At 42.3% G+C, this 144,179-nt stretch overlaps 1 protein-coding gene across 1 annotated transcript; it reads right to left on the bottom strand.

Moving 5' to 3' along the window:
* Positions 1–51,075: 51,075 nt before the first annotated feature.
* On the bottom strand, positions 51,076–143,788 carry TRIM66 (tripartite motif containing 66). Its single transcript, XM_060262472.1, has 20 exons — positions 143,503–143,788; positions 133,033–133,137; positions 128,123–128,270; positions 123,786–123,918; positions 119,477–119,593; positions 118,377–118,491; positions 117,603–117,749; positions 115,228–115,345; positions 104,545–105,461; positions 101,509–101,652; positions 69,532–69,804; positions 68,290–68,515; positions 67,268–67,328; positions 64,752–64,926; positions 63,058–63,344; positions 60,469–60,601; positions 58,886–58,960; positions 57,868–58,020; positions 51,682–51,900; positions 51,076–51,401 (listed from the first exon to the last, which is right to left on the bottom strand). The coding sequence occupies exons 2-20, from the start codon at positions 133,039–133,041 to the stop codon at positions 51,342–51,344; spliced, it is 3,510 nt and encodes a 1,169-aa protein (XP_060118455.1). The 5' UTR covers positions 133,042–133,137; positions 143,503–143,788; the 3' UTR covers positions 51,076–51,341.
* Between the last annotated feature and the right edge of the window lie 391 nt (positions 143,789–144,179).

The following is a 144,179-nucleotide window of genomic DNA, read 5'->3' as shown; positions in this document are numbered from 1 at the left end:
AGGAACCATTCACAAGCAGTCTTTGGGTGTGATCTGTCAACCAGTTACAGATCCACCTAACGGTAACAGGATCCAAACCACATTTTACCAACTTGTTAACAAGGATAGTATGTGGAACCTTATCAAAAAGCCTTACTAAAATCAAGATCAACAATGTCTACAGCATTCCCCTGTCACTTTCTCAGAAAAAGAGATCAGGTTAGTCTGACATGACTTGTTCTTGAAAAAACCATGCTGGCTCTTAGTAATCACAACCATCCTTTCTAAATGTTCCAGGACTGACTGTTTGATGATTCGCTCTAAAACTTTTCCAGGTATAGACGTCGAGCTGACGGGTCGGTAGTTACCCGGATCCTCCTTTTTCCCCTTCTTGAAGATGGGGACAACATTCGCCCACCTCCAATCTTTCGGCACCTCTCCTGTTCTCTAAGAATTCTCAAAAATAATAGCCAGAGCTCAGAAATCACTTCTGCAAGCTCTTTTAGAACCCTTGGATGCAGTTCATCTGGCCCTGTGAGTTGCATTTAAAGAAACTAGGTGTTTATGTACTACCCCCTATGCTGATCCTAGGTTGGAACTATACCGTCCTTATATGTTCTGTTTATGCCCTGTGGAGCACGGTTTCCCTCAGAAGAAAAGACTGAGGAAAAGTAGGAATTGAGCAGTTCTGCCCTTCTCTTCATTACCTGTTACAAATTTACTTTCCTGCCCTTGCAATGGGCCTACCATGTCCTTGCTCTTTTTCTTACTTTGAACACAAGAAAAAAACCCTTTTTTTGTTCTTTTTAGCATCTTTGGCCAACCTAAGCTCATACTGAGCTTTAGCTTTCCTATCTTGTTCTCTACAAGCACTGGTGATTTGTTTATATTCATCCTTGGTTATAAGGCCCTCCTTCCAATTCCTAAAAGAGTCTTTTTTTTATTTCTCAAGTCTTTAGAGAGCTGTTTATGGAGCCACCTCAGCTTCTTCCATTTTTTCTTCTCATAGGAATTGTCTGTGATTTTGCTTTCAGTATTTCACTTTTAAGAAACTACCACCCCTCTTGAACCTCCTTCTTCCTAAGTATTTCTGACCATGGGATTTTAACCAGCATATTTCTAAGTTTGCCTTTCTGATGTCCACCCTATAAGTCTTACTCTGTATAGCTTTTCCCTTCCCTAAGACTGTAAATTCCAAAATCATGTGGTCACTACTGTCCAGGGTTCCCACTATTTCTACTTCTTCAATCAATTCTTCCTTGTTGGTGAGAATCAAGTCCAAAATAGCAGATCCCCTTGTTTCCTTCTTCACTTCCTGGAAAAGGAAGTTGTCAGCAAGACAAGTCAGGAATCTATTTGACCTTTCATTTTTAGCAGAGTTGGACTTCCAACAGATGTCTGGGTAATTGAAATCTCCCATGATCACTGTGTCCCTTCTTTTAGAGAACTTTGCAATCTGTTGTAACAGTATCTCATCCAAGTCCTCTGCCTGGCTTGGTGGTCTATAGCAAACCCACACCATAATATCAGTTATTTCTTACTCCTTATATTTTTATCCAGACTCTCAACTGAGCTGCAATGCTCAGATTCACATATTTCCTCACAAGTATATACCTCCTTCACATATACTGCTATGCCTCTGCCCTTTCTCATTTGTCTGTCCCTTTTAAATGTTGCACCCCTGAATCCCAAGTTTCAGTAAGGCCTATTATGTCATAGTCTCCTTCCTGTATTAGAACTTCCAGTTCCTCCTGTTTGTTTCCCATACTCTGTGCATTAGTGCTGAGACATCAGAATCCATGTTTTATGCATCCTAAGGGTTTAGTTTCCGTATATATCTGCAATTTAACATTACCTAGTGTATGCGCCACTCTGCAAAGCTTTTGTGTTCTCATCCCGTTTCTGGCATCATACGAGGCTTTGCATCATTGTCTCGCTCCCCCATACAATTTAGTTTAAAGCCCTCCTTATTATGTTAGCAAGGCTGTTACCAAACACCCTTTTTCCAACCATCATAAGGGGCAAACCATCTCGAAAGCATAAGCCATGGTCCAGAAATCTGAATCTTTCCTGATGACACCATCGACATAGCCAGTCCTTTATTTGAAGTATTCTTCTTTCTCATCCTAAGCCATATTATTCAACTGGAAGAACTGACGAGAACACAACCTGTGCTCCCAGCTCCTTCACCTTCTGATCCAGAGCCATATAGTCTTTTTTAATACGATCAGGGCTGTGACGGGCAGTATCATTTGTTCCCATGTGGATCAGCAGCAGGTGAGCAAACTGAATAGGCAGATGAGGAACAGTCAGACCAGGTAAGCAGGCCTATCCGCAGTGCCTACATGACCCTCTTGTGTCTTTTGCATCACCCCCTCTAGCTGGACCGTAATTTCTTTATGACCTCAGATGTGAGGTGGGGCTGAGCCTGCTCCCAGGGCAGCACTACAGTTGACAGCCTCATTGGAGAACCTTGTAGCTGGACAGCATGCCTGCCCCAGCACTGCCCTGCAGACTGCCTCAGATGGGCAGCAGTTGCCTCACTGCACCTGCACCAGCCCAGCCACCCCAGGTCACATGACACCGTGGCACAAGACACTCACAGACAAGTCACATGGCTGGGCTGGCGCAGGCATAGTGAGGTCACCACTGCCCAGCTGAAGCAGTCCACATGGCTGCTGGGGCAGCACCAGGGTGGGCTGGTAGCCTCCTCCATCCATCTGCTGGGGCGTGGGCATGTGAGTGAGGGGGTGTGGCCCCTCTGTGGCTATGTGCATGAATAAATCATTTTTATAATATATGGAAAACATATCAGGCTCAATCTGGAGAATAACAGAAAGCTGCACATGCCATAGATAATTGTACCTAATTGTGCCTAATATATAAAGAATCCTACAGATTCTGCATGTCCTATCACAATTGCCTTTTTAAAAAAAAATCGTATTTTACTTCTAGGCTTAATAGCTCTTCCAGACCAATGATCTACAATTTCCATGGAGAATACATGTCCAATTCCTATAGCAGCTGTGCCCCCTACACCCCACCTCTGAGCTCCACACACCTTCAGTTGAACTTTACACACATACTCCACCCTGAGCCCATTCACAGAAAAGGGCAGAATAGAAATCAGCTAAATAAAATAAATTAATTAAAATGCATGCGTTTTCCGTACTCCCTACACAAATCTTATGCTACTAGGTTCTTGATTTCTCCACCCCACCACCTTTTACCTGTTCATCTAAGGATCTTGAAATAACTGGGTCCACAGCTATCAGGGACCATTTCTCCCATCCCAGCATTCCTAACAGAATTAAAATCCACACTTCAGAATATCTTCAGCACTGCTTATTTAGCAAACTATTTCTAATAGGACATTGCCCAATTAGAAGTGCTTCCCACATGCTGGAAGTCTTACTTCCCCAATTTCAGAAACACTGCATTGTCAAATTTCAGCAATCTATTGTGTATAAAATTCAGTAAATCAGTGTAAGGCTTTTTGTTGCCTTCACCATGATAATCAGTTTCTTTACACATAAACCTTTTTCACCAAACACAAAACATGGTCATTCAAGCCAAGAAGGCAGGAATTAAATCCATTCAGCCTGGACAGCTGTGTTTTATAAACTGAAATCAAATAGAAGACTTCCAGCTTCAAAACTAAAACTACCTGAAAAAACTGTAATCTCAAGGAAGTAGCTATTGTATATACTAGGGGTGGCCAACGGTAGCTCTCCAGATGTTTTTTGCCTACAACTCCCATCAGCCCCAGCCACTGGCCATGCTGGCTGGGGCTGATGGGAATTGTAGGCAAAAAACATCTGGAGAGCTACCATTGGCCACTCCTGGTATATACTCTCCACTGCGAGGACCTATGTCAAACTATGAGGTGAATATTTGTCAGGTTGGGGGGGATAAGTTAAGGAAAACAATATACTTTAGAAGTATCTGTAAACTATGCAGATAGTCAGCATGAAAATTAGTTATATTCCAATGTGCTATTCTCTCCTCAAAGGGAAATAAATCAAAGCTATTATCTTTGTAGTTTTATCTGGAATAAAACATTGAACAAGACAGCCTGCTGACCTTTTTTATCCTCTAAACTTCAACTAAATTGTTTAACATTTACAAACCTGTTCCATGATAAGAAAATACTTCCAGGAAAGCTTCACTCAAGACACCTGGGGTGATCTAGCACATAATTTAACACAATATTTCTAAAGACAGAAAAGAAAATGCTGAAAGCTCCACATATGGTAAGATTTTTTTCTTCAGATGAACTGGGGAGCTCATTATGAACAAAAAAAATATCCAGCTAGTTACAATAAGGATCTAATACTGAGGAAGAAGCCATGATTGATAAGTTTAACTATCAGAAGGTGTCTAAGTATTGTAAATAAGTACTACATAAATACTCATTACATGCTACATCTTAAAAATCTGAATAATTTTTTAAAGGAATAACTGTCAAGTTTATATAGTCAAATAACCCTATAACTTGACTACGTAGATATTACTTTTATCCACAAGGTGGCACATTTGTACCATACTTCCTTGGTACAAAACATTCTATTAACTTATTAATATAAAAAGGTTTCCCTTATTGCAATTCAGAGTCATGTAAGACTTTCATTTAAAAATTCTCCAAAATATTTTTCTCCTGAAGTTCTCTTCAGTGAAACACAAGTATGCTTTAGTCATAAAAACAAAGCCGTGGTGGCAATTTCCAGCGTCGTGATTTGCTGCAGTCACCGGGACTATACTGCACTGACTATTGGCTGACACTCTGTCACCACAGCCACTCTGTCATCCACCTACTGCACCCACTATAAATCTGCAGTTCTTCTCCTTCCTCACATTCCTGCAGAATTGGCTTGCAATCTGTCTCTGCCATGCCATTGGCTGATTCTGCTCTCCCCCGCCCACCACCAGTCCCGTCAGCCAAGAACCCTATCAGAAGGCTACTGACCTTCAAGGGAGACAGTTCTCTGCCGACAGGGGGCTTAGTTATCAGTACTACCTCTCCTCAGGCTTCTCCTCAGGGCCTGTTGTAGGGAGTTCAGGACAGTCCATCTGAGAGTGGGCAAGGTGGCAGAAGAGCAGGCAGGGTGGTGCAAAAGCGGCCAGGGAGGCACAAGAGCAGGCAAGGGGCATGAGAGCAGACAAGGTGGCGGTGCAGCACAAGAGTGGACAAGGCGGGATGAGAGCGGGCAGGGTGGCATGGAAACAGGCAGGGTGGCACAAGGACAGGCAAGGACAGTGAAATGCGAGACCAGGCAGGGCAGGACAAGAGAGGCAAGGCAGTGATGCGGCGCAAGGGCGGGCGGGGCTGCAAGAGAGTGATGGCAGCAAGCAACAGTGAAGGGGCTGGAGAGGTAAAACAGGAAGAAGATTTGCGGTACCTGGCCCCCCCAGCCCCACCCCCCCAGAACTAAGGGCCTGTGTTCATGAGACAAAACATGAGTTCCTTCTCTTCAACTGACCCAAAAGGAATGTTCATTCACAGCAGGGAGGGGCCAGTTACAGCAGCAGATAAATAGGATGCCCCCTTTCAACTTGCAAATACTCTTCACTCTTTCCACTCAAATTAGGCAACAGTGGGCTCGTATGATAGAATGGACTCATGAAATCATCAACAGACTCAAAGAATATCTGGAAAACCACCACCAAGTGCCAGTAAGTTTGCTTTATATGCAGCATGTTGCATGAGGTTCTAAAGCAATCCATACTAGATAGCAGTGGAAGGGATGATCTGTAAAACTTTGCAACTGGCCAGATTTTTCCTGGGTAGAGACTACATGAAGAAGGTAAACTGAAGATGGGGTGGGGGAGAGATAAAGTTAAGTGGGCTGTTAAGTGGGAAGAACAGAAAGAAGCAGAAAAAGGGGAAAGGCTATGGGAGCTGCCAGGAAAGGGAAAGAGGAAATAATGGGGGAGCCACACTAACTCCAATCTCTCGCGGATCGAAAGAATGGGGGGGAGAGGGGAAAGAAGCTTAAAGTGATAGTCTACTAAGAACTAAAGGCACTATAGAAATTTAAGTGAAGCAGAAAGAAAGTGAGTACAGCTGGAAGAGGAAAGAATAGAAGAGAAATACACTTTAGGAGGAAAAAAGGTTTAGAACTAAATCAGATAGCTGCTCTCCCTTTCAAGACAGGAAAGAAACTGAGGAGATGGGCATTCCCACCACAAGAAGAGGAAGAAGAAATTTTAGTCTTGCCTCCCTGGGTAGATGGTGGGGAATACCCAATATGTCCTCTGACTCAAAGGGAGAATGAGATGCTCTCTGTAAATCCTTGCAGCCCTCCACTGATCAATATATATTACTCTCAACATAATATCTGTGGGTACTTTAGAGACTGAAGTCATCAAAAGACAAGACAGAGCTTTCAACAAACCCTTTTAAAAACAGGTTTTCAGGGAAAAAAGTGAAATTGAAAAATTGGATGGTTCACACACAAATCAAATTTCAAGTTTCAGCACTTTAACAGGTACAGGGGAGGGAACAAGTGTGGTAATTTTAGATCCCTTTAAAATGGTGCTGGTGTCCCCAGGTTGGATCTATGGGTATTTGTCAAGTCTAATTTGGCACTTACCATTGGGGGTCATTGAGAGGTTTTCACAACTAGACAAAGGCAGCTTCATTTTCGACCATCAAGTCAATGAATGTTAACTTGCATACCATGATAAAACTGCAGCTGAAACAAACCATGCAGGAAACTTACCAGTGGAATTTAATACTAAGCTGTTTCCTTGGAACAACAATTTCAGCAATATACAGCCAGTCTTTGCAAGAATGAACACCTCAGCTAGAACACCAGATGATGTTATGGCCATGAAGCAAGGCCAGATCTACCTATTCTTTGAGTGGAGGCAAAACTAAAAAACAAATGATGTGGGGGCTGTTCTCGCCACCCCAGGCAAGGCACCCCCACAGGAAAAGCACACCCCCACCCCCAGTCTTCCCCACACAAAGGTGCCCACCCTTTTTCTCCTTCCCAGAAAGGAGAAAGGGGCAGGGGGGTGCAGCACAGTGACATTTGCTCTAGTCCTTGGAGCCAAGAGTGGAGCACCCACCGCAGTGCTGCCCCTGCTTTCTCTTTCCCAGGTCTGTGCACAGACCCAGGAAGGAAAAAGGGATAGGGACGGCTCAGGAGCGTTCTGTCCTCGGGAAGCAAGTTTGGAGGACAGAGCAAATGCCGCCACACTACCCCCCCACTTTCCTCCTTCCAGGTCTGTGCAGAGACTCAGGAAGGAGAACGGGGCGGGGGTGGCATGGTGGCATTTGCTCTGTTCTTGTGTTTTAACAATTTATTAATAACACATGGTTACAATATTTAATTATCTTTTTCTTATGCTAAACCATATGATATTTCACCCCCCCTCCCTCCAATACTGACTTCCCTGAAGTTATAAATTTGCATTTAATTCTAAAGGTACCACTAATCTATCAAAATATAATACTTTTGATTAATACTAAAAAATTGTCCAATATCTTTTTACGTTCCACTCTTTCTCCATATATCCTTTGAATTTCTTCCACTCCTTTTTGAATAAGTCTAAGTCATAGTCTCTTAAAGTTTTAGTTAGTTTGTCCATCTCACACCATGATAAAACTTTCACAATCCAATTCCATCTCTCTGGTATTGTTCCTTGCTTCCAAAGCTGCGCATACAATGTCCTAGCAGCTGAGAGCAAATACCAAATAAAAGTCCTATCTTCCTTTGGAAATTTTTCTAATTGTAATCCAAGTAAAAAAGTCTCTGCAGTTTTCTTAAAGTCATAACCCAAAATTTTGGAGATTTCTTGTTGTATCATCTTCCAATACTCCTTCGCTTTTTCACAAGTCCACCATATGTGAAAGAAAGAACCTTCGTGTTTTCTACATTTCCAACATCTATCCGACATTTTCTTACTCATCCTAGCCAGCTTTTTCGGAGTCATATACCACCTGTACATCATCTTAAAACAGTTCTCTTTGATACTCTGACAAGCTGAGATCTTCATCAAGTTCTTCCAAAGGTGCTCCCACGTATCCATTTGTATTTCTCTATTCACATTGATTGCCCATTTGACCATTTGAGACTTTACTACTTCTTCTTCTGTAGACCATTTCAGTAATAATTTGTATACTTTCCATATTAATTTTTCATTATCTCCAAGCAGGACCCTTTCCAGTTCTGTTTGCTCACGTCTAATTCCATCCGATTTAATATCATTTTCCATCAAGCTTTTAATTTGTTACATTTGAAACCAGTCATATTTATTATTTAACTCTTCTGCAGATTTTAATTCAATTTTGTCTCCTTGAATCTTGAGTAGTTGATTGTATGACATCGCTCTTTCTTCATCAGATTCAGCTGTTATTTTTATTACTTCCGCTGGCACTATCCAAAGAGGTTTTCTCTCATTGCCATATTTCTTATATTTTATCCAAGTGTTTAATAAACTATTTCTGATATAATGGTGAGAGAAAAAACTGTCCATCTTATTCTTCCCATAACACAAATATGCGTGCCTGCCAAATTTATTCCCATGAGCTTCTAACCATAAAGGTTTTTTATCTAACAGCATTATCCAATCTTTGATCCATGTCAAACAAACCGCATCATGATACAATCTTAAGTCCGGGAGCTGAAAACCACCTCTCTCTTTAGCATCTATTAAAATCTTCATCTTAATCCTTCGTTTCTTTCCAGCCCATACAAAGTCAGAAATTTTCCTTTGCCATTTGTTAAATTGTTTGGTATCCTTCACAATTGGGATAGTTTGGAACAAATACATTATTCTTGGCAAAATATTCATCTTAATTGCAGCTATCCTGCCCAATAAGGACAAGTTAAGTTTATTCCATTTCATCAAATCTTTGTCCATCTTACACCATAATTTTTCATAATTATTTTTGAACAAGTCAATATTTTTCATAGTTATTTCCACTCCATGATACTTGACTTTGGCCGTGACCTCACAACCCGTCACCGTTTGCAATTCCTTAAGTTTATTTGGTTGCATATTTTTACATAAAATTTTCGATTTCTCTTTATTTATATATAGTCCAGCTAGCTCTCCATATTCTTTTATCTTAGCTAACAGCAACGGTGACACTTGAATCAGATTCTCTATTATAAACACAATATCGTCTGCGGAAGCTTTGTATTTATAAGAGAATCCTCTGATTTTTAATCCTTCTATTTCATTGTCCTTTTGTATTTGTTGTAATAGAATTTCAAGAGTCAGTATAAACAACAATGGCGATAACGGACATCCTTGTCTTGTACCTTTGCTTACCTTCAGCTCTTTTGTAAGATCTGCATTTATACAGTTTTGCATATTGTTCCGTATATATTGCTTTCGTCATCTTTATAAAATGTTCCCCTAAATTTATTTTTTCCATAACTACAAACATAAAATCCCAACTCAAATTATCAAAGGCTTTTTCCGCATCTACAAAAAATAAAGCCACTTCCTTTTCTGGATGTTTCTCATAATATTCCACAACATTAATAACAGCTCTTACATTGTCTCTTATCTGTCTTTTAGGAAGAAATCCGGCTTGGTCTTTTTTTATAAAATTAATCAAATATTGCTTCAGTCGTTCTGCCAGTATCCTTGTATAGATCTTATAGTCATTATTTAGCAGTGAAATTGGTCTATAATTCTTTACATTTGTGACATCTTTATCTTCTTTGGGAATCAAAGAAATTACAGCTTCTTTCCAGGTATTTGGAATTTTTCCATTTTCTCTTATCGTGTTTAACAATTTCATCAGTTTGGGTGTTATCTCGTCTTTAAGAATTTTATAAAATTTAGATGTAAATCCATCTGGCCCAGGAGCCTTACCTTCTTTCATTGCTTTTATTGCTGCTTCGATTTCAATTTTCTCTATTGGGTCGTTTAAAGTCTTTTTCATGTACTCAGTCAAAGGTGCCACTTGAAAATTCCGTAAATACTCTTCCTTTTCCTTTCTTTATTTTCACACCCTTAAATAAATTTGCATAATATTTAAAAAATTCTCTTTTAATTCCATCTTGATCTACTATTGTTTTCCCATCAGCCATAATTTTATTAATGGTTTTATTTTCTTTCTTTTTCTTCAGTTGCCAAGCCAAATACTTTCCAGGTTTGTTCGCACTTTCAAACGATTTCTGTTTCAGACTTTTTAAATTCCATTCTAGTTCTTTATTCAGCAAATGTCTTATTTGTGATTGTAATATTGTAATTTCTTTTATTAATTTCTTTTTCCCAGGCCTTTTTTTCAATTCCCTTTCTTATTTATTTCATTTTATAATGCTAACAACCGTTCTTCTTTGGCCCTCTTATCTTTATTGTTCAATGTAATTAGTATTCCTCTCATTACTGCTTTATAAGTATCCCATACTGTTTGAAATTCCATGTCATCAGTTTCATTTATTTGAAAGAAAGCCGCAGTTTCCTTTTCTAAAAATGTCACAATATCTTTATCTTGTAGCAAATCCTCATTCATTCTCCATCTTCTTGTTTTCGTTTGCAATTTTGTAATCCAACATATTGGGTTATGGTCTGCACACACCTTTGGTAGAATCTCTACTTTTTGGGTTATAAGGCCCAAACTCTTGGAACCCCATAACATATCTATTCTAGAAAAAGAATTATGTCTAGCTGAGAAGAAAGTATAGTCTCTTACTTCAGGGTTGAATTTTCTCCATATATCTTCCAAATTTTCTTATTTAACCAATTCAAAGAAGGAGTTTGGTAGTTTTCCCTCTTTATCATTTTTCTTTTGACTTGATCTATCAATATTATTTTGTATTGTCCCATTGAAGTCGCCCATCATTAAAATCTGGTCATATGTCTTTTCATCTAATTGTCAGTTAATTTCTTTAAAAAACTTATCTTTCGCTCCATTGGGCGCATATAGTCCTAATAACGTTTTTTTCGCCTCAATTATCACTTCTACTGCAATATATCTTCCTTCTTTATCTTTAAATATTAGTTTTGGTTGTAGTTGTTCGTTAATATAGAAGACTACCCCTCTTTTCTTTTGTTCCGCCAATGAAAAAAATTCCAGTCCCAAATTTTTATTCCACAAAAATTTACAATCTTTTTGTTGTATATGAACTTCCTGCAAACAAATGTTACATTTTTGCTTTTTAATCCAATGAAATGTTGTTCTTTTTTGTGATGAATTTAGTCCATTTACTTCCTAGGTCAAATTGCTCTGTTCACGTGTCAAGCATCGCAGCCTTTGGAATTTGTAGGGATGTAAAAAAAAACCCTGCGTCACCAGTCCCAAGCTGCAAACATTCAAAAAGTCTTTCTCTTTTTCTCCAAGCTCTTTCAAAGCTATTAAATTCAGTTTTGGCAGGCCGTTGCCTTCATTTATTCAGTTATGTTTCAACTCAGTTCATTTAAAAATTCCAGCAATGTTTAAAGCTTGTAGGAGTGTATAACATCCACAGCAAACCACCTGCATCATCGACCGCAATTATTCAAAACATCTTCCTCTTTTCCCGAGTTTTGCTAAAGCCTTTAATTATACAAAGTTCAAAAAGTCCAAAACTAGCAGGCAATTATCTTCCTTCAGTATTCCATCTGTTTATAAACTTCCGCAGCTTTTAGATAAGCTTAAAGAGTCTCAAGAGAAGATATATAAATCAAAGTACCTTAAATAGATATTCTTGGCACTTCAGCTTTCCCTTATCTTGCAATTATAAGTCCTTTCTTAAGTGTCTGGTTTCCGACAGGCTTAAGTCAAATTAATGACTTTTTAATCCACTGCAGATGTTGTTTAGACGTCCCTCTGATAGCGCCGGACATCAAGATTTAAAAAAGGTAGCTCCCCACCTTTCTAAAATCAATATCAACAGCTCAAGGGTCTTGACGTCATCTTGAATCCATCTTTAACTAAGATTGATAGGCATAGACCCCCCTGGAGAGGTCTTTTATACCCTGAACAGCAGAAAAAAAAATCCCCCTTACTAGGGAGCTGCAGTCTGCCTTCCAAGCCAAACAGGAAGCTCACGTTTGCTCTGTTCTTGAAAGGCAAGCGTGGAGGACAGAGCAAATGCCGCCACACCGCCCCCCACTTTTCTCCTTCAAGGTCTGTGCACAGACTCGGGAAGAAGAAAGGGGCAGGGGGTTGTAGCATTTGGTCTGTCCTTGAAGCTTACCTTCCCTTGGAAGGCAGACTCTAAGGACAGAGCAAACATGCTGCCCTGCCACTGTGCACAGACCCGGGAAGGAGAAAGCGGCAGGGGGGACGGCCTTACTGCCCCCACCCACCTTTTGGGGGTGCCCAATCTGGCACACCCCCCCCAGGTAGTATCCGGGGGAGGTGTCCCCTCTGCCCCTCTCCAGATCCAGCCCTGCCATGAAGTGATTTGAAGTCTGCCTCCATGGGCTTTAACAGCAGCTCAAGAAACAAAATGATGCTCAAAGAAAGTAGTAGTATAAAGGAGAAAACCCTCTCCAGTGTGAAGAAGACTTTAGCAAATAAACAGTTTGTAAAGCCATGATTTAATCAAACTGATTTTACAGGCTGCAATGAACATTCCCACAGAGAGTGAAAATGACTACCAGACAATTTAATTAGGTTATAATTCAGAAGCAAAGAGAAAATGATTAATGATCTTCGTGTGTTGCCCTTGTGTCTTACAGACTAGTAGCCATAATATGACTTTTATTTCAACAACCCAGAAGGGACTTTGAATTTATTAAATTGTATCAATTTAATTCTAAAGTACAAAAGTGATCTAATTTAATAAAGTGGTTGAGAATCCTGCTGGAAATCATGTCAGATAGGAAACAACGGACAAACTTTGTAAAACTGTGTGCCTACAATGAGTAGAAAACTGAACTCACTGTGCTGCTCTATAAAAGAGAAATACATTTTTCACAACTCATTTTTCAGTATTAGAGATGGGTACAGACCCAAACCATTCACTGCAAACCCAAACCAAGGACCTGGGAAGAAGCCTGCCTTGAACACTCACCAAGCTTCTGCTTGGTTAGGTTGTTCAGCCCCCGACACATGCATGCCACTTCTGAGAGGGTTGTTGCAGCTGCATCACTTCTGGATGAAACAGAGCAATATCAACTATGCAGAACACAGGAAAATATACTCCTCAATCAAGTAAACATCTTATATCACTATTAAGATTTATATTATATGCAACGGTTAAAATAAAACCATTTCACTTGATCTGGATGCTATAATTCTGTTGATAACCACATTTGCCCTTTTAGCAACCACATCACACTGCTGGCTCATGTTCAGTGTATGGTCCACTAAATCACCTAGATCCTGTTTGCACATGCTACTGCCAAAACAAGCCATCCTATAATGATGCATTATTAGGTTAGGTTTTTAAATGCTCTGATTTTTAAATGTTTATATATGTAATAATATTTTAAACTCTGTTTTATTGTTTGCTGTGAGCCGCCCTGAGCCATTTTATGGGAAGGGCGGGATATAAGTCATAGAATAAATAAATAAATGCATTGGTTTTTTTTTCTTACCTAAACGAAGAACTTCACATTTATCCCTGTTAAAATTCATTTTATTTGTTTTAGCCCAGTTTTCCAGCCTGTCAAGATCACCCTGTATCCTTACTCTGTCTTCTACCATATTTGCAACCCCTCCCAATTTGGTATCATCTGCAAATTTAATAAGTATTCCTTCTCTTCCTTCATCCAAATCATTTAAAAAGATGTTGAGCAAAACAGGTCCAGGACAGATCCTAGAGGCCCTCTGCTTGTCACTCCTATTCAAGAGGATGAGAAACCATTCACAAGCACTCTCTGGGTGTGATCTGTCAACCTGTAACAGATCCACCTAATAGTAACAGGATCCAAACCACACTTTACCAACTTGTCAACAAGAATATTATGTGTAGCCTAATCAAAAGGCTGAAATCAAGATCAACAATGTCTTCATCATTCCCCTGATCTAGCAAGGCAGTGACTTTCTAAAAAAAAAAAAAAGATAAGTTAAGTATGACATGACTTGTTCTTTAGAAACTCATGCTAGTTCCTACTAATCACAGCCATCCTTTCTAATTGATCAAGGACTGACTGATTATTTGTTCTAAAACTTTTCCACATACAGACTAAGAGTGTGCATGCAGCATAAGCCAAATCAAATAAATATCCCCAAAAATCACTTACTGGTATTTTTCGGGTATTTAATCAGATCTGTATTCAGCTACCGAAGTTGCCCGCTGAAATAAAAGACAATATTATTCAGGCATCCCAAGTGAAGGGAAGGGGTTTAAACTTCAAAGGTTTAATCTTTAAACCCCTTCCCTCATCTCCCAGAGTGAGGCCACAGCTGCTGTAAACCCCTTCCATCCCCTCCCTGGTTTTAGGCTGCCGTTTAAACCCCTTCCCTTCCCTCCAGAGTCACACAGCAGCTTCCAGGAGGGGAAGGGAGAGGTTTAAAATATAAATCACTTCACTCACCGAGTTAGCTCCACACAACTCGGCAAGTTAAATTATCCATTACATCTCATGGGGACAATCCCCATAGTACAGGGGTGTCAAATATGCAGCCTATGAGTTGCATCCAGCCCATGCAGGGCTCTAATCCAGTCCCTGAGCAAATTCCCTCTCCTGCTTCCATTTCCAGGGCTGCTCCTGCAGAGTAGCTTTCTTTTTCCCAGCTCTCTCAGTGGCTCTTTGCTTCCTGCTTCTTGCCACTTCCCTCCCCCTCCCTCTCTCCCAGAGAGAGAGAGAGCACTCCATGACTGCTTCCTGCTTTGTGCCAGAGAGATTAAAAAACAAAACTCACTCTCTCATACAAACAAACACACACAAACAATGGAGAGAAAGAGACAGAGCTTCTGCTTCCTTTTCCAGGGCTGCTGCTCCTCTTTTGCGGAGGAAAGAGAGGGGGGGGACAAATTTGGAGTCCCATCATGGCAGCTTAAGACCAACAATGTTTTGTTCTGGGTATAAACTCAAATCTGAATAAAGCTGATTTTTTTTTTCTTGCACACCCCTAGTATAGACGTCAAGCTGATTAAGAGAGAAGGGCAGGAGTTTCCGGTAACGGCACGGTGCTAACAGACGTGTTTGTCGGAGCTCCGGCTCTGCAGCGTCTGTGCTGGTCTTTTGGGGGGGGTTCTTCAGCTGGTAAGAACTCTGTGGTGCCCCTGTTGGAGGGGCACTCGTGCGGAGGAGTGCTGGGTGCTCTGTGCCGGTTTTTCTGAGCATAGAGCCTGTTCAACATATTACTTCAAGCCCGGATAGACCAGACGCCTTAATGGCGAATTAGCTGTGACCACCGGAGAAGGGGAGTAGGCGAAGCGGCATTTGGAGGACAGAATAAATGGCAAAGAAGGGGGGGGAAAGTATATCTGACCCTAAACTGGAGACATAAACGAAGGAAAGAACTTACTAAGTGCGTTGTTCTGCCCCTACTTTCGAGTGGAATCCGAAGCTGGGGGGAAAGAGACCTGGTTTGGCGAATGCACAAAGGTAGAAAGCGGAGGAGTGGTGGAGGACTACCTTGGCAGCAACGGCAGAGGTTGGGAGTCGTAGACTGGCTATGATTGTAAAAGTTTGTGAAGAGCACTGAGACAGAGGAGGTGAAGAAGGGGGGAAAAGAGGAAAGAAGCAGGAGATTTCTGACGATTTAAGGGGAGCCTTCATGAACTTCTTTTCCTCTCCCTTTTCCCATATGCTTGTGCATGGCGATTTTCTTAAAGAGACAGAGAGCTAAATAAAGGCTCTACGGTGGTTATAATATACAGGGTGGAAAGAAAGTCACCGGACCTTTGAAATGAGTTGAATCTGAAGATGGGAGACTTTTGATGTTGGTATAGAGTTTCCAGGAACGCAAGGGCGGAGGTGAGGTGGAGAGGCTGGAATTCCGTTGGAAGAACAGGAATGGATTTACAGGAATGGATTTACAGGAATGGATTTACTGAACTGGCTTTTTGAACTGGTAGCAGAAGAGAGGAGCAGAGATTGAGATTAAGAAGAGGAAGAAAAAGGAGAAGAAGAAGATGAAGACAGAAGGATAAGCGGTTGGGAAACATTAAGGATTCAAAAGAGACAGTTAACAAATAATTAATGGATTGAATAATTAAGTGTTGTTAATTTGATTACTGCTTATTTTCTGTATGATTTTCTATATGTAATGAGTTAATGTGAATGTTCAGGTGAAGGGTGTTTGGTGGTAAAGAATAGTAATTTAAGGATATAAAAACCAACTGGTATGTGAGAGTGTTAAAGGAAGGTGATGTATGAATTTTGAGTGAAGTAAGGCGAAGTAGTAGTATATGAATTGGAATTGGGGTGTCAGTAAGACCTTGGATAATAGAAAAATGAATGTGACATACAAGTAAGACAAAATAGATAGGTTAGTCCCACTATTGGCAACTTTAAATCTGATGGAGATAATGTCCTCACAGGAAGTTATAGAGGAATTGCAGAATTCTATGCAATTGTATTTTATGAATGCATTGAGTCAGGTGCAGGCAAATCTGACAGAACAATTAGATGGAGTAAATAAGAAATTAGATGGCCTGCAAAAGCAATTGACGGAAGTAAAGGAAGAGATTCATGGCTTGACACAATGTGCAAAATATGTGGAAGGAAAGTTGGAAGTGGTGAATGAAAAGTCTGAGGAGATTGAAAAAGTTCAAAAATATGAAGGGGACAGATTAGTGAGAATAGAAACGGTGCAGGTAGTGCATATTTCAGGAATGCAGAATATTCCAGAGGATAGGTATGACCATATAAAGGAGGTGATAGTAGAGATCTTGACACCAGTTCTTGGTATGAAGAAAAAGGAATTGGAGAAAGATATAGAAAATGGCTACAGAGCTTGCCTTATTTATTTCAAGGAACACCGCCTGCTGAGAGAGGTTTATATAAGGTGTATTAGGAGGATAATACACTGCTACAGCACCAACCCCAAATCAGACCTTTCCCTGCAGCCGCTGTGGCCGGACCTGCCTGTCCCGCATTGGTCTTGTCAGCCACCAGCGAGCCTGCAGCAGACGTGGACTACTGCACCCTTCTTAAATCTTCGTTCGCGAAGCCAAGCCGAGAGAGAGAGAGAGATTAGGAGGAAAATGAAGGAATTGGTCTGCCAGACGATGAGAGACAAATCATTAAAGTTATATCGTTGGCATATTACACCAATAAAACTGAAGAAAGTGTATTTCGAAATTGCTGGGTGCTGCAACAAATTGATACCATGCAATTCACAAACAAAGTAAGACGATTTGAAATGCCAATGTTTTTTTTTCTTCTTTTTTGGACCATAGTGTAGAAGAAAGAAAGTTTTCTTTTTTGTTAGTTCTAGACTTAGCTGAGGTAGATACTCTGATGGAGATACTAAGAGACGAAATTAACAAATAGATAGAAGGAAAACGGAACTTATTGTATGAAAGTGTATTCCAAACTTGCTGGGGGGGGGGGGGTTGTTGTTGTTGTTGCAGGGAATTAAATTGATACTGTGTAATTTACAAATAAAGTAAGATGACTTGAGAAAAAAAAAAAAAGACCAACAATGTTTGTTCTGGGAATAAACTCAAATCTGAATAAAGCTGATTTTTTTTTCTTGCACACCCCTAGTATAGACGTCAAGCTGACAGATCCTTTCCCCCCTTCTTAAAGATGTGGACAACATTGGCTCATCTCCAGTCTTCTGGCACCTCACCTGTTCTCCAAGAATGCTCAAAAAGAATGGCCAGAGGCTCAGAAATTATATCCGCAACTTCTTTTAGTACCCTTGGATGCAGTTCATCTGGCCCCAAGAATTTAGTTTCATTTAAAGAAGCTACGTGTTTATGTACTACCCCCTATGCTGATCTTAGGCTGTAACTCCCTTCCCTCATCATGTGTTCTGATTTTGCCATGTTGAGCACCTTTTCCCTCACAAGACAAGACTGAGGAAAAGTAAGAATTGGGCAGATCTGACCTCTCATCATCACCTGTTACAATTTTACTTTCCTGTCCCCGCAAAGGGCCTACCATGTCCTGGCTCTTTTTCTTACTTTAAACATAACAAAATAATCCTTTTTTGTTGTTTTTAGCATCTCTTGCTAGCCTAAGCTCATACTGAACTTTAGCTTTCCTAATTTTCTATTTACAAGCACTGGTTATTCATTTATAATCATCCTTGGTTATAAGGTTCTCCTGCCATCTCCTAAATGAATCTTTTTTATTTCTCAAGAGGTTAGAAAGCTCTTTATGAAGCCACTTTGGCTTCTTTATGCTCCTCCCATTTTTCCTTCTCATAGGAATCATTTTTGATTGTGCCTTCAATATTTTGCTTTTAAGAAACTCCTACCCCTCTTAAACTCCCTTCTCCTGGAGTATGACCATGAAATTCTATGCAGCATCACTCTAAGTTTGTCAAAATTTGCTTTCCTGAAGTCCAACCTATAGGTCTATGAACATTTTTTCCCTTCCCCAAGACTGCTAATTCCAAATTACATGGTCACCACTACCCAGTAGGGTTGCCAAGTCCAACCCCAGAAATATCTGGGGACTTTGGGGGTGGAGCCAGGAGACACTGGGGTGGAGCTAGGGGAGGGGGGAAACGGCGCCGGGGAGCATGGCAAGCCGCCCCGTCTCAGAGCGGGCAACGCCGCCGCGCTGCTGTTGCCTCTTCTCCGCTCGCCGTGGCTGCTCCTCCAAGATGGGCTCAGCCTGAGCCCATCTCGGAGGAGCAGCCACGGCGAGCGGAGAAGAGGCGGCAGCGGCGCGGCGGCCTCGCCCGCTCCGCCTCTGGGGTGGGATCGGAGGGGGGTGGAGGTGGGCCGGGGGCGTGGCAAGCCGCGAGTGCGGGTCCTAGAAGGGCCCGGATTCGCGGCTCGCCATGCTCCTGGCCTGCCTCACCCTCCCCTGCGCTGCTGCCGCCTCTAAGCTGCTCCTCCGAGATGGGCTCAGCCTGGGCCCATCTCGGAGGAGCAGCTGCGGTGGGTGGGGAGGGGGGAGCAGCGGCGCGGCGGCCTTGCCCGCTCCGGGATGAGGCGGCTCGCCATGCTCCCCGGCGCCGTTTCCCCCTTCCCCCCGCTTCCGTTTTTTGGGGGAGCGGGGGAAGAGGGTGGAAATCTTGGGGTCCCCCACCAGGGCGGGAGGGTTGGGAAGCCTACTACCCAGGATACCCATCTACCAGTTCTTTCTTGTTGGTGAGATTCAAGTCCAAGATAGCAGATCCCCTTGTTTTCCTCTCCACTTTCTGGAAAATGAAGTTGTCAGCAAGACCAATAAGGAATTTATATGACCCTTCATTTTTAGCAGAGCTGGACTTCCAGTAGGTATCCAGATAACTGAAATTTCCCATGACCACCAAGTCCTGTCTCTTTGAGAATTTCAGAATCTGTCTCATCCAAGTCCTCTGCCTGGCTTGGTGGACTATAGTAAACCCCCACCATAATATCGCTGTCATTTCTTACTTTCTTATTTTTACCCAGAGACTTTCAACTGAACTTCCATGGATTCCCTCAGTATATACCTCCTTGACATATAATGCTACTCCTCTGCACTACCTTGTCTATCCCTTTTAAACAAGTTGTACCCCTCAATCCTAATATTCCAATTGTGAGTGTCATCCCACCAAGTTTCAGTAAAGCCTATTATGTCATAGTCCCTTTTCCTTTATTTGGACTTCAAATTCCTCCTACTTGTTTCTCATACTCTGAGCATTAGTGTAGAGCAGAGGTGGCCAAATTGTGGCTCGAGAGCCACATGTGGCTCTTTCACACATATTGTGTAGCTCTCAAAGCCCCTGCCATCCTGTCAGCCAGCTTGGAGAAGGCATTTCTCTCTCACAGAGAGTGGGTAGGCAACAGCGGCAGAAGAGAGGAATGGGCCCAGCCAATGGCATGCAAGTTCTCTTAAGTGGCAGTTGATGGGCCAATCACTGATGAAGTGCGCACCACAGCCAATGAGACCACTGGAATTTACCAATTCCATTAGGGAATTATTATCTATGATGATTCTCAATATGGCCCCATCTGTAGTTACTTAAGTCCAAAGACTAGAGCCATCAACAGATAAAACAGATCTTTTCTACAAACCTGAAAAAGCCCCAACTTTGCAGAAAAACCTGATATCTTATTTAAAAATACATTGGGGAGGGATAAAAACCTTTCAAAATAATAGAAGCAGTGCCTGTACCTTTAAGAAATAGTTGTTCTCTGCACTAGCCATTATGGGATTGGTAGGCAACCACAACAATATCGACAACCCTCAAGCCTTGGTTTCTGTCAGTAAGGACAGGTAAGAGGCAAGGCCCTTTCCTGGGTTGCTTTGGTCTTTGAGAGAAGACTTATTGAGACCAGGCCCAGCAGCTCACTAATATTCAACAGCAGTCACCATACAAAAGCCAGTGTATGATCTTGGAAACCCAGGTTCCAATCCCCACTGTGATGGTGTTCAATGGATAACCTTTGGCTAGTCACACACACTCAGTCTAACCTACCTCTCAGGGATGTTGTGAGGATAAACTAGAGAGGAAAATTACATAAGGTGAGCTTCAGGTCTCCATTGTGGAGAAAGGCAGAGTATAAATTAATACATAATATATAAAGCGGGGGGCACATAAAAGGTGAGTGGGTGGGTGGAACAGAGAAAAGGAAAACAGGGAAATCTGATGTTGAGGGCTGCCAGGAGACTGAAAAGAGAAAATGTTGTAGGGGAGGAGATATAGGTTTCCTGTTTTATAACCAGACCTGGCCCAGGTGATGGAACCATTCAGAGCTTTCTTAGAGGGAAGGAAGAAATAAAAGCTGGAGAGGGGGGGCAGGTAAAGGTAGGTTGGCTGGTAAATGAAAAAGAGAGAAGGAAGCAGGAGAAGAGGAGAAGCTATGGGTGCTTTCAGGAAAGGGCAAAAAAATAGCGGGGATGTGAGATGCCCCACGTATACATAAATAGTCATGCGTACCCTCTCATCAGATCAAAAAATCTTCACCAGAACAACCAAGCTACAGTAAAGTTTTCTGCAAACCCATGAGATGAGCCATGTTTGGGGGGGGGGGTAAAGTAAAGGAAGAAAATACAAACAAAAATGTACACTTTTAGCAACCAATTTTTCTTGATGGCAGCCCTAAACAATGCAGAGGCCCAGGTATCATGGAAAATGTGCCAGGAAATCCACATAAGATTCATGCAACCTTCCAGGCATCAGAAACCCTACCGGGCACACAGTGCCTGGGAGGTATGTAACAAATCCTTTGGTAAATTACTCAGCACTTTCTACTCTAACCAGAAGACACAGTGTTATCAGCCGTGGGAAGGGAAATTAAACAGGGGGAATTCAACTGAAGGGAAAAGGAAAGGGGATACTGAGCCAGCAAGGGGACTGTGGCCAACACAGAGAAATGGGGATTCCCCCCCTCCTTCTTCATGAATGTGGGCATGGGGAAGGAAGGGAAGAAAAGCAGAGATGAGAAAAGCACAGCGCAGTGAAGGACATGTGCACTCTCAGGTTCCCCTCTTCTTTGTTCTACTTCTGCAGGACTCTGCAGGACTCCTGGCCCTCTGGCGACTCCCTTGATGACCTGATTGAGACCTGGAATAGCCGGCTCTCTAGGGCCATCAAGGAGATCGCACCTCGGCGCCCTCTGCGACCTCGGACTAAGCTGGCTCCATGGTATACCCCAGAATTACGCCAGCTGAAACAAGGCCTTAGACGGCTAGAGAGGCAATGGCGACGCACTCGTGACGAGGCGACTAGAACATCTTATAGGAAGTTTATGAAGTCCTATGAGATGGCAATCAAGGCCGCAAAGAAAACATACTTTGCGGCTAGGATTGCATCTGCAAATTCGCGCCCAGCCCAATTATTTAGAATAATTCGGAATTTGACTACGTTGCCTCAAGGCAATTCTAAAGCTAAGGAATTGGAAATTGGCTGCGAGGCTTTCGCGAAATTCTTTGCGGATAAGGTCCAATCGCTCCGCCAGGACTGCCCCGCCAATTTGGAGGCAGTAAGTGGACTCGAAGCCCAATGCGTGTCTTCTGATTCAACTCTGGATCGCTTCGACCCGCTCAGCTTGGAGGAAGTCGACAGAATTCTTGCCACTGCACGTTCCACGACTTGCGATCTGGACCCTTGCCCCTCCTGGCTAATTAAGGCCTGCCAGGAGGAACTAAGATATCCTATGCGGGATATTATAAATCGATCCCTTTCAGAAGGTGTTTTTCCAACACCTCTGAAAGAGGCATTGGTCCGCCCTCTCCTGAAAAAACCGTCATCAGACCCGGCCGAATTGGCACACTACTGGCCGGTCTCAAACTTGCCCTTTTTAGGCAAAATTATTGAGAGGGCCGTGGCGGTGCAGTTACAGGAATTTCTGGAGGACGCTTCCGTCCTAGACCCATGCCAGTCCGGCTTCCGCCTGGGCCATGGGACAGAAACAGTCCTGGTCGCCCTCATGGATGACCTCCGACGACAACTGGATCGAGGCGGCTCGGCAGTATTGCTGTTGTTAGACCTATCGGCGGCGTTCGATATGGTCGACCACCGGCTGCTGACCCGCCGCCTCGCCGACGCAGGAATTCGGGGGCTAGCCTTACAGTGGCTCTCCTCCTTTCTTGAGGGTCGGGGACAAAGGGTGGCAATTGGGGGGGAATTGTCTCAGAGGTACCCACTTCATTGTGGAGTGCCTCAGGGAGCAGTCCTCTCCCCGATGCTGTTTAACATCTTTATGCGCCCCCTTGCCCAGATTGCACGGAGGTATGGGCTGGGCTGCCATCAATATGCAGATGACACCCAGCTCTATCTATTGATGGGCGACCGGGCTGGTGATGTCCCAGCAAATTTGGACCGGGCACTACAAGCCGTGGCTGACTGGCTCAGGCTGAGCGGGCTGAAGTTGAATCCGGCGAAGACCGAGGTCCTTTGCGTGGGCCGCGGCGGACCGGGAGGGGAGACTACTTTACCGGCCTTTGACGGTGCGCCACTGCTACCGGTGCGCAAAGTCAAGAGCTTGGGAGTGCTACTGGAGTCCTCCCTATCAATGGAGGCCCAGGTAGCCGCCACTGCTAGATCCGCCTTCTTCCATCTTAAGAGGGCGAGGCAGTTGGCTCCCTTCCTGGAGCGCGTCGACCTAGCAACTGTGATCCACGCAACGGTCACTTCGAGGTTAGGCTACTGCAATGCCCTCTACATGGGGCTGCCCTTGTACCGAACACGGAGACTCCAGGTAGTCCAGAACGCGGCGGCCAGGCTGTTGGAGGGACTACCACGGTGGGAGCCTGCACGGCCTGGGCTGCGCAATCTGCATTGGCTGCCGGTTGTCTACCGTGTTCGCTATAAGGTGCTGGTTATTACCTTTAAAGCCCTATATGGTCGAGGACCTGCCTACCTAAAGGACCGCCTCTCCCCATATATACCCCGGAGAGCACTGAGGTCTGGTTCCCAGAATTTATTAGCAATCCCTGGGCCAAGAGAAGTTAGGTTGAAGGCCACTAGGGAGCAGGCCTTCTCGGTGATAGCCCCCCGTTGGTGGAACGACCTCCCAGAGATGGTGCGAGCCCTGCGGGACCTGAACCAATTCCGCAGGGCTTGCAAAACATTTCTTTTTCAGTTGGCATTTGAGACAGAACCTGATTAACTAATGAACAGACGCTTAGCCATCTTATGTACATCAGGATTACATCATTTTAGCACCTATTTTTATATGTTTTATCTATTTAATTAATTTATTTGTAATTGATATTTAAACTGTTATGTTTTATGTGAATCATGGGACTCCCATGTCTGTTATACTGTTTAATGTGAATCATGGGACTCCCATGTCTGTTAGCCGCCCTGAGCCCGCCTGGCGGGGAGGGCGGGATATAAAAATAAAATATTATTATTATTATTATTATTCTGAGAGATCACAAAAAGCTTGTGGGGTGGTGTAGTGGTTAAGACTGTTGGACTAGTATCTGGAAGACCCAAGCTCAAATCCCCATTCATGCCATGCAAGTCTGCTGGATGAGCTTGGGCTAATCAAGGTCTCTCAGCCTAATCTAACTCTCATGGTTGTTGTGAGGATAAAATGGAGAAGAGGAGAATGATGTCCACTGCTTTGGGTCCGCAGTGAGGAGAAAGGTAGGGTATAAATGAATAAAAATGTAATGCATATAAAATGCAGTCTATTGATTCAGACACAGTTATATAAAAGTCATGACACAATTTATACTGATTATAACTGATCATAATTGGCTCCTTTGAAACAAGGCTATTGTTTAATCTATACAAATCATTTTCAGGTTTTTAAATTTTTCTTAAGTTTCAATATAAAGGAAAAGGGAGGGTGCAGGGGTACAGAAGCAAAAAGATGGAAAAACTTGGTGAAAATACAAAACAGAAAAAGATAAGCAGTAAATATAGCTGTTACAGTTCTATCTTTCAAACCTAATACTAAATTCTTTCTACCTGCAAGTCTTAGATTTTAATCCAATCCAACCAATGTATTTTACAGTTTCAGTATCAACGGTCTATTTCTAAAAGAATAACCAAGAGCAGAACTTTAAATTTTTCAGATACCTGTGTTGTCTACCTTATTATAACTTGACTCAAATTAATCATTTATCAAGATTAAATACTTAAATATTTAACTTCATTAAACTTTTGGGGAAACTGTATCTGTTAAAATCATACATTCTCTATAACCCACTCCCTGTTAAATTGCTCCATTTAACTTTATAAAAAGAGAGTAGAATTTCTAAGAAAGAGAAAAACAGCCTATACGATCCATAAATGAAAATAACAGACAGCAGAGAAACAATCAGATTAAAAGTCTCGTTTGCCATTTCAAAGCTACATGTCTCTAGAAATCTCGTTTGCCATTTTCAATCTGTTTCATGGCCACACACCAGTTCAGGTTTTTTTTTAATTCCATGATAATCGGTTACAAGAAAGAGCATCAGTTTATAATCCCTTCTTAAAAGTTTTCCAGGACTTGATCTTCTTAAAGTAGCCAACCTTTTCTTCCTTTAGAATATGCATCCATTGTATTAAAAGCGGTGAAGTCTCCATGCCGTCACTTCCTCCTGCAAAAACTATAATCAAACTTGATTTCCGCCTCCTTTTTGTAACTACGCACAACGTCTCCATCTTGATTTTTTCTGACTCCTTTCCCACCAGACCTTTATCTACCTCTCATCTCTGTAGACATCCCTTCTTCACTCCACTCGCATAGATATTCAATTTCGCTGTGTTTTAAAATAAAGATTTCCACCTTGTCCTGTATTAACTCTGCTAGCAAACCGATTTCCTGCTTTAGGGAGAATATGGCGTCCATAATATCTTTCTTATAAAACGCTTCAAGTTGAATTGCCATTTTCTCTGCAGTATAACTCCGTCTGATAGTCAAAGTTAAAAACCAACTCAAAGTCCCAGATAGTCTATCTTTCCCAATCTCCTCCAGCCACGGGCTTTCCTCTTATATTCCAGTTGTGATCATTTCGAACCCATTCAGTATCAAAAGAATTTCTCTTTAAAATATTTCAAACTTTTTAATCAGACTGTATTAAAATCGAATAATATTCTCATTTTAGATTCAAATGTCCATATTCAATCCCATTTAAGTTATTACAAATTGTTAAGTTTGTTCTTTGTTATTTTGAAGCCTCCCACAGGGGAAGAAAAAAGGAGGGGAATCTCCTCTTCTTCCCCATTTTTTGAACAGACCAAATTGGTGTTATCACAGAAGATCCATTAATTGGTAGTAATATAAGAAAAGACTTACTTGCACGATAGCATTTCGGTGCTTAAGGTAGAAGTAGGATATAGTAGAAGCTTGTTAAAGAAAAAAAGCAGTCAGGCATTCATCTCTTACTGCCATCATGGCGACCACGATGGTGACGCATCAGAGCAAACAGGAGGAACAGGGACCAGTCGCCGCCATTTCCCTGGCTCCTGTCGAGCCCCTTGCCGTTAGAAGACCCCTCCAGGGTCTCCCAGGAGGTGCCACACCTGTGGCACCCCTCCTACCATCCAGTTTGGGGGGGCTGCTAAGAGCGACCTCTGTGAGCCCCACCAAGCTCGAGATGCCGCAGCCCAGAAAAACCTATACAAATCATTTTCTAGGGCAAGCATCAGAGTATAAGAATACATAACAGATAACTTTTTTAAAATCCAGAATGTGACAAAGATGCAAGACATACACACAGCCTTATTATGTACCTAAGTCAATTTCTCTTGCAAAGCCAAGAAAGCATTAAATTCTCCATCCCTAGTATGGATAGAATTAGGGTAAACCCTTACTTCAGTCCTGCACTCAGTGCAAGTCAAGACATGAGCCAGCTGGAATTAATAGCTGGGTTTTAGGCCATACAGGAGTACGTAAGTCAGTAAGTGGACCTCCTGCACTTTAGCTTTTATATCTGTTTGAATTCTTCACTATATTCCTTGTTTCAATTTATTTCAGTGGAAAGCACATTTTCCACGGTAACTGCCCCCTTGTCCAGTTTTTATGGACTATACCCCCCACCTGCACCCACAGGATTGTTCTTGTCAGATTTTAGACAAATATAAGAAAGCATGAACATTTTATGGGCATCCTTCCATGCTGAGTGGTAACAGGGAGCCATGACTAAGGATATGCATTCAGATACCTCCAGTATGAATAAATATCTGAAAAATACCTTATCAGTATTTTCTATATATATTCAGATGTATGAATGGTATCAGAAATATTTCAGGATACTGATACAAGGGTCCCAAAAAATTCCAGAAATATTCAGGAGTAACCAGGAATATTGGGAGGCAGCATTTCACATGACTGTTTTTCATTAATTTTACTGTATGTCTGTGCCCCGCCATGCACACTTTAATATGGTGAAGGGTTGTGTGTGTATTTGGGAAATGACAAGGGAAATGACAAACACAAAGTTGAGCTAATAGCAAGGCCAGATGTAGCACAGGCAGTCAGGGGCTACAATGCAAAGTCTATTTCCATGAAGTCTGCAAATATCAAACTTCATGGAAAGCCTATCAATATAACCATCATTCAAGTTTATGCCCCAACTACAGATGCTTATGAGGAAGAAATTGGAAGCTTTTATGCAAGTGTCCAGGAAGGCAATGGCAAACCACCCCGTAAAATGTCTGCTGTGAAAGCGCTGTGAAAGCAACGTCACCCCAGAGTTGAAAACGACTGGTGCTTGCGCAGGGGACCTTTCCTTTCCTTTCCAGGAAGAAACTAATCACACACCTAAACAAGATGTTCAGATAATCATAAGAGACTGGAACAGCAGAATCAAATACCTGAGCATGAAATGAAGCAGCAGAGTGATTCATAGAATTTTGGGAAGACAACAATTTGTTCATTGCAAATGACTGTTTCAGAAAGCCAAAACAAATGCATATGTAGACATCACCAGATGGACAATATAGAAATCAAATAAATTACATAATCAGAAGCATAAGATTGAGAGAAACTCTATTTTCTCTACTGAAACAAGACCAGAAGCTGACTGTGGTACGGACTATGAATTGTTATCAAAAATTACAATAAAGTTAAAGAAAACAACAAAATATTCATAGTGCCAAATACAATTCAAGCAACATTCCTAAAGAGTTTAAAGGCTATGAAAATAATAGAAGAATTATGGGTTGAAACCAGAGATTATCATCAAGGAAGGATGTGCAAAGAATATTCCTGTAGCCAAAAAACTGAAGAGCCTCAATGGATGACTGATGAAACTCTTAGCATTGTTAAAACAGAGAAGAAGCAAAAGTACAAGGTGACAGAAACAGAATCAAAAACCTAAATTCAGCATTCCAGTAACTCACACGTAGCAACAAAGAGAACTATCATACTAATCAGTGTAAAGAAACAGAAGAGAACAACAACAACATAAAAGGAAAAACAAGAGATCTGTTTGCAAGATCCAAGAAATCAAAAGGAAATTTAAAGCACAATTAGGGCATGCTGAAAGATCAATTTGGAAATATATTAACCAAACAGGACAAAATAAAGAAAATATGGGAACAATGTGCTGAAAGAGATGAAATGATGACAGATTCCTTTCAAGAATGTTTTGAAGAAGAAACTAGTTTTAGAAAGTGAAGTAAAAACTGCACTGAAACAATTGTGACAAACAAATAATCAGGAGTAGATGGGATATCAATAGAGCTACTTCAAGCCACAGAAATAGTCCATGAAATCTTAGCAAAACTATGCCAACAAATACAGAAAACAAAACAATAGCTCACAGACTGGAAATACTCTATGTTCCAATCCTGAAAAAAGAGATGTCAAGGACTGCAGCAACTATCAGAGCATTACACAAGTAATGCATTATCAAAATCTTGCAACAAAGACTGTTATCATATACGGAACAAGAAATGCCAGATGTTCAACAAGCTGGATTTAGAAAAGGAAGAGGCACTAGAGAACATATTATTAGATTTACACTGGTTACTGGAGCATATGAAAGAATTTCAAAAAAATCATCTTGTGCTTCATAGACTACAGCAGTGTGTGGATCACAAAAAGCTATGGTTCACCAATATGTGAATCATAAAAACCTATAGTTGGTATTAAAACAAATGGTTATGTCACAACATCTGATTGTTTCAATGGACAATCCATACTCCAAACAAGAGGCTACTATTAGCATAAAATATGTAGAAACAGTATGGTTTCCAATTAGCAAAGGCATCAGACAAGGATGTAGTTCATCTCCCTATCTCTTCAATCTAAAAGCAGAATACATCAAAAGGAAAACTGGATTAGATTTAGATTCAAATGGAGTCAAAACTGGTGAAGAAACACTAACGATTTGCGATATGCAGATGATACCACATTACTGGCAGAAAACAGTAAAGGCTTGAAATGGCTACTGATGAAGGTTAAAGCAGAAAGTGCCAAAGCAGGATTACAGCTGACTATCAAGAAGAGAAAAGTACTAACTACTGGGGAATTATACATCTTCATGGTTAAAGAAAAATAAGTTTAAATTGTTTGTCTATTCCTTGCCTCTCATCAATCAAAAGGGAGACTGCAACCAAGAAATCAGAATGAGAAGGGCAGCTAGAAAGATTCCAAAGTGTAGAGATGTGTCACTGGTGACCAAGATCAAGTTAATTCATACCATCCCCTGCAATTGAAGTAGCCAAACAAAAGCAGCCTCTTCTCACTTCTTCCCTCTTCCCATTCCCCAAGGAAGGAGGAGGAAGAGCCTAAGCCAGTTGAGGAGCTTGGCTCTGTAGCTCTGCTGTATGATTGAGAGACCCTAGCACAGCTTTAGCTTTGATTGAGAGAGCTCTAGCTGTGCCAGGCTCTCTCAAATGCCCAGCAGAGCTACAGAGCCTGATACATTTTTAATACTGCTTTGATTTTTGCATGAGAACACCTTGGTTACATATCCTTGGGGAAAGTACTAAGTATATGTTTTGCAGGATAGCAAATAATAGTGTTAGATTGCAACAATATTTCTTTTAGAACCATAACTGAAAATATCTTTTTTTGAAAATGTTAACAAGATTCTCCAGAATATGAATCTCTCAATCCTAAACTTTGCAGCAAATCATAGAGATTTTTCACACAGCCTGTTTGCTCTGGCTCTCTGCCCTCCATTTTGCTGAATCATGCTAATAACTGAATTTTCATGAGGTCTTCCCAACACCTGCTTGTCTTTAGTTGTCTTCCAGACACATACAATAAAGTTTTTCTGTACTGACTGCTTTCATTTTATACAGGTTGGACTTAAGAGAAGCAAATTAACAAACTTAGCGTGATTCTGGGTAAAATCACATGGTCAGAAATACTTCAGGAGAAGGGAGTTCAAGAGGGGTAGGAGTTTCTTAAAAGCAAAATATTGAAGGCACAATCACAAATGATTCCTATGAGAAGGAAAAATGGGGGGAGCCTAAATAAGTCAAAGTTGCTCCATAAAAAGTTTTCTAAACACTTGAGAATTTTTTTTAAAAAGATTCATTTAGGAAGTGGAAGGAGAGCCATATAACCAAGGATTTATGACATATGAACATATCAACCTGCCTTATATTGAATCAGACCCTCAGTCCATCAAAGTCAGTATTGTCTACTCAGACTGGCAGCGGCTCTCCAGGGTTTCAAGCTGAGATTTTCACGCCTGCTTGCCTGGACCCTTTTTAGTTGGAGATGCCAGGAATTGAACCTGGGACCTTCTGCTTACCAAGCTGATGCTCTGCCGCTGAGGATGAATATAAACAAATAACCAGTGCTTGTAAAGAGATAGTTAGGAAAGCTAAAGCTCAGTATAAGCTTAGGCTAGCAAGAGATGCTAAAAACAACCCCAAAAAAGGATTGTTTTGTTATGTTTAAAGTAAGATAAAGAGCCAGGACATGGTAGGCCCCTTGCAGGAAAAGGAAACTAAAATTGTAACAGGTGATGAAGGAAGGGCAGAAATGCTCAATTCCTACTCTTCCTCAGTCTTCTCTTGTAAGGGAAAAGGTGTTCAACATGGCAAAACCAGAACACATGATGAGGGAAAGAAAATGCAGTCTAGGATCAGCATGAAGGTAAAGGTAGTCCCCTGTGCAAGCACCAGTCATTTCCAACTCTGTGGTGATGTAGCATCACAACGTTTCCACTGCAAACTTTTTACGGGGTGGTTTGCCATTGCCTTCCCCAGTCATCTACACTTGCTCCCCAGCAAGCCGGGTGCTCATTTTACCAACCTTGGAAGGATGGAAGGCTGAGTCAATCTTGAGCTGGCTACCTGAACCCAGCTTCTTCCGGGATCGAACAGGTTGTGAGCAGAGAGTTTCATCTATAGTACTGCAGCTTTACCACTCTGTGCCACGGGGCTCTTAGGATCAGCATAGGGGTAACTATATAAACATCTAGTTTCTTTAAATGAAACTAAGTCCTTGGGGTCAGATGAACTGCATCCAAGGGTACTAAAAGAAGTTCCAAATGTTATTTCTGAGTCTCTGGTCATTATTTTTTTTAACATTCTTGGAGAACAGATGAGGTGCTAGAAGAGTGAAGGCAGGCAAATGTTGTCCCCATCTTTAAGAACAGGGAAAAGGAGGATCCAGGTAACTACTGAACCATCAGCTTGACATTTATACCTGGGAAAGTTTTAGAACAAATCATCAGTCAATCAATCCTGGAACATTTAGAAAGGATGGCTGTGATTACTAAGAACTAGCATGGGTTTCTCAAGAACAAGTAATATCAGACATACCTTATCTTTCTTTTCTTTTTTTGAGAAAGTTACTACCATGCTGGATCAGGGGAATGATGTCAACATAGTTTATCTTGATTTCAAGTTAAGGCCTTTGATAAGGTTCCACATAATATTCTTGTTAACAAGTTGGTAAATTGTAGTTTGGATCCTGTTACTGCTAAGTGGATCTGTAACTGGTTGACAGACTGCACCGAAAGAGTGCTTGACAAGTGGAGTGCCTCAAGGATCTGTTCTAGGACTTGTTTTGTTCAACAGCTTTATAAATGATTTGGATGAAGGAATAGAGGGAATGCTTATTAAATTTGTAGATGATACTAAATTGGGAGGGGTTGCAAATACAGTAGAAGACAGAGTCAGGTTGGAAAACTGGGCTAAAACAAATAAAAGGAATTTTAACAGGAATAACAGGAATAACTGTAAAGTTCTCAATTTAGGTAGGAAAAAAACAATGCATTATTATAGGATGGGGAAGACTTCTTTGGCAGTAGTATCTGCGAAAAGGATCTAGGGGTCTTAGTGGACCATACACTGAATAAAAAGGCAAATTCCATTCTGGGCTGTATTAGCAGAAGTTAATACAGTGTCCAGGTCATGTGAAGTGATGATATCTCTTTGCTCTGGTTAAACGTCTCCTAGAATATTGTGTTCCGTTTTCGACACCACAATTTAAGAAGGATATAGACAAGCTGGAACATGTCCAGAGGAGGGCAACAAAGATGGTGAGGGGTCTGGAGACCAAGTCCTATGAGGAAAGGCTGAAGGAGCTGGGTATATTTAGCCTAGAGAGGAGATGACTGAGAGGTGATGTCATCATCTTCAAGTGCTTGAAGGGCTGTCATATAGAGATGGTACAGAATTGTCTTCTGTTGCCCCAGAAAGTCGGATAAGAACCAATGGGGTGAAATTAAATCAAGAGTTTTGACTCAACATTAGGAAGAACTTCCTGACAGTTAAAGTGGTTCCTAAGTGGAACAGGCTTCCTCAGGAGGTGGTGGGCTCTGCTTCTTTGGAGGTTTTTAAGTTGAGGCTAGATGGCCATCTGACAGCAATGCTGATTCTGTGAATTAGGCAAATCATGAGAAGGAAAGCAGGAAGGGCTGCATCAGTGCTTAGTTCTTGTGGCCCTTTCTTACATGCCCAGGCAAATGCTGATTGCTGCTTTGTCAGTCAGCAACTTTTCTCCAGGCCAGTTTAGCAAGGGATTTTGGAGTTTTTGCCATTTTCTGGCCTTGGAGCAGGGGTCGCTGGGGATGTATGTGGGGGGAGGTATTTGTGAATTTCTTGCATTGTGCAGGGGGTTGGACTAGATGACCCTGGAGGTCACTTCCAACTGATATATAATGATATATATCAGAGCTAATTGCTGCTGGAAAAAGAAATGGTACCAATGTGTCTTCTGAAGTGGACAATGCCTCCCATTAACTAAAATGTCTAAATTGGCATTTTATAGTGTTAGATTGCTATATTTATATAGTTGTAGTTGTTGATAAGTCTGATGGTACAGGACATGTTAATGGGGGCAAGGAAACATGGTACCACCTTGGCCAACCAGATGGCCTATGCTGGGGAGGGGGAGAGATGGGACAGGTCAGGGAAGCAGGAATTGGGGAGAACCTTCAAAATCCTATGAAATATTACATATAGCCAACAAACACACCTCAAGTCTGCATGAGGTTTTTGAAGCACAAAAAGTCATAAAAAGATGGAGAAAGAGCAAAAGAAATGATAGATGATACCATATGTAACCGGGGGGGGGGGGGGGGGGGCGCTGGCAAAGTTTGGAAGATGAACCACAATAATGACATGCCACATCACGTATTATTGACTGCATGAAGAATCACTCTGGCAACTCGTCTCCTGACCTCATAGCCTAACCATGAGCAACTGCAACTAACAGAGGATGCTTGAACATAAGGCAAGGGGAGTTATTATCAACATTAATGAATCTTAAAATATAGCATAAAAATTTTATGCTGGATATTAGGAAGAATTTCTAAATCTGGATCAAGGCGGGTCGGCAGGACGGTAGTTATAAGATCTGTTGGCTGCTTTTGACACAGTTGACCACCAGCTGCTGTCGCATCGTCTTGCCAACACTGGGATTCAGAGACTCACCTTTCAATGACTTACGTCTTTTCTCCAAGGTCAGGGATGAAGGGTGGCCATAGGGGAACAATCATCCTGGAGACACCCATTCATGTGTGGCGTGCCTCAGGGGGTGATTCTCTCCCCAATGTTAAGAACATAAGAGAAGCCATGTTGGATCAGGCCAATGGCCCATCCAGTCCAACACTCTGTGTCACACAGTGGCCAATATATGTGTGCGTATATATACATATACATACACACACACACACACATATATATATACACACACACACACATACTGTGACTAATAGCCAGTGATGGACCTCTGCTCCATATTTTTATCCAATCCCCTCTTAAAGCTGGCTATACTTGAAGCTGCCACCACCTCCTGTGGCAGTGAATTCCACATGTTAACATCTACATGTGTCCCCTTGCCCAGATCGTCCAGAGTCGTGGGCTGAGGTGTCATCAGTATCCAGATTGACACCCAGCTTACCTATTGATGGGGAGCTGGGCTGGCTACGTCCTGGAAAATCTGGACCTGGCTTTGAAAGCCATAGTGAAATGGCTCAGGCAGAGTCGACTAAAATTGAACCCAGAGAAGAGGCAGTTCTGTGTCTAAGTCGAGGCAGCCTGGGAAGGGAGATCCCTTTGCTGACCTCTGATGGGGTGCCTTTAGCACCAGCTTCTAAGAGCAAGAGCTTAGGGGTACTCCTGGAGTCCTCACTGACTATGGAGGCCCAGGTGGCAGCCACTCCCAAATCCACATTTTATCATCTTAGGTGGATAAGGCAGTTGGTTCCATAACTAGAGTGCAGCGACTTAGCTACAGTAATCCACGTGAGAGTCACCTCGAGAATAGACTACTGTAACGCCCTCTACATGAGGCTGCCCTTGACGTGAACTCGGAAGCTACAACTGGTGCAGAATGCTGCAGCCAGGTTGTTATTGGAGCTACCTTTACGGGAGCACATTCAACCTGTGCTGCAGACACTGCACTTGTTGCCTGTGGCGTTTCGAGCTCGCTTCAAGGTCCTTGTTATGACCTTTAAAGCCCTATATGGCCTGGGACCTGTCTACCTCCAGGATTGCCTTTCCCCAGATGAGCCCCAGAGAGCACTACAATCAAGCTCACAAAACCTTTTAGTGATCCCCAGGCCAAAGGATGTTCAACTGTCCACTACCAGGGCAAAAGCCTTTTCGATGGCAGCCCCTACCCTCTGGAATGCTCTCCCTGAAAATATCAGGGCCCTGTGGGACTTGCCACAACTTCACAAGGCCTGCAAGACAGAACTTTTTAAACAAGCTTTTAACATCTAATGGAGGCGTCCAGTACTTCACCACCCCACAGCTTTAATATCCTAATCCGACCCAAATAGAAACGCAATGCGCTCAGTAACACCTAATAACATCACAGTAACCAGCGCTAATTAAGAAGTAATAATAATGCCATCTAGGGATTAAAACTGTATATGTTTGAGATGTTTTAATAATTTATTGTGATGTTACTGAAGTAATAAGAGCTCCGTGGTGCAGAGTGTTAAAGCTGCAGTACTGCAGTCCTAAGCTCTGCTCACAACCTGAGTTCAAGCAGAAGCTGGGTTTTCAGGTAGCCAGCTCAAGGCTGACTCAGCCGTCCATCCTTCAGAGGTCGGTAAAGTGAGTACCCAGCTTGCTGGGGGGAAAGTGTAGATGACTGGGGAAGGCAATGACAAACCACCCTGTAGAAAGTCTGCCATGAAAACGGTGTGAAAGCAACGTCACCCCAGAGTCAGAAATGACTGGTGCTTGCACAGGGGACCTTTCCTTTCCTACTGTAATAATATAACTTTATGTTGTTTTAATTGATGTTAGCTGCCCTGAGCTGCCCTGAGCCCTGATGTTAGCTGCCCTGAGTCAGGGGAGGGCAGGATATAAATATAATAAAAGAAACAAATAAATCTACAGGTGTTTCCACACAGAGGGTCCTAATTTCAATAGGGTTTATAAGGAAATATAGAAAACTACCACATTCCAGATACCTCTGCCGTACTTCCTCATCTGCAAGAACCATCATCAGACATTAACACAGACAGTATGCAGCAGGCTCAATGTCAATTTAGCCTCACATGTGTACATTCTAAGGCTGCAATCCTATGCCCACTTATTTATAAGAAAGGATAATAGACTGTGGAATTTCCTTCTGTATAAATATATTTATGACTGACCATAAGTTTGCTTTTGTTTTCCATTGAGACTACCTAGTTATAGCTGACCACATTCTAATTTGAAATATATGACAGTACAAAACTGTAAAGTGATACTTTATAGAGAGCTGCAAGGGTAAAACAGAGACATTTCATATGGTTTCACAGACATCTATTCTAAGGAAGATTATGAAACTAGGACAAAAATGATGTGTAATGTAGAGCATGAAGATTGGAATGCTATCATGTCACCTTTTCTGAATGGCCAACAATTGATTCACAAATCCAATAAGTGCATACTTAAAGTCGCCTTTTCACTTTTCATGAATTAGGAACTAGATATACTTACTCTGGGTTGTTAAAATATGCATACCAATAACAGAAGGTGGGCAAAAAATACTACTTTAAATGGAAAATGTGAATTCAATCAAGGTCTCCCTAACAATGATATACTTCCTAGAAAAGGAAAAAAGAGCTGCAAAACTTCAGATTATAGGCAGACTGAAAATTTAATTATGTAATGCTGCTTGCTGAACATCTGAATGTCTTTCTCAATTCAAAATGACAAGATAGCGATAACCTTTCGTTTTTCAACTTTAAACTGTGGTCTGTGGCAGCCACTAAATATAGTTCTATGATCCAAATGAAATATGTACAGAATCACACAAAGCAGTGAAAAAATCAAGGTATGTCCGATGATCTGAGACATTGGAGAGCTATGATATTGAGTGAGCCGAGAAACGAAACAAACCCTTATTGAAACTTCATAGATGTCCTTACATCAAAAGCCCTGGATCTGGTCTACCAGCTTCAGAGAAGGGGAAAGCAGTTGATTTGAGGCTGGAAACACCTGAACTTGTGAAAAAACTATGTAAAAAGGAGCTCTTATGGACACGGGATTGTGATATTTTGTTAATCACAGCCCTCCGGTGGGGGGGGGGGGGGTGTTCCTGCCCTGTATCTTAACTCCCCCCCCCCCATCTATAGGCTTTCCCCATCATTGCTTCTGCTTTACCAAATGAGTTTTTGCCTATTGTGTTACTGATAAAAGGACATTTGTGTCAGAAGGAAAAGTTGGTAACATATTAGTGAGCTAAGTTAAAACATGGCTTCAGGTTTTGCACAAATACCCCTTACACACAATCATTATTGCAAAACGGTGATACTCACCCAGCCCCCAGAACTAAAATATATATATATCTGCCTGTTCAAATAACAGCATATCCAAACAAATCTCCGAGGTATATTTAACGCAACAAAACTCACAGACCCAGAAGGCTAGGCTGGCATTCATTCATTCACACAAACATGGGTCCCTGGGCAGAGGCTGGGCGGTCACACTAAATGGCGGCAAGTCAAAAGCACCAGAAACAGGCAGAATTGCTCTACTGTCCCCTTCAAAAAAATAAAACCTCCCATTGGAACAAACCGCGCTGGGAGCCCTAAAGCAGCATGCATCCTCCGCGTCGTCATGGCAACCGAACAACTCGCCTCGCATGTACCCACGGCGCGAACTGCTTAGCTTCAACATGGGGAGGCGAGCTGCCTGCTCTTCGCTTTCCGTGATAACGAAAGTAGCTCACCCGCTGTTCTTCCCTGACGACGATTCCTTACAGCCCTTGCCGCCCCGGACTTTAATACCTTCACATTTGCAGAAACTTTTCGCCAAAGTCGGCCTAGAGAACTACGAAAAGTAGTGCGGCCGCGCGGGGACAAAATCACACAGAGCGCGGAGACGTCCCTGCATTCTCTCCCACACCTTGGTAGGGGTGGGGTTGAATGGGCAGCTCTGACAGGAACGAAGGCCCTCGCTCTCTCTTATTCCCCCCCTCCTTTTCTTGCTAAACTTCACAAGAATGGTTGCTATCCTGCCTTCGGGTTTTTGAAGCGGCACTTTGTTACAGGTGCACTGAAGCCGTTGTGGCTTAGAGCTCTAGAAACTGCTTAAGTATCCTTATTCCAATTGCCAAGTTACTTGCTCTATAGTAACTGCTAATAGGGTCTTCAGCCCAATGGAACTGGTTGTTTTATTTAGTCTGCTACACAAAAATAAATTTAAACCTGCTTGCAGCTTTTTTGGCTCTAGATCAAAATGCTGGTACCTCTCAACATGCCTATGGTCTTGCATAGTCCCTATTCATTTCAGTAGACCTTGCAGAGGAAAACTGACAGATTTTGCTCCACAGACAAAACATGTCTCAGTTTCTCACTTTATCAACCTTAATGCCATCCAAAATCTGCCATCCAAGGTAATCTTGCCTTTATTTCTAAAACCACATTTTACACTTAGCACAATACTCTTGCAAGCAAATCCTGATGCAGAACCAATAGAACAATATTTCTTGGTAGAGAAGGGGGAAAGATACACTTCACAGCTTTTAAAAAATAAGTTCAGATGAGTTTCCTGTGTCAAATACTGCATAATCTTTACATCAAAAATTAGGGTAATTGAAAACTCAAAGTAATTGAAATATGCAGTCCTTGGGGGCTACACCAAGTTAGATGGCAAGTGCAAGATTATATATTTTAATGCTTTCTCATTTTTAATTTTCTTTCACAATTGTAAAACTTCTTTTTGTAACATGATTAATAGAACTAAAATTAAAGAAAGCAGGTTCTCTGAGGGATACTGTTTCCAAGGAAACAGCTCCTAACCTCTCTCTGGACACAAGAAGTTTCAAAATGCTTGGCTAAAGACTATTTTTTTATTTATATTGTAAATTGACTTGAGTGTTGCAAGGTAAAAAAGGTAAAGGTAGTCCCCTGTGCAAGCATCAGTCGTTTTCAACTCTGGGGTGACGTTGCTTTCAAGTTTTCACGCCAGACTTTTTTACAGGGTGGTTTGCCATTGCCTTCCCCAGTCATCTACACTTTCCTCCCAGCAAGTTGGGTACTCATTTTACCAACCTTGGAAGGATGGAAGGCTGAGTCAATCTGGAGCTGGCTACCTGAACCAGCTTCTGCTGGGATCGAAAGGTCATGTAAGCAGAGGGCTCTGACTGCAGTACTGCAGCTTTACCACTCTGCACCACAGGGTGCCACAAGGTAGAAGAATACAAAGAGATTGAATTTATACCCCTCCTTTCACTTGGAGTCTCAGAGTGGCTTACAATCCCCTTTCCCTTCCTCTCCCTGCAGCAGATACCCCTTGAGGTAGGCGGGGCTGAAAGAGCTCCCAGGGAACAGCTCTTGAGAGATGAACTCTGCTGAGAACCTGTGGCACAACTTCTGTATGGCTCTCTTACTGGTATTTCAGCCACAAGCTTGAATTATTTGAAAAGATCCTTCATGCAATTTTACAGGTACCTCCAGCTACTCCTAACTCTTCTCCATCTAGAAATAGGTCAAATGAGGATTGAGGCAAGGATTCTGTTGGCATCCACTTCCTAATGGCTTAGGGACTTCTTCCCCTCGTAACCTTGACCTTCTTTAAAATTTGGGAATTAATGGTAAAATATTTGCTTTAATAAAAGATCTCAAATAGTTGCAAAGCTTAAGTGAACTGCAGATTTTAACCCTTTTGCTCAAATAAAAAATTCTCTTAAAATGTATAAGATGGTAGTGCTTCTACACTTCGTGCGTACTAGATTTCCACAATACCTGATTTCAAAAATGATTCTGGTGGCAGAGATGGTCTGGTCCAGCTTCAGGCTAAACTTCTGTACAGCCATAAGATGTACATGGTACTCCAAGTTTATTGCTGTGATCATTCCTCTTTTTTAAAAAGCCATCCCATATACTAGGGGTGTCAAAAATCTGGCCTGGGGGCCGAATCAGGCCCTCAAAGGGCTTCTATCAGGCCCCCGACCAACTGGCTGTCATCTGCTTCCTTCTCCCTCTCTCTTGCTTCCTTCTGCATCACAACTTGCTTTGCCAGGCTTGCTCAATCACACAGGAGCTACAGAGCAAACCCCCTATTTTCTCCATTGGCTGAGGCTCCTCCTTTGGGGAGGTAGGAAGGGGAGGCAGACCTTGCTTTGCCAGGTTCTTTCAATTGCACATTGGAGCTACTGAGCCAAGCCTCTCTTCCTTCTATTGACTGAGGCTCCTCCCCCTCCTGTCTCCCTGGGGAAGGAAGTAAAAGCCAGAGCTTCCTTTGCCCAGTTCCTTGGATCCCAAGGGAGAAATACAAAGAAAACACCTTTAAGACTAACAAGTGCTAATGTTTTAAGCATGTTTTAAGGTTTTTTTAAAAAAAAAATATTTAATTGTGATTGTCTATGACCTTTATAAAGTTTCTATCTCTGCTGCCTAATCTTAAATGGGAACACACAAAGCCCAGCCCGGCCCTCCAAGGTCTCATTTATGTCAGATCCGGCCCTCATAACAAATGAGTTTGACACCCCTGCATAAACACTCTGATTTGTTAAAAAAAAAAAAAAGAACAACTCCTGGTGCTAGAGTTTAAAGAGTCACTATTTGTTATCAGTCCACATGGTCTGAATACCACTAAATCTTACCTGAACCACTAACATTTGTTTTCATAAATATGTTTCCCCATTTGAGAAACAGCAAAACCACTTGATACATCATCTCATAGCAACACCTGTTTTGATTACTCTCAGTAGAAGTGAAAAATGCCTTCGGGATTCAGGGCTTTCATAACGCAGCTAAAAATGACAGGCATTTGTTTTGGGAAAGCTAAATAACACTTCCCTTGTGGCAAGTGTTAAATATTTCTATAAACATAGATAGACATATTAATTGTATTTGGCCCACTGGTTCAAATAAAATAACCTAATATCTACAGTTATTGCAGTTCTCTACAGATAGATAGATAGATAGATAGATAGATAGATAGATAGATAGATAGATAGATAGATAGATAGATAGATAGATAGATAGATAGATAGACAGACAGACAGACAGACAGACAGACAGACAGACAGACAGACAGACAGACAGACAGACAGACAGACAGACAGACAGACAGACAGACAGACAGACAGACAGACAGACAGACAGACATTTGAAAACAGTGTCAATTCATGAACTCTTTGTCAGAGTGAGTGACTTAGTGTGCCTGGACATGAGGAGGGGCACTACATCTAAGGGTATATCGGTGATTTCCTTGCATAGGATGCCTCTCTTTATCTTAACATGGGTGCTGCCCTTTGACCCCTCCTCTCGCTTTGTCCTCTCACTTTATGTATATGGCCTTCCATGGAGATACATCTCTGCAGGTCTCTCCTGCAGGACCGGATCTACATGTTTTTTGAGGGGATGCCAAAGTAAAAAATGACCACCCCTTATGGGCCATTCTATATTATGAACCCCAGAGAGCACTGAGGTCAGCTGGAAAAAACTTGCTGACTATCCCCGGACCAAGAGAGGTGAAGTTGCAATGCACCCGCAATCGGGCCTTCTCCTCTGTGGCCCCGAGCTTATGGAACCAACTTCCAGAGGAAATGCGGGCCCTGCGGGATCTTGAACAATTCCGCAGGGCCTGCAAGACTTTCCTCTTCCGACTGGCTTTCGATGATGTAGAAAATTAAGTACTAATGATACCGCCATCATAATAAAGAACAAATAGCAATAGCATTAGCACTTTTATAACTGTAATTAATTTTAAATCTATTAGAATTTTAATGTTGAATGTAACCTTGTTTTTATACAATGGAATGTTACTGTTACTGTTAGCCGCCCTGAGCCTGCCCCGGCGGGGAGGGCGGGATATAAATAAAATTATCTAATCTAATCTAATCTAATCTTATGGTCCCATAGAATAAGAACATAAGAGAAGCCATGTTGCATCAGGCCAACGGCCCATCAAGTCCAACACTCTGTGTCACACAGTGGCAAAAAATTTTATATACACACATACACTGTGGCTAATAGCCACTGATGGACCTGTGCTCCATATTTTTATCTAAACCCTTCTTGAAGGTGGCTATACTTGTGGCCGTCACCACCTCCTGAGGAAGGTAGTCTTCAAGAACAGTTGTATTCTTAGCAGAAACTTGACCACAAGGGATATTATTTAGTAAAGACTAATTCAAAATTACAAATAATAATGGGTAAGACAGGTTAACCAAGGCGTGTAAAATCTGTTTCAAGAATTTTCATTAGCAGTTTTGCATCCAAAATTTAGCACATAAATACAGAAACTATGTGGTAACACTACAAACCTGGTGAAACCAATGAAATCAGATGGTTTTAAGTTTGCTATGACATATGTTTTCATGCCTGAGGGAATGTTTTACATTTAGCATTAAATGTTTAAATGTCCAAGATAGTTTAATATTAAAAGGATATTGTTGGATAGGCAATTAGCTTTTATAATAGAAGAGGGTTTAATAATCCCTGGCATTGTTTCACAGGTAGTGATAAATTCTTCTGTTTTCAGGAATTGTTGCTACCTGTTGATGTTGCAAATTTCTACTCTGTTGAGGTTTAAATAATCAAAGGATCACTATTGTTGTTTTTAATTGGTGGAAAACTTGTTTTGAGTAGACTTTTAAAGTGTCCGTAAATAATAATCTAAGGTTACTATAAAATTTATTCATGTTTCTAACCAAGCAGATGGAGACATGCCACTTGTTTTTTTATTGCATGGAAATGTTTATTTACTATGTATAGAAAAACTGCAACAGTAAAAAGCAACTTTAAATTAGTTCAAGGACCATATTTTTAATAAACCTGTGTTCCTTGTTTTGGAGCTCTTCAGATAGCAACCCGACAGTACAGTAATAAGGAGAATGCTTTTATCTTATTGAGTACACTTTGAAACAAACCTCATCACTGTGGGCACCTGAATGACAAAGCAAACATTCCATCTTACCTCAAATGAACTGTGTCCATAACCTAGCATGACCTAGAATACCCTTCAGGACTATCCAGAAACTTCAACTGCTGCAGAACACAGCAGCCCATGTCACTACAGAAATAAATCTTAATAATGAATTATCAAAAGCACATTTCACCAAGGACCTAGTTTCTCCCCTGGATTCCTATTATCTTCTATGCACATTTCAAGGTGCTGACTCTTACTCAGTGTTCAATATATCTCAGGAGCAGCCTGCTCTTTTGCACTCAGTTACAATCTCTAAAACCAACAAGTAGCAAACTGTGTTTACAACATATCTGTGCAGCATTATCAGAAACGGCTCCACAATTAATTATTCACTGTTCAAACAAGCATAGTGTTCAAGCATGCAGTATTAATCTTGAAACAGGGAGAGCCAGATTCAAATGTTGTCCAGCCTCATAGCTTCATAACTTACTGGGTGACTTTGATCCTGTCAGTCTCAGGTGTAAATATTCTCCAGCATTGTATAATTTAGCCCGAAGTTGCAAGTGGACGTCAACATCCAGACTCAAAGGCTACTCCAGACAAGGCCTGCAAATCTGTTTATGATATCTGAGCAACCGAGGTTGGGAAATTAGAGCTGATCAACCAATAATCCTTTGTTATAACAATAAAACCATAGTGGTATTGGCCAAATGGAGCTCTCCCATTGGTTGATGCCTGCACTCCATAAACTATTAGTCCATCTTGTGTCAGTCATCAGGGTTCTCATTGGCTGACTCCCTTGTCCTCTGCCTTCTGCAGGCTGGGAAGACTGAAGAAACCACCAAAACAGTCTTGCCACAGAGACAGACACATCTCTGATGCTTCTCAGTGTCTTCTCCATCAACTGGCCTCACAAAGGGCTGCCGCTCTACGACAGCCTCACAAACAGCCCCGTAGCCAGGATTTGAAGACTTGGGGGGCCCTGATTTTTTTCAGGGGGCACATAGTGGCCCCAACCTCCATGGCCTTCTCTCCTACTACCGCTGAGGAGGAAAACTGCCAGCTAGCTGCCATACAGCCTCCCCCCTCCCCACAGCTGCCCCAAGGTGATCCCTTTCCACCCCTCTTCCAGCAGCTCTGGTGGGGAGCCACTCAGAGGTTTAGATACGTGCCGCACAGTCTCCTGCCCTTACCTGTAGCATGATCCAGCTAGGCAAGCCCGGCGGGACGAGGGGGGGTGGAAGCCACCACCAAGTTGCAACTGACTTCTGGGGCTACAAGACCTCCAATTTGGATTTCTTCCTGTCGGAGGGCGAGCCAAGGCTGCCCAAGTGCAGTTCCCACCCTCGGGTGGCCAGTGAGACCAAGCCAGAAAACCCCTGCAGGCGAACATCACCTCTCCACTGGTCCCCAGCCCCGGACTGCAGCCGGGACCTCCACTTGTGTGCGCCAGCCTACCATACCCTGCCCTGTCTGCAATGGAGCCATCTGCCCCCTACTCCCGCTGCCCCACTTTAGGGCCAGAATGGCCTCTTCTTGCAGGTGCCCTCTAGGCCAATGTCAGCCCAACGTGGAGCGTAACTTTCAGTCCTGGGCGCTGAAAGTGCCCAATTGTTTCTGTTTGCTGGGGGGTCAGAGATTTCTTCCAGCCCCTGAGCAAGCGGGAACTTAACTTTCAATCCTGGGCACTGAAAGTGCTCCGTTGTTCCTGCTTGCTGAGGGGTCAGGGATTTTTTCCAGCCCCTAAGCAAGCAGAAGCAACTCGGAGCTTAACTTTTAGTCCTGGGTGCTGAAAATGCCCTGTTATTTCTGCTTGCTGTGGGGTCAGAGATTTCTTCCAGCCTCTAAGCAAGCAGAAGCAACAGGGAGCTTAACTTTCAGTCCTGGGCTCTAAAAGTGCCCTGTTGTTTCTGCTTGCTGAGGGGTCAGAGATTTCTTCCAGCCCCTAAGCAAGCAGAAGCAAGGTGGAACTTAACTTTCAGTCCTGGGCGCTGAAAGTGCCCCGTTGTTTCTGCTTGCTAAGGGGTCAGAGAATTCTTCTGGCCCCTAAGCAAGCAGAAGCAACTGTGTATGATCATGCTCCCTAAGCAAGCAGAAGCAACGGTGTATGATGACGGCAGAATGGAGAAGGATGTAGCCAAGGCACTGGAGGCTGGTTAGGGGCCCCAAGACAGGGAGCCCTGCCTAGCAGTCAGGGGACTGTACCCCCACAGGCCCCCTCATTGCTACGGGCCTGCTCACAAAGCGTTTCCTCAGAGGCCATGGCAGTCACCTCTTTCCTGTCACACACACCCTCCTCCCCTCAGCCTCACCCCAGGACAGACAAGGATTGGACCACTGGGGAACCTGCTAGCCAGAGGCTGTTGCTAGACAGTAAACAATAAGACCTCAGTCCTGCAGGATATTTTAATCAGACAGGACATGGATCTGGTTTGCGTGATGGAGGCCTGGGTGTGAGACAGGGAGACGGTAGCTCTCTCCCAAGTTCCTCCACCTGGGTTCTCCATTCTTCATCAAGCATGGACTAGCGGGCGGTGGGGAGGAGTGGCTTTCTTCATACTGGAGGCTTGATCCTTTCAGGCGCTGCCACCTCCAAAGATCATGGGTATAGAATGCACCAGATTGATGTGGGATGTTGGAGAGAGTTTGGCAATCTGGCTGGTGTACCATCCGCCTAACACATCAGCCAGTGCCTGACCGTCCCTGATGGAGGCTGTGGCAGGCTGGGCACTGGAGCACCCACGGCTTATTGTCCTGGGTGGCTTCAATGTCCATGCCGAGGATGCGGCCTCCATTTGGGCAACGGATCTAGTGTCTTCCATGGCAGCACTAGGACTCTCCCAATATGTAACAAAATCCATGCATCGAGCCGGGCACACGTTAGACCTGATCTTTGCGGTGGGAGTTATAGTGGATCAGATTTCTGCTAATATAGTGCCATGGTCTGACCACTATGCCCTAAAGGCCCATGTTGATACTTCACCTCTACCATTTTAGGCGGTAAACAAGTTTTAGTTCACCCACGAAACCAGATGGACCCTATGCAGTTTCAAATGGCTTTGTGGGATCCCTGGCCCTCTGGTGACTCATTGGATGAGCTGGCTGAGATCTGGAATAGCCAGCTCTCGGCAGCCATCAACAAGATTGCTCCTTGATGTCCTCTTCATCCCCTTTCACAATACATGCCATGATATACCCCAGAGCTGCGATCAATGAAACAGCGATTAAGATGACTAGAGAGACAATGGCGACGTACCCGTGATGAAGCTACAAGAACATCTTATAGGTCATTTATACAGACCTACGAGATGGCAGTCCGAGCCACAAAGAAAACGTACTTTGCAACTCGGATTGCATCTGCGACTTCGTGCCCAGCACAATTATTTAGTATAATTTGGTCATTGACAACCTTACCACAAGGTAAACCAAATGTTAGAGAATTGGAAATCAGCTGTGAGGCTTTTGCAATTTTCTTCGCAGATAATGTCTCGTCACTCCGACATGACCTCCCTGCCCCAATTGATACAGTGAAAGAATTCGAGGCACCGAGTGCGTCTCCTGGTCCATTTCTGGATTCCTTCATTCCACTCAGCCTGGAGGAGGTTGACAGGATCCTTTTTGCTATATGCCCAACCACCTGTGGGTTGGATCCGTGCCCGTCCTGGCTTATAAAAGCTAGCCAGGCAGTGTTACGGGAACCACTGCAGTTCATTGTCAACAGATCCCTCATAGAAGGGATCTTTCCCATGCCTCTTAAAGAGGCTATGGTCCATCCCCTCTTGAAAAAACCATCTGTAGACCCAGCCATATTGGCAAGCTATTGGCCAGTATCGAACCTTCCCTTTTTGGGTCATAGAGCGGGCGGTGGCAATTCAGCTACAGGGATTCCTGGATGACACTTCTGCACTGGATCCATTCCAATTCAGCTTTCAGCCAGGTCACAGGATGGAGACAGTTCTGATCGCCCTCATGGATAACCTCATGTGACATCTGGATTGGGGCGGCTCAGCGATGCTGTTACTATTAGATCCTCCAGCCACATTTGATACGGTTGACCATCAGCTACTGTCTAGCCACCTTGCTGACGTGGGAATCCGCCTCGCAATGGATGGCCTCTTTTCTCCAAGGTCAAGGACAAAGGGTGGTCATAGGGGAGGAATCATCCCGAAGAAACCCACTTATATGTGGCATGCCACAGGGCGCAGTTCTATCCCCGATGTTAACATCTATATGCACCCCCTTGCCCAGATTGTCAGGAGATATGGGCTGGGATGTCACCAATATGCAGATGACATCCAACTCTATCTAACGATGGGTGGCCAGTCTGACTGTACCCTGGATCATCTAGACCTGGCTCTTTAAGCCATAGCATCTTTGTTCAGGCTGTCGATTGAAGCTGAATCCGACGAAGATGGAGGTTTTCTATCTGAGTTGGCGTGATCCTTGTACCAGCTCTTGACGGGGTGCTACTGATACTGGCCCATAAGGTCAAGAGCTTGGGAGTGCTTCTGGAGTCCTCTTTGACAATGGAGGCCCAAGTTGCAGCCACTACCAAATCCACCTTTTTCCATCTTCGGCGGGCTTGGCAATTGGCCCCTTTCGTAGAACATGATGACTTAGAAGTGGTGATCCATGCTACAGCCACCTCAAGAATAGATCACTGTAATGCTCTCTACATGGGGCTACCCTTGACCCTGACTCAGAAACTATAGCTAATGCAGAACACTGCAGCGCGGCTGTTAATGGGGCTCCCTCAATGGGAGCACATTCAGCCAGTGCTGAAAGAGCTTCACTGGCTACCTATTGTGTTCTGAGTCTGTTTCAAGGTGTTGGTATTGACCTTTAAAGCCCTATATGATCAGGGGCCTGCCTATCTACGGGACTGCCTTTCTCTGCATGTTCCCCAGAGAGCACTGCGTTCAGGGACACAACACCTACTGTCTATCCCCAGACCAAGGGAGGCCAGGCTGTGTTGTACACGGGCCAGAGCCTTCTCAGTGGCAGCACCTGAAATGTGGAATGCCCTCCCGGAGGCCATGAGAGCCCTACAGAATCTCTCTCAATTCTGCAGGGCCTGCAAAACTGAGTTATTTCGACAGGCCTTTAACATCTAAACTGAGAGAGGACTGCCACCCTACACTGCTGAGGAATTGCAATCATTATTGGATCACTGTTAGTAAAGGAAGATCCTGCCTATGTTGATGCTGAACAGTACCATAACATGTTTTAAAATGTTTTAATTGTATTTTATTGTTTGAAATTACTATTCTGGATGTTTGAACTAATTGTTAGCCACCCTGAGTCCACTTGCGGAGAGGGTGGGATAAAAATCTAAGAAAATAAATAAATAAATAAATAAATAAATAAATAAATAAATAAATAAATAAATAAATAAATAAATAAATAAATAAAGGGAGAGCCCTCAGCGGAATATAATGCCATAGAGTCTATCCTCCAAAGCGGTTATTTTCTCCAGAATGGGGAGAGAGATTTATTGTCTGGAGTTCAGTTGTGATCCCAGAAAACAAACAAACAAACAAATAAAGGGAGAGCCCTCAGCGGAATATAATGCCATAGAGTCTATCCTCCAAAGCGGTTATTTTCTCCAGAATGGGGAGAGAGATTTATTGTCTGGAGTTCAGTTGTGATCCCAGGAGGTCTTCAGGCTCAACTTGAAGTCTGCCTACTCTAGGTCTGGCAGCACCCTCTGGGTGACTTGATGCCATCTGAATGGCATGACAACTAGGCTTGGCTGCTTGCTCTTGTTCAACAGAAGCCCCCATATAACAGCCAGTGTGACTTAGCAGTTGCCAACTCCAGGTTGGGAAATTCCAGGAGATATGAGGGGTGGAGACTGGAGAGGGTAGGGTTTGAGGAGGGGTGGGACCTCAGACAGGTGCAATGCCATAGACCTCACCCTCCAAATCAGCCATTTCCTCCTGGGGAATCACTGTTGCCAATCTCCAGGTAAGGTCTGGAAATCACTCAGAATTACAACTGCTCTACAAATGGCAGAGATCAGCTCCCCTTGAGGTATGGGGGAGGAGAGTGAATGCTTCACTTGAATGGGTGAGAAGACAGCTGGGGGGGGGAGCACTCACCCAGAGAATCTTTCTAGAGCCTGTTGTATTTTTCTTCACAATGGGCCTTATTCCTAGAAACAAATAAGGATGCCAGCTTTGACTTGGAAAACTGTGGATGGCAGAATTTGGGGAAGGGAGGGAGCTTACTGAGGATGTGATGTCATTTCCCATCCAGGACAAAGGTCAACTCCTACAACTTCTCAATTTCTCCTCCTCTCATATCACTTCCCCTCACCTTTTTCTCTAACTCTACATCACCTGTAAACTTTTGCATGTATGTGTTCTGTATGTCATACTAACCCTTCTTTCTGAATATTTGTGCTGGTATATCTGGCTGTGGTCCAGTTATATTCCGCACAATCTAAAAACCTCAAATATTTCAGGTTTTTCTCAGTGTTAAGGAGAAAAATCCACTATGAAGACCCATAGTAGGATGCTAGCTAAGGTAAGTACTATCCCTCTCTCAATCACCAACTGGGCTCTGGCCTTTAATGTCTTTACAAGTAATAATCATTTTGCCTACTCTCTGTGTTACATCATAGGGCAAACAAAAGAGTATCCACTCTCTGTAGCTGCTCTAAGACTTCGATCTCTACTAGATTCGATGGTATACTACAGAGCCCATCCTATGAACCAGCCATTTCCTCCACAGAAACTGCTTTCTGTAGTCTGGATATCATGGCTTTCACAAAGTGGCTTGACAAGCCTTACAGCTCAGGCTAATTATGCCTCAAATTATAGCCAGAGGATAAGTAGGAAAATAATAATAATAATAATAATAATAATAATAATAATAATAATAATAATAATAATAATAATAATAATAATAATAATAATAAATTTTATTTCTATCTCGCCCTCCCCACCTCGGCAGGCTCAGGGCGGCTAACAACATTTCATAAAAACATACAGTGGTTAAAAGCCTTTAAATTTAACAATATAAAACAGTAAACATTAACTTAACAGCATTAAAACAGTCCAGTAAGTGCAGTTATTCAGCGGTATGGTCTTAAACCGCATTGGCGGATGCTTAATTGCCGATCTTCTTAACAGTCCAGGTGTGCGAGCTTAAAAAGGGCGGTCTTGCAGGCCCTGCGGAACTGATCAAGGTTCCGCAGGGCCCGCACCTCCTCGGGGAGTCGGTTCCATAGGGTAGGGGCCGTTTCCATTAGGAAAAGAGAGCTAAACAGTTTGTTTTTCCCAGGCGAATTGTTTATTATACATTAGCAAACATTTTAGACAACATTTTTTTCTACAGTATTTATGTCAATTAATATTACTGTGGACAACAGGAAGATCTTGCCAATAAGTCTATAAACTCTCACTTACAGTGTAATCTATTATAATATAATCTACTTTATTTGATACATTCATATTGACTGTGCTTAAAATCTTTTATTATTTACAAGAAATGTAGCATAACTGTAATATCATTAGGGACTTAAGCAATTTTGATTTTAAATGCCCAGATGAAAACCAAGAAATGAAAACCAAGAAATCACCCTATGTCACCCTTTTTTCCTTTTCAGTACTTCATTTGAGATTAGGAATGAGGCTAAACAGAAGTAAAGGAATGCTAGAGTCAGGCCTGGCGCTGGCCTTTCCAAGTGGGCCCCTGCGCCCTTTTTTCTTTTTTTCACGTGCATGGCCCAATGATGTCACCAGAAGTGATGTTATCAGGTTGCGTGCAGTGTGCGCAGGCCCCCCCCCCCATTCTCAGCTCTCTCCCGCTTTAAAGCAGGAGAGAGCCAGAAACCCCCACACACACACCTCATGAGGCTTGCAAAGCCTCAGCAAGAGGGGGGAGACAGCAGGCGAGCTCAGAGCTGCTGGCTCTGAGTGCGCTCGCTCCCTGCCCCCCCTACCTCGCCGAAGGTTGAAGACAGCGGGCACCCTCAGAGCCACCGGCTCTAAGTGTGTTTGCTGCCACACTGCCTCCCCTGACTTTGCCGATGCTGGGGGGGGGGGCATGAGGTGGGGGCCAGGGAGTTTCAGTGAGGTGGGAGGGTGAGGAGCGAGTGCACTCAGAGCCACCAGCTTTCTTCTTCGGCCTTGCGGAGGCTTTGAAGCCTCCACAAGGTCGGGAATTTAGCGGCACCAGACGTGGCGGGAGAGGGGGCGCCCCTAGGCCTCTGGTGCCCTAGGCGGCTGCCTAGTTGGCCTACTTCCACAAGCCAGCCCTGGCTAGAGTGGAAAGAATGTGGCACAGCTGAAGTTTCACAGTGAAATTGTGTGATCGGGGCAGGGGATTAAGGTCTTATATTGAATGAAACAACTGTATCTTCAGTTATAATCCTTAAAGTATCTGCATGAGACCTTCTTGCCCTTAAAATCTGACACTTTAGAGTTCGAATGGCAGGGTAAGAAAAAAAGTCCCTGAAGAAGCAAAATTGATGCACCAAGTTTTTTAAAAAAATCTGTAGCAGGATCACTTATGTGGTCATGCAGAGTGATGGGCTCCATAATCAACCCCCATCCGCAGTGCATATAGACTGACATAAACTGGACACAGGAAAGGTCTCAGCTGCTGGTGGCATCAGATGGGCATCCAACCAACTTAAGAAATATTGAACCATTTCAGCCCATGGTTATCCTCTAGCCCCTGTCAGAGATGAAGGCACCAGATATCATTTCATGACAAAGGAGTACATCTTATATGCAGTTCTATCACTTTATGGAGCTGGACAGTGCATTCCTCATACTAGATATATTTTGAATTCATTTCATTCTGTACAGACACAACAGACTTAAACAGACCTAGGATAAAATGGTTACATTTTAGTCCAATATAAACATGTATGGAACATGATAACATTACTAGATGGTTATGTTAGTTATGATCTATGAAATGAAAAAAGCCTGTATGAAATAATCTTAAAACCAGAATAACAAATGTTCTATTTTTATTAATAGTTGCTGTTGCAAATGACCAAAAAAATAGTGTAAATACAAATTATTAGGCAGAATGGATAGCAAGAGATAGATTAAAAATGTAATCTCCGCAAAGTTTCTTGAAGTAAAGTTGGTCAGTCACTGGTGTGAAGTTCAGATGAAATATCTAAGTGTTTTTATTTCCTCCCACGTTTTTATCACTGTCCTTTATTTTGATTGATATTTTGGGTTATTCACAGCATACCCAGCACCAGTGCAGGTCACACCTGAGAAAGTCCTTTAGCTGGCCAAAACATTGGTCTTTTCGTTTTTTCACTTTCCTGCATACAAAGGAAACAAAGCATAAATAGCTAGAAGATACAGCCTTCTCAAATATTATTTTATACAGTCTTCTGTTTGGTAAACTAGCTAGGTGGCTTGGAATAATTTCACTTATTCACCCCTTTGTTCCCAGAGACAAATGTATAACACTGATCATGGAGGCTGTCTTGGAATCTTATAGAAAGGACTAGCCTTAACTAACCCAAGCTGAACAGCACATTCCCATGTATTTTGTCAAGGCTCTACACCTTGCAAGTCTTTTTGCTTTTGCATTCTTACAGCATGCCGTCGCCTTCTTTTGGGCTGGATACATTCTTGTCTGTATGATGGCCAATGGAATTCCTTGGAGGCTGCTTGGCTATTTTCATGCTCCACTTCTTCTGAATCAGAATCATCTTGCTGCACCAAGGGGAAATGCTTTTCTGGGTAAATGTCTTTTAGCTTGCTTTCAAAGAATATTTCCAGGCATCGTCCAGCCTCAGCAACCTCTGAATCAGGCTACAAGGGAAAACACCACAGAATATTGTGACAGTGCTTTGTTCACTGTGTAAGACCTACTTTTCTTGAAAGCTTCTTGATTTTCTAATGCACCTACTAGATCTTATGCACTTCATCCTCTGTCTACTCTCCTTCCCTTTATTGTATAGTCACTGCTAAATATTAGAACTGTTGTAAGTCATTATCATTAAGCTGTTAGGTTGTAGGATAAAAGCAGAAACGTTAAATCAACTGTTCCCTGTGATTATTTTATAATTGCAGAGCAATATCTCTATTTTTACAACTGTTTCCTGCACCATGGTTAAGCCACAGATGCCACATGCTCATGCCTCATTTTCATTGATTAATCAAAGGCAGTAATGAGTTTCACAGAATGCTTTGGATGGGTTAGCCCTGCAAGTTAGATCATAAGCAGATAAGGATCAGCATTCATTTTAAGAACATAAGAGAAGCCATGTTGGATCAGGCCAATGGCCCATCCAATCCAACAATACACACACACACACACTGTGGCTAATAACCACTGATGGATCTCTGCTCCATATTTTTATCCAATCCCCTCTTAAAGCTGGCTATGCTTGTAGCCGCCACCACCTCCTGTGGCAGTGAATTCCGCATGTTAATCACCCTTTGGGTGAAGAAGTACTTCCTTTTATCCGTTTTAACCTGACTGCTCAGCAATTTCATTGAATGCCCATGAGTTCTTGTATTGTGAGAAAGGGAGAAAAGGACTTCTTTCTCTACTTTCTCCATCCCATGCATAATCTTGTAAACCTTTATCATGTCACCCCGCAGTTGACGTTTCTCCAAGCTAAAGAGCCCCAAGCATTTTAACCTTTCTTCATAGGAAAGTGTTCCAAACCTTTAATCATTCTAGTTGCCCCTTTCTGCACTTTTTCCAATGCTATAATATCCTTTTTGAGGTGCGGTGACGAGAATTGTACACAGTATTCCAAATGAGACCGCACCATCGATTTAAACATGGGCATTATGTGTCAGAACTTGTAACTGTTATGCCTGCCAAGCTTGGTAATGTTAGCCTAACTGACTCCATATTGTAACTGCATACTAACCCCGTATCCTTATAACTAGATCCACTAACTAAATGCTTTGCATTTCAAACAAACTGTAACCACTGAAGGGTGACAGATAGCCTCTGGAAAACATCTGCAGGTGTCCTTTGAAGCTGGCCTGCTAGAATATCACAGCAGGACTCCTTCCTCCCTTTGGAGATAAGGGACCCTGGGAACGGACAACTGTCTCCCAGAGTGTGAGAAATGGTTTTATTGTTTCTGTAACAACTGCATAAAGAATGTATCAATCGCTGAGCCCGTTATCAGTATCAACTTGTGCCTTCTCTGAACACAGTTCTCAATAAACGTCCTATACTTTTGCAACAAAGTAATGGGTCTCGTTTGAAGTTCTTCAAGTTCTGACATTATGATACTGGCTGATTTGTTATCAATACCCTTCCTAATAATTCCCAGCATGGCGTTGGCCTTTTTTATTGCAATCACACACTGTCTTGACATTTTCAGTGAGTTATCTACCATGACCCCAAGATCTCTCTCTTGGTCAGTCTCTGCCAGTTCACAACCCATCAACTTGTATTTGTAGCTGGGATTCTTGGCTCCAATGTGCATTACTTTGCACTTGGCCATACTGAACCTCATCTGCCACGTTGACGCCCACTCACTCAGCCTCAACAGATCCCTTTGGAGTACCTCACAATTCTCTCTGGTTCTCACTACCCTGAACAATTTAGTGTCATCTGCAAACTTGGCTACTTCACTGCTTACTCCCAACTCCAGATCATTAATGAACAAGTTAAAGAGCATGGGACCTAGTACTGAGCCCTGCAGCACCCCACTGCTTACCATCCTCCACTGTGAAGACTGCCCATTTATACTCACTCTCTGCTTCCTATTAATTAGGGAGTTTTTGATAGACAAGAGGACCTGTCCTTTTACTCCATGACACTCGAGCCAGTTTGGTGTAGTGGTTAAGTACGTGGACTCTTATCTGGGAGAACCGGGTTTGATTCCCCACTCCTCCACCTGCACCTGCTGGAATGGCCTTGAGTTAGCCATAGCTCTGGCAGAGGTTGTACTTGAAAGGGCAGCTGCTGTGAGAGCCCTCTTAGCTCCACCCACCTCACAGGGTGTCTGTTGTGGGGGGAGAAGATATAGGAGATTGTAAGCCACTCTGAGTCTCTGATTCAGAGAGAAGGGCGGGGTATAAATCTGCAGTCTTCTTCTTTTTCTTCTTCTTACTAAGGAGCCTTTGATGAGGAACTTTATTAAAAGCTTTCTGAAAGTCAAGGTAAACAACATCTATTGGGTCCCCTTTGTCCACATGTTTGTTCACCCCCTCAAAGAAATGCGACAGGTTAGTGAGGCAAGATCTTCCCTTACAGAACCCATGCTGAGTATTCCTCAATAACTTGTGTTCATCAATGTGCCTACTCATTCTGTTCTTGATAATGCTTTCTACCAACTTTCCCGGTATTGAAGTCAGACTCACTGGCCTGTAATTTCCCAGATCTCTTCTGGAACCCTTTTTAAAGATGGGGGTGACATTAGCTACCTTCCAATCCTCAGGAACAGAGGCAGATTTCAATGAAAGATCACATATTTTTGTCAGGAGATCCACAAGTTCAACTTTGAGTTCATTCAGAACTCTTGGATGCATGCCATCCGGACCTGGTGACATTAGTTTTTAATTTGTCTATCAGTTGTAGGACCTCCTCTCTTGTCACCTCAATCTGACTACGGTCTTTCAACACCCCTTCCAAAATTAGTGGTTCTGGAGCGGGCAAATATTTCTCATCTTCCACAGTGAAGACTGAGGCAAAACATGCATTCAGCTTCTCAGCCATTTCCCTATTCTCCTTCAGTAATCCTTTGCCCCCTTGGTCATCCAAGGGCCCCACTGCCTCCCTGGCTGGTTTCCTGCTTCTAATATATTTGAAGAAATTTTTATTGTTGGTTTTTATGTTTTTTGCAATATGCTCCTCATAGTCCCTTTTTGCCTGCCTGATCACAGTCTTGCATTTGATTTGCCACAGCCTGTGTTCCCTTTTATTAATCTCACTTGGACTAGCTTTTCACCGCTTAAAGGAGTCCATCTTACCTTTTACAGCTTCCATTACTTTGTTCGTTAACCATACAGGCCTTTTCTTATACTTGTTTGTGCCTTTCCTAACTTGTGGTATATATTTTATCTGAGCTTCTAGGATGGTACTTTTTAAATAGCCTCCAAGCTTCCCCAAGGGTTTTGACTGTATTTACCTTTCCTTTCAGTTTCCTCTTCACATGCCTCTCATCTCAGAGAATTTACCCCTTTTAAAGTTAAACGTGGTTGTGCTGGTCTTTTGGGGCAACTCCCTATTTATACAAATGGTGAAATCAATAACGTTATGGTCACTACTCCCAAGTGGTGCGATCCCTTTTATATCTCTCACCAAGTCTTGGGCATTACTTAGGACCAAAAACAGGATCACCCCACCTCTGGTAGATTCTGAGACCATCTGCTCCATAGCACAGCCATTGAGAGTATCCAGAAACTCAATCTCTTTCTCTCGACCTGAACACATATTGACCCAATCAATCTGCGGGTAGTTAAAATCACCTATTACGACACACATTTTACCCTTAACCACTATCTTTAATCCTTCCATCATATTATAATCATTCTCTATCTTTTGATTTGGTGGGCGATAACAAACTCCCATAGTTAAATTTCCTTTTGGGCCCTCTATTTCGACCCAAAGCATTTCTAGAAGGGAATCTCATTCTTTGACCTCAGTCTTACTGAACTGTATACCCTCTCTGACATACAGAGCCACCCCACCTCCAACCCTTTCCTCCCTATCCTTTCAATATAACTTATATCCAGGAATCACCGTGTCCCACTGATTCTCCTCATTCTACCAAGTTTCTGAAATTCCCACAATTTCTATGTTTTTCCCCAACACTAAACATTCCAACTCACCAATTTTACTTCGAACACTTCTAGCATTTGTATACAAACATCTATAAGTTCCCAGGCAAGTTAGGCCCACAACCTTCCTCCTGCTGCCTCGAGATTTTGGCAGACATTCCATACTGTTTGTCACCATCTCAGTGGACAACTCTGATTCATTACCCAGTAGAAAAGTAACAGCTAACCCTTCATCTCTTTGAGATGAGTCCTCTCAAACCAGGGACATTTCATCTCCTGTCCGCTTTCCTCCAAAATTTAGTTTAAAAACTGCTCTGCCACCTTTTTGATTTTAAGCGCCAGCAGCTTGGTTCCATCTGGGGACAAGTGGAGACCGTCTCTTTTGTACAGCTCCCGCTTGTTCCAGAAAGTATCCCAATGCCTAACAACCTTCCTTAAACCTTAAACCCTTCCTCCCTACTCCATCGTCTCATCCACACATTGGGACTTCTAATTTGTGCCTGTCTCTCCAGCCTTGCACATGGAACAGGTAGCACTTCTGAGAAGGCTACCTTGGAGGTCCTGGCCTTAAGTCTCCTGCCTAGCAGCTTAAATTTTTCCTCCAGGACCTCATGACTGCATTTCCCCACATCGTTGGTGCCAACATGCACCACGACCACTGGCTCCTCCCCAGCACTGTCTATCAGCCTATCTACAACATGCGTAATGTCCGCTACCTTCGCACCAGGCAGGCAAGTCACCATATGGTCAGTATGCAGTTTTGCCACCCAGCTGTCTACTTGCCTAAGGATCGAATCACCAACTACCAAGACCCCTCCCCCCCCTGCCCAGGGTTGGTTCCTTGGCACGAAAGGATACCCGCTCACCAACTGAAGAAGAGGTCCCTTCTGAGGGCGTATTCCCCTTATCCTCAGCATGGTGCCCTGTTCCCTCTCAACCCTCATGCTCCCTGTGGGGCTCAGAGTGGGGCTCATCTAATATGTCCCCGAGAGTCTTCCCCGAGTGCCTAACTGACTGTCTCTGCTTCTCCAGGCAGTCAGCTCAGCCTCAAGGGTATGAACTCATTCCCTGAGTACCAGGAGCTCCTTGCATCGAGCACACGCCCAAGACTTCTGTCCTGTGGGCAGATAGTCATACATGTGACACTCAGTGCAAAACATTGGAAAGCCCCCACCCCCCTGCTGGCATTCTACCTTCATGATAGCTTTTTTAAAATATACAGTTCCCTTTTAAATCCTGTTTGTTTATGTGGCTCTCCTTCTGGAGGGTCTACTTATCTTATTGGGAACACAAGGAAATAGGGATCTGGGTTCCTGGTCCTTACACAGCCCCCAGGCTAAGAGACACAGGCCAAGAGCCCTTTAGCTCTCACCCTTTAGCTCTTGCCCTTCAGCTTGTGCCTCTGGCAAGGCGCAGCTTAATAATGCAAAGAGGGTGGGGCCTCAGTCTGGCCCAGGAACACAGCCACTCCTAATCAATCAGCAACAATCACCTTCAGCCCACTCAAACCAAACAAACAGCAGTTCCCCAGCAACCACAAACTCAGAATTTTCAGCAATCACACAGTCACAAAAACTCAGAAATTCTCAGCAACTCCCCCAGCTGTTTAGAAAGTCAAACCTCACCCTTATAGCACTTCTTCTCTGCTCTCTCTCAGAGCTCTCAGAAATGTGCTCAGCCTCTGGCAAGGCACAGCTTAATAATTTTGCAAAGTCTCCACTTACCAGAATCATTCATAACTTTCACACCTCTCTCAATGTAAAGCCAAACCTGGTGCCAGTGTTTGCCCAGTGCACATCTGTCTTTATACTAATAAGAAGCTGCTATCAACTACAGCTCAGTGGCTACCTTGCCTTTAAAAAAAAAACACTGTGTAACCAATTTGACAGCTCCAGCTTGGGACTATTCAAAGCTGAATTAAAGAACAAAATCTCAAATCAAAATATTCATAGCAAGGTAGGAAGGCGGACACAATTCTTTGCAATGGTGATAATATGTGCTGCTTTCTGAATTGTAGATAGTTACATAGTTGAATGTTGCACAATTCCAGAACATAAGGCGCACATCTGCTACCAGCTCCTCAGAGGTGGAGTAGTGGAATTTGTTCTTTTTTTGGAGCTTTTTCTGGATAGTGGACAAGTCCATAGGCCTTTTGATGATTTGATAATAATGACGAGCCTATCAAGGAAGAAAGACGAAGGTCAAGGTTTAGAGTACTGATCATCACAATAGTCTTGCATGCCTCTAAACATTACTATGAAGCAGGCCACTGTTTTCTTCAACATACAAATAAAACAATGAGTGAAACTTAAAAGAGCAATGACAGGCTGAAAACGGTCTAACTAACAGATATCGGGGAAAAACATTAAAAGAGGGGTTTTTTACTTAGAAGAGGAGGCTAACAGGACACAGCAAAAGAGTCATTCTATTTATTTATTATTTATTTATTACGTTCAACTTATATCCCGCCCTCTCCGCAAGTGGACTCAGGGCGGCTCACAACATCATGTCAATACAGTTAAACCAATAAAACATATAAAACCATAATTTACATATTTCAATTTAAAAACCTGTTACAAGTTTAAAACCATTCTATGGTGCTGCATCCATACAATATAGGCGGTTAATGCCTTACAATTTAAGATGTGGAATCACTCCTGTGAAAGAACCTTATGAATCAGGAAAAAGGTCAACAGTCTGCAGTCACTTTCAGGGCTTTTTTTAGAGCAGGAATGAACAGGAATGCAGTTCCAGCTGGCTTGGCGCCAGGGGATGTGACCTAATATGCAAATGAGTTCCTGCTGGGCTTTTTCTGCAAAAAAAAAAAAAGCTCTACTCTGACATACTCTGAGATAAGATTATTTTGTAGCACGATACTTACCAGCCATTTCACTGAAAGAGGCAAATTAGTGCCTGCCAAGTCAACAGGATTGTTTCATAGAATACAGTACAGACTAGGATAGGGAAAATGTAGAAGATCAAAAAAGAGATTTCTAGAATGGTGTTTGTTGCTGGTGGTGGTTTGACCTTGTGTAATACTTACTAGGGGGCTGACTGGTTCATGGAATGGTAGGCTCAGGCTATTGCAGAACAGTGAAAGTACCAGTTTCTCACACTTCTGTAAAACAAAGGTTGGCAATTATGTTTTTAAACATTAGCTGCGTCAATGTCTATTTGTACTGTTTAAGAGCTTTTGCTCAGATAATTTATTTCTCAATTTTTATTTATTTTATTTATTTAATAGGCTTATATTCCGCCCTTTCCCATAACAGGCTCAGGGCAGATCACAACATAAATTGGATAATAAAAAACCTACAATTCAAATTTAAAACAATACAATAAAACCAAAACAGTAGAACAATAAAACGAAACAAGGTGCATCACTGGTGGAAAGGGCACATTTCACAAATACAACAGTTTTTGGCCAAGAAGAAGTGATGGTTTTAATAATCAGATTCAGCACCACAAGGCTGTAAAGCATGATGTCACAACAAGCGAGGCTGACTGATGGAACAGTTGGTGGAATAGGACGCCCATTGCCTCAACCAAAAGCCTGGCGGAACAGCTCCATCTTACAGGCAGTAGCTCAGGTAGGGCCTGGATCTCCATAGGGAGCTGATTCCACCAGGCAGGAGCCAGAGCCAAAAAAGCCCTGGCCCTGGTTGAGGCAAGACAGACATGCTTCGGGCCAAGGGTGGTCAGGAGGTGATGTGTAGCAGACCACCACACCCTCTGGGGCATATATGGGGAAAGGCAGTCCCCCAAGTATGTCAGTCCCAGGCTGTGTAAGGCTTTGAATGTCAATACCAAAACCCTGAAGTGGATCCGGTACTCAATTGGTAGGCAGTGCAGTTGGCGCAGCACCGGCCGAATGCTTGCCCGTAAAGAAAATGCAGTTAACAGCCATGCTGCCATGTTTTGCACTAGCTGGAGTTTCCAGATCAGCCCCAACAACAAGCCTGCGTAGAACGAGTTACAGTAATCCAGCCTGGAAGTGACCATTGCATGGACACTGTAGCTAAATCCTGGAGGGAAAGAGAGAGCGCCAGCTGTCCGATCTACCAAAGATGATAGAAGGCAAATCGAGCAACTGCTGTGACCTGGGTCTCTATGGGAAGTGAGACATCCAGTGTCACTCCCAGACGCTTTACCTTCTGAGCCGACACAAGAGATGCACTGTCCAGGGTTGGGAGTCGGCAGCCCAGCTCCAGTCCCCCTCGGTTCAGGAACAGGATCTCAGTCTTAGCTGGATTAACTAACTAATTGCTCTAACTAATCCAGCTAAAATTAATGGGATAATAGCTAGTTTGAGCTTGACAGTGTTTTGTATCTTGATTCCACCCGTTTTGAAGGTATAAGTTATGATCTCAAAATATGAGGAAAAAGTCACAAGATTAGTTGAACAAACCAAAGTACTGTATACTTTCCAAACATGGCTGTGTAGAATTGACCCTGAGGTATATGGGTTTTCCACAGATGGCGTTTACTGCATTTAGTTTGCCTTTTTATCCCATGGGGTGATTCCGGATTCATATATACATACTTAAGAGGTAGTATTCATCACTGAAGAAGAAAAAGGGTTTTGTCATTCATTGTCAATATTACTATGAAGATATCTAGACTTACCTTCTGGTCATAGTCATCAAGGCCAAAAGGTGCTCTTGTGTGCATTAGTGTGTTGTTGAAGCGTATGTTTTCACAGTCATATTCTATCTCTGGCTTCTCAACATTGCGGCAAAGTGTACAAACCCATTCTCCTCTGAAACACAGAAACAAAAAATAGCAGCAGATTGTTGCTGTAGATGACTAGACACTTGAATAAAAACACCAACCACCAAAAGTCTTGATAAGCATGATGCAGATTTTGCTGTACTGGCTACCACAAGCAACCACTACAGCGCTTTTCTGTGTTTTCTTTGTTGCCAGTGTGGCTCCTGATGTGACACATTGGCAACAGGGAATCCACACAGTAAGTTTAATTCTGTGCTGCCCTTGTTTCTGTTTGCAACTTTCCTTACACACTGTATAACACTGCACATTTTGTTGTTTGTTTAGTTTTGTATATGCTTTGCAGTGATATATTGAGATGCAGGGACTATGAGAAATGCTCAGGGTCACCTTTTTCCCACAGGTGTATGTTCCTTGCCACTGATTGGCTCCTTTTCTCACCATTGAGAACTTGTTTCCATGAGTGAACAGTCCACCACCACCCTTTTTTGAATTGCAAGTAATACCCTTAGCAGTCTTTTAGTTTAGCTTAGCAAAATCTGCCAAGAACATGGCCAATCTCTGTACTAATTCCTCAGGAAAAGAAAAGCTACTTGGGAAAATGACAACTTCCATAAACCTGCAGAGGAACAAGAGTGAAACAACAAGGCAGATTTTCCACCCAACTGATCAATGATATATTCTTGGAATCTGGATTCCTGTTGGGGGAGGAGAGGGATGTTTTCCTTCTCTGTGATCTTGTTTCTCTGAGGTGCCATTCAACAATTGAGATATATGGCAATATGTCATATTGCTAATTCAGCATTTGTTTACTCCTCACAAACTGGAATTCCAAGTGTGTGGTTTACAATTCTGGGTTTTCATAAGAAAACATTTCCCAGTTGGTTTCCAACCCAATAGTCTTTCTTTCTTTCTTTCTTTCTTTCTTTCTTTCTTTCTTTCTTTCTTTCTTTCTTTCTTTCTTTCTTTCTTTCTTTCTTTCTTTCTTTCTTTCTTTCTTTCTTGGGCAGAGAGATCACAATTAAGGACACCAATTAAATTCCCTAGTAGATTGACTGTTGCCCTAACTGCTCCCATCTGGGAGAGTAGCAATTCAGACAACTGTCAACAAAATGGCTTTCTCTCCGGAGCAATACAGCTATTTGGTTGACAACTTGACAGATTCTTTTTGGGGGGTGGGGGGTGGGGGTGGGAGAGGCAATGGCAAACTAACCCGTAAAAATGTCTGCCATGAAAACGTTGTGATGCGGCATCACCCCAGAGTTGGAAACGACTGGTGCTTGCACAGGGAACTACCTTTACCTTTATTACATTTGGGGAGACAAATCACTTTCAAAGTAAATTGATTACTATTGTGTCATGGCTGCTTAGTGATTCACTTGAAACAGTCAAGGTTGCAGTGGGATGTACTTAGTGCATCCTCTATCTTCTCCTCACCCCAGATGGAAAACAAATACATATATACTTTTTCTCTATCACAGGTTTGCTCTTGTGTGTTAGACCAGGGATGTCAAACATGCGGCTTGGCCGCAGAGGGCTCTTATCAGGCCCCTGAGCAACTAGCTGTCATCTGCTTCCTTCTTATATCTTGCTTCCTTCTGCTTAACAGCTTGCTTTGCAGGACTTGCTAAATTGCATAGGAGCTACAGAGCAAAACCTCTATTTTCTCCATTGGCTGAGGCTCCTCCCTTGGGGAGGAAGGGGGGAGGCAGAGCTTATTTTTCCAGGCTCTCTCAATCATACAGCTAAGCCAAGCCTCTCTTCCTTCTATTGGCTGAGGCTCCCCCCCCCCGAGTCCCCTGGGGAAGGAAGGAAAGAGCTAGAGCTTCCTTTGCCCATTTCCCTGGATCCCATGGGAGCAATACAAAGAAAGCACCTTTAAGACTGAGTGCTAACATTTTACGCATGTTTTAAGTGTGTGCGCGCGCGTGTGTGTAATAGGTATATACATGGCCCGGCCCGACATGGCTTGGCCCAACCCAACATGGCCTGGCCCAACAAGGTCTCATTTATGTCAGATCCAACCCTCGTAACAAATGAGTTTGACACCCCTGTATTAGTCTGCTTTAACACAGCCTTGCTGATTTTCCATTTTCAAATGCACAGCAGAGATACATCACTCTGGCACACAATTTTAAAAAAACAGAATATGTAAATTAAAAAACAAACAAAACAGAAGCCACCAAAAAGGGCAACATGATGGGTGGCACAATTTGAATTGGGACAGATGTTCCAGGAAAAAAAACCAAAACAATGCATGCCTCGAATACATTTGGGGTGGAAACATTGGACTAAAGAAACCTCGGAAAACATGCAGAAGGAATGGAAAAGCAATGAAGCTGTGAAGAAGTTCCAAAATAACCAGTTGAATAAAGGCACCCAAACCAGGCCAAATAAGGCTGTTTACAAATCACAGTTTATGACCACAAACGGTATTCTATCCATGCATTAAAAGGAACAGATATTGCCTGCTCTGCTTGCACTCACACAGGAAAGCTGAGCAAGGCAGGAACATGGCATGAGAGGTGATACACCTTTGGGCAGTAATCACAGCACAGCAGTTCTCCTCCATTCAGACAAACAGCACAGAAGTCCTCATTCTCAATAGGGCTGTCTTCCTGGGAAAGCACAGCTTTCTTCGGGTTGTTACTAAACCTATGATCTACAGGAGGAGGCAATGCTTGCTCTGTTGGTTGTCTTGAAGGGATTCTTTGGTCATCTATCTTCTCAGGCTTGGCATTTAGTCCTTTATTAGATGAATTTCCTTGATTGATCTTGGAAGAAAAGTAAAATTCAACTTTAAAAAATCAGAATGCAGAAGCTTAAATACAGTTAATAAATGTTTCCAATATTGTTTTCAATAAGATTTATATCCCAGCTTTCTGACATTCGATTTCTGACAAAATCGGATTCTGTTTGGAGTGGCCCTCGAACTGGACTCTGAACCAAGCCAAAAGGCCCCCACCCAAACCAAGCCCATGTGTCCACTTCAGTTCCAGCCACAACAAGCCACAGCCAAGGGTAGGGAGGTGGAATCATCCAGGAAGGGTTAAATGACTGGCAGCCATTTAACCTGTCCCTTTTGCAAAACTGACAAGTGTAATGGCTTGCAGCCATTTCAACCTAACCGGGGGGAGGGGGGGTTGCACCTGTTAGCTGTTAGGTTGAAATAGCTGCCAGCCATTTTACTGGTTGTTTCTGCTTCCCCCACGCTTCAAAACAGGGGGAAGCAAAAATTGACTGATGAAATGACTCATAGACATTTCAACCTAACAGTGGGACAGGTGTACCCATTATCTCTTCTGTTGAAATGGCTGGAAACCATTTCACCAGTCTGTTTCATTTTCCCCCACTTCAAAGCAGGCAGAAGTGAAACCAAGTTTCACAAGCCATTTCAATTTAACAGCTCAGCTGCAGACCCCACAACATTCAGCTGTTAGATTTAAATGGCCCAAACAGCCAAACCGGACAAATGTCTGATAAATGTTCAGGGAATATTCAGCCCTGAACATTGGTTTGGGGGCTCTGAACCAGCCCGAGTCTGTGCCAAATTTTGACTTGTGAGCCAGTTCATGTCCATCCCTACCCTAATCTCATGTGAGATTAAAATATTATAAAGTGATAATACAATATTCTAAAAATCTAAATATCTAAAACAAAATCTAACAAAAGAATAAACATAATGAAAACAGCAATAATGTATAGATGTCCCATATATTGTCCCTAATTACATTACGAATTATTATAAAATCATTCAGCAATCATTGCATCAGTCAATCAGAAAAATAATTGATTTTGCAAACTGTAACATTGCTGGGCAGAGTTGATCATTGTGGACCTTTCAGGACACTCCCAAGTGTGCCAGATGTGATGGAAAGTAACTTTTCCATTACATCTAGCACACTGGATTTTCAGTTTTTAATTAATCATGGTTTAGAAACATCTTGATTTACATGCTATATGGAGCTTGAACTGAAAGAAGGCAATGCATTATTGAATTACAAATAAGGCAAGTGCCCTGGTCAATGCTTTGAAATCCTCCGTCCTAGAGAACTGATGTGTCTAAAGGACACTGTATAGGTTCTGTATTACCAGAGTAAAATCAAGTGATCAAGATCATCAAATTCAATTTTATATCTGTATAGGTGGAAGGCAGACAGACAACTATCAAACATGTTTACCTTAATAGCCATCCTTGAAGACTGAGTGCCGCATTCAATTATCAACAGGAAAGTCCCATCATGTCCATTCTTCTGTGGCTGCAGTTTGAATACTGGAAGTTCTCCAGATTCTGATGTGCATATCTTCAGTCGCTCCAGGCGCACGTAAGGGACTTTCACCTCTTTGGCACAAGCTCTAAAAGTAATTGGGCTGAATTTTAAGTATTATCTCTTCATTTTACCTTTATTGGTGGTAGAAAGTGCCAATAAGTTGCAGATGACTTATACAACCCCATAAGGTTTTCAAGGCAAGATATGGTTCACCATTTCCTGCCTCTGTGTCATGACCCTGGTATTCCTTGAGTTCTCCCATCCAAATACTAACCAGGGCCAACCCTACTTAGCTTCTGAGATCTGAAGAGATCAAGTAGCCTGGGCTATTCAAGTCAGGGCCTTTATTATTTACCTTTATTACCAACATATAATTTGACAGGCCGGATTGTCTTTTTATACAGCTAATCAAAATGCTTTAATATGATTTTGCTGACATTTGACATTTCAGGTATGGAGTCTGATACTTTAGCATTTAAAGCTCCAGTCCTAACTAACAGATTATTACATATTGCTACATATAAGGATAGCCTCATACTGATTCCCCATTGCTACCAGATTTACAGTGAGGACAAGAAGGGCAAGCCTACTTCAGTTCTCACATCCCCATAGCTGAGAGTGCCAGTCATATGTTAGACAGATGCCTACATGATCTTTGTCCTGCAACAGCACCACAGAAACAATCCTTGGCACAGAATGTTTTTTAAATAAAGTATGGCTGGCACACATTGATAAAAAAAATAATAATTTGGAGGAATCAGGGCAATCTTAATTAAAGTGCTATATTCATAAAGGTCTGAAACTATGGGTTGGAGCAACCAGCATACCAGTGAAAAAAGGAAGAAGGTGGTCCCTTTGATCCCCAACAAGTCTACTTTGAATATCATGGGAAAAATCCATGTAGGATAGGGATTATAGTAATTAGAGGAATTTAGTAAAATAGAATGAAAACGCTGGCTGGATCCAACACTATACTTCATTGTTAAGTTTATCACTGGTTGAGAGCCAGTTTGGTGTAGTGGTTAAGTGCGCGGACTCTTACCTGGAAGAACCGGGTTTGATTCCCCACGCCTCCACTTGCACCTGCTGGAATGGCCTTGGGTTAGCCATAGCTTTCACAGGAGTTGTCCTTGAAAGGGCAGCTGCTGTAAAAGCTCTCTCAGCCCCACCTACCTCAAAGGGTGTCTGTTGTGGGAGGGGAAGGTAGAGGAGATTGTGACTGCTCTGAAACTCTGAGATTCAGAGTATAGGGCGGGATATAAATCCAATATAAAATATCCTTGTCAACAGTTGCACTTTTTGCCAGTTGCTAAACAATGATAAGTATATTGGTTAGGATCATGGACTTTGAGATTGAAATCTCATTTTAAAGCTTAATTACGGTATGTCACAGTGTGGCTGATCAACAATCTGTTCGTCGCTCTCAGCTATTCAAGTGTCAAATGGTGATAATAAGATCAATCTACCTTCCAGAATAGTTGTGAGTGTCAGCTAATGTATGTATAACATTTGGAACGGTCAAAAAATATGTTGTATGAATAGTAGGCCTTGGGATGGATCCAAAGAACTTTGAACAGAACTCTGCTCAGTTAATTGATCTTTCTCACCTTTCCCTTTCTACTACATTGCACAAAATGGTTCCAGGGAAATCTTGGGAACAGTATAAGATGTGATGTGGTATCTTCAGTGGAACAGAGGAAACTGGCAAAATAGTTCTACTCTCCATGAGTGGAATTGCTTGTCTACTCAAGGAAGACTTTGAGTCCAGTCCATTATTATTCTTTCCATTGAGGTTTAAAAAGAGATATTAAGCAGCCGTAGAATTGGTCTTATTGGTGATGGAACTAAAATGGATAAAGGACTCTACACATCTGCTGCTTCACATTTTAACTCTCTGTATGAACACAGACTATGTCAGCATCTAAAGTGTGTAACTACTTCTACATTACAGAGAAAGAGATTGAAAAGAAGGCTGCAGAGAGATCGAAAAGGACATCATAAACATAGAGATTGAAAAGAAGGCACATATATGAAGCTGCCTTATACTGAATCAGACCCTCAGTCTATCAAAGTCAGTATTGTCTACTCAGACTGGCAGCAGCTCTCCAGAGTCTCAAACTGAGGTTCTTGATGCCTACTTGCCTGGACCCCTTTTAGTTGGAGATGCCAGGGATTGAACTTGGGACCTTCTGCTAACCAAGCTCTACCACTGAGAGCCACAGTCCCTCCCCAAGGCATATTATCTTTGTTTAAAATTGTGGTATAAAATCATTTCATAAGTATTAAAAGTTCTTGACACTTTTCTCAAATGAAATTATTTCAGATTGAGATTACTGAAAAAATAAATGCAATTTATTTTTCTTTGCAGGCAAAAAGAAACTGTATACATACAAGGCTATATCTTAAATTTTTATGAATGTTTTTACCTGTTGCTCTGATTACTTTTAATTTCTGTTTCAAAATGTTCCTCTTCACAGTTATGGCAATCTGGAAGAGGAGAAAAATGAATAAACTACAAGTGATCCTATCCACATCTAGAGACAGTAAATCTCAGACACCAAATTGTTCCTCTCACACGCTGAGGCTACTTTGGTGGGGATTAGTCTCATTTGTAAATTTTCGGTCTGACTCAATGTCCTCTCATTAAACTTGTGCCTCAAAAACAGCATGTCCAATTTGAGCATCTGAAGACCCACAAAGGGATGCTCACAAAGTTGCCTACAAATGATAGTTTGGAAGAAGAATAGTGTTTGAAGGTAATATCCAATCTGTGTTAATTGCATGACCTTGAAATAAAACTGTGGCCTTCCAGTTCTCAGTATATAATTCCATAATGCACCTTAGTGCTGAACAAGTTGCACCTATATAAGTTATAAGAGTGCCAGAAGAATATTAAAGTTCACACAAAGACATTACGAGAAGCCCTTTCTCCACAGCATGAAAAGGTGCCTGTTGCTAGGGAATCCCAAGATTATTTCATTTTTTTAAAAAATAAGGCATGATGATGAATTGATGGATACTTAGTGAAAGTCACTCCATAAAGATGTGGTGCCAACTCCCTTTTCTCTTTGCTGCATTTTCTGTTGGTATACTGGTGAAAGTAGTCTGATCTCCACAGCTTTGGATCAATCTATGATCAAATTAGCAAGATTTGAAGTGCCCTAAATTCTTAGCATGAATCCTTTAGGCTCATTTGAAACTAACAAAAGCTCTAGTTCTTTATTAAGAGCACTGCTATCCTGTATGACCTATCCAATTTTTCATCAGCAAGTATTTCATAACAATTAGGGTAGTAAGCACTTTGGAATCAGTTCAAAATCCATCTGTTAATGTCCATCCAAATGTCAATTTATGTAGGAAGCTGAATTAATGATATCTGCAGTAATCCTGAAACAGACACAATTGAGATTATTCAGAAAACCTGAGGAAGTTAAAGAAAACCTGGTACCTTCAATATGTATTGGTTGCTGTGGATTAGAGGGCTGTATGCAGGAAGAGTTGGTGATACAGATGGGAGGGGAGGCACACAGCTGAGTCTTCTTCACTGAAAGATTAATAGGCTCTTCCAGAATATTTTGCATAGGAAGAGTTAATTCATTACTGTCTTTTGACTCAACCACAGCAGAGTCATTTCCAAGAGGGTAACTCACAGTGCCAAACTCATCATTTTCAAGCTGGAGGGAGAAAATGACACTGAAATGTACAAATTGCTTTTTTAATTTCAATAGACAAAATAATCACAGAAGAGCACAATGACATTTCTGAAGATGGTTATCTTGACTCAGAGAGTCTTGCATATATAGTGGTAAGTGCACATAGGCTGGGAGTCAAAAAAGCTGTTTTAGACACACTCTATAGAACTTTTGTCTACTCGCCCTTTGAATCACATAATAATATGTGATACTGTAAAGAGCTTTGGAACCCCCAGACTGCATTTTTTTTTAAATTTTATAATTTTTATTGATTTTAACTACAAAAAGAAGTAGCAGAAGCATAGATACATAAAATGGGAGAAGGGCATATACAGAATGGAAAAAAACAAACAAAGAAAAATACAAATATATCAGTTATAATTCTACCTCCAAATAAAATACCCAATTCGTTCTACCTGCAAGTATAAAGTTCTCCATATATTTTACCATCTTTGTCTTTCATTATAATTTTTACTGAACTATTACTTGCAATATAAATCTAAACGATTCTTCTTCAACACAAATAAGTATAAAAAAAAGTCAGAGCAATCTCAACTGGCTGATTTAGCTTAACCATGTTGAAAGCACAGACTAATTTGTTAGTTTAACGATATCCTCATTAAAATAAGCACATAAAATTCATATCTTTATCCTTAACAAGCTAAAAAAAATACAACATAGTAATCTCAATATAAACAGTTTCTCCAGAGAAGCGTATTAAAAGCAAACCTGCCAGATTACAAAATAATTGTGCTGTCTGTCTTTTTAACAATTAATCCCTTCAGGGTCTCTTTGGGGGTGTCACATCCGTGGCACCCCTCCACCCCCCTGATTCAAAGGGGCCGCAGGTAGGAGAACCCGCGGACCCTGCTGAGCTCAAAGTATCACATGGGACAAACAGAAGGTCATGACCGACAGCTGAATAGTGCCATGTCACATTACTGTGGGTGATCACTTAAACAACTGTCCTGTCAGTGTGGTGTATCTACAGTTCTTACCTTGCACATTGCACTCCCCAGGGACATGGCACCTGTTACGAAGTGGTCTGTAGTCTCAGAGCTCAAGTCATTAGCAGTTCTGTCCAAGGCCAGGCTGAAATTTGGTGCAGTTTCCAACTGCACATCAATGACATGTGGCATACTTTGAGATTGGCTAGATGTTACACTAGAAGCATCTTGTGCCTGTAGATCAGATGACCTGGATACCCTTGTTGAAGACAACTGCATTTCTAAAGCATTTGATAAGCCCACAATGTTCAGGGAACCTGAACGCTGAAAAAAACAATGTGTAGTTCATTAAACATGGAAATGTACTTTCTCTGAGATCTTCATAGTTCAGTTGTGTTTGTAATATTGTGTGATTTTAATCGTATGCCCTTTTTTATGCCCTTATGATCTTTTAGGTTGTTGCATATCACTTTAGAAACTTTTCAGAACAGTGGGGAAAGAAGGGAAATAACGTAATTATTTTCTCATGGTTACTCATGTGTAGCAGTGTGGTACCTAATTCTGAAGCATATCATCCAGTGAAATTTAGATAGCAATAAGCATGACCTCATGGTCATCCAAGCCATTCCCAATTGCATTTCAGCAATACACACAAGAATACACACACACTGCACATCTATTTTCTGAATACTTTTCATAATATACAAAGCCAACTTCAGTTTCAAGGCCCTTGAACCTTCATTTCCCATATGGTACATTAGGAAGGCCTGCTCCTCATAGTAGTAGAGGAGAACACTTGTCAACCCAATGCAGAGAGACTTTTTTATTTCCCCATATGGCTGAATTCCACATTTCTTGAACTTCTAGGTTCCAAAAAGCCAGGGCACAGAGGAGCAGGGCATTGCTGTGAGGAATAGCAGACACATAGTCCAAGCTCTGTGACCCAATGCCTCCCAATTTAACCAATCCAACCTGCCAGAAATGCTCCTGAATAGCTTCACTTATGAAGAACTCCCCAAAACACAAAACCCAAGTAAGAACAAAAAACAAATGCTGAGTGTTTAACTCAAAAAACAGTGAAAGAACAGAATTCTGTGGTGGTGACAGCTAACAAAATGATGGCTGACAAGCAAACAACTTCAGAAAAACAGCCCATGGAAGCTTCTATGATCCAAGCTTTACAAAACTCTCTACAAGCCTCCTTTAAGACTATGGAAGAAGTATTACTGAATACACTCTCAGAAAAAAAGACCGTTTTTATTCCAAGCAATAACATCACAAATCCAAAAACTCTGTGATGCACTTACTAAAACCTCACAAATGGCTGAAACAGTGAAGAATCTTGGCTCATTATTTCAAGAAGACAGCCATCAAACCCAGGACAATATTCAACAATTAAAGGAGAGAGTTTGAACTATGAAACTATTGTAAAACAAGGTAATCTAAAATTCTGTGGACTGGTAGAGGGTGTGGAGGGGTCCTCAGACTTGTTTAGTTTATGGGGAACTGGATAGCCAGAGCTTAAGTTGGATGAAGGCATTCTGCCCACTGTTACTAAAGCATATAGGATGGGTTCACCACAGATAACAGGCAGAAAATTTCCAAGAGATATATTGGCTGCCCTTTCAGACTCTAGGGAACGAAGAGCAATTCTAAATGCAGCCAAAAAATGAGGTCATCTAAATTATAAAGAAGATGCACTCCCAATTTTTTTTTTTTAAAGATTGAAGCCTATCACTTTAAAACTTCAGGAAGCCAAGTTCAGATACAGATGCTCAGTTGCAGGAAAACTGATGCTGCGATGCTGGGGGGAAACAATTACAGACTTATGATTAAGACAGTGGCATTGCTTTATTGAAAGAATTAAAGTTAGAAATTCCACTGGACTTGACTAAAAAGACATAAAAACTGTCATTTAGTATAGTTCCTCAAAAGATCAGCAAGGTTCCTTTGAAAATCATGAGGATGTGGGAGATGGAGTCAATAAGACTGTCAAGTAAAATATCTATGTGATTATAATCACAAGGAGCAAGAAAATGCTATTAGAGAAGATTATAACAGTTGAATATGTTAAAATACATCAATGCACGAAAGGATTGGTGCAGGAAGTAAGGGAGAAGAGAAGCTATTGGGTTAACAGCTCCAGAAAAGAGATTAGAAGATATCAGTAAAAAGAAGTTAGAATAGGTTTGTTTAGTGTTAATTTCAGGCCACTTTGGGTTGAAGATTGGGTAGGAATTATTATTAGGTAAAATTTATTGAAAATAATAATTAATTTTTAGTAGCTAGGTTTAATTTAGATTGTATAGGTGAAGTAGTAACAGGCACGTAATCACAGGGTTAGAAGAATAGAAGTACAATATTAGATAAAGCTAATTGATTCAAAGCTTAAGGAGATATAAGATAGATATAGACAAATATTAGGAACAGTTGGTGACATTTAAGCTAAATTTTAATTTGAAACATATAGTGAATAAATTTATTGTTAAAAGGGGGTCAATGGAATTAATTGAAAATATTGACCAATAATAACATTTTAGAGAAAAGTAAATTATATAATTGTTAATTTGTTGAAAAATATGGTTCTGAGTTGCCAAATTGTTTCATTAAATGTAAGAGGCTTGAAAAAAGAGATTAAATAAAAAAAGAATCACATCTTATATATTAAAATTTAAACATGATATAGCATTTATTCAAGAAACTCACATTAGAATTAGAGAACACTCCATATTTTTTAAAAAATAATGATTTAAATCACAGTTCCATTCCTTGGGTTCATCAAAGGCCTGGGGCATGGCCATATTAATTGCTAAAACTATTAGGTTTGACCTTAAAGAAGAAATACAAGACCCACAGGGAAGATCTATTTTCATTAAAGGCAAACTAGATCGCCGTTTAATCACATTAGGCTCTATTTATGCACCAAATACACTGCAGATTCAATTTTTAAAACAAACTTTTAAAAATTGTACGTGATTTTCATGAAGGCAGCATCATACTCGGTGGGGACTTTATATTGTAAACAAAACTTCCGATAGATCACACAACAAAAAAACTAACTCAAAGAAATTTACTCCATACACATAACTTGTTGCTGAATAGGTATTTGCTTTGTGATATATGGAGACAGAAAAACCAACAAACCAGAAACTACACATACTACTTCTCTAGATTTAATTCACATGTAATAACAGATTGCAGCTGAACATCACAGTCTTTAATAAATAACATCTTTGAATCAGAATAGGACATAAAGCCTGAACTGACCATGCTCCAGTAATCTGTAAAGTAACTAGCTTTGAACACACAAAACCCAAAACCAGATGAGTTTTAAATAAAACAATCTTAATGCAAGAAAGTGTTAGACTGCAAACACCTACTGAAATACAAAACTTTTTCAAAATAAATAAAATTGAAAACACATCCCAATGGAATAGATGGGAGATAATGAAAGCCACAATTCATGGTCAGCTTATCTCTATCTCTTCAAATTTGAATAAGGAAAAAAAGTCACCAATTAGATCACTAATTGAAAACATTAAAACAAATAAAAACGCAACACAAATAGGCAGTAAAAATATATAAAAATTAATAGCAGAGAAAAAAAATTAAGGAATCTTTTAAAAACTCAACAATTTAAAAAACTTAATATATATTAAACAAAAATATTGGCAGAGATCATTTAAAACTTTAAAACTGTTAGCATGGAAAGCTAAAGAACAAAAAATAGGTAGACATATTTGGCCCATTCAGTCCAACACTGTATCACACAGTGGCCAAAATACACACACACACACACACACACTGTGGCTAATAGTCACTGATGGACCTCTGCTCCATATTTTTATCCAATCCCCTCTTGAAGCTGGCTATGCTTGTAGCCGCCACCACCTCCTGTGGCACTGAATTCCACATGTTAATCACCCTTTGGGTAAAGAAGTACTTCCTTTTATCCGTTTTAACCTGACTGCTCAGCAATTTCATTGAATGCCCACAAGTTCTTGTATCGTGAGAAAGAGAGAAAACGACTTCCTTCTCTACTTTCTCCATCCCATGCATAATCTTGTAAACCTCTATCATGTCACCCCGCAGTTGACGTTTCTCCAAGATAAAGAGCCCCAAGCATTTTAAGCTTTCTTCATAGGGAAAGTGTTCCAAACCTTTAATCATTCTAGTTGCCCTTTTCTGCACTTTTTCCAGTGCTATAATATCCTTTTTGAGGTGCGGTGACCAGAATTGCACACAGTACTCCAAATGAGACCGCACCATCGATATATACAGGGGCATTATGATACTGGCTGATTTGTTTTCAATTCCCTTCCTAATAATTCCCAGCATGGCATTGGCCTTTTTTATTGCAAACGCACACTGTCTTGACATTTTCAGTGAGTTATCTACCACTATCCCAAGATCTCTCTCTTGGTCAGTCTCTGCCAGTTCACAACCCATCAACTTATTTTTGTAGCTGGGATTCTTGGCCCCAATGTGCATTACTTTGCACTTGGCCACATTGAAACTCATCTGCCACGTTGACGCCCACTCACCCAGCCTCAACAGATCCCTTTGGAGTGCCTCACAATCCTCTCTAGTTCTCACCACCCTGAACAATTTAGTGTCATCTGCAAACTTGGCCACTTCACTGCTTACTCCCAACTCCAGATCATTAATGAACAAGTTAAAGAGCATGGGACCCAGCCCTCTATTTCGACTGAAAGCATTTCTAGAAGGGAATCTGATTCTTTGACCTCAGTCTTACTGGACTGTATACCCTCTCTGACATACAGAGCCACCCCACCTCCAACCCTTCCCTCCCTATCCTTTCAATATAACTTAATATCCAGGAATCACCGTGTCCCACTGATTCTCCTCATTCCACCAAGTTTCTGAAATTCCCACAATGTCTATGTTTTCCCCCAACACTAAACATTCCAACTCACCAATTTTACTTCGAACACTTCTAGCATTTGTATACAAATATCTATAATTTCCCAGGCAACTTAGTCCCACAACCTTCCTCCTGCTGCCTCGAGACTTTGGCAGGCAGCCCATACTGTTTGTCACCATCTCAGTGGACAACTCTGATCCATTACCCAGTAGAAAAGTAACAGCTAACCCTTCATCTCTTTGAGATGAGTCCTCCCAAGCCAGAGAAATTTATCTCCTGTCGGCTTTCCCCCAAGATTTAATTTAAAAACTGCTCTGCCACCTTTTTGATTTTAAGCGCCAGCAGCTTGGTTCCATCTGGGGACAAGTGGAGACCATCTCTTTTGTACAACTCCCGCTTGTTCTAGATAGCATCCCAATGCCTAACAAACTTAAACCCTTCCTCCCTACACCATTGTCTCATCCACACATTGAGACTTCTAATTTGTGCCTGTCTCTCCAGCCTTGCACATAGAACAGGTAGCACTTCTGAGAAGGCTACCTTGGAGGTCTTGGCCTTAAGTCTCCTGCTTAGCAGCCTAAATTTTTCCTCCAGGACCTTACGACTGCATTTCCCCCACATCGTTGGTGCCAACATGCACCACGACCACTGACTCCGCCCCAGCACTGTCTATCAGCCTATCTACAACACGTGTAATGTCCACTAACTTCGCACCAGGCAGGCAAGTCACCATACGGTCAGTATACGGTTTTGCCACCCAGCCGTCTACTTGTCTAAGGATCGAATCACCAACTACTAAGACCCCCTTTCTCTCCCTGCCCAGGGATGGTTCCTTGGCGCGAAAGGATACCCGCTCACCAACTGAAGAAGAGATCCCTACTGAGGGCGCATTCCCCTTATCCTCAGCACAGTGCCCTGTTCCCTCTCAACCCTCATGCTCCCTAGCAACAACGGGGCTGCCACGTTCAGAGTGGGGCTCATCTAATATGTCCCGGAGAGTCTTCCCCGAGTGCCTAGCTGACTGTCTCTGCTTCTCCAGGTCAGTCACCTCGGTCTCAAGGGTATGAACTTGTTCCCTGAGGACCAGGAGCTCCTTGCATCGAGCACACACCCAAGAGTTCTGTCCTGTGGGCAGATAGTCATACATGTGACACTCAGTGCAAAACATTGGAAAGCCCCCACCCCCCTGCTGGCATTCTACCTTCATGATAGCTTTTTTCAAAAATATACAATCCCCTTTTAAATCCTGTTTGTTTATGTGGCTCTCCTTCTGGAGGGTCTACTTACCTTATTGGGAACACAAGGAATTTGGGTTCCAGGTCTTTACAGAGCCCCCAGGCTAAGAGTCCTTTAGCTATCACCATTCGGCTTGCGCCAAAGGTTCGCGACTCTGGCAAGGCGCAGCTTAATAATGCAAAGAGGGTGGGGAACACAGCCACTCTTAATCAATCAGCAACAATCACCTTCAGCCCACTCAAACGAAACAAACAGCAGTTCCCCAGCAACCACAAACTCAGAATTTTCAGCAATCACAGGCCGTTTTCGCACTCACGTTTTACTGGCGCCACGACCATCCTGACGCCGGCGAATCTGCATGGATTTCGCAACAGAAGCGCCGGCGCTCCCAGAAGCGCCGGCGCTTTCCGTCACTAAGCCAGCGCAAACGGAAATCGCAAAGATGCAGGAAAACGTTTGCGCTGGCTTAGCGACGGAAAGCGCCGGCGCTTCTGGGAGCGCCGGCGCTTCTGTTGCGAAATCCATGCAGATTCGCCGGCGTCAGGAGGGTCGTGGCGCCAGTAAAACGTGAGTGCGAAAACACCCACACAGTCACACATACTCAGAAATTCTCAGCAGCTTCCCCAGCTGCTTAGAAAGCCAAACCTCACCCTTGTGGCACTTCTTCTCTGCTCTCTCTCAGAGCTCTCTGAAATGTGCTCAGCCTCTGGCAAGGCGCAGCTTAATAATGCAAATTGGGTGGGGAACACAGCCATTCCTAATCAATCAGCAACGATCACCTTCAGCCCACTCACCAAACAAGCAGCAGCTCCCCAACAACCAGAAACTCAGAATTTTCAGCAATCATACAGTCACACAAACTCAGAAACTCAGAAATTCTCAGCAACTTCCCCAGCTGCTTAGAAAGCCAAACCTCACCCTTGTAGCACTTCTCTGCTCTCTCTCAGAGCTTGTAGATTTTTATTAAAAATTATATACCTCAAATTTCCCAAAAGTGGAGAATATCACAGAATATTTACAGAAAAATAAATTACTTTCCAGATTAGCACCAGACCATTCAAAATAATTAGATGCTCAAATATAATCTAAAGAAGTTTTAGATGCTATAAGCCAATTGAAAAATAACACTACTGCAAATAATGATGGCTACCCAACAGAATTTTTAAAATGGACTTGGTGGAACCTTTGAAAGTCTTATGCAATTACATCCTAGACAACAGAGAAATGCCCAGCTTTTGGTCAAAGTGAATATAATAGTTTTGCCTAAACCAAATAAAGACGTTTTGAACCCAAATTCAGTATAACAGATAATATCCACAGAGTCCTAAATATTATACAACATAGCCAATTAGTGAATCAAGAAGTGATACTGTCGTTGTTGTTCAGTCACACAGTCAATTATGACTCTTTGCGACCCCATGGACAAAGTCACGCCAGGCCCTCCTGTTTTCTGCCATCCTCCAAAGTCCACTCAAATTCATGTTAGTTACATCAGTAACGCTGTCCAGCCATCTCATCTTTTGCTGTCCCCTTCTTTTGCCTTCAGTCTTTCCCAGCATCAGGGTCTTCTCCAGTGAGTGCTTCCTTCTCATTTGGTGGCCAAAGTATTTGAGCTTCAGCTTCAGCATCTGACCTTCCAGGGAACAGTCAGGGTTGATTTTCCTTAGGACTGACTGATTTGATCTTCTTGCAGTCCAAGGGACTCTCAAGAGTCTACTCTAGCACCACAATTCAAAAGCATCTATTCTTCTGCACTCAGCCTTCCTTATGGACCAACTCTCACAGCCATACATTACTACTGGGAATACCATTGCTTTGACTATATGAACTTTTGTTGGCAGGGTGATGTCTCTACTGCCTAGATTTGCCATAGCTGTCCTCCCAAGGAGCAAACGTCTTTTAATATCATGGCTAAAGTCACAATCTGCAGTGATCTTGAATCCCAGAAATCACTACTTCTATGTCTTCCCCTTCTATTTGCCAAGGAGTGATGGGACCGGATGCCATGATCTTAGCTTTTTTGATGTTGAGTTTCAAGTCTACTTTTGCACTCCCCTCTTTCACCCTCAACAAGAGGTTCCTTAGGTCCTCTTCACTTTCTGCCATTAGAGTGGTGTCATCTGCATATCTGAGGTTGTTGATGTTTTTCCCAGCAATCTTAATTCCGATTTGTTATTCATCCAGGCTGGCATTCCACATTATATACTCTGCATGTAAATTAAATAAGCAGGGTGACAATATACATCCTTGCCAAACTCCTTTTCCTGTTCTAAACCAACCAGTTATTCCATATCCTGTTCTGACAGTTGCTTCTTGACCCTTATACAGGTTTCTCAGGAGACATGTGAGGTGGTCTGGTACTCCCATTTCTTTAAGGACTTGCCACAGTTTGTTGTGATTCACACAATCAAATGCTTTAGGATACTCAATGAAGCAGAAATAGATGTTTTTCTGGTACTCCTGTGCTTTCTCCGTAATTATTGTTATTGTTAGATGCAGAGAAAGTTTTCGATAATGTAGAACTCCCTTATTTAAAAATGGTTATAAATCTGATGGGGTTTGGTAAAAAATTTCAAAACACTATACATAAAACATATAAAATTCCAACTGCTAAAATTAAAGTTAATGAATTTTCATCTCAAAATACTATGTTGCACAGAGGAACTAGACAGGGATGCCCTCTCTCGACCCTACTTTTTGTTATCGCTATATCGCTAGCAGAAGTAATCCATCTGAATCCTAACATTCATGGAATTACCATTGGGAAAATATCACACAAAATTTGACTATATGCCAATGATTTAATACTTATTAACCAATCCAACTTATTCAATAAAAGAATTACAAACTCCAATAAACCAATTTAGCTTAGGGCTGCCAATCCCCAGGTAGGGGCAGGGGATTCCCTATTTAAAAGGTGTGCGGTCTCTTCAAATGTAATGGCCAGAACTCCCTTTGGAGTTCAATTATGCTTGTCACAACCTTGCTACTGGCTCCACCCCCAAAGTCCCCAGATATTTCTTGAATTGGACTTGGCAACCCTAATTTAGCTGTATATCAGGTCTTCCATTTAATCAGAATAAATTAGAATTGTGTCCCTTAAAATGAAAACAAAACTCTATAAATGAAATTTAAAAATCTGATCCTTTCAATTGGACTAAAAATACACGGAAATATTTAGGAATCCAAATTCCATTAGATTTCTCCATTATTACATTAGTAAATAATCATTCAATTAAAAAAAGGCTTACTTTAAACTGGCCAGATAGATACTACCTAATACAATGTTTTGTATTACTGAGAAATTTGTTTTTATTCAGATTACTCCCAATTGCAATTGCTCCAAAAATTTTAAATAAATGGCAGACAGTTATAAATAAATTCATCTGAGTGTATAAGAAGCCAAGAATCAAGCATAAAATATTGAGATGGCTACTATCTCATGTTGGTATCGAACTACCAAATCTCTCTTTATATTATGGAGCTAATTTAGTACATATAATAAAAGTTATAAAAGGCATTGACCACTCTGATTGGGAACTAATAGAAAATTCTAATCTACAGCTGTATTTTTTTATCTGACATAATCTAAAATCCAAATTGGATTAAGAATACCAATATGACTAATAAATTTTTTAACACCTCCATAAATATCTGGTGTAGGAGAAAAAATAAGCCAGCTCCAAGAATATCAATCCAATCACCATTTCTTAATCAGAATGGATTTCCACTTCGAAAGGAGTAGTTTCCTTCAGAACTGGAGGAAGGCTGGCTATTTTCATTTTATAGACATTGTGGGAAAAGGAAAATTAATGGAAAAATAAAAACTGGAACAAAAAATAGGTCATAAAGTAATGCAGTTCAGATATCTGCAATTAAAACACAGATGAGAAACAATCGTTAAAGGAGACTCTCCAATGCCCTATGACAAAATTTGAACAATTAATCACAAATACAGGAGATCGAACTACAGATCTGTTGTCAAATATACAGAAAACATTAAATAAGATTGAAGAAGATAGAATAGTTTTGTATGAAAAACAATGGAGTGAAGACTGCCAACAAGATTTTACTGACACAGATTGAGAAATTATCTGGAATTCCTCAAGTTTTACTCTAACATTTTTAGCATTCAATACCAATTGTTTAAAACAATGTGATGGTATTGGCCACCTACCATTTTTAATAAAATGAACAAAGATTGTGATCCCTTATGTAGGAAACAATGTGGGTTGAAAGCTGATTTTTACCACAGTTGGTAGAACGGTAAATATATAAAATTATTTTGGACACAAATCATACAGCAAATAAAACAAATGATGGACTATCCCTTGGCGGCTGGAAATAATGTTACTAAACAAATGGATGGATCCAAAAGTTAACAGAAACAAAGCTGAGTTAATTCTGATTTTAATTGCAACCACTAGAATGACTATATCAACCAAATGAGTGAACAAACAACCTCCAATGATAGAACAATGATATAATAGATTGTGGGAACATTTTGTTATGTGCAAGATTACTTATTACACTTCCAATTTTTTTTAGATCAATATAGAAAGAAAGTAGTTTCAGCATGATACCCCCTTATAACTTATTTGACAGAGAACGATATTCCAAATAACCCTCACTATAAAAAAGCTGTGTATTTTTAATTTTAATTTTGTTTTGAAAAATATTTTGTTTTGTTTTGACTTAATTACAACTTTGTTGTAACTTGGAAAATGGCAAAACAACAAAATATATTGTATAGCGTATTTTAAGTAATTGATATTTATATTGGAAAGATTAATAAATGTTTTGAAATGTTTAGGTTTTGAAAATTAAAATAAATATTTTAAAAGGACACCACCAATAGCAGAGTTTGAAGCAGTAGCCATAGATCCAGCTTCTCCTATTCGCCTTTGCAGGATCACCTGATGGATCTGAAAAAGCCCAGCAGGAGCTCATTTGCATATTAGACCACACCCCTGACATCACCATTGAAAAAGCCCAGCTGGAACTCATTTGCATATAAGGCCTCAGGAGTGATGCCAAGGCAGTCAGAACTGTGTTCCTGTAATTTCCTGTTCAAAAAAATACTTTCTTTTTAACTACACCATTTACAGAAACTAGTTTGATCTTTCTGCAAAAGACTTAACAGAAAAACACACTTTAGCCTCAGAACCCTGGACTGCAAGGCTTTGCAAGATCACCTGATGGATCTGAAACTAATACATTTTAAAATATTAAATTATACAGAGAAATATTGCATCTATTTTCTGTTATTAATGTTCCAGTTACAGGAAGCGTATGAAAGGAGCATAATAGACTGCATCAAGTCAGTATAAAACATTAATTTAGAGGAGGGAGGAAAGGGGGAAAGGAGGCCATAAAACTGCCATATGTTTCTCCCTGGAGGCAGAAGTTAATTCTGTGGTTATTTTTTTCTGATGGGGACATTATGATCATTCAGTACAAAAATATACATGTCTATATCAAAGCTCACAGTAAGAAGCTGACATATTCTACACTCTGATCCAAAGAGCTGCTGTGAAGAGCGAACTGAACAATGCACTGGGAGCAAGGCTCATTAAGATCCTATTAATTCTCTGACTCAAATAATAATTCCCTTTGCCATTAGCAGGTGAGGAGAGATCTCTTCTCCTCTGCTGATCTGAGCAGCGTTAGATAAGGTGTGATGACTTTTTTAAAGAGATCAGAGCTACTTAAAAAGTATAATTGCCTTAAGATTCCATTCTTGAAACACAGAAAACATTCATTATATATTCTTGCGCAGTAACTGTTGGCATAAGACCTTTTGTTTGTGATATTTTAAACACATACTGCTGCAAATATAGGAACCATTAAATCCCAGTAGTAATGTATGGCTGTGAGAGCTGGACCATAAGGAAGGCCAACCGCAGAAGAATAGATGCTTTTGAGCTGTGATGTTGGAGAAGAATCTTGAGAGTCCCTTGGACTGCAAGAAGATCAAATCAGTCAGTCCTAAGGGAAATCAACCCAGACTGTTCCTTGGAAAGTCAGATGCTGAAGCTGAAACTCAAATACTTTGGCCACGAAATGAGAAGGGAGCACTCACTGCAGAAGATCCTGATGCTGGGAAAATCAGAAGGCAAAAGAAGAAGGGGATGGCAAAAGATGAGATGGCTGGACAGCGTTACTGATGTAACAAACATGAATTGAGCAGGCTTCGGAGGATGGTGGAAGACAGGAGGGCCTGGTGTGACTTTGTCCATGGGGTCGCAAAGAGGTGGACTCGACTGTGCGACTGAACAACCAAAAAAACACAAATGTTTGCAGCCATCTTGCATTTGCCATTTCATTTTTACTTTTTTATCCATCCCTGTCTTTTTCCAGTGCCTTCTAGGAAAGGCACATACCCCTTCTGAACAAAACACAGAATGCAGTTGATTAAAAGACCTAATGTCAAAACAGCTTGAGGTGGGGAAGAAGAGTTAGTGAAACTGCATCATGACTCTGCTCCAGATCAGCCTCCTCTCCCAACCTAACACTGCTTTTAAGAGATGTCTGGTGCGGCCCTTAGTTGCCTCTGACATCATAGACCGTTGTGCACCCCTTGTTATCACCTTTATCTCAGATTATCTGGACTATTATAATGGCTGAGACTCCCCCTTCCTTTTCTGATCTTTCTCCTGCGCTTTTAATAAGCAGCCTGATAAGCAGCAATTTAGCAGGTGAAACTTATTTGTTAATTTCGAGCTATTCCTGGCACACAGATATCTGACATTTCTGCATGCCAGGCTGCCATTCAAGGCAGTAAAACCGCGACTTTCAGTAATGAAAATGGAATAATAAATAACGTGCTCGAATCAGAATGACAAATGTAGCCCCCTCTTTTAAAAGGCCCCATGCTGACATGCATTACAAATCCCAGAGAAAGGTGGAGATGCAAATGCCTACCTTGATTAAAGTCGGTGGTTTCATACTTGGTAAGACTACACCTATTCTTTGCAATTGGAAAGGAATTACTGAGAACAAATGGCTGCAAAGTAAGGCAGGCCCCCAGCTCTGAAGTAGAGCAGTCCCTCTGGCAGCTCATTATGCTGCAAGGTTAAACAAATCCACCGACTCAAAGACAGTTAACAGAGCGCACTAACCACCTCCACAAGCATTCCCACCTTTTTGCTTGGCTTGCTCAGCAATAGTACAGCTGCCCCAAAGCTCTTCCATTGGGAAGGGGAATAGCATTCACTCCATTTTCTTTAACATTTCATTCCAAGAAAATTGATATGGTTTTTATAGAGAGGAAGAAAAAACAGCCAGTAGAAGGAGTAGCATCATGTATTATTTATCATCCTTTTCAAAGAAATAAACTTCGTTGATCTGAAAGGCACTAGCAAGCACTGCTGAAGTGCTCCTATCCAAAAAATTTGTCTGGTTTATCAGCTAATGTTCCAGAAATCCTGGCTCATCCTTATTCCAGCTGATCTGCTTGCCTGCACCACTGCAGTAACATCTATAGTGTTGGCATAATGCAATGTGACAATTACACCTTTTGCTCACAACTGTGGTACAAAAACCTTATTGTTCCATAATGTTGGTATGTTAACACAGCTTCTGTCCCACAGGCCTAGGGCTTGGCAGTATGCAATTGTTTTACCCTTAGTTTCTCCCCACTCTTCCAGGGTTGGATCTAGTGGAGGATTTCTGCAGATGGAAGGGGCAATTTTCACTGCCCTCCCCCCCCCACCCATGTTGCTGAGAGGTCAGTCCCCTTAGGATGGTCTTTTGGGCTACAATGGGGGTCCTGCCTTATAGGTGAAATTTCCAGTGGAATCCAAGGTCGTCTGGTCAGAAAAATCCAAATTCTCCCCAATAAACTGGAAATATAAACAAAACAAAACAAAAGTCACTGGTAGAGCACAATCTTTGCACTTAAGTTTCATGTTCAGTCCTTGGCACCTTCAGATATATGATCCATTTTGGCAAGGTTGAGAGAAAGACCCCCATTCAGAAAGTTGTGTACAGTACTACAGTATAAGGTCTATCAATCTAAATAAGTGTACATCATCTACCTTTATATATATATTTAACTAAGATAATGCACCTGGATTTATTCAAATATGATCAGTTATCACAGTATTTCCAAATAATGAATTAGTTCTGATACAAAAATTAACTAAAAAAGGTGGAGTGATAGAGAATACAAAAAAAAATAGCATATATGCTATTTACAGTCTGCTTTTCTCAAAAGGCAGATTACACAAAGTGAGTCAGTACAGTCAACAGGACAGGACATTCAATGAATAATGCAATAGGAATTACGGTTGCAGAACCAACCGGTAGGGTTGCCAGGTCCAATTCAAGAAATATCTGGGCACTTTGGGGGTGGAGCCAGGAGCAAAGTTGTGACAAGCATAATTGAACTCCAAAGGGAGTTCTGGCCATCACATTTAAAAGGGACAACACACCTTTTAAATGCCTTCCCGCCATTGGAAATAATAAAAAATAAGGGCACCTTCATTTGGGGCTCATAGAATTGCACCCTGAGGTCCAATCTTTTTGAAACCTGGACAGTCTTTTGAGGAGAGGTACTAGATACTATGCTGAAACTTTGGTGCCCCTACCTCAAAAAACAGCCCCACCCCAAGCCCCAGATACCTGCAGATCAATTTTTCATTATGCCCTATGACAGGGGTGGCCAACAGTAGCTCTCCAGATGTTTTTTGCCTACAACTGCCATCGCCCCAGCCATTGGCCATGCTGGCTGGGGCTGATGGGAGTTGTAGGCAAAAACATCTGGAAAGCTACCATTGGCCACCCCTGCCCTATGAGAATTGTTCTCCATGGGGAATAATGGAGTGCCCAGCAGACATTTTCCTCCCCCTCCCCCAGCTTTTCTGATGACCCTGAAGTGGGGGGAGGGCCTCCAAACTAAGGAATCCCATCCCCCCACCTGAGGATTAGACAGCCAAAAAACCTTTCAGGTTATGTGATCCAAATTACTAGGCTATATTGTCCATTTCTATTGCAAAATGTTTAATCAATAACAAAGTCTCACATAAACAAGGTTCACAGCAGAACAAATGTGTCTTCAAATCCGCAACAGGATTGTTAACATATAACAAATACCTATTCAGTAACAAGTTGAGTTCTGCGTATGGAGTAAAGTTCTTTGAGTTAGTTTTTTTGTTGCATGATTGTGTGTGTTGTGTGATTCTATATTGTGGAGACCTTTGGGTACCTTAGAAATTCAATAAGAATAGAGTACCAGATTAACCTGTGTTGTAAGTAAAATTGTAAATTGTCATGTCATTGATGTTTGTATGTGTTTTATATTAGTTTTGTTATTTGTTCACAGTCTTAGTAAATCCCAAACCTGATGAAAGCAGTGAATGAAACAGGAATTATATGTTAACAATCCTGTCATGGACTACTGTTCGTGGGATTTGAAGACACATTTGTTCTACTGTGAACCTTGTTTATGTAAGACTTTGTTATTGATTAAACATTTTGCTAAATAGAATGGACAATATAGCCTGGTAATTTGGATCGCATAACCTGAGAGGTTTTTTGGTTGCCTATCATTCATGTGATTTCTCTTATTGTTTGTGTTCCCACCTGGATATTGGCAACCCTACCAACCAGAAGTCTAAAAACAGAACTAAAGCAAAACAAATATTAACATGACATATTAAATGATGCAAACATAGGATCTCAGTTTCAGCAACCTATACACAGTAGTATAGACCATCATCCCTAATAATTTTTCCAAGTAACTTTGTGAAACATTTAGTACAGTGAGACACTATTACCTACACAGAAACGTCCTCTTGAAGAATTCAGTTTTGCTTTGTTGCAGGAAGCCAGGAGAGTGGGAGCCTTCCTGACATCCTCAGGCAGACCTTTCCATAAGGTGGAGGCCACAACTGAGAAGGCATGTGTTCAGGCAGTTGTTGATTTTGCCCGTTTGCATGTTGGCACCTGCAGAAGACCTTACTCCAAAGAGCTAAGCTGTCACGGTGGAGTGAATGGGGAGAGGCTGTCTTGCAGATATGAGGATCCAAGGCCATGAAGGACTTTGCATGTGATAGTGAATACCATAAATTGAGCCTGGTAACTGATGAGCAGTTAGTGAAATGCCCGCAGAATGGGAGTAATATGCATGATCCGCCTAACTCCTGATAATAACCAAACTGCAGCATTCTGCACCAACTGGACTTTCCAAATTGATTTTGATGGGAGACCAATGTACAGTGCATCACAGTAGTCTAGTCTTGACATTAGTGTGGTGTGGATCTGGGTGGTCAGATCAGCCCTGTCAAGGTAAGGGACCATCTTTTGGGCTACACTGAGTTGGAAGAAAGACTTTTTTTACAGCCGCATTAGCTTGCTTATCCATAACAACGCTGGTTCCAGTATAACCCCAAGGCTCTCAACTGAGTCAGCAAGGGTCAGCTGAACTTCATCAAAAGTGATGGGCACAATGTCCCTCAACATCTCTGTCTTCCCAACCAGGATTACCACTGTCTCTCCAAGGTTAGTTTCAATTTGTTCACTCTTAGCCTATTTACCATAGCAGCCAGGCAACTATTAAAATTATTATACATATTACTTATGCCAATATTACTATTGTGGGTTTTATACCGTCATCACCTGCGACTCCTTGAGCGCTTTCATCAGCGCTGCCTTCGCACCATCCTCAACATCCACTGGAGTGACTTTGTGACCAACACTGAAGTCCTCAAGCGGGCAGAGGTTACCAGCATCGAGGCACTGCTGTTGAAGACGCAGCTGCGGTGGGCAGGGCATATTTCTAGGATGGAAAACCACCGCCTTCCCAAGATTGCCCTGTATGGCGAACTCTCCACCGGCCATCGAAATAGAGGGGCACCAAAGAAGTGGTACAAGGACTCCTTGAAGAAATCCCTTAGCACCTGTCACATCAACCATCACCAGTGGTCTGACCTAGCCTCAGATCGCAAAGCATGGAGGCACACCATCCACCAGGCTGTCTCTTCCTTTGAGAACGCACGCATAGCTGGTCTTGAGGACAAAAGGAGATTGAGGAAGAATTGCACTGCTACAGGACCAACCCTAAATCAGACTTTTCCCTGCAGCCGCTGTGGCCGGACCTGCCTGTCCCACATTGGTCTTGTCAGCCACCAGCGAGCCTGCAGCAGACGTGGACTATTGCACCCTTCTTAAATCTTTGTTCGCGAAGCCAAGCCGAGAGAGAGAGAGATTACTATAGTAACTAGATATGTACCTTAACATGTACACATACAAATGTGCTTTTTCTCAAATAAAATACCACTAGAAGAAACAATACAATTTTACTGTTACTAAGTTGCCTGCCCAATTACAGACTGAATACATCTTATTTTGACAGTTATAAAGACATAGGGGACAGAATACTATGTTTGACATCTGTTGATGGGTTCTCTTGCCTTTGTTGCAATTATTTCAATTAGTGGTTTTAATAAAAGCTACAAAACCAAAACAGCTTTGCAAAAATGTAGGAGGTTTTTCTTTTTTAGCATGAAACCATTATTTATTACAGTGCTTTATTAATTAAATAAGTTGCTTGCAGAAACATGAAGCATCTGAAACAAAATATGAAGGGCTATGTAGTGGTGACCTTGGGTTCATTTGATGCATCCAATTCCCTACAACCATGAAGCTGTTTGCCTGTCTATCAGCACAGCAAAGGCATCGAGCTGATCTCTCAGGGACCCCTATAAACCCTCATATACTCTGCTGTTTTTGTTTCACTTTGCTTTTTGCAATAAATATGCACCTGGCTCCTATATTTTGCATACCATCCATAATACTAATGGTGGAAAGTGCCACTAAGTCACAGCTGACTTATGGTAACAGTGTAAGAGACATTCAAAGATCACTTGCCATTGCCTGCCTCTGCACAGTGACCCTGAATTCCCTTGGCCAGAGCCAGATTAAACCCTGCAAAGGCCTCTAGGCTAGGGTTGCCAAGTTCAATTCAAGAAATATCTGGGGACTTTGGGGGTGGAGCCAAGAGACTTTGGGGATGGATCCAGGAGACATTGGGGGTGGAGCCAGGAACAAGGTTGTAACAAGCTTAATTGAACTCCAAGGGAGTTCTGGCCATCACTTTTAAAAGGACTGCACACTTTTTTAAATGCCTTCCTTTTATAGGAAATAATGAAGGGTAGGGGCACCTTCTTTTGGGGCTCATAGAATTGGGCTCCCTGGTCCAGTCTTTTTGAAATTTGGGGGGTATTTTGGGGAGAGGCACTGGATGCTATACTGAAAATTTGGTGCCTCTACCACAAAAAACAGTCCCCCCCGGAGCCCCAGATACCCGCAGATCAATTCTCCATTATTTCCTATGGGAATAAGTCTCCATGGGGAATAAAGAAGTGCCAGCAGACATTTCCCTCCCTCCCCCACCCCCATTTCTGATGACCCTGAAGTGGGGAGAGGGCCTCCAAAACAGGGATCCCCTGCCCCCACCTGGGGATTGGCAACCCTAACACACACTTACTTCCTGTGAAACGAAAGCAAAACAAACCGAGGGACCGCTTTGACGAGGTCTGCTGCTGATGCTTCCCAATGAAGTACTTCCTACTCTTATTTAAAGGCACACATATACATATTTTAAAATGAAACTTATTTGCAGGTTTCTAAACCTGCCAGAGATCTAGAGGTAGGTGGTGGCTGTGGGGACGGGGCTTCTCCCGCCGGCCAGCTGGCTGGGGGCGGGAGGGAGCCTTTAAAACCAGGGGATCCCCCGCTGGGACCTGGGGATTGGGAAGCCTACCCTAGGCAGTTGAAATCTTGGGGGGCCCCCTCACAAATTATCTCCTACTCAACCTATATGTTAATCTGGCCCTGCCTCGCCTTGTATACTTACCTGCAAAAAACTCCCACTGAACATAGGAGGATTTACTTTAACAGAAATATACGCAAGCCTCATTTTGGGCAGGTGATCACAGGAGCGGAGCTCCAAAACCTCTAAATTTTATTGTGCTCTTTCTTTCTTAGCCCCCCCCCCCCCAAAAAAAAACTTGCTTCTGGGCTCAAACCCCCTTAGAGAATTATGCTGAACTCTAAGATTGGACAAACTTTCTAATATTTTTCCCCACAAAAAATGGGAAAGTAACCAAAACATATAAAGCAGACAGATGGAAGTCATCATGCCACTGTGGCCAGATAGGAAAAAGTAATTTTAAAAGGATGCTTCTTGAATTACAGTCATCATAATAAAACCTTACTCTTATCATCCACACAGTGTTTTATAATAAACACTGTGTGGATGATGGGAGTAAGGTTTTATTATGACAATTGTAATTCAAGAAGCATTTTAAGGTAGACGCTGAGTTGATATAATTTAGTACACCTTCCGGTGTTGTCAGGGGCGTGTAGTATATGCAAATGAGTTGTGCATATGAGGTGCTAATGAGCTCTGGCACCTCTTTTTCTACGAAATGACCCCTGAATATATGAAAAATCGGACTATGGCAAGGATGAGAGAAACATCCTAAATAATAAAAACCCCTTCATTTAAATATGAAAAAAAACAATTATATTTTAAATGAAAAATTCCCCATAATAATAGTTTACATACAAGCTGGAGGAAAATATGTGCTACTCTAAAGAATACCACAACTATATTTAATGATTCTGTCCATGAAAAGCATGGCACAGCTGACTTATGGTGATCCCAGAAGAGGAACTTTAAAGACAAGTGAGAAACACAGGTGGTTTGCCATTGCCTTCCTCTGCAGAGCCTTCCTTGGTGGTCTCCCATCCAAGTACTGACCCTGCTTACTTTCTGAGAGGAGATCAGGCTATTTAATGCCTCTTTCTCACTCATGTAATGATTATAAAAGCAATACATTGTAAAAGGAAGCTAGGCAATTCAACCTGCACAAAATGAAAAATAGCCCATATTCCCTGGAGAATTTCAAAGCCAGAATTCAACCATCTCAGCAAGTGAAGTGCTGGATTAACCAAGCAAACACTGCAATAATGCACAATTCTTGTAGTCCACATTAACATTATACATTTACAAATGTTATTTTACATTTTTCTCACTGCATAATCATTTGTCTTGTTTTCAGCTTTTAAGTAAGTTAAAGTCAATAACTAGGAAGCTTTAACACATATCAGAAAAATCCAGGTGGACAGCCGTGTTGGTCTAAAGCAGTTGAACAAAACAGGAGTCAAGTTGCACCTTTAAGACCAACAAAGTTTTATTCAGAACATTTTATATCAGAAAACAACTTTTAAGCCTCGTTGTGTTGTTTAGAAGTAGTGGTGATTAGTGAAATGGCAGAGCCCAGAACAGTTTTGTATCAACATGGATTATCCCACATTCACAACTAACAAATCAACTGTTTGCACTACTACAGAGCAAAGGGGCTATTAGGGAAGCTAGGTGACTGTGGTGGTAAGCTCTATCAAGCCTTGACAGGAAAGGTGCCCTGAACTCTGCACAACAGAGCAAAGAGAAAGACAGCACTGCTTCCTGTCACTCAGCCCAATCCCACCCACCCCACATCCAGAAAAGCAAAGGAGCTGCGCTCTGTTAAAAAATCAGCACAACTTGCTCTAGGGGAGCAGGAGAGAAGTGGTCACCATGTTCAGAGGGTCTAGTCTTTCCTTGCCCCTCTGCCAGGCTCTTACCACATTCAGGCGGGGAGGGAGGGTGGGGAGAAAGCTAATCAGGAGGGTGGGAAGGCTGAAGCTGAAGTGGAAGGAAGCCAGGAGAGGTGGTGGCTGAGGAGAGAAAGCAGTGAATTGAGAAGGGGGGTGGGGAGAGAGCAAATCGGGAGGGTGGGAAGGCTGGAGTTGGAGTGGAAGGAGGTGGGGAGAGGCGATGGCAGAGGAGGGAAAGCAGCAAATTGAGAAGAGGGGGCGGGGAGAAAGCATGGGAATAGAGTGAATCAGTCTCCAGGACCAGATTGAGTAGAGAGGCAAATAATTTAATATCCAGACAGAACAAACTGGCGGGTGTGGGGGGGGGGAGCTAATCCATTACAAAGGGAATATAGAGCACATAGGGAACACAGGGAAAATAAATAACAGAAATATAAATCTAACATACAAGAATCCCAATTTAGATCATTGGATACATATAATAAACCATTTACAAAAACAATAAATAATATGCTAGGTATTAAGAATTAAGAAATAGCCTACAATTCATTCTATTAGGCAAAAAGGAAATATTTCCAAAGAATTCCAAAACCGGGACCCAAAGCAAATCATAATCTATAGCTAAATCAGCATCATTTTTGAAGAAAGGGTTATCCATTGTCTTACCCATTACATACTGGTCCCATAACATCATACCACATTTCCAGCATGGGGGTATGTGGGGGTTTCCAATTTTTAGCAACCGTTATATGAGCTATCAGCAACATTGTTGAGATTAAAGATTTCTGATCTTTACTCACCAATTTATTAGACCAGATATCAAAAGAAGTTTAAAATCTACTGGAATTGTTTGATCGAATATAAGTATTATTTGCTCTACCACTTTATTCCAAAAGTGTGACACTGTTGGACATTCCCACCGCATATGATATGGGGAGCCTTTAGTTTTACAATTCCTCCAACAATCTGGATTTGAGACCCTAGAGATTTTGACAGGGTTTAAATTTTGACTCATTGTGACAGGGTTTAAATACCAAAGTGAATCCGTTTTTAAAAACTGGAGTTGAATACCAATGGGAGGGGAGTTCCAGATCCTTTCCCAATCACTTTCCTCTAGTCTTTGAGGTAGCATTAAATTCCAGCATTTAATATAAGGCAATAAACCTTTCATAAAAATATTATTACACACTTGAGTTACAGGTTTAACTAAAAAAGATCTGAATCTTTTATAAAATTCGCCGGGAAAGCCGTCTAAACCAGGGGCAGTGTTATTTTTTAGCGATCCAATTGCATCATCAATCTCTTGTTCTGAAATTAAACCATCCAATAAATCTCTATCCAAAGACTTTAATTTTGGGACCAAATCTTGTTCTAGGTAGGGTTGCCAAGTCCAATTAAAGAAAAATCTGGGGACTTTGGGGGTGGAGCCAGGAGACATTGGGGGGTGGAGCCAGGAACAAGGGTGTGACAAGCATAATTGAACTCCAAGGGAGTTCTGGCCATCACGTTTAAAGGGACAGCACACCTTTTTAAATGCCTTTCTTCCATAGGAAATAATGAAGGATAGGGGCACCTTCTTTTGGGGCTCATAGAATTGGACCCCCTGGTCCAATTGTTTTGAAACTTGGGGGGTATTTTGGGGAGAGGCACTAGATGCTATACTAAAAGTTTGGTGCCTCTACCTCAAAACATAGCCCCCCCAGAGCCCCCAATACCCACGGATCAATTCCCTATTATTCCCCCCCATGCTTTCTAAAGGGGGGGAGGGCCTCAAAACCAGGGAATCCCCTGCTCCCTCCCTCTCTCTCACACACAAATACTTATTAGATCTTCTTCCTGCGGAACTTTGCTTGCTGTGAAAACGAAAGCAAAAGAAAGGGAGGGGCCGTTCTCCATGGAAACTTACTGACCCTTTCCAATGAAGCCCTTCCTGTTTCCTGTGAAGCCTTAAAGGGGCACACATTTTAAAAACTGTTTGCAGGTTTCTAAACCTGCAGGAGCTCTACAACGACATGATGCCTACATGCATGTTCTCTCCCCCCCCCCGCTTCTGGATTTTTGGAGAGCGGGGAAGGAGGCTGCAAATTCAGGGGTCCCCCGTTAGGGTGGGGGGGTTGGGAAGCCTAGTTCTAGAAGAAATTTCCTTATTTCTTTAGGGTTCATAGTAGCATATAATGAGGAGTAAAATTCTGAGAAAGCTCCCACCATTTGTTCTGAGGAGAAAAGCATGTGACCCAACGTATCCTTAATATGTTTAATACTTCTTAATTCTTCACCTGTAAGGTGGCTAAATTTTGTGCTTTGGCTTGTTTAATAAGAAAGCACCTCATTTTTGGGAAGGGTGGGATAGAAATCTAAAATAATAAACAAACAAACAAATAAATAAATATTTTTAAAAAATAATTGTCTATGTGACATGGAATTTAGTTTATAATAAGACTATAATTCTTATTTATATTTTCCTTTTTATATGCTGCTGACTCAGATTATATTATTGCTGGCTGTTCTATGCCCATAATAAAATCAAGTAAGTTACCAATGAGTCACATTCCACATCTTGTCCAGTCACTGCAGTTTGCAACTGGATTTTTACTGTGCAAGAACAGCAAAATCCATTTGCAAACAGTCACTGTGTGAAAGCACCCAGTGTTGCAATGAGGCTATTTTAAATTTAGGGCTTAATGTTCCAAAAGGTCCTGATAACATATACTTCAAATACAAAACTACAGCCCCCTTTTGGGCCCTTCCTGCTGGTCCCATGAGCCACACTCCAGATTCCTCCCCAAAGTCCAGTCCAATGACTCCACTGAGCACAGAGGAGGAACTTCCCATTTCTGGTGATAAATTTTTTTGTCAATATGTACAGTTATTTTGTGAGGGAAACCAGTCAATAAGCATGTCTTCTGGGTGACAATCTGGTACCAAAGAGTTCAGGACAAAACCCCACAAGTATTCATAATTGCTGAACATTTGGACACTTTCCTCACAAGCAGAATAATATCTCAATTTGTCCACAGCTCTTCTAGAAGATACAACTACAGTTTGGATAGATTAAGGGGTGCTTTACTAGAATTATATCCTGTCTTGTTAAAGGCTTTAACTTGAAAGGCCTTAACATTTGTACTAACAGAGGAAGCAGTGAATGAGGCCTGGAATTCTGGCCAAATTTGTTCATCTAATATTTCTTCTAAGTTCCTTTCTCAATATCAGAAATCTCCTTCAAAAGTGAGGACAGAATGATTTAGCAGATGGTAATAATAAGGTCTCTGGAGGAAGCTATATGTTGCAAATCAGATTGAAAAATATAAGTATTGCACATACTATTTGATGCAGTTTATTGCAGAGGCGACACATTGGCATCTATTGCTATATAGGAAATTATGATGGTTCCACTTTTTTAAAAAAGTTTCTCACAGAAAAAGGAGTTTCAGCAGCCAGCAAGTCTTATCATGTGATGCACTGCTTTTTCTATGGAGGAAGTCTCTTTAGTATTCTTCCAAGTATCAAATTTTGGAGGGTGCTCAATAGGCATCAAATGGAACAGGCCAAGATCCAGGGTTTTTCCTTCAATGGTTCCAAGTGAGCTGAGTACCTTTAATGAGGAGATGTATTTAGGAATAGCCATATGATAATTCCAGATCAGGATATCCAGTGTTTGGCAGCATGCTTTTCTGTTGGTGTCTACCGATGCTCTGAGGAGAGATGCAAGCATCTAGCTAAGAATGGCAGCTGAGTTGTTGCAAAACACAAGTCCAGGTTTGGAATTGACAAAACTTCGTTAACCACAGGACTATTGAATTCAGAATGTTTTGACATGGTTTATTCCCATCTCAGATAAAGTCAGTTTGTGATATTTTACAAGAGCTTGTGGTAACAGAGAGAGCAGACTAATTTGAAATTAAAAAGGGATCTTACACAAGGCAATTCATATGCACTATGACTCTTCTTGAGGTTCACAAGAACAACAGTAGTGCACACTGGTGTCTTGCAGTTATCAGAGTATTCTTTTTACACACCTTTGTGGAGCTGATTGTGAAGTTGTTTATGCAGGTCAGAAAGTGAGGGCACAATAACATTCCAAAGTAAAGCCATGACTTAATAGGCCAGGGAAAACTATTTATTACTATTATTATTTATAGTTAGATGGTTTTCAAAGCAAAATTCAAAATGGCTGAAACAAGAAACATAAAGGAGCAAAAGCAAATAAAAGTGACATTATTATCCCTTTCTCCCTCTCCTGCTGGCCACTGATGGAGCCCAAGAAAGGAAGAGCCAGGTGTCATAAGGCCAGGAGGCCCATAGGAAGGAGTAACTTCACAATGAGAAGGAATAAAAGACATGGACAATGTCTTCAAGAGATAGGTTTACGCTTATTGCATTGGATGATAGCTAATTTTATATCTGGGACAATGAATTCTGAGGAAATTGACACTGGGGATGGTCATATCATCAGGGAAATGTCAAACCTTGTGTCCACGGATTCCCCATAGTTCACCTGGGTGGCTATGTATTCCTTGTATGCCAGGAGATGCTGCAATGAACAGGATAACACCGTCTAGTATCTCTTCAGTGATGGAAGAGACCAGAGTAAATGTTGTTTATTGATTTTAGTTCATGAGGACACTGATAATTGACCTGAGCAGTTCCAGAAAATGCAGGGCAAAATGCTTCTGGAGAGCAGATACTGGAGATATGGATATTTGATGTAACTGGATGCTTTCTCAGCAAGGGCCAAGAGGCCTTTGTCTGTGCTCACCATGATATAAGGTGTATTTTGTCCACAAGATGTCATTATGCAATTAATCCTATTTAGTCAGTGTACATTTGAGCAATGATGGTTTTCGGTCTATTCATTAAGATAACTGTAGCAAATGTTATGAGATCTCATTGATAAAGGATACTTGGACAGATAAAGCATACTTGGACAGGATACTTGGACAGATAACGGATACTTGGACAGATAAAGGATACTTGGACAGACGAAACAAGGCCCTTGCCTTGTTTCATCCATCCAACTTTTTTACCAGCCACATGCACTTATACAACAGAATGTGTCATCAGAAAAGATTAGGATTTCTGGACCATGGCTTACGCTTTCGAGATGGTGGTCTTCTATCAGGAGATGGTTTGCACCTTATGGCGGTAGGGAAAATGGTGTTTGGTAACAGCCTTGCTAACCTAATAAGAAGGGCTTTAAACCAAATTGTATGGGGAGCGAGATTTGGTCCTAAGTAATGCCCAAGACTTGGTGAGAGATGTAAAAGTGATCGCACCGTTTGGGAGCAGTGACCATAACGTTATTGATTTCACAATTTGTATAAATAGAGAGTTGCCCCAAAAGACTTTTAACTTTAAAAGGGGTAAATTCTCTGAGATGAGGAGGCATGTGAAGAGGAAACTGAAAGGAAAGGTAAATACAGTGAAAACCCTTGGGGAAGCTTGAAGGCTATTTAAAACTATAATCCTAGAAGCTCAGATAAAATATATACCACAAGTTAGGAAAGGCACAAACAGGTATAAGAAAAGGCCTGCATGGTTAACAAACAAAGTAATGGAAGCTGTAAAAGGTAAGAAGGACTCCTTTAAGCGGTGGAAAGCTAGTCCAAGTGAGATTAATAAAAGGGAACACAGGCTGTGGCAAATCAAATGCAAGACTGTGATCAGGCAGGCAAAAAGGGACTATGAGGAGCATATTGCAAAAAACATAAAAGCCAACAATAAAAATTTCTTAAAATATATTAGAAGCAGGAAACCAGCCAGGGAGGCAGTGGGGCCCTTGGATGACCAAGGAGTAAAAGCATTATTGAAGGAGGATAGGGAAATGGCTGAGAAGCTGAATGCATTTTTTGCCTCCATCTTCACTGTGGAAGACAAGAAGTGCTTGCCAGCTCCAGAAAAACTAATTTTGGAAGGGGTGTTGAAAGACTTGAGTCAGGTTGAGGTGACAAGAGAGGAGGTCCTACAACTGATTGACGAATTAAGAACTAATAAGTCACCAGGTCCGGATGGCATACATCCAAGAGTTCTGAAAGAACTCAAAGTTGAATTTGTGGATCTTCTGACAAAAATATGTAATCTTTCATTGAAATCTGCCTCCGTTCCTGAGGACTGGAAGGAAGCAAATGTCATCCCCATCTTTAAAAAGAGTTCCATAGGAGATCCGGGAAATTACAGGCCAGTCAGTCTGACTTCAATACCGGGAAAGTTGGTAGAAAGCATTATCAAGGACAGAATGAGTAGGCACATTGATGAACACGGGTTATTGAGGAAGACTCCGCATGGGTTCTGTAAAGGAAGATATTGCCTCACTAACCTGTTACATTTCTTTGAGGGGGTGAACAAACATGTGGACAAAGGAGACCCAATAGATGTTGTTTACCTTGACTTCCAGAAAGCTTTTGATAAAGTTCCTCATCAAAAGCTCCTTAGAAAGCTCGAGAGTCATGGAGTAAAAGGACAGGTCCTCTTGTGGATCAAAAACTGGCTAATTAATAGGAAGCAGAGAGTGAGTATAAATGGGCAGTCTTCGCAGTGGAGGATGGTAAGCAGTGGGGTGCCGCAGGGCTCAGTACTGGGTCCCATGCTCTTTAACTTGTTCATAAATGATTTGGAGTTGGGAGGGAGCAGTGAAGTGGCCAAATTTGCAGATGACACTAAATTGTTCAGGGTGGTGAGAACCAGAGAGGATTGTGAGGCCCTCCAAAGGGATCTGTTGAGGCTGGGTGAGTGGGCGTCAACATGGCAGATGAGTTTCAATGTGGCCAAGTGCAAAGTAATGCACATTGGCGCCAAGAATCCCAGCTACAAATATAAGTTGATGGGTTGTGAACTGGCAGAGACTGACCAAGAGAGAGATCTTGGGGTAGTGGTAGATAACTCACTGAAAATGTCAAGACAGTGTGCGATTGCAATAAAAAAGGCCAACGCCATGCCGGGAATTATTAGGAAGGGAATTGAAAACAAAACAGCCAGTATCATAATGCCCCTGTATAAATCGATGGTGCAGTCTCATCTGGAATACTGTGTGCAATTCTGGTCACCACACCTCAAAAAGCACTGGAAAAAGTGCAGAAAAGGGCAACTAGAATGATTAAAGGGTTGGAACACTTTCCCTATGAAGAAAGGTTAAAATGCTTGGGGCTCTTTAGCTTGGAGAAACGTTGCCTGCTGGGTGACATGACAGAGTTTTACAAGATAATGCATGGGATGGAGAAAGTAGAGAAAGAAGTACTTCTCTCCATTTCTCACAATACAAGAACTCGTGGGCATTCAATGAAATTGCTGAGAAGAGTGGCGCATACACTAGGTAATGTTAACTTGCAGGCTTGTACAGAAACCAAACCCTCGAGATGCATAAAACGTGGATTTTGATGTCTCTACACTAATGCACAGAGTATGGGAAACAAACAGGAGGAACTGGAAGTCCTAATAAAGGAAGGCGACTATGACATAATAGGCCTTACTGAAACGTGGTGGGATGACACTCACAACTGGAATATTAGGATTCAGGGGTACAACTTATTTAAAAGGGACAAATGAGAAAGGGCGGAGGCGTAGTAGTATATCTGAAGGAGGTATATACTTGTGAGGAAATATGTGAATCAGAGCATGGCACTCAGTTGAAAGTCTCTGGGTAAAAATAAAAGGAGTAAGAGACAACAGTGATATTATTGTGGGGGTCTGCTATATACCACCAAGTCAGGCAGAGGACTTGGATGAGATATTTCTACAGAAGACTGCAAAGTTCTCCAAGAGAAGGGATGCAGTGATCATGGGAGATTTCAATTACCCAGACATCTGTTGGAAGTCCAACTCTGCTAAAAATGAAAAGTCAAATAGATTCCTGACTTGTCTTGCTGACAACTTTCTTTTCCAGAAAGTGAAAATGGAGACAAGGGGATCTGCTATCTTGGATTTGATTCTCACCAACAAGGAGGAATTGATTGAAGAAGTGGAAATAGTGGGCACCCTGGGCAGTAGTGACCATGTGATTTTGGAATTCACAGTCTTAGGGAAGGAGAAAGCTATACGTAGCCAGACTTATAGGTTGGACTTCAGAAAGGCAACTATGCTGGGTAAAATCCCATGGTCAGAAATACTTAGGAGGAAGGGGGTTCAGGAGGGGTGGGAGTTTCTTAAAAGCAAAATACTGAAAGCGCAATCACAGATGATTCCTATGAGAAGAAAAAATGGAAAAAGCCTAAACAAGCTGAAGTGGCTCCATAAACAACTCTCTAAAGACTTGAGAAATAAAAAAGACTCCTTTAGGGATTGGAAGGAGGGCCTTATAACCAAGGATGAATATAAACAAATCACCAATGCTTGTAGAGAAAAAGTTAGGAAAGCTAAAGCTCAGTATGAGGTTAGGCTGACCAAAGATGCTAAAAAGAACAAAAAAGGGGTTATTTTCTTATGTTCAGAGTAAGAAAAAGAGTAAGGACATGATAGGCCCATTGCGAGGGCAAGAAAGTGAAACTGTAACAGGTAATGAAGAGAGAGCGGAACTGCTCAATTCCTACTTTTCCTCAGTCTTCTCTTCTGAGGGGAATGGTGCTCAACATGGCAAAAACAAACCATATAAGGAGGGTATGAAGTTCCAAACTAGGATCAGCATAGGGGTGGTACATAAACACCTATTTTCTTTAAAATAAATTAAGTCCTCAGGGCCAGATCAATTGCATCCAAGGGTTCTAAAAGAGCTTGCGGATGTAATTTCTGAGCCTCTGGCTATTATTTTTGAAAATTCTTGGAGAACAGGAGAGGTGCCAGAAGATTGGAGGCGGGCGAATGTTGTCCCCATCTTCAAGAAGGGGAAAAAGGAGGATCCAGGTAACTACTGACCCATCAGATTGACATCTATACCTGGAAAAGTTTTAGAAGAAATCATCAGTCGGTCCTGGAATATTTAGAAAGAATGGATGTGATTACTAAGAGCCAGCATGGTTTTCTCAAGAACAAATCATGTCAGACTAACCTGGTCTCTTTTTTTGAGAAAGTAACTACCTTGCTGGATCAGGGAAATGCTGTAGACATCGTTTATATTGATTTCAGTAAGGCTTTTGATAAGGTTCCACATACTATCCTTGTTGACAAGTTGGTAAAATGTGGTTTGGATCCTATTACCGTTAGGTGGATCTGTAACTGGTTGACAGATCGCACCCGAAGAGTGCTTGTGAATGGTTCCTCATCCTCTTGGAGAGGAGTGACAAGTGGAGTGCCTCAAGGATCTGTCCTGGGACCTGTTTTGTTCAACATCTTTATCAATGATTTGGATGAAGGAATAGAGGGAATGCTTATTAAATTTACAGATGAGGGAGGGGTTGCAAACACAGAAGAAGACAGAAACAGGATACAGGATGACCTTGACAGGCTGGAAAACTGGACTAAAACCAATAAAATGAATTTTAACAGGGATATATGTAAAGTTCTGCATTTAGGTAGGAAAACTCCAATGCATGGTTATAGAATGGGGGAGACTTGTCTTAGCAGTAGTATGTGCGAAAAGGATCTAGAAGTCTTAGTGGATCATACGCTGAACATGAGTCAACAGTGTGATGCGGTGGCTAAAAAGGCAAATGCAATTTTGGGCTGTATCAATAGAAGTATAGCGTCCAGATCATGTGACGTGATGGTATCGCTTTACTCTGCTCTGGTAAGACCTCATCTGGAGTATTGTGTTCAGTTTCGGGCACCACATTTTAAGAAGGATATAGACAAGCTGGACTGGGTCCAGAGGAGGGCAACAAAGATGGTGAGGGGTCTGGAGACCAAGTCCTATGAGGAAATGTTGAAGGAGCTGGGGATGTTTAGCCTAAAGAGGCGGCGGCTGAGAGGTGATATGATCACCAAGTACCTGAAGGGCTGTCATATAGAGGATGGTGTGGAATTGTTTTCTGTGGCCCCGGAAGGTAGGACCAGAACCAATGGGTTGAAATTAAATCAAACGAGTTTCTGGCTCAACATTAGGAAGAACTTCCTAACCGTTAGAGCTATTCCTCAGTGGAACAGGCTTTCTCGGGAGTTGGTGGGCTCTCCTTCCTTGGAGGTTTTTAAATAGAGGCTAGATGGCCATATGACAGCAATGAAGATCCTGTGAATTTTGGGGGAGGTGTTTGTGAGTTTCCTGCATTCAGGAATTCAGGGGTTGGACTAGATGACCCTAGAGGTCCCTTCCAACTCTTATGATTCTATGTATTGGTATTTCGCTAAAAGAATAATTAGATGCAAATATGACTAATTTACATGCACCACCCTTGTTGCATTTATTTCCTGAGTTCTCTGATTGGCTAAGACTGTGGCCTGAACTGAAAGGACAATGCAAGTATCTCCATGAACATAATAAGTTTTCCTTAAAGGTCCCTTCTGAACACAATTCCCATACCACCTGACAAGCTGCTCCTGAAACTTGGGAGACCTTTAGAAACAGCCTACAGCCTACATACAAATAACTCTTTGCATTCTGGCCTTCAGATTAGTTGACGTATGGTGTTCTAAACATGCTGCAATCCACACATGTGTGGGAGCTCTCTATCACTGCTTTGTAGGGATTTTCAGTTTTCACTCCTCCTGGCTCAACCACTCAGCCAAGAAGCATTAAAACTAATAGTTCCAACACTGCAAGTGGTAATGAACTGAATATACTCAGAGAAAGCTTATTCTTGGGTTGTTGAGAAGACAGTGGAAACTTCAAATGTGGTCTTTTATTCTCCCCATACTTTTCTGCTGCTGATTGTCCTCTTCATATCACCACAAAATAAAGTTTGGGAAAGAAGAAGAGTTGGGAAAACAGCAGCAGGTGTGCAAGGTCGGAAGCTGGTTGGGAATTCCTGAATGAGTCCAGTTTTTCCATCCTTTCAGAGAACTCCCAGTACAAGGCAAAACTTTTTAAAATTGAGAATTCATTGGAAGAACTTGTCAAACAAGGTACACTCCCAACTGCAGAAGGGCATTTACCCTGCTTCTTCACTCAGTTCATAATTAAACTTAACAAATGCCTTTCTACACATTCTCTTCTACATTAAAAACTCAGTCAGGCACAAACAGTTCATGAATGTCTGACAGGTTCCATATATGAGCAACACACTTTGTTCCAAAGATATGTGCTACTAAGATATGAGCCCAATAGGGGAGGGTGGGATGTAAATAATAAATAAATACAGAGAAACCACAAGGATGAAGTGTTAAATTTGCATCAATGCACAATCTCAACTCTTGTAACCATACAGAGAAGGACAGGCAATCTTCAAAATAGCCATATATAACTAAAGAAGTATTCTCTCTTTTAAAAAAAATCTGTGTACCTTTCTCACTGGATTCAAAGTATTCTCTGGGGAATGAATACGGACAATGGCTTCTTCTAATGGCTGTGACACAGGTGGGACCACATTTCTGTCAAGGGGAAGGACTGTCTTTTGCCCTTCAGGCTCACTGGAATCTTCACCAACCTGTAATAAAGGAATAAGCCACACAGACACATTAATACCAATGAGATCACTCTGGGAATCATGCTAAAACATGAAAACCTTTTGGAAGAAAACCTCCATAAGAGATAGAGACAGAGAGATGGTGCAGAATTCAGCAGCTCATTTTTCATCAGGCCTGCCACAAAATGTCATTTATTAATTTCAAAGCCTTAAACAGCTTAGGGATAGGATATCAACTATAATTGCACTTTCAGCATTGTAATGCACTTTGCATGCAGCTGCCTTTGAAAACTGCTTAGAAACCTCAACTTATCCAGAACAGAGATGGGCACGAACCAAAGGAAATGGTGGTTCATTTGGGCTCATTGATTTGTTTGATTTCTGACCTAGATCATGTTTCATTTTGTTTAGTAGGTGTAAAATTCACTGGAAGTCTTCAGCAGGCTCTCCTCCACCCACCCTCCAAGTTTGGCAAAGACTGGATTTGAAATGTCTGAGTTATAGCCCCCCAAAGCAGGTGCCCCCAGGAAAGCTCAGCTTCAGTTCTCACAACAACTCATTTGTGCTGCAGAATGGAAGCTCCATGATTGGTTCCCAGAGCTGCCAATCAAGCTGCTATGGGTGTATCTAGGACTCCCAAAAGTTTACCCCCAGCATTGCTTGGAATTGATTTAATCCGTGCCAGGCTATCTGGAAAAAATAACGGCAAAAACCAAAACAAAAAAAGCACGGAGGTCCGGAAAGTTCAGAATGAACCACAAGTTGGCCTGATTCATGCACAAATTGTGATTTGTGGTTCAGTTTGTGCTAATATCTAGTCCAGAACTTAGCAGCCAGTTTATTGTCAGGAGCTGGATACAGGCTGTGAGGCTTGCTGGCATAAGCAATTAGGCTTAGCTAAACTCAGGTATATAGAAATAGCAAGATAGCTCGGTTTAGCTCAGGCTCCCGACAATAGTATTTTGGCTTGGGATGGCTCAGGCTTTGCAGGTGTTAGAAGCGAAAGGGAGCAGAAAGACTTCCCACAAACAGAACAACCAAAAACCACAGAGGAAAGTTGCCTAGGAAACAGCTGGACCAAAAGAGGTTAGAAGAGGAACTGATAGGCGACCGAAAGGGGAACATGTTGTATAAACGTAGCATGTTGTATAGACGTTGACTTTTGGTTTTTTGGGCTTTTGGTTTTGGTTTATGTGGTTTATGCAAAGTTAACTGAACGAAGTCAACAGTTGTGCAAATGGTATATAAAGGCCTGCGTGCCCTGTGGTCTCTGCTCAGATGCCCACCTCGGTCTGAGCCCGTACGTACGTATCAAATAAAGCTTGGCTGTTTTCCTGACTTCGCCTCAAGCTTCCTTTGTCTTAGCACCTGTTTAATAGACAGGGCAGGCTTTTCCTGCTACAGCTGCATATTACTCCAATCTGAAAGATGCGCACTGGCTGCAAATCTGTTTCCAGACACAATTCAAAGTGCTGATTCTGTCTTCTAAGATCCAGTCTGGTTTGAGACCTGGGTACTTGTAAGACCACTTCTTCCTGTACTGTCCAGCCTCTAGCTCACCAGTTGATCCTCTTCTCAAGCCCTGAGCTGTGTGCTCCTATCTGCAGAGGCAAGGCAGGTGGCAACCAGACTGGGCTTTTTCAGCAGTGGTGCCTTGCCTTTGAGACTCACCTAGAATCTATCTTACTTTCTTTGAGGCACCAGGCCAAAACATTTAACTAAGTGGTTATGGTCTACTCCTAGCTAATGGCCTAGTCCAGTAAATACCATTTTAGAGTATTATGTTTGTTTTATATTCTGGCTCTTTTGATTGTCTTATCCTGCTTTTATTGAACTGTTTTTATTTATTTAGTCACTAGGTGAGCTAGTTTTGACTGATTTTGATACCTGATTTGTTTTAATGAATTGTTTTATTGTATGAACTGGTTTTGTTTTATTGTTGTAAGCCACCTTAAGCACAGAGGCAGCTATGCACTTCCAAAACAAATAAATTGTGCAAGATGTAGACTTCACCCTTGTTTCATATTTGGACATTAGCCTCACCTACAGTAGTGGAAGAAAAAGAACCAACCTTTAGCATTAAAGCTCAGTCATCAAGTCACAGCACCTGAGCCTCAAACATCTAGCAATGCTGGGGATGCAAATTTCTATCAACATCCAAATGCATACCTGGCCAACTCAGTAGAACCTGGATTAGCACTAAAACACACATCTGTATCTTAGAATCATAGAATGTGAAGGGACCTCCAAGGTCATCTAGTCTAATCCCTCGCAAAATACCGGAAACTCACAAATACCCAACACACACACACAATGACCCCTGCTCCATGTCCAGAAGATGGCAAACAAAAAACTCCTCCAAGATCTCTGGCCAAGCTGGCCTGGAGAAAAATTGCTTTCTGACCCAAAGTGGTGATCAGCATTTCACTGGACATGTAAGAAAGGGCCACAAGTTGCCAATCAAGCTGCTATGGGTATTTCTAGGGCTCCCAAAAGTCCACCCCCGGTAGACTTTCAAGTGTTGCTTGAAATTGATTGTATCAATCAAAAAACAAATCAAATGAAGCACCAAGGTCTGGACCGGTTCAGAATGAACGATGAATCGGCCCAATTCATGCACAAAATGTGATTCGTGGTTCAGTTCGTCCCCATGTCTAGTCCAGAATGTAGCAACCAGGTTATCGTCAGGAGCTGGATGCAACCTTTCCTGCCCTCCTTCCCATGATCTTCATTGCTTGCATTACAAATCTGTTTGTAATGGTCATTAAAAGATACTTCAAATAGAAGATACTTCTTAATATGGGCTGCATTAAGAAGTATTAATTAAGCCTGTGGCTTAAATTCAAATATTTCCTGGTATCTAAAACTGGAGATAATGAACTAAAAATAAGAGGAAAAGCCTTGTGCACTCACCTGTTGTGCTTCCTCTTGATTTTGTTGCTGAACTGGTCCCGGCTGCCTCATAATGTAGTTTATCTGACCCACAATGGTTTGCTGCACATGCTGAGGCTGTTTGGCCTGATTCAGTTGTAGGCTTGGCTGTTGAGCCTGGAGGAGAAGCTCCAAGTCTTTCTTCATTTCTTCCAGTTCAAACTGGTGGTGCATAATGTCCAAACTCTGCTGTATCACTTGTTCATGAGCTTTCTCATTCTGGCTTGTTGTAGATGGCTGTGGTGGTGGGGGCGACAGTTGTTGCAGTGGTGGTGGCTGCTCCTGAGGCACATTGTTCAGTTTCACTTTCTGGAGAGGACTAAGCTGGACTTGCACAGTTGGTGTCTGTAGAGGAGACTGCACAGGCACCTGCTGGGAATGGCCTGCCTGGCCTTGGGGAACCTCCTGTGGTGGAAGTGGATAAACCGAGTGTGTGGCTTGATGAATGGCTTGCTCTTGTGTTTGCTTCCCTATCCTGGCAGATATGCTCTCATGCTCCTGGTGAGATTTGGCCTCTAAACAAGGCTGCATTGTTTTCATGTGGCGAACTGTGCACCTCTGATCTCTTTCATGCTGCTGCAGACTGTACTGCAGGGGAAAATGCTGCTGGTGCTGCTGCATTTCTGGAGGCTGCCGGTAGGTCTGAGGGTGGCTCATGGTCTGATGAGGCAGCTGCCCTTTGTTCATGTGTGGGATGTTAAGGCAATGGGTGCAGCACACTGGTGTAGGGCAATGAACTGGAGTCTGGAATTGGTGGGATTGATTATTGAGAGGATCATGCTGCGGTGCTGGTGAATGATGTCCATGATGGTGGTACAAAGAGGGCTGCATTCCTTGCATACCTCCATAGGCTGGTACATCGGAGTGTAGCATTTGTCCCCCCTCCATTGACAAGTGACCTGCGAAGAGCAAGCAAGTTCAAAACAATGGAGGGCAGCATCAGAAGTTGCAGGGAAAGAACCCAGAGGAAGAAATCTCAGCAAGTGACTGCAAGCCCATTTTACTGAGAAGAGCCCAAAGTGTTTTCTTGCCCCTTTAGCAGCTTCTCTCCTTATCCGGTACTCTTGTATAGAGTAAAGCACTACCTCCCAAACTGACTAGAGCCTAGGTATAAACATACAACCTTTTGCTTCATATAAAGACTTCGTAAGAGGAGAGCTGACTCTGAAAATGGGTTGAAACCATGGAATATGTTTGGTCAATGGAGCCATTTCCTAGCCAAACACATGTAAAAATAACTTGATGTAATGATATTTCAATTTTTCAAAGGTATACACATAGATAAAGACATAAGGAGTTCCAAGACCATAAAACTGACTTCTGAAATGTGCAAAATCTATCCTTGTGGAATTTATCTACTTACAAACATTAAAATGCTTTAACTTCCTACCCTGTGTCTTTCCCTGGATTATGTTTGGAGTTATAGCTCTGTGAAGTAACAGATTATACTTTTATAAGTATAACTAGTTTTACTATTTAGGTAATACATTATAACAATAACTGCACATAGAAAAACTACATTACTGTAATTATGTATCAAATATAGTTTGAGGTTGACCCTATTTGTGTAGAAACTAAAGTCCTGGGGAAATATGGATTTCTATGAACTTCTACAGCCTTTACCAGTCACTGATGTAACAGAGCAGTAAATAATCTGTGTTGGTTTTTCAGAATTTTTTTTAGCTATTAGTATGCATTAAGATATTTAATACTTGTGAACCCTTACCCCTTAAGATGACTTTCTGTAAATTATGGGAATATTCATACTGAGTTAGTCATAAATCTAAATTTGTCTGTTCCAAATTTTATTATGTATCTGATTTTTGGAATATAGTTATATTATAATAAAATTTATATCAACTTTTCAGGGTGGGGAAAGAGCTGTGACAGAAAATTCTCCAGACTCTCAGAGAACTTGCAAGAACCAAATTCCCTTAAGGGAACTTAGATGTCAGCTCAACCAGTTCTAAAAGTGATTTCTACTCATGATGTGTGTGTGCTTTAAAAAGCATATTTTCTTTGATGTTTTTATACTTAAAATGTATACCAGTTTCATGAGTTTGTCATGACTTCATCCAAAGAATCCTGACAAATTGGGGGAGGTTCTGAGAGTTCAGTTAGGGATACACACACCACCCAATAAATATATAACTCCCGAAGTTTCCCATGGAGAGGGAATGACTTTGACCCCTACAAACTCCTTGAAAGAAGGATAAGCTAAAAATGGAGTAGACAGATGGGATGGCATCCTACCTGAGGATGGATACCATTCTTCCACTTCAATGAACATTCCTCCCAACTTGTGGGTCTTTCTTTGGAGCAAGAGCCACTTAAGTTGGAGAAAGGATCCCTAAACTGGAGGAGGGCTTCAAATTTTCCTGAGTCAAGTGGCTGAATATAGGCCATTGAATAAAGCAAATAGGCTGGATACACACTATCCTTTGCCTGACTTATGCTGTTGTCAAATGTTCCTTATTTGAAGAACATCCCTATTTTAAGAGTACAGAACATACTCCAGAAGATGAACATTACATCCTCAGTCATTTATGAAGTAAAGCTCCAAGCTGAAGCCTGAACAGAAGGGCCACCTTTTATCCTGGAAACTCTGCTTCCCTAAGCAAGATGTAGGGCATCGAACAAACTGTAATTACTCAGTGGTGAAGAAAGTAACCATTCCCAAGGCAATGTAATCCTAAAGAGTAACTTCTAGAGTCATTCTTGAGCTACATGGAGTGTTTGGTCCTATTTGGCAAAAAGTAGCCTTTCTATCCAAATATTTGAATTTACACATAATTGCATGGATTAACATCCATACATCTGCAATACTAAGGGAGAGGGGATTACTCTAAGAAAATGCTAGTCTGGTAGTCTGCTCTCATTCCATTTCCATGGAAAGGCTGGCAAAAACTGCTCTATATCAATCAATTAATCTAACAAGCAACCCAACAGTGTCAGAGTTTCAATCCAATTCAGACTTTCAATCCTAGTTGTTTTTTTTTCATAACGCATTGCTCTGAATCCCCAAAGGCAAGATTATAATGGGTGTTCCAGCTCACCATTTGGAAATCATCAATATAAATTTGCCACAAGAAAATTTTATTTCCTATTAAATCCCCTTATCTCCCTGCATTTTCATAAAAATGCAAGTAACTACCTGCTAGAAAAGAGTTTGTGGTATTGAATAACAACTTTTCAATCCTCATAGCCAGTTTTGTGCTGTTATTTTATGCAATCATTCATAATATTACAAAATAACCCTACTTTGCAATTGATAGCTTCTCATACAGACACAATAACTGAATCTACTCCCTACTCTGTGCACCACTGCCCTGTTAGAATTCAGCCTCGCTCCGGCCGCGCCGCAAAGCGGCTGCATGCTGCGGGGCCGCTCTTTGCCTCCCCGGAAGGATGGGAGGCTGGAGAGCTTCCTGCCCATCCAGGTGCTGCAGGCGGGTGGAGCGTCAGGCCTATTTATAGCCCCGGCCCCGCCCTGCCAACGCAGCTTGATTTTGGCTCTCAGCTGGAACAGAGGCTTTGTGAGTGTTCGCAGCTGAGAGTGTTGGTAGCCAGGCCGGGCTGGTGCGTGGCGGCAGCAGCAGTCCTGTGTTGAAGTGGTTTTGGGCTCTTCCGACGGCAGCAGGCTTACGGAGGCTGTGGGGATCCATGGGTGGCGCGGAGCGGCTGTTGGAAGGCAGCAGCCCCTTCGGGGTTTGGGGGGAGCCTTTAAGGGGGTAGTGCCCCTTGGTGGTGGAGGCCAGCTTGCGTTGGGTTGTGCGACCTGCCTGCCCCCCCCTCCCAACACACGTAGTAATTATCGGAGGTGGTTTGGAAATAGGAGTGTGTGACACCCCCCACACACACCTTTTCTCCCTCTGGGAAGGTTATTGTGAGGACAGGGGCTAAGTGGTAAAGCATTTTGTTAGGGAGCAGAGAGTCCCTGGTTCAGTCCCCATCATTTCCAGCTGAAGGGGGCCCAGGCAAATAGGCGTGGAAAACCTTAGCCTTAGACCCTGGTGAGCTATGGACAGTCTGTGTAGGCAATACTGATTTGCAGCAGAGCAGCACAGTATGGGGCCAAAGAAAGGGCAAGGCCCTTCCAAAGGGAAGCAGCTGGCCAAAGGCTCTAATAAACGGGTTCGCCCGGGGACTCCGGATGAGGAGCAAATGGATGGGTCAGAGATGAGGCAGGCCATAATGGATAAGCTGGGTGCCTTAGAGAGGGAAAAGGGCGCGGCTGGTGAACCTACAACTTGTTCAGGGTGCAACAGGGCTTCGGGGCAGTCCGGCGCATTTACATTTGAGCGGGAGGTACTGGCCAGACTCTCTGCATTGCAGGAGGGCATGGGACCCAGACCAACGCCAGACTGGAGTCAGGAGGCCGGGACGAGCAGGGATGCCTTGGCGGGGGATAGAAGTGAGGACCCAGAGTTGGCAGAAGAAAGGAAACAGACGGATCAGACAGTGGCAGTGGCAGTGACGGCCTCAGGCGGAGAAGGTACGGTTGCACCAACACAACATTTCCAGGTGTGGCCATGGGGGCCCTGGGGCTACAATACAGTGGCAGGGCCCTCTAGTGGGGGGCAGGTTGCTACAACATTGGACCAAAGTGGGCAATGGGTTTTTCCCACTCAGTCTTGTCTGGAGTGGGCGTCGGGTGGCCTCTCGATGGGCCGTGCTCAGGGCACTACAGCGGGGTGGTGCCAGCTGCCGGTAGCCTCTTCAGGGGTGGCAGCAGCACAGGGTGTGGCTGCGCCATCAGTATCGACGGGGGTTCTCCTGTGGGGTGGGCATATGTCCCTGGCTCAACCTATGGGGTGGCCAAGGGGGCAATGGAATGCTTGGAGTTATCCTCCGAATCCTTATGGTTTGGTGCCTTTTTTGGCTCTCCCCTTCAGGGATACCACACTCCCTTTAGGGGACCATTTGACCCCCGCGATGCGGGAAAAATTTTTAAGAGGGGAATATGTCGATGTATTCAGCCTCCTTTACAGGGAATTGGAGAAGAACAGCAAGGATTAAATGGATGAAAAGGAAAAGGAGAAGTTACGGCGTAGGAAGGTTGATTGCACCTAGGCCAATTAGCTACCGGGGTTTTTGATATACGCAGGAGTTATTGCTAGGGCGCAGCCATGGAGGGTGGCCCCACTATTTCTATACTGCGACATTATATATAGAGCTTACTCGGATTTTGCAGGGGCTGCCTGGTTACAGTATGATGAAACGTTTAGGATGAGGGCAGCAATTAATCTGACCTTACCTTGGGACCAAATCAATCAGCAGCTGTGGCTACAGCTGATGGCTCCCACGAAACCCAATTTAGGGGCCAGGGCTGACAGTGGTCACCTGGTGCACAGACAATCGGAAGTCGCAGTTGCCCGCTCACCAGCGGGCCAGCCAGTTCAACCCCGGTTGCTGTGTTGGGAATTCACTTCTCAGGGAGTGTGTTCCCGTAAAGCTTGCAAATTCAGGCATGAGTGCCCGTTATGCAGTGGGCCCCACGCATTTTCGGCATGCAGCAAAATGAAGCAAAAAGGGGGAGCGAAGCACCCCGGGGGCGGGGGCAATACACAGATGCCTGGAAAAGGGTCCCAGTCCCATTTGGCTGAAAGTGCTTAAGCGTTTCTTGGAGGGTTGCCCCAGGGAAACGGACAGAGTAAACTTATGGGAAGGGTTTTCATTCGGGTTTCAGATACCATTTCAGGGGCCTAGGGCACCTTGTGGGGCTTCCAACCTCCGTTCTATTGTAGGGCTCGAACAGGTAGTTCAGGGAAAAAATAGCAAAGGAATGTTCCGAAGGGCGGGTCATTGGTCCTTTTGACGACCCCCCAGTTCTGTGTTTACGGGTTTCTCCTCTTGGTGTTGTGCCTAAGAAGGCACCTGGTGAATATAGGCTTATTCATCATATTTCTTATCCTAGCAGTGGGTTGGTGAATGATGGAATTCCCAACAACCTATGTTCGGTTAGGTTCACGTCCTTTGACCAAGCGGTCAAAGTGGTGCGGGGGTGCGAGCCGGGTGCGGAAATGGCCAAATGCAACATTAAGTTGCCGTTTCACCTGTTACCAGTTCACCCTGAAGATTTTGAATTGTTAGGGTTCCAGTTCGAGGGAAAATATTACATGGATAGAGCCCTACCCATGGGATGCTCTGTATCCTACGCAGCCTTTGAGAGATTTAGTTCCTTTTTGGAATGGCTGTTGACGACAAGATCGGGGTGTAAGGAAATCATTCATTACTTGGATGATTTTTTGTTTGTGGGCAAGGCAGGGACTGGACAATGCGCCCAGCTACTAAACTTGTTTATGGAGCTGGCAAAGGAGCTTGGCGTTCCTTTGGTGTATGAAAAAACTGAGGGTCCGGCTACTTGTTTGGCATTTTTGGGCATCAAACTGGACACTGTTCAGCAGGCGTCGCAGTTGCCGGATGAAAAGGTACAGCAACTTAGGGAGCGGCTCGCCGCCATTAAACCTAAGCGCAAGGTGTTGCTTAGGGAGTTACAGCAGCTTGTCGGGCATCTCAATTTTGCCTGTAGAGTGGTAGCACCAGGTAGAGCATTCTTTCGGCACTTTTGCAACGCCATGGGGTCCCTCCTGTCCCCCCATTACAGTGCATAACGGCCAGTATGCACAGTGATTTAGAGATCTGGGAAGCCTTCCTAGAGTCATTCAATGGTGTTTCTTTTTGGCGGGAGGACATGAAAGTGGAGGCAGACCTCCAGATATCCTCAGATGCGACCGGGTCGATCGGTTTTGGTGTTCTTTTCCGGGAGCACTGGTGTTCCGGGCAGTGGCCCCAGGACTGGCAGGACAGTGGGCTTTGCAGGAATTTAACATTTTTAGAGTTTTTTCCTATTGTGGTGGCAGTATGGATCTGGGGTGAGCAGCTGGCTAATAAAGTCGTACATTTTTGGTGCGACAACCTGTCGGTTGTGCACGTCATTAACTCATTAACATCTAAGTCAATTCCAGCAATGAATCTGGTATGGGCTTTTACACTGCGCTGCCTCCAATTAAATGTGTTGTTTTTGGCGAAGCACGTGCCTGGTGTTTGTAATGGGGTGGCGGACGCCCTCTCTCGCCGACAGATGGAGCGTTTTCGCCAGTTGGCACCAGACGCAGATCCATTTCCGGAGCGGATGCCCCAGGACCTGTGGCAGCTTGGAAGGCCAAAGCCGGTAGGGCGATTATGTTAGCTTTGGCCCCGAGCACCTGAAAAGTGTATGAGCGTGCTGCTCATCAGTTTAAGGTGTTTCGACATATGGCGGAATTGGGGGATTGTTGGCCCATCCCACTGTTACATTTGATGCAGTTTTGCGTGCATCTGAAAAATGGCTTAACAGTTAAGTCTATTCGGGGGCATTTGGCCGCCTTAGCTTTTATCAGCAAGGCGCAGGGCTTTTTGGTATCGGTTGGGGATTTTAGAGTTAAAAAGATGTTGGAAGGATGGTCGTGTGAGCGGGGGGTGCGGGCAGACGCCCGGCAACCCATTTCGCCGTCCATACTTCAGGGCTTGGGTCGTGTATGGCCTGCCGTGTGTAGCTCTAACTATGAGATTGCACTGTTTCATGCAGCGGCACTGACTGCATTTTTTGATGCATTATGGGTAGGTGAACTGGTCAAGCAGTCAAGGAATGATTAGTCTGATGGGGCGTTGCAGCATAACGACATCAAATTTGCGGGGGGAGAAGTGGTGCTGCACGTACGGCGATCCAAAACGGATCAGCAATGTAAGGACACCAAGATCATAGTAGGTCCCTGTGAAGAGGTCGCGTTGTGCCCTGTGTAAGCACTACAGCACTATGTGGCAGTGAGGGGGAGCACCCAGGGCCCCCTTTTTTGTCATAAGGGTGGGGCTCCCCTCATGAGGTATCAGTTTTGGGCGGTTACGGCTCATGCTTTAGACAAGTTGGGGCTGGTAGGGTTTGTTTGGCACTCATTCATTCCAGATTGGGGCCGCGTCCACCGCAGCAGCAATGGGTTATTCAGGACGGCCATCCAAAAGGTGGGCCACTGGCGTTCAGCAGCTTTTCGTGCCTACGTACGCCCATTGGTGATTCCATGAGGGCATCGGGGTGGCTGTTTTGTGTTATGTGTTAAGTTCAGTTGTGTGACTGTTTTCTCATTCCAGGTGCTGTGTCTTGCCAGGAGAGACTGCAGATACTCATTTGTGGGCAGTTTTATTTTTTGGGCAGCCCACTATGCAAGGAGATCACCAGTCAGTTCCCAGCTGGGGCTGAGCGAGTGGGCTGTGGTTGAATGGCAGGGACGGCGTGGGTTAAGGTGGCCAGGACTCCTGCCGCTGTTGTTTTCGGGCAGGGCCGGCCCCCCGCCTCACATTCTTGTCATTCACCTTGGCGGGAATGACTTGGGGCTGGTGAAGGGGAAGGCCCTTTCATTACAGGCGGTGGCGGACCTTCGGGTCATCGTGCAGAGGTGGGCCCGGAGTCCGCCTAATTTGGTCCACCATCCTATCAAGAAGAGTCTTGCAGGCCGCCTGGGACCCGGCTAGGGTCGAGCAGGCCAGACAAAAGGCGTATCAGGCCCTGTGGAAGGCCTTGGAGGGAGGTCTGGGTATCTTCCTTCCTCACCCGGGAATTAGGGTAGATATGGGAGAGCTGTACTGGCCAGATGGAGTTCATCTGTCGGATGTGGGTAATCGGGCCTTCTTAAGTGACATTCAGCAAGGGCTTCGGGCGGCTCTAGGCCGCCCGGTGGGGCGCTAATGCCTAAGCAGAGGCTTGGCGGTGGCGGTGGCAGAAGGAACAAGAGGTTTATACCTTGCAGGTGAGCACCCAGGCATCTGCACCTGTTAGTGCAGTCGATGCGCATGTGCAGCAGATGGGCTTTACGGCTCAATGCTGAATAATGCGTATCATAGTAGTGCCTCCTCCTGGATTCGCCTCCTTCTGGGTATCGGGGCGGAGTTCTAGGGGAGGGTAGTTTTGGCCTGGCCAGCCCAGCATTAGCCATAGTCTTACGGCTCGTGCTGGGGGCAGGGTGACTCGCCCCTTTGTTGGACTTGGCGGGGATGGAAGACCCCAGGGCTTGTCCAACTGCAGGTTGCCCTTGCCGTGTTGGTTGTTTTAATAAAATGGCCCGTTTCCCAATATTTTGTCTCAGCCTCTTTATTTCGACTGGGGGGGGGGGTGCAAAAGTGGACCATGTGCTGCCTCTTGCCTCAGACTTCAGGAGGTCACCATAGATTTAGTCAGATAGACAGGTCAGGATAGAGCATCCTTTCCTTCCTGTTATCTGTTCCTATTCCTTTGAACTAGAATGCTATTCTCTGGGATAAGATTCCTTTCTTCCAGCTTGACACCTCTCTCACACACGCACAAAGAAGGAGCACACAGTCTATTTTTGAACAATGGGTGCTGGGCACACTCCCCTACATCAACACCCATTCTAGTAAACTAGATTAAATCCTATCTTTAGCTTTCATCTGTACTATCTAGAATGGAGTTCCATATAATAAAGAACTCTTATTAGTTTTGAGTCTGATTACTGGCTCTGTGTAACTTTGTAAGTCTGCTAGCTTTGCTGGGTGGAAATGCCTTATGTATTCTGCTACATTGGTAGTGATTCTTGGATGTATAAAACCAGAGAATCTAAGCCAACACTAATGCTTACATAAAACTCATGGCAAAATGCATTCATCTCATGGCTTCATGCACAGTTCAGGGTATGGTCTCAGGATGTATAGTATGGAAGCAACATGGACTCCACAGTCTTGTGACTCCATGCCACTCTGCTTCATTAATAAAGAAATAATGTAACATGGGCAAGATAATGTGGAAAGAACTCTGGCCAAGAATGCCTGCCTCTTAATCCGGTCTGTAATAGTGATCAAGTGATCTCATTCCTCCCAAATGGTTTCTGAATTTTTATGTTGCCAAAATAGCATGGGATGGCCAAACTTACTTAACATAAGAGCCACATAGAATAAACTTCAGATATTTGAGAGCTACAAGCAGGGCCAACCCTATGCTGTCTGGCCCCCTAAACAAGGTTAATTTCTGGTACCCCCTTGCACTGACAACATCACTAAGTCACATGGGGGGTGCCCAATTCAGTGCCCCCAGAAGGCCAGCACCCTGGGATACAGCCTAGTTTGCCTAGTGGCAGGTCCAGACCTGGCCACAAGATCTGAACATCAGGTGTTTCAGGAGAGGCAGGGATGAGGGGAGGGAGGGAGGAAAATAGATGGGGAGGAGAGGGAAAGAGAGGTGGAAAGAAAGCAAATTTAACTTTAAATGCATCCTCCAAGCCACTGGCTGGCTTGGCTTGGAGAAGTTATTTAAAGAGACAAATATGCCTTCTCCAAGCTGGCCAATGGGATGGTGGAGCTTTGAGAGCCACACAGTATCTGTGAAAGAGGCATATCTGGCTCCCAAGTCACAGTTTGGCCACTCCTTGGGATACAGCCACAAGGGAGTAACAACTACACCACACATACAACAAAGGAATTAGCTGCAATTTAAAAGTTACCCATTTACAACACACACACAGCATTCAACCTACTTCACAACAGCTTCCAGGAGTCATAGTGAATTTATCTCAGTGGGAAAAGTTAAGAATATACGAAGGCTATGATAGCAACAAATTATATTTCAAAGAGACATCCAAGGAGAAAAAAGGAAGTATAAAGTTGTATGCAGTGTTTTACCTAAATTGGAGAGCTGTTTTGTCCAGAAAGATGGGTCCCATGTGAATCTCACCTTCCATGGAGGAGTCACATCTGTATTACAGTTGGTTTCCAGTAAACGCTGAATCTGAAACACAATCTGATAACAAATCAAAGGATGAGTAATGCAATTAGTAACCAATATCAATAAATACATTGTAACAATAAGCATGACATTTAGAGCTGGTTGTGGTGTTTAAAATGTTCAGTGTTATCTTTAAATTATAACCCTCTTATTCACTTACATTTTAGGGATTTGCTTACACATTGAAGGGGGAATTGCGTCATAATATGAAATAAAACACAGGAAAATTATACCAAGGGGTCCAGAGCCAGCTCCCCATCACATTGGAAGAAATCATCTTGCATTTCAACAATGCAGGGGTTTTGTGTTTATGTGAAAAACAGTCGACTAAAGAAACAGGGTGACCTGTAAATGACCTGAGTTAGAAAACAAGGATATACACTGAATCACCTTCAAAGCTGTTTGTGTAGATGAAGGTTGTTGATTTTGTGTGATGATGCTGAGATAAGAATCCCTAATAATGTAAACAAGTCTTTAGATGGGTTGACCATAAGCCCAGATAATATCCAAATATGAGGTTTTTTCTCTGTAAAATACCTTGTACAACCAAATTAAAGTTACCTTTAGAGATGCAATTATGAGATAATTAAAGTCACCTTTAGAGGTGCAATTATGAGGGACTCAGTTATGGACTCCCTCTTTCTCATCAGGCTGATCTTAAATATCATTAGTTCTACAAAGATGCTAAGGTCTGCACTACACAAGCTGATGTAGAGGATCACACATACTTCTACAAGGACTCAGTCTATGCTTCCTACAGCCCGCACACGCAGTGGTTGAATTTCTAGTAATTTCACTGTTTAAAGCAAAAGGCATTTTGTGGTACATTTAAGTTGAAGAGATTTATTATGGTACAAACCTTTATGAATAACAGCCTCAAACTTCATGAACAAATGTGTGATATCCAGGCTTGGGTCCTGTTCCTTGTTTCTACTTGCACAATGCTATTCTCCATTGGAAAAGAAGTCTTCCACATTCCCCAAGCTCTTCTTCTCAGCCCAGACCATGGTCTCTCAACAAGCAGAAAGTGCTTAGCACCAACAGGTGCTCTAGAATTGAAAACCACAACTGCACAAGCAGAAGCAAGGTACAAGGATTCAAGCCATGTACATAAGGCATAGATTGTCCTGGTTGTCTTCTAGGCTCAAAGAAGACTAGTGCAGCTGATGAAAATTCATGCTGGAATAAATGCCCAGTTTTTAAGTTGCCATTAAATTCCTGTTTTATTATAATTCAAAAAGTTTGAGAACCACTGAAGTGGCACCCACTTCTAAATTTCCTATACGTTTTGGAACCTGCTTGTAAAGAAATTCCATGGTACTTTTCTCTCCCCATCAAAGGCAGCGTTCAGCTAACTCAACTATCATGAAACATGTTTATATTTTATTTTTATGTTTAGTATTTATGAATATAAAATATTACTGAACAACAAACTGTAGATTGGATCCTGTAGGTTGGATCCACTTTCAGAGTATGATCCCCCCCCCTTCCTGTGGGAGCCAGTTTGGTGTAGTGGTTTAGTGTGCAGACTCTTATCTGGGAGAACCAGATTTGATTCCTCACTGCTTCACTTGCAGCTGCTAGAATGGCCTTGGGTCAGCTACAGTATAGCTCTCATAGGAGTCTTCCTTGAAAGAGCAGCTTCTGTGAGAGCTCTCTCAGCCCGACCCACCTCACAGGGTGTAGGAGGGAAAGTAAAGGAGATTGTGAGCCGCTCTGAGACTCTAAGATTCGGAGTGGAGGGTGGGATATAAATCCAATATCTTGTTTTTCTACCTATTCTTGCCCCTGCTCCTGTATTCCTCCATTTCAGGCTTCAGCAACAGCGAAAGGTGAGGACTAAATCATCAATAGATACAAGAGACCCTTTCTTGCAAAAGCTTAGATTCCTTTAAGATACTTCCAGAAGAATAATTTATAGTAATCCCAGGCAGTGACTCAGCATGATGAATACCTTCAGTCCACAGAAGAACCCTTCCCATACCCTTGGTGACCACTCTGTTAGTTCTAAGGAAATAACAGGATAAACATTGGTGGAACAGCAACCATCACATTAAAAATGTAAATAAGGAAGCCTAAATCCTTCTGTTCATTTTCTCTGAGGTACTTTCCCTCTCACTTTGATTTGACTTTTGAGGGACTGAGGCTTACAGACCCTCTTAAAGCCTGGGACAATACAGAAGTAGTTGATGAATCTGCCCTTCTTCTTTCTTGGGGAACAAACTTTTCTTCATTCCCTTCTTTTTTTAATGTCTCATTATTTTATTCTTACCAGTTCTTTACTGAAGAGGAATGGAACACTGTTTTTACTGTACACTGCCCAGTTGAGGAAATTCTGCACATGCTCAAATTGCTTGTTTAAAACCATGATGCCCTGAAGTTGTTGTTCCAGTTTCTGTTTCCTTTCACTGGTGATTCTCTGTCAAGAATTGAAAACAGAAATATTTCATAAACTTGATTTTTTTGTTACAAATTACACAATATATTCATAATGAATCATGAAAGGTCCACTCTAGGTAAGTATTTAATTAAATATATTCCCACCATATTAAGCAGAAAGTGAAAGTAAAATTATCAAGGAAGAATCTTCTTGTATAGCAAAATCTTCTGTACTCAGTAGCAGCCTCAATAACTTTTACTGGGATTCACAGAAACACTACTGAGAACACATAAATAGTATATTGAGACCTCAGATAACCTTTATAACTTGGCAACCAGGAACCCAGAGAAGGAAGATAGACTTCAGGCATCTTCTCTATTTCCTCTAGACAAGGAGTTGCCTTCTGTGTGGATTTGAACTGGACATCTTTCTTGGCCTCCATCAATGGCATCATGGTGCTCCTCAGGTGGTACAGGCAAAAAACTCCTTCAAGAAGCCTTTGGCAGCTGTTTCTTCTACCATTATTGTCAGAAACACCTAGACCTCTCACCCTGGTTACCACTTGACAGTGAGTTCACCAAATAAATATTATAAATGCTCTGGTAAATTAACTTTATTGATCAGCAGTTGATCAAAACAGCATGATTTGTTTCAGCTATTGCTTACCTCTAGCTGTTCGAGGAGGACATTTGCTCGCTTATTTATTTCACTGATCAGGACCATCTTGGCCATTTTAATCTGATTTTCCACTTTCCTCTGTAAGTGTTTGACTTCAAACAACCTGTTAAGATGAAGCCATCAGCACATTTATTAAATAGACCCATATATTAAAATGTCTGAATGACATCCTTGAGTTCTAAGAGGTGTAAAGTTTCCAGTTCATTGGATGGATTCCACCAGATATCTTCCAGAGTGTTGATTATGATGCTAATACTTGATTTTAAGCCTGAGAGCACTGCTGGGATTTCAAATAATATGCTTCAGAGGTTAACCTTAAGACTTTCCTTAACAATTGCACAAGAGGTTTGATAAGCTCAGATAGCAACTTTCAGTACTACCTTAATTTTATTTTATTGCTTTTTGGGAAAGCAGTTATTAATTTTGACTAGTACACTTCCAATAGTTTATACCAAAACCTTTTTTTAAATACTTGGTTGTATACTGAAATTCTGAACAATTGTGTTTGGTCATTAGGATTGTAAGTACCCATTTTTGTAGCTGTAAAAACACAGTCATAATATTGGGCACATCTACTGACAATTTCTTATTGGAAATTAAAAGCTGGGTTCCCATGAGAAATTTGGAAATCCATTCCCACTCTCTAAAATCTCCTTCTCAATTATTGTGCAAGTGAACAGGGAGTTGAATGGGATTGTTTTTCCCACCCTTCTCTTTCCCTTTAACTCTCAGTTGATGTCAGTATCTCATATCTCCTAGTGCATATTCAGTCCTCATCAAGCCATCTGAGATGTTTTCCTTTCCTCTACATTGTAACCGCCTAGCACACTGATTACTTTCCTACCTGCTGCAGAAACTATCCTGCCTATGGATTTAGGTGGTCATTGGACAAGCTGCTGCAGAACTGACAACCAAGGACTCAATAGATAGCAGGTTCTCAGCTGTCAGTCTGCAATCCAGTCTGGAAGAATGAGGATCACCCTCAAGTGTTCCTTTAAATTAGCAGCTATTACTGGAGAACAATGTCCCAGTGAAAGAGACCCTGACCAGAATCTACTTCTTATGCAAATCTTGGAATCACCAGTTACCTGTCTTCAATCTGTTTGGCTGAGACCTGTGCCGCACTTTTTTTCTCTTCCACTTTAGCCGTTACATTTTCCAGGATGGCTCTCTGGTTTTGCAAAGCTTCCTGGAGGTGCCTGAACCTAGAGGAAGGAAAAGAAGCCTTTGGGTTGGGTCCCTTTTACTAAGTTGGATCCTACAACTCTCTTCTGCTACAGCTTAAGGGAGAGATGCCTTCTTCAGTGGAGAAAGGATTGCTCTGAAGGAGGACGACTTCATAAAAGGGAATCATTGGATGCAAGCATTTATGTGGATTTTTTCCTTCTCTGTAAACATTAACAAATAAATTGTGGATAGCACTGAAGTAAAAATCTAAATGAACTATGCAGAAGGATAGTAATATCATTTTTAATGGTAAAAAGCTATAATACAGTAAGGCTTATGCCTGGTATGCAGAAAGTCCCTTGTTCAAGCTCTTCATCTGTTTTTTTAAAAAAAATCTTATTACCAGGGCTGAGGAAAATCCTGAGGCATTGGAGAGCTGCTGCCAGTCTGATTAGACAGGGCTGGACTAAATGGATCATGTGACCATATAAGGCAGGCTCTGATGGCTTTAAATAGGGGTGAAATGACAGTTCTCATTTGAACAGCATTGTTGATACTTTAAATTTTGATTATAAGTAAAGACAGAGTTTCAGATCCAGTAGCTAACTGTAAAAACCCAAAGGCTAAACTACTGTTTATTTAATGTCAGTTATAATTTAAGGTATCTTACATAGGTCAGGCTCTTCAGCTGTGAAAACATCACCATGTTTCCTCACTAACAAACTTGCTTTCAGCAAAAATCTATCTCAGTAGAAATTCTGCACCCCATACATACAGCATCTCTCACATGTGAAATCAGCCTTTTTGGTTTTTGGGGTTGTATCAGAGCAATTTAATACAACTACTATAAGCAAGCTGTTAAAAAAAGTAATAGAGAGTTTGAACCTGAAGCAAAACAGTTTGATCTAGATAGTGACATACCCCAGTGAAAAAGAAATCAACTATGGGACATGAGTGAGCGAAAGTAGATGATACAAAGCAAAAGACAACCAAACACTCACCAAAGAATAACCAAATATCCTGTAGACACAATCAAGAATTGTACATTCTCTCAAAGGACATGCTGGCAGCCATGAAAATCTCCCCACCTCATATTTGAGGTCTATTAATGTTTCTGAAGCGTCCCCATGCCCTCCCAGGTGTACTTTCAGTCCCATCTGTGGCTTTTGAGAACTCTGGTCTTGGGTGCTCTTCTAGCCTCCTCTGCCTGAGCTTGAGCTTGATTCACAGGAATAAAGGAGGGGATGGAATTCTCATAGTCCAGCATTCCATCCTGTCTGTGGTTTTGCTTGCTCTGCCAAGCCTGACTTCTATTATGGGGTGACGTTCACAACTGAGTATTGACTATTAGTAGAATTACCATATTTTGAAAAACAAAAAAGAGGACTACTTTAAACAAGTGATCACTATGACAAATCTCATTTTAAATACTCCTAGTATTTAAGCTGTGATAATTGCTACTCTCTCTTTGCCCAGACCCAGACCATGTTCTGCCATTGCTCTTTCCCCTTTTCTCGAGACACTGGAGGTCTCAGATTGGCTAGGCATGGAGGGATACTTAATCAATCTCACTGTTGTTGTTGTTCAGTCGCACAGTCGAGTCTGACTCTTTGCGACCCCATGGACAAAGTCACGCCAGGCCCTCCTGTCTTCCACCATCCTCCAAAGTCTGCTCAAATTCATGTTAATGCTGTCCAGCCATCTCATCTTTTGCCGTCCCCTTCTTCTTTTGCCTTCTGTCTTTCCCAGCATCAGGATCTTCTCCAGTGAGTGCTCCCTTCTCATTTGGTGGTCAAAGTATTTGAGCTTCAGCTTCAGCATCTGACCTTCCAGGGAACAGTCAGGGTTGATTTCCCTTAGGACTGACTGATTTGATCTTCTTGCAGTCCAAGGGAAGATTCTTCTCCAGCACCACAGCTCGAAACCACTCACTGCTACACCCCATTGTCTTCCTTCCTCTCTGCGCACCAAGGACACCAAAATAATCCCTTCAGCCTTGGCTTCTCAGTTCTTTATATACTCCTCAGAGACCCCACCTCCTCCTGGTCTGCCCCTCCCTTGCTGGCCCTTCCCTCCTTCACAACTTTCAACACACTCCTCGTGGCTGGGTGTTAGCTTCCCTATGCCACTGGATTTTGTGGTGATGACCCCGTCGGTTTCTCTCACTGGAACTGCAGCTTTCCCCACTCCTCAGGATGCTGCCGAACTTCTGCAGGCCCAGAGCCTCACCCTGTCCTGCCTCCAATCATTGCCTGCTTTGGCAGTGTCCAAACCCCCAGCCAGACTGCAGTTCTCTCCTGTGTCTTCTGGGGATGAGGCTATGTCACAGATGCAGGTTCCCCCAGCAGACTTGCAGTCATAGGCAGCCACAGCACCTTCCTTTGCAGTAAGTCGGGTCTCCTCGGGGATGTGCCAGTGTGCCACTTCACTGCAGGGCTAGCTTGGGATCTCCCCGGTGGTAGATAGGTCAGGGGTGGGCCGGTCTGGTGTACCTATGCCCAGACATTACTAACTAGGAATATTCCTACCCTTCCAACCCAAAAAGAGGACATTTACATCAGTTTTTTTTTAAAGAGTCCAAGAGAGGACAGACACCAAAAAAAGACGACATGTCCTCTACAAAGGGGACATCTGGTAATCCTACTATTAGACATTTTAAAACAAAAAATCCAAACGTTTTCTCTGGTAATTGGGGTTTCTTAGAAGGCTGAAGTTTGGAAAATAAAAATCCATGCTATGCTGGGAAACCAGAGTAAAGCAGATCTCTTGATTGCTGAAGCCAATGTTTTCATATTTGCTGTGTCTTTGCCTGGGTAGCTTAGGGAATGTGTTGGTTTTTTTAAAAAAGATCCTACTATAAGTGAACTTTGCCTTTCCTTATAGCGGCGTTTCCCAAAGTCAGGGTCGCGACCCAGCACCAGGCTGCGGAGCCCTCAACGTCAGTCTGCGGGGCCTCCAGTCCCCTGGCTGCCCCCCCCCCTTTGCCTTCCCCCACATCGCGCCTCCTTCCCCCGGGTCATGCACCTCCGCGCCTCCTCCTCCCTCCCTTCCCCACCTCAGGCAGGTCAGTTTCATGCTGCACAAAGCCCTTCCTCCCCTCCCCCCCATCGCTCGGAAATCAGCACGGAGCTCATTTCATGCCGGGCCAAGCTGGCAGCAGCTCAAACAGACCGCGGCCAAAAAGGGTGCTTATCTCCTCCCTCCTCCCTCCCTGGCACTTCCTTCCCATCCAGGAAGTGCCAGGGAGGGAGGAGCCACGCACCCTTTTCGGCCGTGGTCTGTTTCAGCTGCCACCAGCTTGGCTCGGCGTGGAATGAGCTCCGTGCCGATTTCCAAGCAATGGTGGGGAGGGGAGGAAGGGCTTTGTGCAGCATGAAACTGACCTGCCAGAGGTGGGGAAGGGAGGAAAGAGGTGCGGAGGCACACAACTGAGGGGGGGGGAGGCGCGATGCAAAGGAAGACGGAGGGAGGGGCGGCCAGGGGACTGGAGGCCCTGCAGCCCAGTGTTGAGGGCTCCGTGGCCGAATTTCCCAGTGAGAGTGACCTTTCTTTCACTCTTTCCTTCCTTTCAGCTTTTTCCTTCCTTCTTATTTCCTTTCTCTTTCTTTTTTTCTATATTTGTTTCCAACTCTCCCTCCCTTCCTCTCTTTCTTCCTCTCTTTCTTCCTCTCTTTCTTCCTCTTTCTTCCTCTCTTTCTTTCTTTCTCTTTCTGTCAGTCAGTCTTTTTCTGTCTTTCTTCCTTCCTCTCTCTCTTTCTGTCAGCCAGTCTTTTCCCCTGTCTTCCTTCCTTCCTTCCTTCCTTCCTTCCTTCCTTCCTTCCTTCCTTCCTTCCTTCCTTCCTTCCTTGCCATTGCTAATCTGAGTAGACTTGGGGAGGGGGGGAGAAGCTTTAAACAACCTGCCATTTCATGTTTTCCCAGGCTGAGAGCATTTTATATTTTTAGTTTTCTGCTGTGTGGTCCTTGAGCTTTTTCTTAATGGTTTATTTTTACAATTGCATTGCAAAATCCCGCTATTCTTCTACCTTTCCTAAACAAAATATTGCAGGAGTTTTAGGCTTCTTTGTACATCATTTCCTGCCTCCTGGCTTCACCCCCAAAGTCTCCTGGCTCCACCCCCAAATTTTAGTGGTTTCACGAAGGAGAAGTGTAAAAATAACTGGGCCACAGGGGGGGAAGTTTGGGAAACCCTGCCTTATAAAATTAAATTGAACTATGAAGACTGACTACCTGTGTTCCTTGTGCTCTGTCAGAAGGCAGCAGTGGCAAGTTAGGATGTCACAGGTCTCACAAAACATCTTGAGTGACTCTTGACTGTGCACAGGACAAAACAAAGCAAAATCACGTGGTCCCCCTTCACCACCTGAAAAGTAGGTTTAACAGGTTATTTATTTATTTATTTCTGTTTGTATCCCGCCCTCCCTGCGAACAGGCTCAGGGCAGCTAACAGCATATTAACATAATAAAATACAATAATCTATTATAAAACAGTATTAGTATAAAACATTAAGCAATTATTAAAACCATAATATATAAAATTAACTTTTATGGTGTTATATATGCTGATATGTAATGTATAATATAAATAGATAAATGGACGGCATCCTATAGTTCTTCATGGTTTCTCAAAGTTTCCAGATATGCTGATGGCCTAGGTCGATGCCTCACAAAAGTGCAATTATAGTAATATAAATATACCCGGCTTCTAGGCGGTTGGCAGCATTCTCCCTTAGTTCTTAAAGGCATGTTGAAACAATGTTGATTTGCAGGCCTTACAGAACTGGACAAGATCTTGTAAAACCCTGATGTCATTTGGGAGGTTATCCCATAAAATTGGCGCTGCCACCAAGAAGGCCCTGGCCGAACTTAATTTAGCCTCCTCCAGCCCAGGGATTGACAAAAGATTTAGGGCCTCTGAGTGCTTTCTCGGGTATATGCAGGGAAAGGCGGTCCCACAGGTAGGCAGGTCCCAAGCCATACTTTTTAGGATTATAAATTGTGTGATATTTGTTGTTGATATATTTTGTATGTGCAGTATGATATCCAAAGCTGTTTTCAACACTCAGAATCTGGCACATGATCAGGAACATGCTCCAGGATCTCAAGCGTCTCAACCATTCTTTACAGTACAAAGAAAACACTCAGTCCCGTGACTTCTGGAGATTATTTTATTCTCAGAAAAGCATCTAACTAAGATGCATCTCTGAGGCTAAAGAGGTCTGGGATTCCCCAGTACCTGGATGGGAAGAACTGCCTGGGAATCCTGCAGACACATTGCATGTGAGCACTCAAGGAGATTTTGATTAATGTTAAGTCTTATAATGTGAGTGCCAGCACTCAACGACATATGTTCAAGAAGTGGGGAAACATATGTCCATATTTGAACATTCAAAGCATCCTTTTGGCATGGTCAGCATTCATGTGAATGTGAATATTCACCTCACTTCAGACATGCAATGTAACATACATACAATCCATCACGCTCCAGCATTTCTGTCCAGTGTAGTAGAAATGGAAAACTGATTGAGGGAGGGGCAGGAATGAAAAAGTAGCAGGAGTTATTTGCATGGTGCACTCAAAACAGAATACACACACACAAACTGGGAATGACAACATGGCTCTGCGTAAGTACACAGAAATGTCCACAGCATCTTCCAGGAGCACCTTTCAATATATTACCTAGAATGTACCTCTCAGCAGCCACCAGGGATACTCTCAGCATTGCCTATTAATTTGTTTTCATTAATAGAAATTCTTGGCCATCTTTAACCATATGACATGGGAGCCCAGACCGAGAGAAGAGCTGAGAAAAACTGTACTGCCTGTCAGAGAGTGTATTCAGTGTCTGTTTCTCCTGCTGTCAGAGATTCCTGAGAAGAACTGAACTAAATTTTGACTCTTGGACCCAAGAAGTGAGCTGGGTTGAGAAGGAGAGGTAAATAGGTGGAGAGCAGGTGGGAGATGGAAGCAGAGCAAGTTTTCTAGCATATTAATAAATAAACATGCAGTATCTGAAAAGGCACCAGTAGGACTGTGAACTCTGGCTTGGGAAATTCCAGGAAATTTAAGGCCAATTTGGGGAGGGCAGAGTTTGGGGATGAGAGAGAGCTCAGCAAAGATTGATGTCACAGAGTCCACCCTGATCTCTGTGATCTGGAAATGAGTTGTCATTCTGGGAGAAGTCCAGGCTTCATCTGGAGATTGGCAACTCTAGGCTCCAGTACTCAGAGTTTATTATCCTGTAGAACTAAATGCCTCACTCTCTCTCTGGCTTCCAATGTGCCCCCTCCCCACTTGTGCAATCCATACGACCCATACAATGCATTCCTAAACAGATTTACACCCTTCGGGTTGCAGTTATTTACCTGTCCTCTTGTGCTACTTGGGTTTGAATTAAGGGTATGCAAAAAAAAAAAAAAAGTATTTCTCAGGTTTGGGTATAATGAACCTGGAAAATATCAGTATTTTTCAATATTCCCAAATCCCAATACCAGTATGGTACTCAGATTCAGGTTTTTCAGAAACCCCAATTGTTTTTGGCTCCAATATACCCCATGTGAACCATTACAGTCAATAGTACAGGGTACAACAGATAATTGATCAGGGGTATCCAAGGGTCTGGGGGGCTGTTTTTTGAGGTGGAAGCACCAGATTTGCAGCATAATTGTTGGTGCCTCTCCTCAAATCCTTCCCCCTCCAATTTCAAAAAGATTGGATCAGGGGGTGGGATTCTATAGTTCCCCAAGGAAGGTACCCCATCCTCCAATGAAGGGAGGAAAGGATGTTTAAAGGAATTCTGGAACTTTTTAATGCCTTCTCCAAGTGGCAAGTTCACCTGGAAGGCATTTAACTTTGGCTTTCTGGCAGTCCCAAAAAATCTTGAATATTTTTGGGATTTTTCAGGGCTACTGAATAGCTGAAGTTAATGGGCATTAACAGGGATAATGGTTCCTTTAAATGCTGAATATTTTTGGGATTTGGGGGATCAACTATTTCAAATAGCAGATAGATAGACACACACACACACACACACAGAGATCTATATTTGGCTGAAAGACTTTTTTTTTTTGGCTTGGATAGACAGATGCATGCCCCTAATTTGAATAGAGCATGTTTGGTATAGAGCATTCCTATGCAAAATTTGCAAATATCCTTGCTTAATTTATTCTAAATTTGTTATATGCATTTTTGGCACAGAATTAGATTTTTTTTTTCAGCAGAAAAGAAAGAAAAACAGACTTGACCACATTAATTGCTTAATGCATCTGCTTACAGATTCAGTTCTCCAAGTTTTGTATGTATTGCATTGGTTTTTATCATATGTCTGTTTATTTGGCTCAGGCTACAAAGCACAAGTCCCTAATTTTCCTAAAATCAGGAAGTATGGGGGATTCTTTTGCTTCCCCAGAGCCATGCCTAAGAAATATATATTGTACATGGGCCTTTTTACAGTCCGTGGTATTGTGTTCTGATTCAATCACTTCTTGCTAGCTTCAAAGGAAGAAAATTGCAAGGCACTAATAGGGGTTGGGTATAAAGAGATTTCTTTTTCATTCCAAGCCTCCCAAGACAACATAGATCTGAACAGTTAAGAGGATATACATTTCCATTCCTTAAGTAGGTCTTTGATCAAGTTTTCATACTGAGGTCTTTAATCAAGTATTTTCTTCAAAATGACAACCACCTTTCTCTCCATCCAGATATAAAGTGGAATTAACATGCATATTGTAGTAAACTGATTTCCTTATGTAACCTCTTGCATACTTTATACTTGCATGCATTGTTAACTTTGGTGCCATGTTTTGTTCTTGATGGATAATCATCTGACATCTTTAGTCTGCAGTGGCATGACATGAATTTTAAATAAATAGACTTCACAAGCAGTGGAAAAATTGGACTCTCTTAATAGTAGACTGAGTACTGGCTTGCTTCCTCAAAATACTGTCATTCAAATGTGCGGATGCTCTCTCAGAGTAGGAACTTCCTTCAGAAGTTGAGACATAAAATATTCCCATCACTCCCCACAACCAAAGACATGGATCCCTTTCTTATGCCCCTATTTTGTCTGATAGTACTTCAGGATACTGATCACTAAGATTCCCCTCTGAGTTGCTCTGAATTTATAATAGGGAATCAAGGATGGAATGGAAACTAGCTGGAGGACTAACTGATTGACTTCTAGTGCATTTTTAGCAATACATCCCCCAGATGTCAGTTTCTCTTCATCCTTCAGCTTCAAATACAGATCTTCTGTTTAATATGCCCCATCCTTTCCCTAAGCTCAGCCCTCTTTTCTGACCATGCAAGCTACTGAGTCCAGCTCATCCCTGCCTGCCTGCCTGCTCCCTACCTCCTCTTCAAACTTATCTTCCAAGCATTACATTAAAATATTCCCCTTATTTCCTGGGGAGGCCATGGCCAATGTTATATTACACTGAAAAATTATTACACATTTCCTGCCACTATGTAAGGACTGTGTCCAGAAGGCAGCATGCATTGCTTAGTATAAGGAAAAGAACACCCCCCACCCACAAAAAAAAAATGTTAACAGGTATACAGATTTCTACCGGAGCAGCTCTTCAATGTTATAGGCAGGAAATGTTCTCCCGCTTCCTTGCCATGCCCGTGTTCTTCTGTACACAAGCTGCACAGCCACTTGTTGCAACTGGTACACAGACTGTGTGCAGGCCGCTTCTCTTTACATCCAGAGCAACTCTGTTAAAAAAAAAAAGTTGTACAGAAACAAAATAAATTTGTAGAACCATCTGAGCCGAATGCAAATCGTGAAGGTGTTATTTGTTAGGATGACACTTGCTTAGAGTGTCACATGTTGTTTTGTGTTACAATGCCAGAAGCAATGGCTCAATCAGCGAAAATCTGCGGAATGCATCACTATGGTGACAATCCTGTTCTGATAAACATTGTGTAAGAGAAAACACTTTCGCCAAGTGTAGTTTTATCACATAGAGTAGACTATCAGTGTCATCCTAAGCAAAGATACACTCACACAGACATGAACACATGAAGTTTAGACCCGTAGCCAGAAAATTTGGGGTGGAGGGACCCAGGAGATGAAAAATTCGGTGAGGGGGCCCATGGCTGTTGCTCTCGCTCTCCCACTTTCTGTCTCTTTGTCACTATCTCACTGTCCCCCTCTCTCACTCTGCCGCTCTCTCACTCTGCCCCCTCCCTGTCTTTTGTGCTGCTGTTCTCTCTCATGTGCTTGGCCGCTTTCTTACTCTGTCCTAGACTTTAATGGACAGATACTTCTCCCACTTAGCTTTCTTGCCAAACTACAATCCCCAGGATGCTTTGGGGGAAAGCTGGAAAACCAATTTCAGTTTGCAAAAGTATACACACATTTAGCTGTTGTTCTCGCTCTCTCTGCAGCTTTCTTACTTTGTCCCCCTGTCTTTCGCGCTGCTGTTCTCTGAGAGAACCCTCTGTCTTTCGCACTGCCTTCTGTACACAAAGGAGGTGTTCTACCACTGAACCACTACTCTTCCCTGCTCTTAGCTCACTTATTCAAGGGACTTACAAAGGTGCAACTCTGTTTAGGATGGCACTGTGTGAATAGCACAGACAACCTGTTATAAGGAATTGCTTGCTATTTATGGGTAATTCTTAGATCCACAAGCACACAATCTGAGTAGACAAAAAATAAAATACAATATTTAGAGTGCCCCATTAAAACCATATTGGTTTTAATGTTTGTAAGTCACCATGAGACCCTTTTGATGAGCAGCAACTAAAATATCTAATAAATAAATACTTCACTGTGATGGAATCATCCTGTTTTGGCCTGCCAGCCTGTTCCACCCTGCCCTCCAAGGTTTTCTCAACATTGGGAGGGACTTTTCTCCCTCTCAGCTCAACCACTGCCACCACCTGCCCTTTGTAGGCATTGCCCACTGGGAGGGCCAGGACTCCCAACTTCCCTTCCCAGTTTTGAAGCCATGCTTCTGTGTCTCCCACTACTCAGTGTCTGGTTACCATTGGGACAGCTTGAAACGCTTGGGACTCTTTAGCTTGGAGAAACGTCGACTGCGGGGTGACATGATAGAGGTTTACAAGATAATGCATGGGATGGAGAAAGTAGAGAAAGAAGTACTTTTCTCCCTTTCTCACAATACAAGAACTCATGGGCATTCGATGAAATTGCTGAGCAGACAGGTTAAAACGGATAAAAGGGAGTACTTCTTCACCATTAACATGTGGAATTCACTGCCACAGGAGGTGGTGGTGGCCACAAGTATAGCCACCTTCAAGAGGGGTTTAGATAAAAATATGGCGTACAGGTCCATCAGTGGCTATTAGCCACAGTGTGTGTGTATATATAAAATTTTTTGCCACTGTGTGACACAGAGTGTTGGACTGGATGGGCCGTTGGCCTGATCCAACATGGCTTCTCTTATGTTCTTATGTTCTTGCTGCCTTTTGCACCAATGGGGGAGTAGCCACTTGCCAACAGATTGCCCACCTCTTCCTCATGGTGCTTCTTTTAAAATAGTGTATTCAAGTTGTTGGAAGTCTATGCGGCACAGAGAACCACTACCAGGTTCAAAAATTATAAAGCATGTATTAAAAAGAAAATGTTTGCAAGCATACTTTTAGCACAGTATCAGACTGAGCAAGGGTTATAAAGAAGAAGTTAAAACTCAGTTTCTCTCTCTTCCTCTATACATGCCCTATCAGATATTAAATATAAGGCAGGCTCCTTAGCTTAGAAAGTTACAGATGTTTTACAGGGTTCCATTACCTTCAAGCCTCTTTCAGGTATGCAAGCTAGCACATGGCAATGGCTGCCTCTCACAGACCTCAAAAGTTCTGTCTGCCTTGATGGAATCAGCATGAGAAAGAGCTTCCTCCTTGCTCCCATGAGTTTTATCATTCCCCCTCTCTTTTCCCACTGACCAGGTCAGGCCAGGTCAAAGAACCGTTTCCTGAAGTCACCAGGAGTTTCTTCCTGAAGTCTTTCTAGTACTTAATAGTTTTCTGTTCCCGTGGGGGCGGGGCTGGATCATCCCCTTGTCTCTTGCTACTAGCATTTCCAAAAAGGTAGCTGAGGTGAGGCTGAAAAGCAACTAAACTGACTTCCCATCTCTCTGCCCAGAGAGAAAAACTTTGCTCAGTTCATACCTCCAACGAAAAAATGCATTTCTTCACAACACTAACAACACTTTAACTAATCTAAGCTCATGTCACCCATTTATCTGATTGTGGGTGGTTGGGGTTTAAAAGAGACAAGGAACTGGACATTTTAGAAAGGGGCCCACATATCTGCAGACTCACCTCAGGCAGTTCAATATAGTATAATAATAAACATAATAACCCAGAGTGCTGCTGCATCAGAGTTGTATTGTTTCCCTTCTGTCTTTGATAGCCAACACACATAGTATAAACCATTCCATACTGAGAGGCGCTGCCTGATAAAATGGAGTGCCCCAGTGCAAATAAAGAGAGAGGGTCTCCTACTTCTGTTAAACAAAATGGAGTCCGACTGAAGACAGGCCAAGAAAACACTCCATCTAAACAGGTGGGGTGGACCCAGTAGAGAGCTTGTTTTGGTTGGCGCCTGCAGTCTGTCTCTCAGCGTAATCTCACCCATCCCCCCCCCCCCGTGCCTTCGCCCAAACGGGATGCATAATAACATGGGAACTGCGGGTAAATACTACTCTCACTCTGATCTTCTGCTACTTGCCAATTGTCTCTTCCTCCAGGCTATCACCTCTACCTTGGTAAATCCAATCAGATGCATAATTTGATCGATCCTACTCTTAAAAGTCTTTGATACCTTTTCCGAGTGTCAGCCAAAACCTGGTAACAAATTATGCAGTCCCTCCAAGCTTATCATCCTAGCAAAATGTGCGAAGTTTCCCAACATAGCAATTCAAGATAGCCATCAATGCAACATCAAAGCACCTTGGTAACTAACGACCCCCATCCGTTGAACCCCTATTCAGTGTGGGTCAAAAGCCCACCTCGGTGTGCATTCTGTAGGGCGCCATTTGCAGTCTGTACCACCCGTTACTCCTGTAATTGCATCTATAGGGGCGTTATGCTGGTCGTTCGCATTCCTCTCCATGTACTTCCCATTGAACGGACGTCTCTTCTTCTGGATCAGGTGAATATTACCCGCTACAACAACCCTTGAATTCCTCTATCGATAACCTCTATTTTCTTAGTCTCTTGATTGCTTGTACAAAGATCTGTGTGTATATGTGTAAATCCTCTTGCTATATATCCTAAGTAAACACTATAAAAGTACAATTGCTTGGACTATTCTTGGCTGAAAACCCGAACTCCGTATCATTGCTCCTAATTCGCTCTACCAAGTCTCTTAGCTAATTTCCCCATTTAAAATAAGAGACTTAAAAGCTTTGCCTGTAACAATTTTCATGTTATATTGAAATACCATTGTCTCTAAATATGAAGATTCCATTTAGCTATCAGGACCAATAGCCTTGTGTAAGTATGGGCCCACACTTTCAGGCAGTCTTTTATTAGTTAGCTTTTTTCCTTGCCAAACCTATATCCCAAAGAGACCTTTAAAAGAATTCCTCATATGCCTTATCCTTTTCCTAGTCTTGCCCACAGATCAGTGTGCAAACAAGTGTGAGTACTACCAGGGAAACCATCCCCTTTCATGTGAGGAAGCTTGAAAAAGTATTTTGCCATTTCAGAGATGTCCACTTTGAAAACTATTCAACTAGCATGATACAGGCTCAAAGCATTTTCAAATCTTTTTTTTTTTCTAGCCATAGTTTGCACCACGAGCCATGGTTTGAGCTTCCAAACATACAGGAAAAAGTATGCCTTAAGAGCAACATTTGCACTTTCATTTTTCATCTATTCAGCACCCTTGGTTGTATAATGTAGGAGACTCTGGGGCAAAACAACAACCATTAACTGTGATAGGTCAATCCAGATATTATTTCAAACCATAATTAATGAAAGCCACAGTTGTGGAGATTTAGCTGCAATCTGTGAACATTTAGATGTTTTATTTTCTGCCTACCAATCCTTACTTTGGTCATCATGAAAACCAAGCCAATTCACCTCTACTCTGAGATAGAATTATTTATACCCAGAACACCCACATGTTTGATTACAGTTCAGCACTGGCAGAGAGGGCTTGATGCAGCAATTGCTTACCTTGCAAAAGGAATGCTGAGCTGTCCATGCTGATGTTTCTAACCCAGCTGAACTATTTATTTTACTATATCTAGCAAGAATAAACATAGGATGCTTCTACACAGCAACTGTTTGCAAGTGGATTTTGCTTTTCTTACACAGCTTTACTGTGTAATCCCGTTGCAATGCATGTTATTTAGTGTGTGTGAACACACCCACAGTTTTCATGTGACTTTCAGCCATCTCACTCACACTGTGCCTGAAAATTCACAGATGATTTAAATTTGCAGAGCACACTTTGAACTCACTAACTACATGATAATACAAAACATTTCCCACGTACCCTGGCCATTGTTGGATTTGTTGCAGACAAAGTCCCACAGAAAGAAATGCTCAGCTACATTCCTTGATCAGTAGAAAGGTTTTCAAAGCGGGAATGAGAAGATACCTAAAGAGAGAGAAAAGAACAGCACAATTCACATATAGAGCTAAATGTTTTTGTATGTACTTGTAAAAGTTTTAGGGGTAAACCTATACATTATCTAGAGAAAGGCAGGGGTACTATCAATAGGGGGCTGCAACTAACCATCCTTCACAAACTAATTGTTTTCTATAAACCCAACACTTTGATCCAGAAAATGTAGTTTTTCCAGCCACTGTTACAATTTTAAGAGCATTTTTAAAAACCCAAAGAACTATCATGCTATCCTTTGTTTTCACAGAAATCAATGATGGCTGGCTAACTTAAATGATTTCCATTTTTCAAGGTTACATTAACCGATGCTCAATATGTCATTAGCTGCCCAACTGTGACCACTAGCACTTAGTGGAAATCCCTAAGACTTTCCCTACAAAGCTGTTTTTCGCCAGAGTAGCAACATACCCCAGTCATGGCTCCCCAGAGTTTGCCAACTAGAAACAGATGGAGTTTCACACACATTGATCACATGGTGGTCCCCCATCCAAGTACTAACCCAAGTAGCTTCCAAGATCTGATGAGATCAGGCTATACTATAATCCCTGGGTGCTATATACCAGAAGTGGCCAACGGTAGCTCTCCAGATGTTTTTTGCCTACAACTCCCATCCGCCCCAGCCAGCATGGCTGATGGCTGCGGCAGATGGGAGTTGTAGGCAAAAAACATCTGGAGAGCTACTGTTGGCCACCCCTGCTATATACAAATAGAGATAAAAAGGGATTATCAGGAACCCAGTGGCGAACCTTGCTCTGTATTAGCATGAAATGAAACTGCACTGCAGTACTTCTTTTCCTGTAAAGTGTTTGTATATATTTACATAAATATTTATATTGCCTTTCAGAGCAAAAAAAGAAATAAAACCAAACACCATAAATCAATCCAACAGCAACAAAGCACTAAAACAGTGGTTAGTCACAACAAAAGAGCAAAATCAAGCCTTTTTTTTGTGTGTGCAAAACTCAAAGCCAATGCACAAGAAAATAAGACTGCATCTATGCATCACTGGATATTGAGCTATCATGGCACTACAGCATTCATTCACCTCTTAGATTGTTCTCACCCATGCAGAAAAAAGCTTTACTAAATATATTCACTTGAAGTATGCTGTTATTGTTCAGTTGCCAATCTAAACAATCTGCCTTAGGTTGAATCCACACATTGTTGAATATTGTGCTAAAGCAATAATTTGTAACAGGATTTTTCTGTGTGGACGTGACAGCACAGGAGGTGAATGATTGCAACAGGATGGTCCAGCCCCCAGCCCCCCAAGCAGGGAACAGATTTTTGGAAGTATTAAGTACAAAAAGGACTTCAGGAAAAAAAAACTTCTGGAGACTTCAGGAGAAGCTTCGTTGATCCATCCTGACGTGGTTAGTGGGTGAGGAAAAGAGGATGATAAAAGTCCTGGAAGCAAGGAGAGGGGTCTCTTCCAGCAGGATTTGCCAGGTGCTGGCCTACACACTGGAAGGAGGCTTGAAGGTAATGGTCCTCCTCTAAAGATCTATACCTTTCTAAACTAAGGAGTTTAACAACAAAAAAAGACATGTTCCCTCTAATATTTTCCCCCTACTGAGTGAAGCAGTTCACATCCTGAGCAGACTATAACTGCTGTGATCTTAAAATGGGCAATGGGTAGTACAAAACTATGTGCAGTTCCAGACTGCTGCTGAGCAGGATTTCCTGCCAATACTCCCTCAAAGCTGTGGAACCTTGTGAGCAAAAATTCTACTTTGTGAGTTACCGGCATGAAAGTTGTAAGCTCCTGTCTAAATTAGTTTGCCCTGTCTGGGGCCATTTTTCCTGAGCTAGGACAAAAATGTGTGAGCTAGGGGCAAAAGAACTGTGAGCTAGCTTACACTAACTCAGCTTAGACAGAACACTGCTTCCTGCATTAATGAGTGACCAGTCATGCACACAGCTTAGAGGGAACCCTGGACATCAAGTGAATATATTTTGAGATGGTGTTCCAAAGATGTGGCACCACGACAAAGAAGGTCAGCATCCTCAAGACAAAGGCAGAGGGACTAACCTATAAAAGGATCTTTACCATATATGACAGGTCTACAAGCACCTTCCCTCATACAGGAGTATGACTATATAGAGTGTATAACTGTATAGAGAAGTCTGAAACTATGGGGTTTCCTAATCCACCATGAGGTCTTGTAATAAGATTGGTCTGTAATTCTGAATGGATTTTTTTTAAAGCTGCAGTACTCTGCAGTACCAGTGCAGATTTATGATCTGCAAAGGAGTGACTTCCTTTCTCAATTCACTGTTCAATTTGGGATAACAGAATCACATTTTTGCATTCATTTTCATTGGAGACCAGTGAAAATCTAAATAGAACCTCCATATTCAGAAACAGCATTCATTTGATTATCAAATAAGGGCAAACTATTCATCTCCTAGAAGCATCTGTCTGACCTTAGTTTTTAAAATACTGACATAGACATGAACCCAGTTACTCACAGATCAAAGAACTACATTTATCAAGACATATAATTTAATCTCTCCCATTGTGTTTCAATTGAAAATAGAATTCTAGACCTTCTCCCATCACTCTGTATTTTCCTGTGATCATTCTGTTGTAGTCATCAGTAACGTGTGTTTTTTTTCATTCTAAATTAGGTAAACTTCTTCAAAACTATGTGTCTTGAAATGTTCTCATGTATAATTCCATATGAAGCTGACCTTATTTTATAAAAGCTCTCCCTCTCTTGTTTGTCTTTAGACAGAATACACTGTAGAATAGTCAGTCATGACATTATCAATGATTCTTGTAATTATTTAGATGTGTGCCTGTGATCCACTAAGGACAGGGAGGTTTTTAGTTACTCATAGTTCAGTTCTGACTTCAGTGGGCTTAAAAAGGTGTAGCTTTCTATACAACTGCATAGCTGGTTCTATATTAAGGCACAAGGTAATAGACAGTCTCATGTTCTTTTGGTAAAAGGACACAGCTTTCATCTCCTGTCACCACCATATTAGCCCAATACGATACAACATATTACTACATTTGTATAATGTCTTTCTGGAACAAGTTCAAGGCAGTATGCACTAGGCCAGGGGTGGCCAAACGTGCTTAACATAAGAGCCACACAATAAACATCAGATGTTTGAGAGCTGAAAGACAGGGAGGGAGGGAGGGAGGAAGGAAGGAAGGAAGGAAGGAAGGAAGGAAGGAAGGAAGGAAGGAAGGAAGGAAGGAAGGAAGGAAGGAAGGAAGGAAGGAAGGAAGGAAGGAAGGAAGGAAGGAAGGAAGGAAGGAAGGAAGGAAGGAAAGACAATAGATGGGGAAGGGAGGAAGAGGTGGAAAGAAAGCAACTTTAGATGCATTCTCCAAGCCACCAGCCGGCTTGGCTTAGAGAAGTGATTTAAAGATAGAAATGCCTTCTCCAAGCCAGCCGATGAGGCAGTGGGGGCTCCAAGAACCATACAATATGTGTGAAGAGCCATTTATCTTCACAACAGCTCTGCAGTTGGTCAAGTTTGTTGGGAAATTTTGTGAGGGAAATTGTTTAAACTTTCCCAGACAGTGCAATGGACTGCTGGATCACAAAAGAAATTGAGAGATCTTTAGTATTGAAATATATATTTATTATTTCTAAAGGGATAGGGACATTGGGATTAAAATAATACTATAGACTACATCCTTACTCTATCACTAACAAGCTTGGTACTCAGTCAGCTCTCCCAGATCCGAAACTGCCAACTGCTGTTCTTTAACTGTTATTTTCAAACCCTCTGCTTAACATCCCATCAGCTCTCATCTCATTGGCAGTGAGCCAGATATCTGAGTCAGCTAAACAATACAAACTGAGTCAGCTGAACAATACAAACTGGTAAACACAGGCCTCGGATTCAGCGGGAGTTCACAGGAGCACAGCTCCTGAATCTTTCTGAGAGTTCCACCTCCTCTTTCCCACCTTGTCCATTGAATAGTAAGTGCAGCTGCATAATAATCCCTGAATGAGCTCCACCACCTATTTTTCTACAAAACAACCCCTGGGAAAACATATTTAACTGTAATGACTGAACTTTACACATTGCCTAGACATGCAATATAAATACTCAGAATCCCAACAAGGTTGACACAGAAGGGCTGAATCAAGGTTATCTAGTAGGTTTCATGACTCAGTGGAAATCTGAACATGTCTTTTTCTTGGTTCCAGGTATCTTTATATCTGTTTCTCAAATGTAGTCCCCATCCATGGATATCTTAAACTGTAGACTGGGACCACATTGACACTGACAAACCAGGTTTGCAGAAAAGATAACTGATCCACATAAGGGGGACTTACCAGGTTTGCAGTTAAGACAACTGTCCCACATGAGGCAGCACCTGGTTTGACTTGTCTGAGCCCCACATTAAGTGAAGTGGTGGTACTTGGCCCACCTAAGCCCCATGGCACCCAGCCAAACGAAGCCCCTTTGGAAGTATGGGGCAGGGTAAAGCTGATGGCCTCTTCCTCTTTCCCTCCTTCCATTTGGGGTGTATGGCTAGGGCAGGCTGCAGGAGGGGCTTTTTCAGTGTTTTTCACTCCCAGTCCATTCTTGCTCACAGGATTATTCTGAGGATAAAATTATGTGAGCTGCTTTGGGGGAAATGGCAAGGTGTGAGTAAATAAATAATAAATATAACTGAAGATGGGGACATATCAAAGATAGTTTGGTTGGAGGTTGGAAAGAAGAAACAGGAGAAGGGAAAGGCAAGGATGTTGGGGTTTTCAGACAAAAGTTCTTGCAGCTTCTGCACCATACAGTTGGGCCCAGTTCACAGACCAGCACCATTCAACTGGATTATCGTTTTCTTGGCAGAGGCTGTCAACAGGAATGAAGGAGGAAAAGCTTTAGATCAGGGGTGTCAAACCCATTTGTTAGGAGGGCTGGATCTGACACAAATGGAACTTTGTGGGGCCAGGCCATGTGTGTCATAAAATGTAATGCAAAGTAGCAGAGATAAAAACTTTATAAAAGACACAGACAAACACAATTAAAGATATTGTGTTTTAACTTAAAATACAAACATGCATAAAACTCTTGCAATATTTTGTTTAAAATGGAAAGATGGGGGAATAGTGGGATTTGGCCATGCAATTTTTAAAATAAAACATCAACAAAAAGCACAAGGATCACAGCAGAAACTACAAATATAAAATGCTCTGAGCCTAAGAAAACATGAAATTGCTGGGCACTGCAAGCTTCTCCCCCATCCCCTGGGTCTACTCAGATTGGCATTGGCTCCCCAGTGTAATATTCCCCTTTGGCTGTGGGTTCCCAGGTTAGAGTACTTACTAGACACCAGTTCTCAGGTCCATTGAGCAGACACAAGCTGGCTCTAAGCACCAACCTTTATTGCAAGGACACAACTCCAGAAAGCATGAGCTTCAGCTGACTATAGGAATGCTGAAACGTGAAACTGAGCTTCACTCCATTGAAACATATTGCAGCACAGACAAAGTTACAAGGAAAATGTGGAATGGATTTTCCATTAAGGTCTCTGGACCCTATCTATCTGGGCACAGAAACATTAATGAAAAATCCATTCCATGTTTTTCATGCAGCTTTGTTGCCTGCTGCAGCCAGAAAAGGCAGAAAGAGCAGGGAACTTTGGCAGCCTCAGAACTTCAAAGGGTGAAGACAGGAGGAAGAGGAAGGGGAGAAAAGAACCCATGGGTGGGATGGTTTTGGCCCATGGGTGGGATGGTTTTGGCCCATGGGCCAGACATTTGACACCACACCCCTGCTTTAGATGGAGTGGACTGGTGGGTGAGAAGAAGTAAAGAAAGCAAGAAGGGGGGGGCTACAGGGACAGAAAGAAACAGGAAATAGTGCGGAAAGAAGAAATGAGATGGTTGTGAATTACCACTTGTAACAGTCTCTCAACTTTATCACTATGGCTATTCAGGCAATGGTCAGGAATATGTGATACTCCTGATATTTGGAAGATTTACATTACATAATATTTCAGTTTTTATATGAAAAACAGACACTGTGTGTTGGCCAGAAGCCCTCCTTCATCCCTCTCTGATCTTCGGAAACATCAGAGAGGGAGGGGAAAGCTCCTGGCCAGTGTGCAGTGTCTGTATCACTCCCTGAGCATCCTCCACCCAGAGGACGATCAGGGAGCAATACTGAGACTGCGCACTGGCCAGAAGCCCTCCCCCATCCCTCTCTGATGTTGGAAATATCAGAAAGGACAGGGAAAGTTCCTGGCCAGTGTGCAGTCTCTGTATCACTCCCAGAGTATCCTCTGCCTGGACCACGGATGGGAAAAGTTTGGGAAACCCTGGTCTAGAGATAAACAAAACTACTATGCTCATTTTTATGCTGTGACCCGAAGGCATAGTGATATGTCCTTATGTCAAATCATTGGCAAATAACTAATAACAGTTAATTAATGGGTGTGAAGTAAAATGGTGAGCACATAGCTGAATGCTATGACACTATGTAAACTGAAATTCCGGAAGATAAAACCAAGAAAATATGTGTCCATATGAACCAATAACCGGTGGAACAACAGGTTAACATCATATAGCAGGTCAAGGTCCACAGACCAAAATAAATATTCATAGGGGTAGCACAGAATTTCTAACAGTCCAGAACTATGAATGTATATAGACCTTGAAGCACAGTAAATCCCTATGCCATCCCTGGGTGATACAGGTTTAAGCAAATTCAGTTAATCATAACACACAAGTACATTGACTCAGGATTCCTGGGGGTGAGGGGAAGGGGGGAATGATACATTATATAAGAGAATCAAAATAGTATTACAGCTGGTTAATAATAATATCTCATTTTAATGCCATCCTTCCTCCAAGGAGCATGGGGTGGTATATGTGATTCTGTCCATCTATTCACTGTACCCTCATGACAACCCTATGAAGGTATTTAGGCTGAAATAGCAGATGGTCCAAGATCACCCAGTGAAGGACATGGCTGAATGGGATTTGGAGATTCCTGACCCAATTTGATATTTTTGGCCACCACAGGTTAGATATATCATACATGTTATTCCATAGTTGATCAGATCTGTGTCTGGAAGATGTCAAATCTCAAGGACTTGTGAATGATTTAACATGTCTGCAAATCCTTAGGATTTAGGCAAAGAACCTTCACATTCTGAAAATATGTCAATAATCTGATGTTAAATCAAGACACTTGTGAAAAAGCTGTTGAAACACACCCACTGTGTGAGTGGTCTGATGGGAAAGACATTACTTCGGAGACAAACCAATCCTAAATAAGCAGGCCAACCTGTCTTGGTTTGGGAAGAGACATTTTCAGAGAGCTCTCTGAATGAGCATCCAGTAAGAGCTGAGCTCTCAAACTTGTCTTAATGACTACAGAGAGTCCAAGCTTATCCAGAACACAATTCCTTAAACTGTGTAACTGTAATCCATTCTTCCCCTACCTACACTCCCACAAGAGAAATTAGCAGACAGAACTTCCAGGTCAAAGGTACAGCTTCTAGGAAACAACTAAGTAGACATGAGCACTGTCACTTTATATAGAATCACCAGATATTTACGAATTCCCTAGTGTGCCCTTCATCATTAGACAGAGCATCTTCTCTGAGATGAGAAAAGCATAAACTTTGTCTTCCATCAAAGGCTTGCTGTACCAGCTCAGAGTCATATACCAATAAAATATTTCTAGGCTAACAAAAAGAGAGTTACAAATTTTATTATATAAAAGGAGTTCAGACCTCTTTTAGATTGGTTTTTCCTTAGCTATATTTCAAATTTCTACAGAAACTGTAGTTGATCAGGACCAAACTAAACAAAAGCAGACCAACATAGTTCCTCTACATACATGCACACTCATTTCCCCTTTGAACCAATGCCACAATTAATTACCAAACTGCTTTATACTGTAAGCTTCTTTGGGCAGGGACCTGTCTTTCTGTTTAAAAATCATTGTGCATTAATGACATTGTAGAAATAAACAACATCAGTGCTCAAGAACATTAGATACTAGTTTAAGGGTTTTGGGTTGCATTTTCTAAGGCTGAAATGCTGAGAATTCTTGAGATATGTAAAGGTTGGATGTAAACTCTGTTCTCATTATTTATTCAGTGCCCCCTTTCAATACCCTCCCAGTTGCAAAAAGCCATAAAAATAAACCAATAGGACAAAGATGAAAAAAGAGCCTGAACACAGAGAAGAATCCAATCTGACAGAAATAAAGCTCCCAAATAACAGAAAAGGCTTGCGTTTTAAAAGGGGGGAGACTTTGCAGTACTTCCTTACAGTTTAAAAACAAACAAACTTTGGCTCTATTGTTTGGCAGAGAGTTCCAAAGTGTTCAAGGCCCCTTCAAGATGGCTCTGATACATATATTCATGTGAGTGTGTGAAGTGCTGTCAAGTCACAATTGATTTACGGCGACCCCAGCAAAGGGCTTTCATGGCAAGTGAGAAACAGAGGTGGTTTGCCATTACTTTCCACTGCAAAGTCTTCCTTGATGGTCTTCCCTGCAAGTACTGACCCTATTTAGTTTCTGAGATCTGACAAGATTGGGCTATACCTTGCCACCTTCTCTCCCATGTATCTTCACAAATTCTCATATAAAGCTGTGAAGCCTTAGACACAAACCAGAAGTTAACTTAGCTGTAAGCCTGCAGCTTCAGTTGAACCATTTATTCATATGCTGTGGCTCCCCCATGTTAGGGGATTCAATACTGTCTAGTGTGACTTATATTTCATATACTTCTCTGTAGGCCAGATAGCTGCTCAGGGCAAGACATGGATTGGAGCCAGGTACTAGTTGGGTTCTTTATTGAGGATGCTATATTGAGGTTCTGCTGCCTGGATTGGAAGGAGTAGCCAGAGTCCAACAGACCCTTCTTGGTCAGGTAATGGAGCAAACAACAGCAAAGGCTTTCTGGTTGTTCCTGGGACTGTGAGGGTGAGACACATAATTGGAACCCCACAGGGACAAAGCAAGTTAGGCAGGATGAGCTGAAGCAAAGCAGTGTGGGAAGACCACCACCCCTGCTGACTCTTCGCTGAAAATCACCCTCCTCCCAGTGCTGCTTTTCATTACAGATAATCACCACTGGATTGATGCACTGGAATGTAGTGTGTTGCTTAGCTCTCAGTGCACTTGCAGAAGCTACAAGTCAAGTATGCAGACCAAATGAAAAAACTGCTGCTGATGTCTGCTCCCCCTTCCCCAAATAGCTACACTTACAAAAATCCTGGCAAGAGACCAAATATCTGGCTTTCACCCTCAACATTTTGGCAATTGGGAGAAGTTCAAAAAAGCCACCACCACCACCCCCTCCCTTGGCAGCTGGCAACCCAAGTCTGTGACTGATCTACATGGTAAACATTGCCACTGTTAGGGGGAACAGAAAGATAACCACAACAAATTGCCCTTCTACACTGAGGGATATTTTGCATTTTCATCTAGAATATATCCAAGAGCAAGACTTTGAACTTACTGTGACTCCCCCATCCCCTGGATTGTAAACTATCCATGGAAATCTGAAACTGCCAGGTGCCTAAATTGGACAATTGTGTATTTTGCCATCTGGACACATGGGTCAAAGCTACTGCAGGTTTCTGTGTGCTTGTACATATTGTGAAAGAGGCCATTCCTCATCAAAATATCATATGTGAAACAGCCCTTAGAGGCATCTATTAAAGTGCAAATGAAAACATCAGAATCACTCTCTCAATATAAATTTCCAAATGCATTTGGGTAACTGAGGTGAGTGTGACCTTCAGGCCTCCCAGGCAGCACCAAAAGCTTCCCAGAGAGAAAAATGCGAGAACCAAAAGGATGACTGCTAAGAGCACAGATGCTGCAAATCAGAGGTACACACAATTACTGCATTAGGCAGATTTTTTTTCCTCCTATTTCTCCACCTGCTAAGTATCTGTTACATCCTTCTTTTTGTTCTCAAACAGACTGTTTGCTATTTGCTCTCTGAATTCTTTATCCCCATGGGATATAATTGACCTTCAGTTACCCTGGGCTGGTTAATCAAGCACCACTTTCAATATGTGGTAATTCAAAACCTGTAGGTTACAGAGATGAATACACACACACACACACAGTGCTGCCTGCTTTTGCCTCCTAAATCTTAACCATGTTGTTGACATTCTCCAATGCTTTTTTCATTGGAATGGCTATCCAAACTTGATCATCATAACATGAAGCACGATAGAAAAACAGCCTGTCTGTATGTTTATAGACACTGAATCATAACTGACAGACAGCAGTTCTGACTAGAAATGGGGAGTGCTTATGCCAACCTCCTTGTAAACTACTCCTAGGCTATGTTATTTATTCAGGAAAAAAATACTTTTCATGTTTGCTTACCTGGTTTCTCTGGAAAGCAGCCACTTAAGAGAGGTGCACAAATAAGTGTCTCTTGGCTGAGGAAATGGGTTGTTACTAAGCAGAAGAGCATGCACAGCGTAATCCCTGGAAACAGCTTTTACTGTACAGCGTCAGGAGTGCTGATGAGAGAAAATGACTAGACCTCTCCGTTGTACATCTGGGGCTCCTTCCCTTTTTTTTGCAAACCCCTCTTCAGAAACAAGGAGAGCAGCCGAGGTGTGCAGAGCTTGCTAAATGCCCCTTATTTTTCTCTTTGCCTCTTACTTTTAGGCCTCCTGCATGTATGGAGGGGTATTTTTCCTGATCAGTGGAGGAAAAAAAACCCAATCCCAGGCTGAAGCAGGAATTAGAGCAGCCACTGTCTTTCTCTTCCCCAGATCTTCTTTCACGAGTAACTCTCTATAAGAGATGCTCAGAAGGGGAAACCATAGATAGCTCTTGGGATCAACCTATATAGAATAAAGCATAAAACATAAATTTACTGTTGGGTCTGTCTTTCAGCTTGTTAGCCATCAAAGATTCGCTGTTTGGAATCTCAATGCCATCAAAAACAAGAGAGAGAGATTTCTTTCAGAAACCTGTACTTTACAGAGATCTCTTTTAAATATATTATTACTGCTGGCAGAGAAAGAGTATTCAGCATTGCCCCAGAGATT

The sequence above is a fragment of the Heteronotia binoei genome, chromosome 21 (assembly GCF_032191835.1).
Source record: "Heteronotia binoei isolate CCM8104 ecotype False Entrance Well chromosome 21, APGP_CSIRO_Hbin_v1, whole genome shotgun sequence".
In the NCBI taxonomy this organism is placed as follows: Eukaryota; Metazoa; Chordata; class Lepidosauria; order Squamata; family Gekkonidae; genus Heteronotia; species Heteronotia binoei.
The sequence above is the reverse complement of the archived record's forward strand: the minus strand, read 5'-3'. Positions and strand labels throughout refer to the sequence as shown.

Excerpts from the sequence above, each read along its gene's own strand:
- TRIM66 (XM_060262472.1), bottom strand. Across the intron at positions 68,516-69,531 it reads TGGGGAGTGCAATGTGCAAG|CTTGAAAATGATGAGTTTGG; the intron begins GTAAGAACTGTA and ends TTCTCCCTCCAG. Across the intron at positions 51,402-51,681 it reads AAAGAAGGCGACGGCATGCT|GAAAGTGAAAAAACGAAAAG; the intron begins GTAAGAATGCAA and ends CTTTGTATGCAG.